The sequence below is a fragment of the Microtus pennsylvanicus genome, chromosome 2 (assembly GCF_037038515.1).
Source record: "Microtus pennsylvanicus isolate mMicPen1 chromosome 2, mMicPen1.hap1, whole genome shotgun sequence".
NCBI classification, from domain to species: Eukaryota; Metazoa; Chordata; class Mammalia; order Rodentia; family Cricetidae; genus Microtus; species Microtus pennsylvanicus.
In genome coordinates this window covers 8,081,881-8,212,517 of record NC_134580.1, presented here as the reverse complement: position 1 = coordinate 8,212,517, position 130,637 = coordinate 8,081,881, and the positions used below count along the sequence as shown (strand labels likewise).

At 51.6% G+C, this 130,637-nt stretch overlaps 3 protein-coding genes across 9 annotated transcripts; 1 reads left to right on the top strand and 2 right to left on the bottom strand.

Annotated features, from left to right (window-relative positions):
* The first annotated feature begins 12,746 nt into the window (after window positions 1-12,746).
* Window positions 12,747-23,933, top strand: Maff (MAF bZIP transcription factor F). Of its 2 annotated transcripts, none has more exons than XM_075959899.1 (3): window positions 12,747-12,986; window positions 21,798-21,864; window positions 22,251-23,933. In XM_075959899.1, the coding sequence occupies exons 2-3, from the start codon at window positions 21,829-21,831 to the stop codon at window positions 22,683-22,685; spliced, it is 471 nt and encodes a 156-aa protein (XP_075816014.1). In that variant the 5' UTR covers window positions 12,747-12,986; window positions 21,798-21,828; the 3' UTR covers window positions 22,686-23,933. The 2 variants fall into 2 exon arrangements, with proteins under 2 accessions (XP_075816014.1, XP_075816013.1); XM_075959898.1 differs by lacking the exon at window positions 12,747-12,986 and adding an exon at window positions 13,275-13,484.
* A 1,170-nt stretch (window positions 23,934-25,103) lies between these two features.
* Window positions 25,104-70,022, bottom strand: Tmem184b (transmembrane protein 184B). 2 transcript variants are annotated; one of them, XM_075959897.1, is made up of 10 exons: window positions 69,924-70,022; window positions 46,675-46,923; window positions 45,259-45,424; window positions 35,217-35,307; window positions 34,850-34,925; window positions 31,905-31,996; window positions 30,548-30,717; window positions 30,034-30,228; window positions 28,123-28,143; window positions 25,104-27,379 (listed from the first exon to the last, which is right to left on the bottom strand). In XM_075959897.1, exons 2-10 carry the CDS (start codon window positions 46,864-46,866, stop codon window positions 27,138-27,140), a joined length of 1,245 nt encoding a protein of 414 aa, XP_075816012.1. In that variant the 5' UTR covers window positions 46,867-46,923; window positions 69,924-70,022; the 3' UTR covers window positions 25,104-27,137. The 2 variants fall into 2 exon arrangements, with proteins under 2 accessions (XP_075816012.1, XP_075816011.1); XM_075959896.1 differs by lacking the exon at window positions 28,123-28,143 and having other exon boundaries at window positions 69,924-70,015.
* A 13,441-nt stretch (window positions 70,023-83,463) lies between these two features.
* Window positions 83,464-108,468, bottom strand: Csnk1e (casein kinase 1 epsilon). Of its 5 annotated transcripts, none has more exons than XM_075959893.1 (12): window positions 106,223-106,314; window positions 105,159-105,248; window positions 104,442-104,525; window positions 95,767-95,877; window positions 95,438-95,586; window positions 91,791-92,019; window positions 91,004-91,174; window positions 90,366-90,514; window positions 86,399-86,591; window positions 86,166-86,305; window positions 85,376-85,439; window positions 83,464-84,651 (listed from the first exon to the last, which is right to left on the bottom strand). In XM_075959893.1, exons 3-11 carry the CDS (start codon window positions 104,515-104,517, stop codon window positions 85,407-85,409), a joined length of 1,251 nt encoding a protein of 416 aa, XP_075816008.1. In that variant the 5' UTR covers window positions 104,518-104,525; window positions 105,159-105,248; window positions 106,223-106,314; the 3' UTR covers window positions 83,464-84,651; window positions 85,376-85,406. The 5 variants fall into 5 exon arrangements, with proteins under 5 accessions (XP_075816008.1, XP_075816006.1, XP_075816005.1 ...); XM_075959895.1 differs by lacking the exons at window positions 105,159-105,248; window positions 106,223-106,314 and adding exons at window positions 87,249-87,309; window positions 107,597-107,736 and having other exon boundaries at window positions 83,614-84,651; XM_075959891.1 differs by lacking the exons at window positions 105,159-105,248; window positions 106,223-106,314 and adding an exon at window positions 108,225-108,468.
* Between the last annotated feature and the right edge of the window lie 22,169 nt (window positions 108,469-130,637).

The following is a 130,637-nucleotide window of genomic DNA, read 5'->3' as shown; positions in this document are numbered from 1 at the left end:
CAGCAGGGACCTAGAGGCCAGAGCAGCTGTGTGTGGTTAGGCGAATTATGCCGCCTCCCAGGGACAACTGGGGCTGTGTCCTCCTGCCCTCCTCAGGAAGGAAGCAGCCGCCACACACACTCCCATCCTGAGGGGAAAACCTGACCCCTGGTCAGGAAAGATGGGATTTCCCACGGTGGAGACCCTGGCCCACGTGTTCAGCATGTGACCAGTCATCTGGCTGGGTTCCCTTTGTTCTGCTTGGCTGTAAATCACATTGGTAGTTCTGGGTTCCTGAGAGCCAAAGGCTTATAGGCTGAGCTGGCACATTCAGGACTTATGGCGCCAGGTACCAGATTCAGAGCTCTGAGTGCTGGGCTTAGAGACTCTGTTCTGAGCGGCCTGAGGCTCGGCCGGTGGTGAAATGCTTGGCTTTCACTGGTAACTACCAGCAACAGCAGTCTGCGTCAGCTGCTGTCACAGCTCTGGGGCGAAGGGTGTGGAGACGTGTGACTTCTAAGGGAGATTAATGTTGTTATTGCTTGTTTGTTGTTTTTCAAGACAGGATTTCTCTAATTTTCTCCTGTCTGCACGCTAACTGAGAAAGCGAGAACTCGATCTGTGTAGATAGGTTGGCTTTGAACTCAGAGATCTGCCTCCCAAGTAAAGGTGTGTGCCGCTCCCCAGTCTGAAGGCTTCTGAAGGCTTGATTGTTCTCTGGGACTTTCCTATGGACCAGAGGGCATAGCTCTCCTCTTCAGGTCTCCACTGACTCAGATGGTCACTCTCTGGTACTCTTCTGTTGCCTCCTTGGTGGTACTGCTGTTGCCGCTGCCACCGCCGTTGCCTCCATCTTCTCTTTGTGTTCCCAGCTCAGCCCACTGTGCACATAGAAATAATCTCAAGTAGGCAAGGAAAAATATCTAAAAATCATTTCCCCACATTTATTTGTTTGTTCCGTGTGTGTGTGTGTGTGATATGTGATGTGGGCACATAGGTGTGTGGGTACACATACCCTTAAGCACGTATTCTGAGGCCAACACAGGACATTGGGTGTCATCTTTTTCCCTTCTTCACACCTATTGCCTTGAGAAACTCTCGGGATCCCCCATGGCTAACCTGGAAGCGCTCTGTTTGGGCTAAGCTGACCGGCCAGTGACCTCTCAGGATCTGTTGGGGTACAGGGATTTCCTACCGTGTGAGTAATGGGGTTTCCACCTCAGATCCCATACTTGCAGAGCAAGCATCTTGCCCTCTGAGCCACACCCCACACACGCCCCAGAAGCTTTTCAGTGGGTCTAACGAGGCAGCACCAGTGGCAGCCAGGAGGGTGCTACCTCCCAACAGACTAGAAGAGCAAGTTGAGCTAGGAATGATGACACGTTTTTGTAAGCCTCGCACTTTGGAGGCTGAGGCAGGAGGATTGCTGTAGGTTCAAAGCCAGCCTGGCCTATTGAGTGATGTTATCTCCAAAACAAAACCAAAAAAACAATAGTTTGGTTATATAGGCAAGAGTGTGTATGTGTGAGGTGTTTTCATCAATCCAGCATACTTCTTCGTGCAAATGAAGGATTATATTTAGGCCAATCACAGACTTTCTGCTTCTAATCATCAAGGTTATGGCAATATTATTATTACAAAGGGGCTTGAGAGAGCCTGTTGCCCCCTTCGGCCTCTCAACTGTATGATTTGGCGACAAGGCATTGGTTAAAGCAGTGCAGGTCCACTCTAGGTAGAACCTGCTGGTGTCTTGAACTTCCCAGCCTCCAGCATCGCCAGCAGTGAGTCTTCAGCCTGTAACCCAGTCTAACGCATTTTGCCATGCAATAGCCTGAAGGGCTAAGATGGTGCTTGTAAAAGTTTGGTCAAAATCATGAGGTGATGGACTGGGGAGAGGACTCAGGGGACAGAAGCACTTGCTGAGCATGACCAAGGAGGACCCAGAACCCACATCGAAAGCCTCTTGTAGCCTAAGCACTGTGAGGGGCACAGACTAGGGGACTGCGGGTTGCTAGCCTGGCTCTGGGTTCAGGCTCTGTCTCAGTGGAATAGAAGAACGATAGAGCAGGAGCCTTGACATCCTCGTCTGGCCGCCATAGATTTGCATGTACACCACACACACACACACACACACACACGCACATGCACATCTCTCACACACACGCACACCAAACACACATGTATGTCTCACACACATGCACATCTCACATGCACATGCACACACACACAGTGAAATTATAATGGGTCATGTTTTAGATTGTTTCAGGAAGGATAGGTGGGGGCTGATGCACACCACACATATGCACACACACATACACATCTCTCACACACATGCACACCACACACATGTATGTCTCACACACATGCACATCTCACACGCACACACACACACACACTGTGAAATTATAATGGGTCATGTTTTAGATTGTTTCAGGAAGGATAGGTGGGGGCTAATGCACACCACACATATGCACACACACACACAAGCACACACACGCACACACCATAAAACGATAATGGGTCATGTTTTAGATTGTTTCAGGCAGGATAGGCAAGGGCTGGATCTTCTTGTTAAAAACAGTCCCGCAATTTCATTGGCTCACCATAAGGTACTTCGCTGTTGAGTGGGAGGAGGGAGGAGATCTCGTGTTTATTGCCACCACTTAGAGTTCAGGCTGAGAGGCACTCATGGCGGGGGATGAGTACCCAGTGCATCCAACCCTAGCCCTTAAAGCTACCACTAGAAGCAATGTGGCTCGCAATTCAGTGGCCTAAGCGAGCCGTGTATCCATATCTAATTTAAAAGGAGCTGGAAAGAGGAAGCAGGAAGAGCCTAGAAAATTTGTGAATATCTCACCAGATCTCAAGGTGATCAACAAAGCGACAGGTTAGTCTGTGATGACAAAGACCACTGTGCTTGATCAGCTGTTAGTCATGTTTCAGCCAGTCTTTGGACAGGTTTCTCAAGCCATATGCAGATGAGTTTGACATGCCAATACAGTCATTTATATAGAGATTTCCATCAGAGACAAACAAGACAATACAGTGATTTATATAGAGATTTCCGTCAGAGACAAATGAGACAAGATGGGTAGGTCCTATCTGACTGAACGGAGAGGCAAATGCTGGGTGTGGTGGCACTTGCCTGAAATCCCAGCCGCAGCAGGAAACAAAGTTGGACAGCAAGTTCAAATCCAGCCTGGGACTTTGTTGCAAGACCTTGGAGATGGGACAGGGAAAGGGAAAGAGGGAAAGAAAACATTAGGAAGGAGGAAAAGGAAGGAGGGAGAGAGAGGAAGAAAGAGAGAAAGCCAAATGAGTCAGAACATTTGAATATAAACTGCAAAGATCCAACTTGGACTAGTGTAGGAAAATAGATAAAAGTAAGCAAAGAATTGTTCAGAATCCAAGGAGGAAGAAGTGAGGCAGGCGAACATAGGCAACAGCGTAGTAACTCTTGACAGCGTGGTAACCCTTGACAGCGTGGTAACCCGTGACAGCGTGGTAACCCTTGACAGCGTGGTAACCCGTGACAGCATGGTAACCCGTGACAGCGTGGTAACCCGTGACAGTGTTAGTAACCCATGACAGCGTAGTAACCCGTGACAGTGTTAGTAACCCATGACAGCGTAGTAACCTGTGACAGCGTAGTAATCCGGGACAGTGTGGTAACCCATGACAGCGTAGTAACCCGTGACAGCGTGGTAACCCGTGACAGCGTGGTAACCCGTGACAGTGTGGTAACCCGTGACAGTGTTAGTAACCCGTGACAGCGTAGTAACCCGTGACAGCGTAGTAACCCGTGACAGTGTTAGTAACCCGGGACAGTGTAGTAATCCAGGACAGTGTAGTAACCCGTGACAGTGTTAGTAACCCTTGACAGCGTGGTAACCCATGACAGTGTAGTAACCCGTGACAGTGTAGTAACCCGTGACAGCGTGGTAACCCGCGACAGTGTAGTCACCAGCGACAGTGTAGTAACCCGAGACAGTGTAGTGACCCAAGACCGTGTAGTCACCCATGACAGTGTAGTAACCTGGGACAGTGTAGTGACCCATGACAGCGTAGTCACCCTGGACAGCTTGTAACCCGCTACAGTGAAGTAACTCGTGACAGTATAATAACCCACCACAGTGTAGTCACTGGAGACAGTGTAGTAACCCGGGACAGCATAGTCACTCATGACAGCGTAGTAAGCCACGACAGCGTAGTAACCCGCGACAGCGTAGTAACCCATGACAGCGTAGTAACCCGCGACAGCGTGGTAACCCATGACAATGTGGTAACCTGGGACCCTGTTTGGTTTGAGTTTCTCACACACACTCTGCTGTTGTACCAATGCTTGTGGCAGCCTAACTCCCTAGCCTGCACATACTATGCCCACACACCCAACTCCAGACAATGCTTCTAGCAGTCCTGGGCCCTACCTGTGCACACACCTACACTAAATAAACACATTGTATTTGCAAAGAAGAGGAGGCAGCTGCACTCCCAAACAATAACAGCCCCATGAGATAGCTGTGGAAACGTGGAAGTGGGAAAGTGGAGTTGGAGCTTCTCGCCTGAGCCCCTCCACAGGGGGATGTGGGAAGCTGCTGAGGAAAGCAACATCCGAGGTAGAGACTGAAAGATGAATGGGCCAGGAGGACGTTGGCATGGAGGGGTCTACATGGGAGTGGAGAACAGGCCGGTGGCAGCGGCTGCGAGGGCTGGGAAGAGAAGCTAAGGAAATAGAAGCAGGGGACGGCCGGATCCAGGAGGCCTGAGAGTAAGGCCTGCATTTGTCCTGCTTCAGGAAGGGACCAGAGAAGGTTCTGATCAACAGGGCAGCCAGGCCAAGGTGAGGTTCTCAGATGCTCCCCAGTCCTTTGCATGGAGTCTGGGGGTGTGGAGGACAGGCAGGTGGCTGTGGCAGTTGTGCTGGGAAGAGATGGCTTGGCTGAAAGGGAAGCCATAGCTGGGGAAAGGGATTGAGAAGACAGAGGAGAAGGCAATGTGGGATCACCGGAAGCCAGTCACCACTTTGCTGTGGGAGGCAGGGGCAGGGATGAGCTAAACGCATGCTCTGCTTTCTCCCTGAAATGACTGGGGTGGAAAGGGCGAAGCTGTTAAAGACACAGGGGGACAAGAGATGGCGAAGCGCGGCACTGACAACCACTGTGACAACGTGGAGCTGCTCATGGCGTGAAGGACAGGGAACACTGATGGGGTTTGAGAGACGGGTGAGGCCCAGACCAGGGATGGCACCCAACACTTGGTAGGTTCAGATGCCCTGGGGAGCGGGCAAAGGCCAAAGCTCTGGGAACCCCTTGGAAAAGGGGTAGGAAAGAGTCAGCAGTGGGGCTGGGCCAGGGAAGGGGGCTTGAAAGCTGAAGAGGAAAGAGAAAAGGAAGGGACAGGGAGGGCTCAAAGCTGCCAAGGATCTCACAGACCATTAGTTGCAACAACAAAGAGGTCTCCTGTGCTTCGGCAAGAGTCTCCTGTGGGACAGCACTGGCAGGGTGGGAGGAAGAGAGTGAGATGCTTTGGGGTGTGACCACAAAGAGGGGAGGGGAATGGGATGAGGGCTGAAGGGAGGGAGGGGAGAAAAGAAATCCTAACTGGTAGGATGAAGTGGGCCGTCCTGAGGGCATGAAGGTCCAGGAAGTGGACAGGTGGAGATGTGGGTTTGGGGCATAACAAGGAGTGGCTTCTGCAAGGACCTGGATGGATGGATGACAGGGAGGGGTGAGGCCAGACTGAAGACTGGAGGTGGGGCTACTGGGGAGATGGCGCAAGAGATGGTATATTACAGTAAGGGGCCTGGGACCTGCAAGAGACTCCTGACATCTGAGAGGGCTGTGGTACCTAAGGGGATGACACTGTGTAGTCCCAACTGCTGCCAGATTGGCTGTGGTGGTGACAGTGGGTTCTCTCTTGAGCCCAGGGATGTGGCAGGCAGGGGGAGCCCAGCTAAATGGTGGCATCTGGGTCATGGTTTGTTGTGCACCCACATGGCGAGGACTAGACAAGGATGCAGCTTCCCAGTGAAGGCTGGCCACTCTGTTCTGACCATCTCAAGCCCGAAATGCTCCCACAAATGAAGCCTTTTGATTGTCATCATGGCGCCACCTGATCTTAGGTGACACAGGCACACTTAGGCAGGCTGGGGTATAGCGCTACTGGAAGAGGGCTTGCCTGGCATGCACGAGACTCTGGGTTTGATCCCCAGTACTGCATAAACCAAGCAAAGGGGCACATGCCTATGATCCTAGCAATCAGAGATGGAGGTGGAAGGGTCAGAAATTCATGTTCATCCTTGGCTACATGGGTTCAAGACCAGTCTGGGATACAGAAGATCCAGGAGAAAAGAACCCCCCACTCTGCAGCACACAGAAACAAAGACAAGAGATACACTAGAAACATGGTACAAAATTGGCTTTAGGGTACAGGTAGAAGATGACCGTGAAATACAAATGAATGTAGCATTCAACCTCAGGCACTAGCCCCCCAATATCTTATTGAATATATGCAAAGATCCCCAGACTCAAAACCCAAAATGCTTCTGGTCTCCAACATATCAGATAAGGGATACTCTTTGCCACTGTCAGAGGAAAAGAGCTAGAGGGAAGCGGAGGGTGAGCGGGAGAAACACAGGAATGTACACAGCACGGTAGAGTCCCTCAGCCATTATTCCTCTCCCACTGTTTCCCTCGTATGTCCCCAGCCATGGCCTGGACATACTGCTGTTTGTCTGGACGCAGGGGAAACGCGGAAGCCATCCTCACTTCACTCCTATACCCGTGGCGACTGCCCTATATGATCGTTATCTACTGTTAACCTTGCTTTTTTTTTAATTGATATTTATTGAGCTCTACATTTTTCTCTGCTCCCCTCCCTGCTTCTCCCCTTTCCCTTTTAATCCTCCCCCAAGGTCCCCATGCTCCCAATTTACTCAGGAGATCTTGTCTTTTTATACTTCCCATGTAGATTAGATCTATGTAGGTCTCTCTTAGTGTCTTCATTGTTGTCTAAGTTCTTTGGGTTTGTGATTTGTAGGCTGGCTTTCTATGCTTTATGTTTAAAAAACACCTATGAGTGAGTACATGTGATAATTGTCTTTCTGTGTCTGGGTTACCTCAGTCAAAATAATGTTTTCTAGCTCCATCCATTTTCCTGCAAAATTCAAGCTGTCATTATTTTTTTCTGCTGTGTAGTACTCCATTGTGTAAATGTACCACATTTTCCTTATCCATTCTTTATTCAAGGGGCATTTAGGGTGTTTCCAGGTTCTGGCTATGACAAACAAAGCTGCTATGAACATAGTTGAGCACATGTCCTTATGGCACGATTGAGCATCCTTTGGATATCTACCCAAAAGTGGTATTACTGGGTCTTGAGGAAGGTTGCTTCCTAATTTTCTGAGAAATCGCCACACTGACATCCAAAGGGGCTGTGCCAGCTTGCATTCCCACCAGCAATGCAGAAGTGTTCCCTTTTCCCCACAAGCTTTTACAAGGTAATAACACTGAACTGCTAAGACAGGAAGATGGCTGAAGGGGACTGAGGACCCACCACACCTGGGGAATCAGAGGTCCCCCACCTCCTGGCCTGGTGGATGGGACCACAGCTCTGAGATGGTGACAGTGGTGACAGAGGGAGGCTTTGTGGGAAGGGAAAACAGCTTTAAATACATTGACACGCTTCAAACAGGAACAATATACCTTCAGGGTCCACGTGGGTCTGATTACAGAAATAAAGTAATCTCTGAATAATGGAAAGGTAAGACTGACACACCTTATGAGTTTTAATCGATTTGTTGGGTCGGGGGAGGGCTGCTTGGGACAGCGAGCAGGAAGAGCTGGCAGTATACACAGCATGCAGGGGATTGGGTGTAGTTTAGTTGGTAGGGCGCTAGTCTAGTGTACACAAAGCCCCGGATTCGGTCCTCAGCAGGGTGTGGAGGCACACACTTGCAATCCCAGCACCCAGGAGGTGGAGGCAGAAGCATCAGAAATTCCCAGTTACATAAGAAGTTTGAAGTTAGCTTGGGCTACATGAGATCCTGATTCAAAATAAAAGAAAGAACAAGAAAGAGACTATGAGAATAGACTGTGGGCACCTAGCACAGTGCCTGGCACAAAGGAAGTGCCTCGTTGTGCCGATCATCATCATTATAAGTGGTCATTAATTACCAGTAGTGAGAAACTAGTGCAGGGCTGGTGGTTGGTGGAAGCATTTTGAGCAATCCCAGGTGTCCGAAGGTGCGAGAAGGAACCCCTTTTTAGCACCACTTCCACTTGCCAAAGGGACCCAAGGAAATGCGCTGCTGGCCAGAGCTGAAGGGAATCCAAAGAACATCAGCTCCCAGGGACTGGAAATCAAACCAGAAGCCAAGCCCCACACTCTCAGTCTGCAGGAGCAAAGGAGGATTAGAAAAATGAACAGCATTCCCTGACCCCTACTAAGTTCAGCTAGAAGTGCAATCCAAGCTGCACCCTGGCCCTGAACTACTTCCTCTGCTATGCGTCAGAGTCTCATGGGTACAAGGCTGGGCATCCATTCCCTAGAGTCTAGAAGATGAATGGGGACCAACTGGGCCAGCAACAGTTCTGTAGGACTGTGCAAGCAGAGGGTGACTCTCTCTCTCTAGAAACTGGCAACCAGGTACCTCCCTGCACAGTGAGGTGTCCTGGCAGGGTGAGATCACACCCAGCTTGGTGTGACTGAAGTCACTTACCGTGGGATAAGTAGGTTTCTCAGAGGGAGTGTCCTAGGAGACATTGGAGGCCTCATCTGCGTCTCACCCAATATCATTGATTTTCTATTACACAATAAGCATAGTAGAAAGGCTTATAGGTGTGAGGGCATGAAACTATTTCCCAGCCCACAGAGCAGGCACTGTTACTATGCCAGCTCCAGAGTCGAGGAGGTCAGCTGGGAGGGGCAGCCCAGAAACCCATTCTGCACCCATCTTGATAGTCTCAGTGTCTTCATTAGGATATAATTCAAATTTAAAGAAAAAATTTAAGTTTAATTTCCTTATAGCTGTCATTAAGAGTCCCCAAATAGCTGGGCGATGGTGGTGCACGCTTTTAATCCCAGCACTCAGGAGGCAACTACAGAGTGAGTTCCTGGACAGTCTGGGCTACACAAGGAAACCCTCTCTTGAAAAAAAGAAGAAGGAGAAGAAGTCCCCAAATATTGAAATTTGAGCAGATTTGGTTGTATTACAGTTCCTTCTATCTCTATTTTTTGGTAAGACTGTCATGAAAAAAGGTCACGGTGGCTTCCTAGCTGAAACCCATTTCTCACCCCTTACACTGGAAGTCGACAACAAAGCTACAACAGGGTGGGTTTCTCCAGAGGCCTCATCTTCCCGGATCTTTCCCTGTGTGGGGACACTCCTGGCTCTCCCTGTGCGTCAACATTCCTACTTCTAAAGACCGAAATCAGACGAAGTTAGCATCTACCTCATTTTAACCTACACCTCTTTAAAACTTACTGATATTCCTTTATTCAGATGACGCAGCACCCACAGGGCAGCTCACAGCCATCTGTAACTCCAGTATTGGGACTCTGATGCCCTGCTTGGTGCCTAAGGACACTACGGACATGTGGTACAAATAAACAGATGCAAATAAACATTAGTGCACAATAAAATAAAATAAATATCTTAAAAAGAAACAGTTTTACTTCCGAGTACAGTCATGTTCGGAGGTGTCAGGTGTCCTTCAATATCCACAATTTGATGACACAACTTAGCCCACACGCGATGTCTTAGGATTTCTATTGCTAGAATAAACTCCATAATCAAAGCAACTTGGGGAGGGAAGGGTTTATCTCATCTTATAGCTTGTAGTTCATCATCCAGAGAAGTCAGGGCAGGAACTCAAGGCTGAACCTTGGAGGCAGGAGCTGATGAAGAGGCCATGGAGTGGTGCTGCTAACTGACTTGCTTCCCATGGTCTGCTCAGCCTGCTCTCTGGGACCACCAGCCAGGGACAGCACTGCCCACAGTGAGCTGCTGCCCCCCACGTCAATCAAGAACATGCACTACAGGCTTGGCCACAGGCCAATCTGGTGAAGGCCTCTTCTCATGGAGGTTCCCTCTTTCCACTTGACTCCAGCTTGTGTCAAATTGACATAAAACTCCCTAGCAGGGAGTCTTCACATATTTGTATCCGAACGCCTTCAGAGTAAACCAAAGACATGAGGCCCCTTTACCTAATACATCATGAGTATTTTCTGAAATCAAGAGTACTCTCTACAGCTCACAGAACAACTACCAGAAGGAGGAAACTGATCGTGCTGTGCTTTGAGAATATAGTGTTGTCTGCTACAAGTTATCACTCTTCCTAATCCATCTGTTTGCCCCGCCGCTGGTTTACTAACTTGGATCCCTGGTGAAGGCTGGGTCTGCCAAGTTCTTCCATGGTAGAGTTACTATTTTCCCTCTAGAGTTAATAATTAACTAGTTCAGGCCAATGAGAAAGCGCAGCGGATAAAAGCTCTTGCTGCGCAAGCCTGATGACCTGAGTTTGATCCTTGGGACCCACCGTGGAAGGAGAGAACTGAAGGTTGGCCTTCTGATGTACACACACACACAAGTAATAAATAAAATAAAAACATAAACATAATAGTTAATAGTCTTATTTAAATTACCTTGAAACTGTGAGTCTCTTCTTAAATATTTTTTTATTTTTGATTACGTGTAGGTGTGTGTGGGGTGTACACGTGAGTACAGATGCCAGCTGCCCTCCAGTATGCGAGATACCCCCAAAGCTGCAGTTACAAGAGCTTGTGAGCCACCTGATGTGGGTGATGAGAACCTAGTTCAGGTCTTCTGCAAGAGCAATACATGCCCTTAACTGTCGAGCCAATTATCCAGTCTGAAATATCTTATTTTTTTTTTTTACTTTTAAATTTTATCTATCATCATCATCATCTCTCTTCCCTCCCTCCAACACCGTGTGTGTGTGTGTATGTGTATGTGTGTCTGTGTGTGTGTGTGACCCGTTTAGGTCAGAAGACAACTCTCCTTTGACCGTCACTTAGATTCTGAGGCTTTACCTGCTGAGCCATCTTGCTGGCCCCAAACTATGTGGATATCTTGCTTCTTGTCAAACACAAATTCCTGCTGATGATCCCTGCTACAGTGCGTTATTACAATGAGCTGGCTTGGCGGCCATTCTCTAACGCCATACTTCTCTCCACCTGAGGGGCTTTCCCCACTTTTGACTATTTCTATCACTGTAAACTCAACATTTCTCACCTAATAGGTTAGGGTCCATTGTTGTTCTATTTAAATGCCCAAGTTGTCCAGACTTAGCTAGTCAGAGCTGTCTCAAGCCAGAGAGCCCCGCCCCACGTTTTTAGCTTTCAGGAAGGCAATTTATTGACAGAAAAATAACCAGAGAAGTCCTCTGCACAGACAGCGACCACAGCGACCTTCCTTCCTGTGGGGGCTGTCAGGAGGTAACATCCTCAATCTGCCTGATCTTTCACCCAAGTGAGCAAGAACTCTGAGGATTGACAGGTCCTCAGTCCAGGAGTCATAGCCTTGTTTCCTCCTGTGGCCCCGTTTGGTAGACAGAACAGTGCCCAGGTCCTTGAAGCCGGCATGATGGCATATGGGGAGGCCTCATCCTGGTCAGTCTTCACCTTCATTCCACGAGTCCCTCTTGGCAAATGGTTTCCTTTCCAGAAAGACCAGTGACGTGGACAAAGGTCTCATGAAAGAAGCAAAGATGTGAGCCGTACCGAGTTCTCTCCTCCAGACACCTGAGCTCTGAGGTCGAAGAGCTATTCTTTCTCATTTGCCATCACCTCGCAGGGTACCATTTTCTCGAGTCATCTCGGGACTCTGCCACTGGAAAGAGAAGGCCAACCACACCTTTAAATGCATGATTGCACAACAGCATTGACCATTACCAAAACGAGATCAACTTCTCCGGGCATCAGGGTGTGGACGCTGAGGCCTTACTCCTTTGTCCTCCTGGGCTGAGGGTTTGGCCCAAATCTCTAGACACGTGGGGTTCCCACATGCCATACAGGTCTACTGGATTCCTTCACTGGTTGAAAACCTACTATTTGTCAGGCATGGCCTGAGCTCTTTAAAAGGTAGGAAGATGTGTGTGTGTGGGGGGGGGGGGGGTGAACAGGATAGACAGCTAATGTTTGTGTACTTTCTAGGACTGAGAACATTAGTCCAGAGGCCAAATTTTTAAAAATTCCTTTTCTTATTGATAACTTTGATACTTACCTTATTCATTCGTTATGTGTCTATATGCGAGTGCACACGTCACAGTAAGTATGTGGAGTTCAGAGGACAGCTTCCATCGTGGAAGTGGTGGGGACCAAATGCCAGTTGTCAGAATTAGTGGCGAGCACCTTGGCTCACATGCGAGTGGAGGCAAAGGGGAAAACCAGGGGTAAGCAGTGGCTATGCCTCTAGGAATACAAACCTAGGGCTCACAGGCGTGAGATCATCCGGGCAAAGGGTGTAGATCGGAAAGGAGTCGACAGTGAACGGTGAAGTGAAGCAAGTTACACCTCCGTTGCTATTCTCGAGAGGTGTCACGTGAACGCATCTAGGACGAAGTCCCGGGGACTGAGAACCCCCCGACCCCGAACTCCTACTGTGGGCCCCTAAAGCAGGGCCTACTGGGGGCGGGGCCTCACTTGGGTGTGGGCGTGGCCTCGACGCTAGTCGGGCAGCTCTGGGGCCGGCCCGCGGCCTGGGCGATGACGTCAGTGCATGACTGGGTTTTTATGAATGAAAGGAATCCTGTGCGTGAGTAATTCCGGGAAGCTCGCCTTACAACTGCGCGCGGCTCCGGCCCCCTGCGCCGCCCGCCCCATAACAAAACTCTGAGCGGCCGGCGCTGCGCGGAGCCGGGTACCCAGTGAACTGCGGTCCCGATCGGAGAGGAGTGGGGCTCGAGGGCGGCCTGGGACCGCCACCGCGACAGCTGCGGGGACAGCTGCGACAAGCGCGCGCGGAGCGCCGGGCCTGGCGGAGAGCGGTAAGGACGCGTCAGGGACCGGGACCGCGCTAGGGCTGAGCGCTCCGGGTCGCGCCTGGGCCGTGCGTGGGGCCGTGCTGTCGGCGCCCCTTGTACTTCTGCCCACCGAGGGGCCTCCGAGGGGCTGGCTGGGAGGCGGTGCGCGGGCCCCGGGAGGAAGCCGAGGCGGAGGCAGGGGCGGGGGCGGGGCGTACACTTACGTGACTCGGTGAGAACAGTTCTTGGAGCCGCGCCCAGCACCGTGTGTGCGCGGTTTGTTTACGTCCCCGGTGGCGTGCGTGCGTGTGTGTGTGTTCTCTAGGGAGCGCCCTGGGTCCTGCGGGCTGAGTGCGCCCGGTTTACCTCGGGGTGTGTGTGTTTGTCTTTGGCTGCACGCGCACCCTGGATACTGACACTATCCCGGTGTACCTTGAAGTGAGTGTCACACCGGTGTCCGCTGGAGCAAATGCGGAATAAGAACCCGAGTGAAGGAAGTGGCCCAGTCGATGGTCATACCAGGTCTGGAGTTTTTTTCTTCTCCCTCCTCTCCACCCTCCGCCATCCTCCCCCTTCCCACCAGACGGGACTGCCCGGCCCCAGTTGTCTCCGGAGTTTCCCCTGGATGGAGCCATGTGACATCAGTGTTTGTTTCTTGCCCAGCGCGGGTGCCTGCAGCGTTAGGTAGAGCAGAGCCAGCCTCCTCCTGGCCACCTGGTGGACCTGGTAATGAAGTGCGTGAAAGTCCTTCCTTAACCCCAGGTTTTCTGGCTCAGTATGGACTGTTCATCACTGGACTGTCCTATTCCTCCTGTCTCAGGAGAAATAGGGAAGGCCAGAAAGGCCATGGCAAAGATTGGGGAAGGCAAGGCTCCTAGGCTGCTCCGGTGACTACAGTGACTGGTCTGAGTTTCTGAGGCCGCACTGGGTCCTGAAGGAGGGAGAGAGAGAGGCTGATAGCCAACGGGCCTGGTAGTTTCAGTTCTCAGGTGGGACTCGTTAGACTGGACCTGTATGTGGACTGCTGGACCTCAGGGCTAATTAAAGACTGGCACACCTAGAGGCCACCCCAGACCAGCAAGATCAGCAGGGAGTGTAATCCCTGTCTTCCTGCGGGAAGGGTTAATGTGGGAGGGGAGCGCTGCAAGAAAACACCTGCTGAGGCCAGCAATCTGAAGGGTAGCTAGTTCTGGGAACCCCATGACCCGACTCAGACTTTTTTCCCTCTTGCCCTGGAATCCAAGGAGGTGGCAACCAAGTTTGTTAGGGGGTGGAATCAATAATACTTTAACTTTGAGCCCAGTGAGTTGGTCTGCGGCAGAAGGGCAGGGGAGCCGTCGGTCAGTTGTGAAGCGCAGCCTGTTTACCAGGGGAAACTGGGAAAGCAGAACCAACACCAAGGCCTGCAGCTGGAGATATATGTAGAGTTGGTGGTGGGGGCGGGAGCTGTAGTCCAGGACCACAGGATGCAGACGGGTCCATCCTCAAGGCTGAAACATCAAGAAACATTCCCCAGTGGGGCTGGGGTGAGGGGAAGTGGCTAACTGGCTCACTGACAGATGGAAACTTAGCATTGAAAGATTCTATTTTCCTTTGAATCCCCAGAGGTCTACTAGGGCCCAGGATCCCTAGATAATGCACTTTTTTTTTTTTTAAAAAATGAGCATTTTTCTTGCACATATGTGTTTGCACCCTGTGTGTGCCTGGTGCCAGCAGAGGTCAGAAGAGGGTCTTGGATCCCTTGGAATTGTAGTCACGGATGGTTGTGAGCCATCCTGTGAGTGCTGGGAACTAAATCTGGACCCTCCTCTGCGAGAGCAACAAGTGCTCTTAACCACTGAGCCATCTGTCCACCTCAGGTTTTGATGGGAGGATTTATATACACTTGCTGCGGCAGGAAGGCCTGGTGAGACCAGGTCACCCGTGGCTGTGGTAGTGGGGGTGCTGCTGGCTCCTGTCTCCGTGCACTAGGAAGTTTTGCTGACACTTAGCCTTGCATAGCGGCTGGACCACACACTTAGGGGTGCAGTAAACAGTCCCAGAAGGGACTGCCTTCTGGGAAACAAAGTAAAACAGCTCACTACAAAGTGGCAGCTGAGATAAGTGCCCTGAAGGGGAAATAACTACAGGACTCCTGCTTTAGCCAGGGCAATCATGGAAGGTTTCCCTGGGGAGTGGCTAGGGAGTAGAGTCTAATGTTGCAGTGACTCTGGAACACAGAGGACAAGGGCTATGGTTTCTTGTGGGGCTTTCAGGGCTCAACACAGGGCCTGGCATACAGTAGGTGCTTCTTGGATATGTGGATAGCTAAAGAAATGGGCAATGGCTCCATGTCCTTGAGCCCAATGACACAGATAGAAAGAGGACCACAGGTTCAGGAAATGGAAAGCAAGACGGTGGACGAGAGGAGTCTTGTAGGAATTCCCCAACTATGACCAGGTCCTTCAGGGTGCAGGTGGCTTCCTCCTTCAAACACTCGGAGCCTGTGTTCCTTTTGGCTAATAGTCATTAGGAAATCCAACCTGCTCATTTGTTGATTATTAGCAAGAAGAATGCTGGGAGGCTGGAGGGAACAGGTTATCGGCCGGAGGCTCCTCTGTGGGCTGGGCAGCTGATAGAATGGGCGCTTTGGTTTTGATCTTATTTTCCCAAAGACTTTAAAGTTCAGTTTTTTTTATATATAGGCGTTTGCGCCTCAGTGGAGTTTTGTGTTCCACACGTGTGCAGTTGGCTATGGAGGTCAGAGGGTGTCAGATCCCTGGAACGGTAGTTACAGGCTGATAGGATCCACTCCCTGTGGCACTGAGGAGAGAACCTAGGTCCTCTGCCAGAGCAGCAAGTGCTCTTAACCACAGAGCCATTTCTCTAGCCCTATTTTTGTTTTGTTTCGTGATCCTGAGTCTTATGTAGCCTGAGGCGGCCTTGAACTTCTGGCCTTCTTTTTCTGCCTCTTGAGGGCTGCCCTCACGGTGTACATGACCACACCCGACTAGTACAAGGTCTCGAAATCTGCCAAACATGGCCAAGTTTGCAGGTTCGTGTCTGTAGTGACCTCTTTGATGCTATTGGAGGTGGAGGTGGAGGCAAAGGAGGGGGTAAGGCCGTGGTCAGGCCACTGTGGTCTTGGTCTGGCTGGAAGAGGAAGTGGCCCCTAGCTGTGCAGGTGGAGGAGAAAGGAGGTCAGGGCTTATAGCCCGGCTGCTTGTGCGCTCATGCTTCTGCCTCCAGGAGGCCTTCCCTGGTTTCCTTTCCTTTCCTCCAATGTCTCCACCCTGCTGGAGGCTTTGGAGCTTCACGCTGGGCCAGAACCTGACAGTGTAAACTCATGACATTGCCATTGCTGGATGGTACCTTGGGTTCCAGGGAGGTTGGGCACGTTGGGAAATCCAGGCCCAGAGAAAGGGAGTGACAACCTGGAGTCACACAGTGAGAGTGTGAGTAGCATCATGGAGCTGGAACCCCAGGCTGCTGCTCGCCTGTACTGCTCAGTTCTCCCAGTCTTGCGCCCTTCCAGGAGGGAGGAGGCGCCCCATGCTCACTGCCAAGACCCAGGCAAACACATTTTTTCCCTCTGTCCTCACCAAGTAAGCAGTGTGGCTCAGCAGCCAGAGAGGAGCCCATGCCAGTGGGTGAGCCGTCTGCAGGATGTCTCGGGTGTACAGCGAGAGGCCAGAGACAGGGACAGGAAGGCCAAGGCCCCTGGCTGGTCAGCCGTCATGTCCCCGAGAATGAGCTCACTCCTGAGTCTCCAAAGAATACTAGGAACCTCAGACCTGGAGTTGGCCCCGCTGGCTTCCCCAGGAAGAAGAAAAGTCTTGAGGGTGGGGTCCCTGGGTCAGGCAGGCTGGTGGCAGTGGAGTCTCCTTGCCTTGTGTCCTAGAAACTGGGGTCTGCTGCTAGAAGCCAAAAGTCAAAGGCAGTGGGAAACTCTCTCCCCCTTCTCATGTTGGGACAGTCCCTCTGTGACTGGCTGACTGCTGAGCTAGGACATTCCTGGGCAAATTTGAGCCTCCATGGACTTTGAGGATGCCACTGAGGGGCCTAAGGCTAGAATGCGGGTTGGCGGGATGTAGGAGGAGGGGCAGGTCCCAGCCTTCCTAGCATTCACTGTCCTCAAGGGTATGGCTGCAGTCCTACCTCTTGGGGGGCTGGCTGTGCCATGTAAAGAAGGTTCAGCAGGAAAGCTGAGGTTTGGGGTGTTCTGGGATTTTTGTTTTGTTTTTTGAGACAGGGTTTCTTTGTTGTAACTTTGGCTGTCCTGGAACTCTCTCTGGAACGCAAAGATCCACCTGCCTCTGCCTTCCAAGTGCTGGGGTTAAAGGCATGCTCCACCTGAGGTTTTGAAAGCTTCAGGGGCTGTTTCATCTCCCTGGAAATAAGTGCCTGGCTAGAGTGATCTGTGCCCAGCCAATCCAGTCCAGCCCCGACTTGATCTAAGATGCAAGAAGACCAGGAAAGATAACTGATCGTGAGGGCTATACTGCCAAGGTTCTGGGTCCGAACGGCGCACCCAGCACTCGGCACCCTGCAGGTCCCTAGTTAACTTGTGCAGGGAGAGGCCCTCTTCTTCTACCAGGTCCCTTGACTAAACAACTATCCTCCACCAGTCCAGCTCCTCACAGCTGGCAAAAAGGCTTGGGTATCTGGTGTAACTTGATTATCCTATCCCTGGCTGACCTAACCCAGGTCCAGGCACAGCACAGGTGGAGTGGCTTCCTCCTCACAGATGTGAAGAAACAGGGCTCATAGAAGGAGCTGTACCGTGGGCATACTGCGGAGGTGTCAAGCTCAGTACATCTTCAGTCCTGGGCTCTGCCCTGGGTAGCTGTGACCCCCCTGTCACCGTCTTGGGGCAATATTTGACAGTGTTATCAGGAAGACTGTGAAAATGATGGTCGGAAGGGAGCAGGGGTCAGTCCTGAGCCAGGTGGTGGTGGTGCACACCTTTAATCCCAGCACTCAGGAGACAGAGGCAGGTGGATTTCTGTGAGTTCGAGGCCAGCCTGGTCTACAGAATGAGTTCCAGGACAGCCAAGGCTACACGGAGAAATCCTGTCTCAAAAAAATGAAGAGAGAAAAAAAAAGTCAGGCAGAATTCTGCCTGGATTGCAGACAGGCTGCGGTGTGGCTTCTAGCAAATGAGGTGCCTCTCTGGGTCACTACTTCCTCTTGGGGTGGTCTCTAGGGCCTTTCCTCATGCAGTTCTGTGGTGACCCTGGCTGGCTGTGCTGACTCAGAACAAGCCCCCAGAGCTGACTGCAGCCCTGACACCTGGCCAGGCTCAGCAATTTTACTAAGCTTCCAGACCACCTCTGCCCCTGTGTATGACAAGTTTCCACTAAAACCATGGAAGGAAACTGTCCCACTCTACAGATGGGATAGTAGAGACCAGAGATGTGAAGTAGTTCTCCCCAGGCTGCACAGCCTGGAGAAAACATGGACAGGACTCAAACTCTGGGGCTTGCCTCTCAGCCAGTGCCACCCCTTTCCATTTCCCAAGCCCTTATCTGGGCCAGAGGTTACCTGGGTGGGGGGCTTGCTCCGACTCTCCTGGCACCTGTGACATTTGTCCCACAAGGCGGAAGACAAGGAGAAGAATGTAGAGGCCAAGTTCCACTCACACTATGTTCCCCTAAGCTCGTCTTGGAACTTGGCTAGGACACTGACCAGCTGGGTGACCATGACAGAAACCCCACCCACCCACACCGCCGCCTGCTCCCTGCCCCTGTTGGGCCTGGGCAGGGCAGCCTCAAACACCCGGGTCCGACTCAGCTGTCTAGTGTAGGGACAACAAGTAAAGGGATAGTCACACCACTGAGGAAGAAAAGCAAGGGCAAGACGGGCTTGGGGGCAGGGGGCACCCAGCAAGGCCTATGGGTCAGGGAGGGCTTCCTACCCTAGGGACAGAGTAAGCAGGAACCTGGCAGACAGACTGAGAGGAAAGTGGAGGGGCAGCAGGGGGTGGGGTGATAGGAACTGAGCGATTCTTCCAGGCTGGAGGCAGACTAGTGGGAAGCAGGGTGGGGCTGGGCACAGGGCCTGCAGCCTGGAGCACTACATGGTGCCTGGACTCTTGTCTTCTGGCCAGTAGGACCCACAGGAGGTGCCATGTGGCCATGGCATGTCAGATTTTCTTATTGAATAGATATCACCCCACCATAGTGTGTGGCTCAGGCAGGGAACTGTTTAAAACACACGCCACTTCAGATATGATGGCCACACCTATAACCCCAGAGATGAGGGCCCACACCTGTAATCCCAGAGATGAGGGCCCACACCTGTAATCCCAGAGATGATGGCCCACACCTGTAATCCCAGAGATGAGGGCCCACACCTATAACCCCAGAGATGATGGCCCACACCTATAACCCCAGAGATGATGGCCCACACCTGTAATCCCAGAGATGATGGCCCACACCTGTAATCCCAGAGATGATGGCCCACACCTGTAATCCCAGAGATGCTGGCCCACAGCTATAATCTCAGAGATGATGGCCCACACCTATTAAGCCAGGACTTGGGTAACTGAGGCTGGAGGATTGCGAATTCTATTCTGTCCTGTGAAGTCAAGGAGACCCACTCTCCAGAATCAGCACAGGGCATCTAGAACTGCCCAAGTCCTGGTCTGGGCCCCAAGTGCAGCTTCCAGCTACATCAAAAGGGGCACGCTGGTTTTTTGTTGTGTAGAGATAGGGTCTTGCTTGAATGTGGTGTGTAGCCGAGGATGGACTAAAAATTGTGATCTTCCTGCTTCAGCCTCCCCAGCCCTGGGGTTGCAGGGTGTCGTGCCTGACCTAGCGGTTTTGTTAGTTTTAGTTCTCTTTTATTTGAGGCAGGGTCTCACGTAGCCCAGGCTGGCTTTGAATCCATGATCTAACAGGATGACCTGAACTTCTGACCCTCCTGTCTCTTTCTTGATGCCAGGATCTCTGCCCTGTGCCTCTGCTCCCCTGCAGGCCCCATAAGACCCTCCTAGCCTTGGGATCACAGTAGCTGTGTCAGTCAAAACAGTGTCTTGAATGGGCAACTTCCCTTTCCTGCCCCACTCCTTCCTGCTGTCTGAGCTGCTCCACTGACCCCTAACCTAGTGGGAGTTTCTCAGAAGCTCCAGACTGTCCCCACCAAGGCCTGAGTCACAACTGAGAATTCCACAGTTGCCACACGAGCATCTTCTCTGGCCAGACCCTGTGCTAAGCTGGGGTAAACTGTAGAGTCAGCAAGGATCCTGCTGTTGGAGAGGGACATCCTTACAGGGCAGACACTGACCAAGATGCGGCATGTGTGTGAATGTGGTGAAGACTCAGTGTGAGATGTGTGTGCATGTGGGTGTTAGCATGCAGGATGCAAGTGTGTGTGGAGGTCACAGGTTGGCGCTGAGTATCCTTGATTGTGTGCAGACGTACATGAACTCAGAGCTCCTAGTTCAGCTAGCCCAGCTAGCCAGTTAGTTCCGGGAGTCCCATCTGTAGCCTCCTCCCATCCTGGGATTACAGGTGGGGTACCACACTCACCTTGCATTTACATGGCTTTCGGGGATCCAAAACCCTGGGCCTCTCACTTGCCCTTTTAAATTTTTGACATTTATTTTTATTTCCTATGCATGAATGTTTTGTCTACATGCATGTCTGCACCGCGTATTCAATCCCCGATTCGAAAAGAAAGGAAAAGAGTTGGCGAGATGGCTCCGTGGCTAAGAGCACTTGCTTAACAGGGTTTCATGAAACCCCAGCTGGCCTCAAACTCCACTACACCAGCCTTCCCGCCCCCCACAAGTTTCTGTTCACCTGTCTCCCCAGTGCCAGATACATGGCAGATTGTAGCTAATCAGGAAATGGTCACTGAAGGAATGTGAGTCTTGCAGGCCCTGGGGAAGGCTCTGGGGACCACTGGGCTCATCATAGGCTAGAGAATAGCTGCTATCCCCTCTAGAGCCGTGGAGAGTTAGTGACTGGCAGACCCCAGGCAGTTTGGGAAATCTTCCCAAAATATGATCTTGGCCAAGTGCTGCTGGGGAGGACACTTGGGCGCTGTATTTTGTACAGGATGAATTTTGGAGATTCACTGACCTGCACACATTTGGGCACATTTCTGTAAACAGCCTGTAACCCCAGCACTCAAGAGGCAGAGGCAGGGAGTTTGAGGCCAGCCTTGGCTACATGAGATTGCTCTGTGGTTAAAGGAGTTTGCTGCCAAGCCTAGGATCTTAAACGGATGCCCTAGAACCCACAGGTGGAAGGAGAAAACTGACTCCTGCAAATTATCCTCTGACCTCCACACGACTGTCAGGGCTCTGGTGGACCCAGCTAACACATACAACTGAAACAAACCAAAGCATGCATGTCCTGGGCCCATGGGAGGAGTGTCCACTCCCTCAGTTCACGTCTGTCAAGTGCTTAGTGTGTGCAGGCACTGACCTTGGTGTGGTAAGGCTGGGGCGGGGGGACAGGGAGGGAGGGACAAGCCATTAACTGGGATGGACACTGGCATTCGGCAAAGACCTAGATAATGAGGAGTCACTACAGGGAGCTGGGGTCAAGGGAGGCAGGACTAAATGCTGACCTAGGAGCCTTGAATGCTAGGCTATGTGTTAGTATTCAGGCATCTGTACTGGCCTGCCCTTGGGGTCCTGACGGGCTATGTCTTCAGCTGCAGCCACTAACAGCACCTTCTGTGCACATCTGCTACATTCCCTGCTACATTCTCTGCCTCTTTCTCCTCTGCCACTCTTGTCCACACCGACCTGTCCCTGCCCCTTCTCTCTCCTCTTCCAGTAAACCCGTGTGAAGTAAAACGTGAACAAACCGATGAAAATGACCTTGAACTTCTCTTTCCCAGGCCTCCAGCCCAGAGGGCACCTTCTGCAAAAATGTCGGTGGATCCCTTATCCAGCAAAGCCCTGAAGGTAAGTTAGCTTCTGTGGACCACACTAACTCCTGTGGGCTCTCTCTGCTGCTGCTGCTCCTGGTGCAGCAGTGTTGTCCCAATTCCCCTTTCCTTCCTGGAAGCCCCAAAGGGGACTAAGCAGCTACAGGGCCAGAGGGGCAGGTCACTTCCCACTATGCCAGCTTCCCCTGTGGAAAGGGACTTTCCAGGCTGCGTTTCTCAACGGGGGTCCAGGACTTGACTTGGTTGGTTTGAGCCCTGGGTGGTCTCCTGTGTGCTAATGCCGGGTCCCAGTCACCTTCAAGGTCTTGGCTCAAGTCCAGTAACCGCCAAAACGGGGAAGGAGGGCGCACTGGGAAGTGGGGCGGCATCCCCAGCACGGGTTGCGTGCCTCTGTTTCCCCAGGTCAAGCGCGAGCTGAGCGAGAACACGCCGCACCTCTCGGATGAGGCGCTGATGGGGTTGTCGGTGCGCGAGCTGAACCGGAACCTGCGCGGTCTGTCGGCAGAAGAGGTGACACGGCTGAAGCAGCGGCGTCGCACACTCAAGAACCGCGGCTACGCGGCCAGCTGCCGTGTGAAGCGCGTGTGCCAGAAGGAGGAGCTGCAGAAGCAGAAGTCCGAGCTGGAGCGCGAGGTGGACAAGCTGGCGCGCGAGAACGCCGCCATGCGCCTGGAGCTCGACGCGCTGCGTGGCAAGTGTGAGGCGCTGCAGGGCTTCGCCCGCTCGGTGGCCGCCGCCCGCGGGCCCCCGGCACTGGTGGCGCCCGCTAGCGTCATCACCATCGTCAAATCGGTGCCAGGCCCTGCCCCCGCTCCTGACCCTGCCCCCTGCTCTTAGTACCCACCTCTCCCCCTCTATCCCGCGCCCCCCCCCCCAGCGATGCCCTCTCCTACCCGATTTCCTTTCCAAAGTGCCTGAGTGCCTCCTGTTCCTGGTCCCTTTCTCTGCCACCGCTACCCAGTGTGGTGACTTCACATTCCTTTCCTGGGCTCTTTTTAACTCTTGCAGGTCCCCAGACTGGGACCTGGTGGCCCTGGGGAGGGGCAACTTTGCTAAGTTGAGGGGGAACGACGTTGGGGTCCTGGGTTTCCCTGGGTTGAAAGTCCATCTCAGATTGGAAGCGAGGTTGTGCAGAGATAGCCTACAGAAGAGCTGGGGGCGGGGAGGCTTTAGATTGTACCAGCATGCCCTTCCAACCCTCCCAAGATTTAGGACTAGGTGTGGCCTTGTGGGGCTGCCCTGTTTGGAAGCAGAACTCAAAAGACCTCCCAACTCTGCTTGGGACCTAGGAGACTCTTAGCTAGGGTCAGCCTTTCTGACCCTAAGCTAAGAGTCTTTGGAGCAGACCAGTGGAGCTCTAACAAGTGGGGAAGCTGCCAGGCAAAATGACCCAAGGCCACACAGCACTGAGGGGTTGAGCTGTGACCCAAAATGAGCCTCTCACGGCTGCCCTAACATTCCAACCATGGATTGACTTCACCGGGAACAGACACAGATAACAGCTGCGGTAGAAGGGCCTCTCTGGCCTGGGAGACCTTCATCTACGAAGTGGGAGAGAGAAGCTGAAGGAGAGAGAAGGTGACACAAAGGGATGAGGTGAGAAGCTGGCCAGCCAGAGGAGGGGCAATGGAGAGACAGACACTACAGTCCTGATGCAGGGAACGGAGAAAAGGGGGTCCCTTGGAATTAAGGCTTCCACTTTGGTCTGGAGTTATCTGTGGTGTGGGGGCTGACCACTGGTCCCCTGGGAAGTCTGGCCCTAGCACCTCCCCAACGCTGTATACTGCTGACCCCTCCACATTGTTATTTATTGCACGGATCTAAGTTATTCTCACCAGACAGAGCCCAGCTTCTTTTCCCTGGGAAATACGTGGGCCCTGAGCTGGACTTTATATTTTATATCTACAAATAAATCACATTTAATCTTATATTTAGGGAAAGCTGGATGGCAACAACAATAAGGTTTTTTAAAAAAGTGCCCAGCTCCCAGAGTTATTTATTTTCTGACTTAAAGTGAGCCAGTTATCTGCCTTGAGTATTTTGTAGACGTTCTGAATAAAGTCGAATTCTCTTTTCCACAGAGAAGTGCATGTCCTCGAGTGTTTTATGTGTGTTCTGAATGAGTAGCCTGAGACCACTTTTGGGCCTCAGGAACTTTTGGGTCACTGGGAGGCTAAATCCCATTGCTAGCTTTTGCAAGTATGTGTGGGTGGAGACTGAGCAAGAAAAAGTTGTGCTCACGGTCTGTGCAGTCTCAGGCAGAGAAAAGTCTTGGGTTTTCAAACTGTCTACCACTTTCACATAGGTCTGACTTTCTACAGCCCAGTGAAAGGCTGAGGTCTGAACAGCAGGCCTCAGCCTTAATCTTAGGTCTTGGGAGGGAAGGGGAAAGGGGTACCCACTCATTAACTCTGCCTGGATAGGAGCGGAATACTCCGCTCTTCAGCCAGGGGTCTTTCTCTGGGTGGCACGGATTAGTTTCTTGGGCTCTGGATCCCTTAAAAATGAAGGTGCTATAGAGGCATGGTCTAGAAAAGCCCTGAAAGCATAATAAACGACGGTCTACAGGACCAGGGTGAGGACCTTGTTTGCGGCTGGTCAGGGAGGAAGGGAGGGGCCAAGGAAAGCAGCAGAGTCGGACTGTAGGGAAGAGTTAGATCATGTGTCTCCCCCTCAAACTGGGGCTGTGCCAATACTCCTTCCTGAGAGGCCAAGCTCAGGCCTGGCAGTAGGAAAGGGTGGGGGGTGGAAGTGGGGGTGCAGAGATGATGTAGACTGTTTACCTTCAGGTTATAGGCTGCCTGGGAAGTTCCCCCGCCCACACGCATTCCAGCCATGCCTCTCGCCCACAGGCCAGACCTTAGAACAGCACAGTGCCTGGGCCTGGCGCATGCAGGGAAGGTATCTTATGCCTTAGGCCTCCTGGTTCCTAAGGATGGAAGATGGGCTCAGAGAAGCCAAGGAAGGTCTTTGATCTTCTGGGAGATACCTAGAAAGGTCACTACCTGTCTCTGGAAAAGAACAGGGAATGAGGCCCAGCCCTCATGGGGATGGGGAAAGGGTGAACACGTTGTGGTCGGTTGTCTGTGAAGAAAGGAGAAACTGTCCAATGGGGATGTGGAACCTGACTTTAGTTCCAGACACCCCATGACGTACACACATCACACACAGGAAGAGGGTGGACACCCCTGTCCACGCCCACTATACCTCTTCTTCACAAAGGGGGCAGGAAAAAAACGGCACTGGCAGACAGAAGAGATTTCAATACAATCTATATTATCTCATATATATATTTCTTCCTGACTTTATTTGCTTGCTTCTGTCACGCATTTAAAATATCACAGAGACCAAAATAGAGAGTCTTTGTGGTGGAACGCAGGACAGTCACAGACGAGATACAAAACTAGGGCTCTGGCTTCATACAGCATACAGTTCATTTTCAAGTATTTCCTTTTATGTACAAAGAGCTACTCTACCTGGAAAAAATAAAAAATAAATGAGACAAGATAGGTTATGCATCCTAGGAAGGATGGGGCAGTCGGGTACAGGTTCCTGTCCTGTGTTCCCATGGACATTAGCTTCCTGCCCTGAGCTCCCCCGCAGCCTCACCCACCATGCCAACAGGCAAGTGTCAGGGTGGGTGGGGAACAGTGGGGACAGGACCAGCAACATACTTTGGCCTGGAAGGAAGGGAAAAGCCTGAGAAACAGACTGGTAGAAGCAATCCCAGGAGGGAACCATGGCAACGTCCCAAGGAGCTCCCACCTGCCTTCCTGGGCAGCTTGGGACATCTGGCCAGGCCTACTGGGTGGGGCTGAGAGTTGCCCTCTGCACCCTACATGCTGGCCTCTAGGCCATGAGGAAGGAAGGAGGCTAAGAAGGTTGCTAGGATGCAACAGCCCCATGAGGTCCCTCCCCATGGACCCTAGGAAAGGAACCTGTTTGTTCTAGAAGTGACCAGAGGGGGGGAGGGCTTCCAGTGAAGGCCACAAGGCAGGCTCTTCCTTCCACATCACTGTCCACCTCAGAGGCTACAGAAGCCAAAACCCAAGTGCTGCCTGGATTCCACATGCCAGGTTCTCTGCCACCCTACCTTGGAGTCCCAGGCCTAGAGGCAGCTCTGGGACATGAGTGGACAGGGAGCCAGGGGAGAGAATGGGTGGTCCCAGACAAGGGCACCTGATCCAGTGCCGCAAAGTCCTGAGTGCCAGCAGCTCAACAAGGAAGTGCCTGGGAGAGACTGGGGACCGGGGAGGGCTTTCATATGTGACTAAGGCACAGAAGAGATGGGCCGGGGGCCAGAGAGAGCGGAACACCAGGCCCTGCATGGCCAGGGGACCCAGGAGGGTCTGAGACCACCCCTCCCATGACCCCGCTGTATAACCATCCCTCCTCCAGCCTTCTTCTGGAAGTGGTCTGAAATGTGGAGACTCAGACTTCTCCCACGACCCAGGAGGGATAAGCCCCAGGCAGAGACCAGGACCCAGCAGGAGTCTTACTGCTCCATTGAGGAGGTGGTAGGGAACCCAAGCCCTGGCACAGTCAGGAATTATAGAAGGGCTCTGCCCCAAACTATCAAGAACTGGACCCAAGTGAGAGAGCAGTATGGGCTTCTGGCTGTCCTCAGCAGGCCAGAAGAGCTAAGAGGCAGCCCAAGTGGCCACAGTGAGGACACCCAAGGGCCCTGCGACCCACACGTCACCAAAGGGCCCATAGGCACAGAGGCATCCTTCCTAGGGGGTCTGAGGCTCCTGGGGGCTGGCTCCGATCCTTGCAGCATGCTAGGCAGGCCTAGGGTGGGAGAAGGGGAAGAGTCCATGGGGCATTCACATCGCCTCCTGCTGCCCAGAATGAGACAAATCTCACACTGGACAAAGATGAACAGGGAAGGGCAGGCAGGTGGGAAGATCAGGTTGGGTCTGGGTATTGCATGGTGTGGGTGGGCTGGGCCTGACAGCCTCGGCAGATAGCTTGTTGGGGAGGGGGCTTACGATGCAGCTTCTAGCCAAAACACAAGCATTAGACCCAGGCATGGCTGGTTCCAGACGTGTCCCCAGTACAGGTTGGGCAGCAGAGGTGTGGCAGCTACAGCCAGTGTCCTCTGCTCTTGCCCCGGGTAGTGCAGGGTTGGCCATGTAGACACATTCCTGAGGCCTGTTCCTCTGGAAGCGATATGCGAGTTGTTTCTGGTCCAATAAATAAAAGGGCAACAGCAAGGTTGTGCTGGCTGCTCCCCAGCCTGGCTGGAAGCTGGAGGAGGCACCTTTCCTTCCCCACCAGGGCCCACATTTAGAACTCATCATCAGAGCTGAGCAACAGAGTCTTCTCATTGTCACGGGCACCGCTAAGGCTGTGGGACCGGGAAAGGCTATGGGTGCCACCACGCCAGGTGGGTCCAGGCTCCAGCGTGGACTGCTGTGTGTACTGCTGGTAGGCAGGCGAGAAGTTGTGGATGGCATCCTGCACAATGTCGTGTGGGTTCATGGTCTCTTTGAGGCTGCTGGAGATGCTCTTCATGGGGGCACAGCGGCCTGCAGGGAGCAAGCAGGTGGGGCAAGGGCCAGAGTAGGAAGAGGGAAACTTGATTAGTTCCTGCCCCTACTCCTGGGACAGACCCCACCCCAATGTGCTTGTTCGCTTGTCCCCTCCTGAGACAACAGTGCTGTTGCTGACTGGAGTGAACAGGGGAGCTGTGAAGGAAGTGAAGATGGAGGGACGAAGACAACCATCCCGGGGAATGATGCTCACAGGCAGGAGCGACTGGACAGAAACAGAAGTCTGCAGCAGTTAACCTGGAAGACCCCAAGCTCCAGTGCCAGAGGCTCCACAAGGAGCAGGCTGCCCTCTTAAGAGGGCAGGAGCTTCCAATCCCTCCATCTGGAGATGTGCCCTACAGGACTGGGGCAGGGACGGAAGCACAGTGCGGGTCACTGAGTCAGGCTGGAAGGATGAACTCAACCCTGGGCCCGGGACTTGGGAATCAGTCTCTCCACCCTCTGGGTGCTCTGTCTTGGAGACACTGCCAAATGCCCCTGCCATTCTTAGTGGGCACTGTGCCCCAGAACCTAGCAGGGTGTATTTCAAAACTAAAGCATGGAGCAAAGGCAGCCAGGCTCAACAAAGGGCAGCCCTCTTAGGCAGGTGCTTAGGGCTCTCATCCAGAAGTGCCAACGGGGTGATGGGTACACAGAGGAGCCACAGAAAGGCATGCCAGTGACAGGACCAGACTGACGTGCAGGACAGACGTACAGACAGAGAAAGAGAGCAGACCTACCGTATGGACCGTATGTCAGCACTGCCCGAGGCCAAACCCAGGGCAAATGCAGGGTAAAGGGGCAGGGAGAGAAGCCGGAGGGATAGAGAAGACAAGAGACAGCTGAGTGAAAACTGCCTGCCCACCCCATGCCCAGTGACACTCCCACCCATCCCCAGACACCAAGGCTGGATACTCCCACCCATCCCCAGACACCAAGGCTGGACACTCCCACCCATCCCCAGACACCAAGGCTGGACACTCCCACCCATCCCCAGACACCAAGGCTGGACACTCCCACCCATCCCCAGACACCAAGGCTGGACACTCCCACCCATCCCCAGACACCAAGGCTGGACACTCCCACCCATCCCCAGACACCAAGGCTGCTCTGGTTGCCCCTGAAGGACAGTGCTCATGCTAACAGGAGTCATCCGTCTCACATCTGAGTCAGGGCCTCTATTCCCACTCCTCCCAGGGTTTGCTGGAGCTACACCTGCACAGAGCCCTGTGCCTTGCAAAGCTCACTCCTCTGCACAGGCTCAGAGGATGGCTGTAGAGCAGAGCTGACTTTTCACCCCAGACTAACGTGAAGCTGGGAGGGACTGGGTGCCATGGTTACGAGGAAGGACTAGAGCTCACACCAACAGCAGGTTGTCCTGGGTGGGTTGTTTCTTCTGGGGGGAGGGGTGCACCTAATGGTGGGGTGCTGTCTAAGGGTAGTACATGGAAAGACAGTCAGGTCACCAGTAAGGCGTTCCTGGAGAGCCTCCATGACACAACACCCCTCTGCTATAGATAACCCAGCTATTCCTGCAAACGGCCTGGCTTCAGGCCAGGGCCTGTTAAACCAGGCTTAAGGAACGTGTGTGTGTGTGTGTGTGTGTGTGTGTGTGGGTGTGGGTGTGTGTGTGTGTGCGCGCGTGCGCGCGCTTATCAGATTTTTCCCACTGGGGCCTAGCAGGTAGCAAGGGGCACCAGTCAGCAAGTGGCTCAGCACAGAGTAGGGATGCCATCAAAGACCAGGGTGGCAACCAGAGCACCACAGTGTGGCAGAGAGCACAGTCCAGCAGAGGCATTTCAAGGTTTCTTCCCAACCAGGATAGGAACTATCGAGGCCTGGACAGGGAGTCCTGTGCCTGTGGACCCCTAAGGCTCTCCATGCCAAGCACAGGGACTGGCGGTAGGCACTGAAGCCTGGGGAAGGAGGTTGTCTGGTCTCTAGTCATGGGGGAAAGCTGATGGCAACTGGATGGCATATGCCTTGGACAGGAGACCTCCCTCTCCCAACCCATGCAGTCTCTCACTGTGGATGCCAGCCTCGGGCATTCCCCTCAGGAACAGGCCTTCTGCCCCACTGGCCCGCTGCTTTCCCAGACAGCTGCACTTCCCAGTCACTAGAAAGCTCCTCAAGGCTTATGTGTCCTAACCAATCACAGAAGCACCCAGGGTGGGGCCCAACCTCCTACACCAAGGGCTGCAGAACATTCTTTAGCAACAAGGAGCAGAGGTGTGAAAAGCAAGCTGTGGAAACTACCTCTGATCCTGCTTCTCACAGGGAAATAACTTCCTGCTGTTTCTTCCTTGAAGAATCTCACTCAGCAGACAGAACAGGACAGAGCAGACTAGGCACGGTGGTGTCTGGTCACTAGTCTCTGTCCCAACTTTCTTTTTTGTTCTTTTTTTCAAACTCACAGTAACCCTTCTGCCTCGGCCTACCAAGTGCTGGGATTATAGGAATACACCCTTCTACCCCATCTGTGGGTCTCCACACTAGGACCTAAAGGCTGAACTTAAGTTTCCAGAAACAAACCAGGGGTCCCTCTTTAGCCCCTCTTTCAGAAGAGACAGGGTCAACCCTTATAAGATGCTGGGAGGTTCTGGAGCTGACCTCATGAGGCTGGGGTCCTGCTCTAGGAACCTGGCTCATACCTTGAGCGTCCAGCCTCTTGTCAGCGTAGACCTTGTAGGTGAAGGCATGCCGCAGGGCCAAGGCTGCGAAGAACATCTCAACACAGATGATGAAGTCCTGGTAGCCAGCAGCCACAGTGCCCTCACCCACGGACACACGGGCTGAGTTGATCTTTGGGATGGCCCCACATTTCTCTAAGATGGCCAGCAGCATGCCTGGGCAGGAAGAGGCATTGTCTGGTCACACACTGGACCCCTCCCCAGCCCTTCATGCAAAGCCACACGGATAGCCACACACTGCAGGGTAGTCAAGGTCTCTGCAAACCCAATCCTTGCAGCTACCTGTCAGTCAGAAAACTGCGACATCACTAACCGTACAAGGCTGCACTGAAGTTTCTTGGAAGCCTCGGCCCTCCCAAATGCCCAGGGCAGGACATAAAGGACAGCACTCTGGCCTGGGACTCAGTTGTGAAGAGATGAGCAAGAGTGGGAGATGGACCCGGGGCTGTGATCACCAGGCCAAGAGGAGACTCACCTTGCCAGAAGGAGAGGAAGATGACGGACTTGACCATGAAGAACTTGAGGACAGGGCTGTAGGGACTCAGCAGCTCCCGGGTGGCGAAGTAGAAGAGGAAGAGGGCGTAAAGGGCCAGGCTGACTGAGATGTTGTAGATGATAGTCACATAGAGGTACCCACTGGTGACACTGTGGAACAGGCATGCCGTGGCTGGGACCGACCCTGAGAAGGCAGATTGCTCCCTCCTCTGCCCTGCCTACAACCTATTTCCATGGGTCATGGCTGTGCTCTCCAGCAAGGAAGGCACAATGACCACTGGACACACTGGGAGTGTGCTACAGAGGTGTGTCTGTAGGCAGGCAGTCTTCCACTTCTGCTTCACTCACTCAGATGGTGACCCTGCTTTGAACCCATTCCTGATGGAGGGCACTAGAGGGAAGCCAGGGCTATGCTGCAGGCCATAGGTCACAGTGGGTACCCCTAAGCTTGTTCTGCTCTCCTGACCTCAGTGGGCTGTAGTACACGTTCCAGGCAGTAAGAAGAACTCACAGTATGGAACCAGGTATAAGGCCGCCTTCACTAACCCACAAATGAAAAGGTGTGGCCAGTTCACACAGTAGAGTCTACTGTGTGACTCTACTAGGGCTAAAGACTGCCTCCCAGGCTCCTTCACTTTTAGAACCTGCCTTAGAGTAGCCACCACCCTCTGAGACTCACCCACGGTTACTACTTGATGTGGGAGTGTCATATATCAATCTGTTGATTTCATTGGTTAAGTAATAAAAAAAAAAACTGCTTAGCCCTGATAGGTTAAAACATAGGTGGGAGTAAACAGAAGAGAATGCTGGGAGGAAGAGGAAGTGAGCTCAGAGACACCATGCTCCCCTCTCCCGGGAAGATGCGATAGCTCTGCTCTCTGAGGCAGACTCGATCAAGCTCCGGCCCAGGATGGATGTAGGCTAGAATCTTCCCGGTAAGCGCACCTCAGTGCTACACAGATTATTAGAAATGGGCTAGTCCAGGTGCGAGAGTTAGCCGAGAAGAGGCTAGATATAATGGGCCAAGCAGTGTTTAAAAGAATACAGTGTCCGTGTAATTATTTCGGGGCATAAGCTAGCAGGCGGCTGGGGTGCTGGGGACACAGCCCTGCTGCTCTTATTACAACAACTACTATGCATCCTAAATATTAATATGGATGTGACTCGCTAAGACCAAGTGCAAGATGGCCACTGCCAGGCTCAGGCTGAAAGTCAGGGAGGTCTGAGTCCCATGCAATTTAGAAAAAAAAAAAAAAAACACGTACAGGATCTGTCAAGGTAGGGCACCCACCCTTGTGCCAATATACCCATAAGTCCCAGGGAGGACCCCTGCTTACTCAAAGTCCCCGTCCCGGTACTTGCCGAAGGCCTGGAGAATAACAGTGCTGACGGCCATGAGTGGCTTCACCACACAGAACTGCAGGGTGGCCTATTTGGGAAACAAACAAGACAGGATAAAGTAGGGATGCGGGAAAGCACCAGTTCTGGCAGCTGAGCCTATGCTGGTTCCTAGGAAGGAGGAAAAGGGAACTGTGTGCAGGGGGAAGCAGGATGGGTAAAGAGACATGATGATATTGGGGACTCAAGGACTAAGAATATAGGGCTCAGTGGACCAGTAGTAGAAGACACCTCAGAGACGGCTCAGAGGATGAGGGGCCTTCAGGAAGATGGAGAGAGGCAGGATCCAGGTAGAGGGAGCAGCTTCAGGCCAGTAGGGTAGGGCTCAGCAGGTAAAGACATAGGTAAAGACTTCTTTGCCAAGTCTGCTGACCTAACTTTGATCCTCAAGACACGCAGTGGAAGGAAACAACTTTCTGCAAGTCATACCCATGCATGCACTCATGCAAATAAATACATATATGCATGCATGCATGCATGCATACATACATACATACAAAGGTGCAGTTCACGCAGAGGCTCACCCAGGGCAGAGTGTGAACAAGGACAGGAAGTGGGCACTAGAGAGAACAACAGGTCCTGGACCGCATTCTCTGAACAAGTGAGCTCTAAGGAGGAGTTAGCCATACAGGGAGCGGGTGAGGACAAGGCCTCTGCTTCCCTAACCCATGCTCTGGCCTGGGTCAGGGTTTCTGAGGAACCAGGGTCTGAGTAACCTGGAGTTGGCCTTCAAGAGCAGCAAGTGGGGAGAAGACATCCCTCTAATATGTGGGAGCCTAAAAAGGTACGTGGGCATTCAGGCCTGGTTGGCTATCCACTGCAGTCTCTCAGGCAATCACCTGGGCTCCAAGTGGTAGCAACCTGGGCAATGTTAAAGTAACCCATGCCCACGGCACAGGGTTGCAAATATGGGGATGAAAGTGGATGTCCGCGTCATCCACAGGCTCCCAGTAACCTAAAAGTGTTCATCCTCAGCCGGAAGTCCTGAGTAAAGGAGAGGGCACATGAAACTCCAACACGTGCCTTGGAGAGCATGGCTCTGGATAGGACCAGTGGCTGGAGCAGAAGGGCAGCCTGGGAACCCATCTCTGCCCCACTGAGGACTGGGCTGAGCCATGGCAGAGGAGCGTGTGACAGGAAGAGCTACGTGCTGCTACTAGAAAGCCCTACACAATCCCTGGACTGCAAATCTCCACCCAGAGCGAGCTCGGGGAAGGAAGAAGGGCAGTCAGACAAGAAAACTTGAGGCATAGAGCTGAATGGTCAGACGAAGGACTGGAGCCCAAGTCAGCAGACCTCAGAGCCTTTGTCCAGCTATTCCATGGGTCAGTCTGAGATTCGCAAACCAGGTTAGATGTCAAAGTGACATCAGTCCCAGGAGTGGGCAGTCCTTTCTACTCTGTTGGGATGGGTTGGGGTCACTGATCCAAACATCTTCCCTCCCTTCCTCCCTCCTTTCCCTGTCTGCCCCTCCTCCCTCCCCCCTTTCTCCTCTTCATTGGCAGTGCTAGGGACAGAACCCAGGACCTCACACATGTGAGGCAAGTGCTTTTCCACCACTCTGTAGCCCTAGCCCAGGAATTTCCACTTTTAACAAGTGCTCCAAAAGACTCAGACACTGGGCTCTGGGCCCAAGGACATCCTGGCCCACCCTGTGGCTCTGGAACGAAGATACTATGAGTGCTGGGGCGCCTGCTGGGAGCCTTCGTGTGTTATTCTCCTCTCACTGCCGGCCTGCCACGTCAAGTTCAACAGCAGAGTCTCGGAGCCCACAGGGCAGGGAATGACCCACACCTGGTGATGGTGAGGCCGACTGTGCTCTGGCTGTGACCTCTGCTCTGCTCTTGAGAGCAGAACTCTGAGGACAATGTAATGATCAAAAGTGGGGATGAGTCACAGCTGGGCCTGGACCACGTAAACAAGGCTCTGCAAGCCCCACCCTGGACCAGGACAGTTTTAACCCCTTCTGGGCCACTCCACAAGAGAGATCCTGAGGCTCCCTCAGGGAGACAGAACCAGTGGCTGAATTGGAGCCTGGGCATGTCTACTGACATGCTGCTTGTGTGGGCAGCCGTGCTGTGGGCCCTGAGCTCTCCATAGAGGATGAAAACAGGGTGGCCCTAGGGTAGGCTGCAGTGTTCCTGGCGGGGAGGGGGGAGCGCATTTCTCTCGATTATTTTTGGTCATGCTGGAGGGACTGACTGAGGGCCTGCAGAGGCCAAGGGCAGTTACAAAGACTGGGTGTGGCACCCTCAGCTTGTGTCTCCCTGAATGAGCCAGAGCTGTGCTAACGGCTGACACCCACGGCCTCATCTGTTCCTTTTAGTTACCCCTTGAGATAAGTACTGCCACCCCCATTTTATAAAAGGACAAACAAGCTCAGAAAGGTTGAGCAAATAATCTGAGGTCACATAGCCAGAGAAGCTAGAAGTCCAACTCTAGCCAGGAAGTGGTAGTCAAGGAAACCAAAAGCTGCAGCACTGCCAACTGGAATGTGGGAGAGGGCAGGGACCACACAGTCTTGTCTGTTATGTATCTTTAACACCTAAACCCTCCAGCCCTGGACAAAGGGATGAGTTCTCAGACTGACAGGCTACAACTCCTGGGTGCTTTCTGGTTCAGCACAATTCAGTCCAAATGAATAAGACTCCAGACTAGATTCCCTGGCCCGAGGCTGCTAGGTATTCCAGGATGTTCACTGCCCACCTTAGCAGATGGTCCTAACTCGGTGTCTCCAGATCAGCTTGGGGACAGCTGGGGGCCAGGTGACTTCCACTGGTAGGGCACAGGTCAGCATGCAACAGGAACTGCCCTCTGAGACGCAGGTCTGAACCTGGGTCCCTAGCCTGGTCCTCCTGACCTGGGGCTGCTTCTGGGCACATACCTGTTTGCAGAAGCGCAGGAAACCGATGGAGTAGGTCTTTCCCCAGAGGCAGCATGTGCCATACATGCAGCTTGACCTAGGGGAGACAAGTAGAAAAACCTGGGAAATGGGAAGGGTGGGATGGAAAAGGCTGCCCTCTGCATCAAACAAGCCAGGGCCCAGGTGGGGCCAGCAATACACACAAAATGGCCCAGAAAGCACTGAATGAACAAGAAAAACTGTAGGAGAAAGCAAACAGGAGAGGACAAAGAGGACAAGGAAGGAGCTAGAGAGCAAGGCAAGCAGAGCACAGGCATGGGTGTAGTCTGGATGTCCAACTGCATGGCTGTGGGTGCCCAAGTGGGGGTCAGGACACTGTTGTACTTACTCAATGGCCTTCCCCCTGATCTCAGACATGATGGCACTCTCTCCCCCAAGGTACTCATAGCACAGGCTCAGGAAGTTATAGATGACAAAGGCTGTGGAAAGTCCAGAGTACTCAGGTCAGCAGAACGGTCACTCAGAATACAACAGCAAGGAAAGGGGCTGAGCACAGCTGCGCTTAACCCTGGCAGGCTCCTGATGATAGCTGACCCTTTCAGGATACAGGGCAGCAAAAAGTTGGGGCAAAGAGTCATGGACCCCTGAGCCCAACCGCCCATCTATGGCCCATGCTTCTATTACTTAGGAGCTGTATGGCTTTAGGCAGGATTCTCAAGCTCTCTGGGCCTGCTTCCTCCTCTGTGAACTGGGAAAAGTGCTTCCTGAGGGCCTACTGTGAGAAGAGCAGTGGCCATGAAGCCCGACTGGAGGCTAGGCTCCTAGGACAGTACTCAATAAATGGCGTGAGGCTTTCTCCAGGGTGTGAACACACTGCAGGTAGGAACGGAGTCCAGCCTCCAGTACCGACTGAAACCCTGGTACCTGTACCCACAACTAACACTGACGGGATAACCGAGGGGATAGATGTGGTGCCCCAAAGCAAAGCGTCTGCAGCAAAGGCCCAGGGCAGGCCACAGGCCTCCCTGCAGACTGGCTGTCACAGGACTCCTTTTGGTAGGCCTGGAAGGAAACCTTCAGAGAAACCACAGGGCCCAGCAGCATCATCTCTTCCTGCCAAGCAGTCCAGCAATGCTTTCCTGAGGAGGACCTGCCATCGAGCTTACACCCTTCCCGTTCTGTGGCGTAAGCCTGGGCTGTTGGTCTAGCCTCAGCTACAGCCAGTTCTGACTGAGCTGCTCAGACTACCACTGCATTCAGCTCTCAGCTCAGGACTGCCTAGAAGTACACAGCCAGCCAGGGTGCTGCTTCACTCCAGAGAACCATTAACGAGTCAATAATGGACTCAACCAGTTCTCAGAGAGAGGAGACAAGAGACTCCTTAGACATGACCTGATTGGTCAAATCAGGCCCCCTGGCCATCTGGAAAAATCCATCCCTTCCTACAAAACACAGGCTCACAAAGAAAAGATCCAAACACTCAGCAATAGCGTTTACACCAGAGGCCTCTACACAGGCCAGAAACAGAACAGAGAGGGGCCAGGAGGTGTAACTCAGGCAGCAGGCTGTTACCCTACCACACTCTTAATATGGTTCCAAACCTGGTCTCCAGGAAGGCCCCTGTGCATCCTGAATACCAGGCCATGTGCTAGGCTCCAGGACACATCAGTGACCATGGGATCCACAGTTCAGAGGGAACTGATGGTCTCTCCTACTCCTGCCCTGGACTGTCGGACGTCTAGAACTTTCTGCTCCATTCTAGAAACCACATCTCAAATTATAGACAAGAGTATGCCATCAGGAAAGGAGGGTGAGGATCAAGAACAAACAGGACTATACTAGAGGCTTGTCCACACTCCAGACAAGGGCCACGGTCTCAGGGCAGATCCCAGGAGGACTTTAGCTTAGCAGAATGAAAAACCTTTCTCCCTCCCTGTTTTTCAAGACAGGGACTCATCATGTAGGTAAGGCTGACCCCAAACTGGGAGAGATCCTTTGGCCTCTATCCCCCAAAAATGCTAGCTTACAGGCAAGTGCCATCACACCTGACTTGGAAAGAATATTTTTTTTTCAAGACAGAGTGTTTCTCTATGTGTATTCTTGGCTGTCCTGGAATTTGCTCTGTAGACCAGGTTGGCCTTAAACTCAAAAAGATCCGCCTGCCTCTGCCTGCCGAGTGCTGGGATTAAAGACGTGCACCAATTAGAAAGAATATTTCTTATCAGCATCATCATCAGAGAAGGAAGCTGTGACCTCCTGGCTGGCCATTAGATGCAGGCATCAGAGGCAGGCAACCCTCAGCAGAGATGGGGGCCCCTTCCAACCCCCAAAGGCAACTTCTCTAGCCAGTAACTACCTGGACAGGAGGTTACAGTCTAAGTCATTATGGTCCCCCCAGTTTCTCAGCTGTGAGCCCCACAAACAGCTACAACGCACAGCCTGGGAGATCAGGACGTCGGTGAGAACCTGTTCAGAAGTGTCCTCTAGCTGTCCCTGCAGCTGCACCCAAGGCTAGAAGTCATATACTGTTCACTATATGCTCCCTGACCACCTATGGAAGGCTAGGTACCATAAAGAACTGATGGTCCTATGTGCTTCTGGCTGCTCCCAGCTCTCTCCTGTCAAACCTGAGCATCTTCAGCAGGTCTCTGCCTCTGCTACACGGAAACTCTAAGTTGATCCGGAATGACTAAGTTGTCTGGGACATTCCAGATAACTGAGGATATGTCTGCAAAATGGAATTTGCCTGCTCTGACAGGAGTCCCTTCTGCTTGTACACTGAGACTCAGAACATTCTTTCCCACATTCCAGAGGCACGTGGCCTTCCTAGGCAATCACAGTTCAATGAGCCAACTCTGCTGGACAGGGGACCTGCCCCTAAGCAACTGTCCCCAATTCCACACTGCTCCAAAGCCGTCCTTCCCTGTGAATGCATCCTTTGTGAATTCTGCTTGTCCCTTCTTCTGGCAGCCCACATGCTGTTTCTGAGCCCTCACTCATCGGCTCTCTCCCTTTACTTAGATCCACTGAGCTCCTACACTTCCTGTTTGTGAGCTGTGGCTAGTGGCATCATTAACTGTCAGGGTGTCCTACTGAGAGCAAACTGGCCAATTGCTTTAAAAATTTTTTTTTAAAAAATTCACATATATTGGCAATTTCTCAGAAAATTAGGAAACAACCTTCTTCAAGACTCAGCAATGCCATTTTTGGGTATATACCCAAAGGATGCTCAATCGTACCACAAGGACATGTGCCCAACTATGTTCATAGCAGCTTTGTTTGTAATAGCCAGAACCTGGAAACAACCTAAATGCCCCTCGACCAAAGAATGGATAAGGAAAATGTGGTACATTTACACAATGGAGTACTACGCAGCAGAAAAAATAACGGCATCTTGAAATTTGCGGACAAATGGATGGATCTAGAAAACATCATATTGAGTGAGGTAACCCAGACCCAGAAAGACAATTATCACATGCACTCACTCATAAGTGGCTTTTAGACATAAAACAAAGAAAAACAAACTGATAATTCACAATCCCAGAGAACCTAGACAACAATGAGGACCCTAAGAGAGACATACATGGATCTAATCTATATGGGAAGTATAAAAAGACAAGATCTCCTGAGTAAATTGGGAGCATGGGGACGATGGGAGAAGGTTGAAAGGGGAGGAGAGAGGATGGGAGGGGAGCAGAAAAAATGCATAACTCAATAAAATCAATTAAAAATTTCACATACATTTATTTGTATATATGTGTGAACACACGTGTGCCACATTATGCGTGTGGAGATCAGAGAACAACTTGCAGGAGTCGCTCTCCCCTTCCGTCAGATGGATCCTGGAGAACAAACTCGGGTCATCAGCCTTTGTGGCATCTTCACTGGCTGAGCTATCTCGCTGGCCCCAGGCCTATGGATCTTTGTTCATTCTGGGCCACACACAAGATTCAGTGTGTCTAGGTGTGAGCTCTGGGCCAAGGGTAACACTGTTCAGCTGTGAGGCCAGCACAAGGAAGGCTGGAGCAAGAGGATCATGAACTTGAGGACAGCCAGGGCTACACATCTAGACTGTTACCTCGAAAACAAGAATCTGAACTCTGAAACGGGGTGAAGGACACTGCATTCCTCCTATGCACGTACACTCTTCCCAACAGAGAGCTCACAATTCTCTGGGGAAAACAATGGTTTCTTCCCTCTCCTTTTACCAAGCCCAGCATACGGCTAATCCTGGCTGCAGAGAACCAGGCATCTAACAGGTCATTTTGGGCAAGCTTTGCAGCTCCCTGCAGTTGTTTTCACACTGTGTAGTGGTGTGCGATACACACTCCACCTGGTAACTAGCAGGTAAGAATGTGCTAATGATGATGAAGAACCTGGGCCAAACTGTAAACACCACATAAACATGTGTAACACAGCATACTGCAGGGAGCAGAGGAAGCTGCATCTCCGTCTCTAGTCACCAAGTCCCAGGCTCTTACCTCACCCCAAACCTACTCAGACACCAAAATGCATACGGCAATTATCTCTCACTCAGCCCTGTGACCTTTCCCAGTGCTGTGTGAACTACAGCCTCATCAGCTGAGTGCTGTATTATAGTGATATTTTGTGTTATAATAAAGCAAGCTTGCCTGAAGATCAGAGTGCAAAGCTAGCCACATTAGAGAACCATACAGGCTAGGCAGCAGCCACACTAGTTAGCCAAAGAGGCCAGGTGGTGGTGGTGCACGCCTTTAATACCAGCACTATAGAAGGTTATAAGATGGGACGAGGGTTCAGTCCGCAGTCTGAGGTTTGGTGGAGAGCATTGCAGTCTACAGTCACACTGAGGATAGGGGTAAGATCTCTCTAGTGGCTTGGCTGCTTTGCTTTTCTGATCTTCAGCTTGAACCCCAATATCTTCTCTGGGTTTTTATTACTCATGCTACACTGTATGGAGCTGAAGCATCCTGGGAAAGGGGCCCAAAATCTTTGAGGTTCAGCCCCTGCCTTAGAGAATGGGAACCCTGTCATCTACACGAGTATAGTTGTACACTTCCTGAGTGTAACACATAGCTGTCCCCTCTAAAATCAACTAGACAATTGGACTGACCTCATATAAGAAGCACACTACCAAGGGCAGGAAGAATGCCAATGCAGTCACTGCTGGGAGACAACAGAAGCTCTGGGTGATGCTCTGGGCTAGCTGTCCTGGGGGAAAGGAGGTGCCAACAAGGACCCCAAAAGAGCCAGGTGGGCGGCTCACGTAATGCAGGGAGATCTCTGCAAGCTCAAAGCTAGCCTAGGTTACACAGGGAGTCTCAGAGTTGAGTGTGATGGCACACACCTGTAATTCAGCAGAGGTAGAAGCAGTGAGTTCTAGGCCAGCCAGAGCTATGAAACAAAACCTAATTTTAAAAAAGGGGAGGGTAGAGCCCAGAGGACCCCAGTCTTGTGCAGCTGAGGTTGTGGGTTGCAAGTGGGGAAGTGACCCAAAGACTCCACACAGAACTTCAGGCTGTGAGTGTGTGTCTAAAGGGCTAGAACTCGGCCCGGCTGAGGGCGGTAATGAGATTGGCAGAAACGCAACCATTCCCATAGCCCTCTTCCCAAACCCACTGCTCACACAACCTGCCTGCATCTTCTGAGCAGAAGACAGGAATCGTATGTTGTGGAGAATCACACAGCACCTGTCTCATGTCTGTATGAACACGACAGGGAAGACTGTTTATGCTCAACTGGAAGGCCCAGTTATCAGGAAGCAAAGCTGAAGACATTAGATAGCTGAGGATGCTTTCTAACACAAAGGTAAAAGACTAAAGCAGGGGCAGAGAGATGGCTCAGAGGGTGATACCACTACTGTATAAGCATGGAGACCCAAGCTCAAATCCCCACAAAGCCGAGCATGGTCATGTGCAACTGGGATCTGTAACTCCAAAGCTGGTGAGGGGGTGAGGGATGTTCGGGGCACACCAGAAGATTGATAAGGTTTCCTGGCCACAGTCTAGCTCCAGATTCAAAGAAAAACCCTGACAGAAAGTGATAGACAGGACACCAGACAACCTCCTCTGGCCTCTGCATGTGCACACACACATATGCATACAGCACATGCGCGGAGAGGAAGAGGGAGAGGGAGAGGGAGATGGAGAGGGAGAGGGAGGGAGGGGGAGGGAGAGAGGGAGAGGGAGAGGGGGAGGGGGAGGGGGAGGGGGAGAGGGAGAGGGAGAGGGAGGGAGAGAGAGAGAGAGAGAGAGAGAGAGAGAGAGAGAGAGAGAGAGAGAGAGAGAGAGAAGCAAATCAAACAGATGCAAAGAGCTCAAGGAGGAGCTGATACGGAAGAAAACGTAATTAATATCCCCAGAGAAAAGAAACTCTGAAGCACCAAGAACAGGGGGCTCGGAGAAGCACAGAGAAGAGCCAGCGCACATCACAGTGAGGGGAGAGAAGCAGAGCTGGGGAAGGACGCTCACAGATGATGACGTGAAAAGCAAGCCAACCAACAGCTCTTGGAGAGCAACAGGAAAAAGACACTGAAAAGATGTGAGAGACTCGTGAGCCTCGTTCCAGGAGCACATCCCACGGCAGGAATCCCAGAGAGGAAAAGAGGAAAGAGACGATACTTCCGAGGGACTTGGCGGAACAGCTGAGAACCATAAAGATGCCCTCCCTGGGTGGACATTCCCAAAGACATGAAAGATGGAGAAGTGTTTCAAGTCCATGTGTGGCTGCTGGAAGCCCTGCTCAGCCCACTAGGATCTTGAATCCCTTACAGTGAGCATATAAGTAAGGCCATGCTCCTGATGAAGACTCAGGACTGCTGACTTCACCAAGGTTTATGGCTCCTACCTGTGCAAACTTCCAACCAAATGGATGCTACAGTCCATGGCTAAGAGGAGTGTTCATACTTGAGAACGCCATGAAGGCCCTGGAACTAGGCCTCTGGATGAAGTGACAGGGACCTGGACACAAAGATTAGGTATGCTGTGGCTAGTGGTGGGTGGTCCTGGCTTGCTTTAACTCTAGTATATACTTTATATTCAGACAAATTAAGCAAAACCTGGGTAGTTTTGGAACCCAACCTTGCTGAGTCCTGATGTGAGTATCTCTTTCCAGATTACTAACTAAATGATAAAGTTTAAATAATTAAATCATTTGTAAAAGGAAAGGAAAAGTATCAAAGACACAAACAAGGGAAGGTCTCAGGTCCTAAGTTGGGGAGTTCAAGCCTGTCAACATGGTGAATATTAATTACTCTATCTTCTGTGATTTCAGAACTTAGAGGTTGAAAACAAGATTTAAAAGGCAGAAAGAAAGCTGGGTGATGGTGATGCACACCTTTAATCCCAGCACTCAGGAGGCAGAGGCAGGCAGATCTCTGTGAGTTTGAGGCCAGCCTGGTCTACCAGAGCTAGTTCTAGGACAAGTCCCAAAGCTACAGAGAAACCCTGTCTCGGACAAACCAAAGAATATGCCAGTGACTACACAGGGTCAGAATCCAGCAGACTTCCCAGAAGCAGCACCAGGAGATGAAGCTGTGAGAAGTGGCCTGTAGGACCCGCCCTCGAGGTGCGGTCCCTTCCCGGGGATGTCAATCACAGAGCAGTTCAATAAGGACACTCTGGACTTCACGTCAGCACCCCTATGCGCCTGCTCGTCCAGGAGGCTGGTGAAAGATGGGCACAGACCAACAGAAAGAAGAAACCACAAACAAAGGAGAAACGGAAACAGGTGGCCCACGCTGTACAGAAGCCGACACAAGTCCAAAGAGGTGAATGACAGAACCTGGTAACAGCTGAGCAGAGGAGGCCTCACCAGCAAGCACTGCAGACTCCAGGGAAATGTGGTCAAAGAAAAAGCCAGCAGTGACAGAGTCACACAGCACCTGCTGTCTCAGGGAGAGCGGGGCTGGTTATTCAAAAACTCAAACTGTAGCACTCAGGAATAAATGAACGATAAGTATAGAAAACTGGACAACCCCAAAATGAAATATGTAGTCAGTACTTGTAGCAAGACCCAGACTTCTACATGGAAAGGGCAGGGGGAGCCAGCCTGTGGTACACCTACAAACATAGCACCCAGGAACGGAGGCAGGAGGACCGAGCATATGGAACCCGTCACAAAACCAAATGAAATGAAAGAAAAGGAGTGTAGGGCAATGCAAGGCTCACCTCTAGACAATATTTAAATATATAAAATGCAAACACTAAATGCACACCTAGAAAAAATTGTAGTCTAGTCTCCTTGGTAAGGTGAAGAAAAGAGAAGTGTTTATGAGCGTGTGTGTGAGTGCATGCGTGTGTGCCTTTTTAGTTTTGCCACTAAAAGAGACCTGAAAAGAGGTACAGAAGGGACAGGTGAGAGTGAGGGCCAGGCTGCTGACTCTAGACACTAACTGCCAGTGACCTCAGGCAGCCTCAGCTCCAGGTGCTCAGCGCTGCTTGTGAAGTCCCTGGGAGATGGGCAGTCTGAGACAACAGTGTTGCTAGGAGATGAGCTTCCCAGAGTGGCAGACTTCCTGAGCCAACCTTTCCACAGGCAGGGAGGCTGGCTGGGGCAGGTGGGAGCAACAGAGAGGCCTTTGAAGTGGGGGTGCCACCCACCATCTGCTGCTACTCTGGGATGTTGAGTAAGGGCAGAATGGTAGCTCCCCCAAGTCCCCACAGTTTGCAAAATGTCCCATCTTCAGGGCCGAACAAAGGAGAAAAGCCTACATTTGCCCCTAGACTACACAGGACTCAGGGACACAAACATGCACAAAGACACATACACAGCTCAAAAACAACCCTTTGCTTCTATAAGAACCAGGTGAGTAGAAGCTGCCCCACTTGAGGCTGGCACCTGAAGGGAGAAGGGTGTTCAGCTCTTCCCTTCCCCAGCCAGAGTCTCCCTGGGGGTTTCTGCTTCCAGGAACATCAAGCACAGTGGAGCACTGAGCAGGTCCCCATCTGCCTCTATATTCCCTCCTGGAAGGAATTTATGAGAGCACCAGCCAGGAGGAGGGTACTGGGAATCAATGCAGCCCTACAGAGGGGTGGGTAGAGCTCACGGTGTGAGCTACTCAAGTCCCTTTACTCAAAAGTACATGCCTGGCATGTATGGCCCCCCTTCCTCCAACACAGACTGGACTGGGAAGTGTCTTAGTTGGTTGAATGTTTGCCTAACATCTAGAAAGCCCTGGGTTCCATGCCCAGCACCACATAAAACCAGATATGGTGGCACACACCTGTAACCCCAGCACTTGGGAGGCAGAGGAAAGAGGATCTCTAAGTTCAAGGTCAGCCTGGTCTACAGATCAACTTTCAGAACATCCAGGGCTACACTGAGAAACCCTGTCTCAAAAGAAAAAAGAGAAGAAAAAGAGTTTGAGATCTGGTGCTGTAAAGATGGCTCAAGGTTAAGAGCCCTAGCTACTCTGCCAAAGGAGCATTCTGGCTTGGTTATCAATACCTTCTCCTGGCCTCTTCAGGCATTACATATGTGGTACACAGACTTACATGCAGGCAAACATTCATACACATAAAAGATAGACAGACAAAGACTATAAGGTGCACACCTTTACTCCCAGTATTCAAGAGCAGAAACAGGCAGATCTCTGAGTTCCAGGCCAGTTGGAGCTATAAAATGAGACCCTGACACCACCCCAAAAAAAGTTTGAGGCCATCCTAGGCTGTGTATTCTGTCTCAAAGTGTGGGGGGGAGTCAGCTGAGTCATGTGCCTGGCTGTGCTCTCCACTGAGGGCAGCCCCCCGGCAGAGCAGCATCCACTGCAGACGCAGATAGCGCCTGGTCTACGTGTGGACAAAGAGAATGTGACACTCAGGAAAAGGCAGGATGAGGGTCAGGCCTCAGGCCCACACAGGGCTGGAAAACCAGACCATGCCTGCTCCCAACACTAGGAACTACTTTCTGCTCTAGCTAGGATGGAAGTTGATGTGTTTCCTGTAGAGGCTGTGGAGAAGGCAAGAAAGATGAGGGGGGACATGGTGGGAGGAGCTAGGGAACCAAGGCCATGAGAGGGTGCAAGTCCTTTCCTTTGAGACACAACAGAGCACCACATGGGACACATGGGGTTGTGGCTGTGTAAATCGTCCCACCCATACGTGGGGTTTCTATCCCTGGAAGGACCATTCACAAGTTGCCCACCAGCCAGAGAAGCTGGAACTGAGAAAGATGAGCTAGAGGTGGTGCTCCTGCCTCTGGGTATTTGTGAATGTGTCCTGGGGTCCCCCACACCAAAGCACGTCTGTAAGGGGAGACTTGGGTACACGTGTACCCATCCATCAGGGTAGATGGAGAGTCAGGTGGGGAAGGGGAATCTACACTCATCTTTGTGAGAAATGATGCCCAGACCCCATATCCCAGAAAAGAACGAGCGAAGTGCACTGCCCTTGCTCCCATGGCCCCCAGCTCCCCAGCCCTCCCTCCAGTCCCATTCCAAATTACGTCCTCACCCTCGTAGCAGTCACGGATGGTGCCGAAGTACACATAGTACTGGTCGTTGGTGAAGAAGAGAAGGCTGAGCCAGGAGTCGAAGGCGTAGATGGGCACAATGAAGAGGATGCGCACGATGTAGCGCTGCTCGTTGGGCCGGCTGTAGCAGCGCAGATGCATGTAGATCTGGGAAGATCAGTCAGTCAAGACCTACTGCTACCCACCTGCCTCCCTCCCGGCCACCTGCCCTCGTCTTCCTGCACTAAGGGAAGAGGTGGGCTCCTGACTTCTGTCTCTGCTCTTCTTGTTCCATGGCCTGATACAAAGTACCCCTGAGACTTAGTCCTGCTCAATGAAGTTAGTTGATAAAACTTCCATCATGAGAGTCAAATCAAAGGTGTCACATAAAGCTGGTGTGAGCAGCATCTACAACCATCTTTCAGCTAGATGTAACAGTAAGGCCACGGTGTTGCTGAAGTTGAGATCCTGTTCATTCTGCCTTCCCAGAGTCACCTTCCCAGGGTTACACAGCAGCAGCGCTGAGTTAACTGAAGGGCTGGTCAAGGGCCGAATCAAGGCCATCTGCCTGTGGCCCCTCTGCCTTGTATCTTAGCAGATGCCAGAAAGGGTGGGACAGACGGGAGCCTCACTCTGGAGGACATAGATACACTCCGGGCCATGTGGCCACAGTGGTGTGCTCACACTATGCCTTGTTCCTGAAGCTGCTTGTTCATCCAAGGCAGCACTGCGATGTCCCCAGGGAGGCAGAAGAAAGCAGAGCCAAGAGCCAGCCCCAGTGCCTGGTCCCAACTCTCATGACATCACTCTTGGCCCAGCCCGGCCCTGACTGGGGAAAAGGACAAAACAATCCCATCTGCTGTAAGCCAATCTCTTGGACACTGATAGATCTAAAAGAGACTGAGACACATGACAGCTGGTGAGGGACTGCCAGGGGCCTGTGCAGACTCACCCAGCCTGCAGTGAGGTATTCATCAAGCCTCCTTCTTGAGCACCCAACCTCTCCTGGGGCCACAAGTACAGGAGACTCGAGACCTGACTTCCCTCTCTGAGCTGCTACCCACATACATGTGACCAGCTCCTCCCTCACACTCTCAAGTCTCTCCGTTGCAAAGACATCTCTAACATGTACAGTTGTGTGGCTTCAGCTAGACATGGGCAGAAGTCACAGTATCACTTCTAGATCAAGGCAGACACATATCTGTGTGTCTCCTCCCATCCTTGCTGTTCTGGTTGTTAGAGAAGTGCAGACAACTCCAGAGCCACAAGCTGCCCTCAGCTGAGCCGGGGTGTGGAGGAGAAATCCCCTAGGAAGCAGAGCGCACTTATGGCTACAGTCAGGCTTGCCTACAGGATGTTTTGCTGGACTAGAAACCACTCAGGACATTTATGGAGGCTCCCTCTTCACACCCAGGTACCTGGTGGCAGGTGATGAGTAGAGCTGTCCACACAAAGAAGCCGGAGATGGCCTGGGCGGCGGTGGTCATCAGGAACACAGGCTGCTCCATGGCTGTGGGACTGCCCTCAGGGGTTGCAGAGATGCCAGGCGAAGCTGCTGCGGTTGTGGGTAATGCTGGGTCTGGGGCCAGCGCAGCCCCCCTCACTGTCATGGTGCCCAGCAGCAGCAGGCTCCCTGAGAGAATCTCTTGGAGTAGTGATGGGCTGGCCTAGAGAAGAAATCTGGGTGAGTCTAGTGGTTTTTTTTTTTTTTTTGGTTTTTCGAGACAGGGTTTCTCTGTAGCTTTTGGTGCCTGTCCTGGAACTCGCTCTTGTAGACCAGGCTGGCCTTGAACTCCCAGAGATCCGCCTGCCTCTGCCTCTGCTGGGATTTGAAGCACCTCTGAGATCTACAGCACTCTGGCCCCAGACATGCCCTACTCAGCCCTTGCCCTGCCATGTCTAGGCCAATACGCAATGGCCTTGTGACATTCTAAGACCTTAGTCAGACCAGGACCTTTGTCTGTCAAAAGTCCCCAACGGCTACCTATAAAGTTAGGAAACCAAAACATGGCTGGGAATGCAGGGGTACAGAAGAGTGCCACTCCACAGCTGTCAAGAACAGCTCAACCTGCCTGCTACCTGACAGTCCCCAAGTGCTGCTGCTGCCAGCTAGAGCCCTCATATGGCACATACAACTGCCTCATGGGCTCTTCTGTCACCCCCCTGTGGAGTCCAAGCAGACCTTGAGCTCACAATCCTTCTGCCTCAGGCTCCTGAGTACTGGGATTACAAATGTGGACCACCCTGATCTGGTAAACCATCTTACTGCTAGGGACATCTACCCAAAGAGCTTGGTAGTTGACTTTCTGACTTCCCTAATGGCTGACAGCCATCCACCCCTTGGACCCGGCCGTGCTTTCTTCATGGCTCTTCCCAACTGTGTGCCTTCAAACTGCAAGCTACAGAAGCCAGGACTTCACTCGTGTAAGCACTCGGCCTCTCATCTCCATGCCAGCCCCCAGCAACCATCGCGTCCTGAAACCCTGCCTATGTACTTCTAGACGGATACTCCAATCCATTTCAGGGGCCGTTACTGTCTAAGTGACACACGCCTACCTTTCAGAGGCAGTTCCAATTCCCGTCTTTGAATCCCCACCACCATTCAACTTCATTACTGGCTTTAATCCATATTTCAAAGAAAACATGAACAAAGAACAAGGCAGAACTGAGGAACCCGACACTAAGGAAGTCCCGGTGGGAAAGCAAGGCTGGAGAGGATGGAACTCTGCAGAACCAATGCCCTTCTAGGAGGAGAGCTGGAGTCCCATGTGACCTGGAACAGTAACTCCAAACGGTCCAGAAAAGAGCTGCTCTCAGGTACCCACGGTGTTTACCAATGGAGGCCAAGGCTGGGCCAGAGACCTGAGCCATTTGCAAAGAGTGAAGCTTTCCAGGGTCGTCCAGAATGTGCTCTTAGGAGTTTGATGCCCCAGACTGACTGCCAAAGTGACAGCATTAGGCGGTAGGGTATTTGGGGTACTTAGGTCAGAAGGGTAGAAACCCCACAAATAGGATTAGTATCTTCATGTGAGACCCTTTGCCTTTTCTGCAATTTGAAGACACAGAAAAAAAAGAGTTGCTTATGAACCAGAAATGGGCCCCACTGGTATGATCAGCGCCTGGATTTCAATTGCCCAGCCTCTAGAACTGTGAGAAACAGGCTAGTTTCCAGCACTGTCACAGCAGCTGGGGAGGAGGAGTCCAACTGCCCCCTCTACCCCAGCTCAGAGCCCACAAGCCTCATCCTCTTCGGTGCTGCCACCTACTGACAAGAGTCAATGTCTTCCGCCATCAGGTGACCTGGAAGACCAACTGCCCAAACCACAAACTCTGGCCACAACTCTGAGAGGAGTAAAAGCAGAGACGGTGAACATCACAGACACTGGGGAAGAGGCCTGAATGAAGCTTGCGTCCCCAGCTTCACTGTTAGTCCTGGAGACCAAGCTCACAGTCCCTTCCAAGTGCAGGAACTGATATCCAGGCCAGAATGTAGTGACACTGCAGAAGACTCCCCGGGGGTTTATGTGGGGTCCAAACAGCTCACACCTGTCCTATGAGCGAGCCGCACCCTGCCTAGCTCCCCTCTATCACCTCATCTCCACACCTACCTGTCGCTCCTGCAGAACATGGGACCAGGCTGATCCCTTAGACTGCTCTTTTCTTTCACATAAACAATCCCTAACCCATCACTTAAAAGACAGATTCAAGACTCAAAAACGGAGAAGGCGCCTAAATTGGGAAACTCAAAAACGGAGAAGGTGTCTATATATAAAGACTGGTGGTACAGCGGCAGCCTAAGAATAGCTGCTGCAGGCGCGGCTGCCAGGCTGAGAACTAGCGCCTGAGAGTTTCCTTATGAAGGTTTGCACTGTAAATCAACGTCTTCGCCTGTCAGATTAAAGAATAAACATGGGGGTGGGCACAACATGAACAAATACCCCTAAATGGCCAGCATGTCCCCCAAACACTATCTCACATGTGTCTTCTTTTCTCTCATGTCAACTTTAAAGTGACATTATCTGCATCCTGGAAAAAGGAAAAAAAAAGAGGTAGAACTTGGCTTTCAGCCCCCACCAAAAGATTGGAAGGTTTCTAGAACACTCCCAGACAACAGTTAAAGCAATGCCCTCACTCACAAACATTAGTCCCTGGTCCCTTGAAACAGGTGTAGCAGCTCTTCCACCCAGACACAAGGCCCACGTGGAGGCTGCCAACATCTGCAGTCCAGTCTACAACACGCTAACCTCGCGAATGGTTCCCAGTGTGAGCAGAGGGTGAGGAGGGTGGAGACCCTGTGGCCAGCGTTCCATACCTAGGACAGACAGATGTCTCCCTGGCAGAGCTCAGCATTGGAGCTTCAGGGACTGTGGCTGGGACAACTGCAGCTGGCACAGTCCCTCTAATCCACGTGCTCTCCATGGCTCCCCTTTCACATACAGTCCATGTTCCTCAAGGTGGAAGGAACATACAAGAAAAGGCTCAGAATTCCAACTACTTTACTGTTCTAGCACAGTGTCGTGTGGGGGGTGGAGGGTGTTCATCTGTGTGTTTCTCAAGACAGGGTTTCTCTGTGGTGCAGCCCTGACTATCCTAGAGCTCGCTTTGTTGACCAGGCTGGTCTTGAACTCAGAGATCCACCTGCCTCTGACTCCTGAGTGCTGGGATTAAAGGTGGTGGTCATCACCGCCCAGCTAAAACTATCTCTCTTAATAAACTCCAACTCTCTAGGAAAGGGGAGAAAGAAAGCGCGAAAGCTTTTTATGCTAAGAAAGATGCGCCGCAGAGTGGCAGGGTGTCTGCAGCACAAACCTGGGCATAGCAAACAGTCACAGGCTCAACTACACCATCCAACCTGAAGAGACAGGAGATATGAAGAGTGTTTGGCTACACTGATACACAGTGAGCACAGCATCAAAAGACAATGGAGAAAAAGATGAAAACCACAGAGAGGTACCCCAGAACTACAAACCGAGAAAAAGTGCCAATGCCAAATGCTGGCGAGAAAGCAGAGAAACTGCACCTCACAAGCACACCAGTGAAGGCCAGGCAGAGTATGGTTTGGGCCTTTCTTTTTCTTTTTTTTTTTTTTTTTTTCTTGGTTTTTCGAGACAGGGTTTCTCTGTGGCTTTGGAGCCTGTCCTGGAACTCACAGAGATCCGCCTGCCTCTGCCTCCCGAGTGCTGGGATTAAAGGCGTGCACCACCATCGCCCGGCTGGTTTGGGCCTTTCTTACACAACTGGCAGGAACTGGGGCAGGAGGATCACCTGAGCTCAGGAGTTTACAACTACTGTGATGGTCAAACTTAACTGGCAACTTGAGAAAATCTGGAATCCCCTGGGAGGTGGGCATCTAAGCCTGTCTGTAGGGGTATCCTGATTATGTTAACTGAGGTGGGAAAGTCTGCCCACAGTAGGCGACACCATTCCCTAAGCAGGGGATCCCGACCGGTCTAACAGTGGAGAAAGCAAGCTGAGCACACACATGACTGAAGAGGTCATGCTGACCAGCAGCTTCAAGCTCCTGATGCCCTGACCTCTTCACCACGATGGACTACAACCAGGAACCGTTAGCTATTATAAGCCCTTCTCCTTTAAAAAGCCCGAGAACAACCCAAAGTTCTGTCAACAGGTGAATACTGGGGAGAAAAAAATCTCTACATCCAGACTTCAGACAACTACTCAGTATTAAAAAAGAGGAAGTCTGCCTGGTGGTGGTGGCAGCAGCAGGCATTGGCGCGTGCCTTAAATCCCAGCACTCTGAGTTCAAGGCCAGCCTGGTCTACTCAGTGAGTTCCAGGACAGCCAGGGCTACATGAAACAGGCTAGATCCTGTCTGGAAAAACAAAGGCCCCAACACTAGGCACAGGAAGCTCTCTCTGTTGGCCAGAGCTATTCAGGAGACTCCTATTACTATTACACTGTGGCTGCACGCACCATCACCCTAGGGTGCAGCAGCAACAGCAGCAGCAACACACTGTGGCAGTAACCAGCGGCTCTAATGGAACTCAAGACCTGCTCAAAGAGAGAGAAGTCAGGCCCGGGACTGGAAACCTGCCAAGAGAAGGAACTTTAAAATAGAAAGCATGGGGTTACCTCGAGGGCACATGCTTAGTTAAAGTGGCCAATCTCAAAAGTCAGAAACAGAGCCCATTTACAGAGCGTTTTCAACACGACAAGGCTGTAAAGGCGGAGCTCAGGAGAGCAGTGAGCAGAGGCCAGGGACAGTGAGAAGAGACGTTGTGTAAGCAGGTTTCTTCTAATCATGAGATAGCTGGTATCTTGACAGTCAGTGGTGAGGGGCCAACAAACTCACATGAGATAAACCACACAGAACTACACACAGACACATGCCCTCTCATGGGTGACACTATAGAACCAGAGAAGTCTTTTTTTTTTCCCCCTGAGATAGGGTTTCTCTGTGTAATAGCCCTAAGCGATCCTGGAACTTGCTCTATAGATCAGGCTGGCCTCGAACTCACAGTGATCCACCTGCTTCTGCCTCCCCAGTGCTGGGATTAAAGGCGTGCACCACCACGGCCTGGCAAACCAGAGAAACCTTACAGCCCGGTTCCTATGGTGCTGCCCTGTGTGAACCTGCTTCCATGGAAGACAGACATGGCCCGTGGAGGGAGCACTGCACCTTGTATACTAGGTCTGTAATTCCTGTGGGTCTCCATTTGTTTCAGATAGAGGGTTAGTTTTTGTATGATTTTTGTTTTTAGATTTTTTTAATTTTTATTTCATGCATGTGAGTATTTCTGCCAGCATATGTTATGTCATCACAAGTGTACCTGTGCCCCAGAGGCCACAAGACTGGGTCAGAGCCACTGGACATACAGTTACAGATGGCTGTAGGCCTCTGCTCTGCATGGGTGCAGGGAACTGAACCTAGGTCTTCTTCAGGAGAGAAACAAGTGTTCTTAACTGATGAGCCACCTCTCTAGCCCTAAAATAGATTTTAAAGTCTCCAGCATGTAGAGATACATATTGACATATAATATAGGTTTTTTTTAAAAAAAAAGCATGAGGGGCTGGAGAGATGGCTCAGTGGTTAAGAGCATTGCCTGTTCTTCCAAAGGTCCTGAGTTCAATTCCCAGCCACCACATGGTGGCTCACAACCATCTGTAATGAGGTCTGGTGCCCTCTTCTGGCCAGCAGGCATACACACAAACAGAATATTGTATACATAATAAATAAATAAATAAATAGTTTTTTTTTTAAAAAAGCATGATAGGCCAGGTGGTGGTGGTGCACGCCTTTAATCCCAGCACTTGGGAGGCAGAGGCAGGCGGATCTCTGTGAGTTAGAGGCCAGCGTGGTCTGCAAGAGCTAGTTCCAGGACAGGAACCAAAAAGCTACGGAGAACCCTGTCTCGAAAATTCAAAAAAAAAAAAAAGCATGATATTATATCTCACGCCCATCCCCACTGCCCAAGACTGGCCTTAAACTCTGTGTACTAAATTGGGCGGTGGGGACTCACACCTTCAATCTCAGCACTTGGGAGGCCGGCAGATGCAGGTGGGTCTCGGTGTATTCAAGGCTAGTTTGGTCTAGGATAGCCAGGATTACACAGAGAAACCCTATCTCAAACAAACTAACAAAGATTCTGTGTTCTGTGTTCAAGAGGTCTCTGTGGGATGAAGCTTAGTTGGCAGAGTGCTTGCCTAGCATGCCTGAAGCCCTGGGTTCAGCCCCAGCACTGCACAGACACAGATGACAGCACACTGGGAATCCCAGCACTTGGGAGACAGACCAAAGGGAGCAGAGCTCAATGCCACCCCCTGCTATTTCGAAAGTTCAAGGCCAGATTGGGCTTCCAAGATTCTCCTGTCTCAGCCTCCAGAGCCTGAGCACAGCATCCAGCTTGGCGTTCTTTCTTAAGGGAAGAGAGAAAAATGGAGTAAGAGCACACAGAGTAACTGCTGAGACTGTGGTGGGGGGAGGGGAGGAGACAGGCTCTTCAGCATGTACTGAATTTTCCATAATGAAACACTCACTGGGCAGAACATGAAAACCACCACAAAAGCTGAGACTGAGTTGAGTGACCGCGGAAATCCCCAAGAGAGAGAATGTCTCCTTTCCTTACCTTGCAGAAAAATAATCTGAGTGGCCAAACTTAACAATAGGGAAACTGAGGCTGGACTCGGTGCCAGGTGCTTCCTTCCTCTTAAGCACGGAAAAGGAAAGAGGAACTGTCCCACTGGTGTGGGCATTTAGTTCTACCAGGCTGTAGGAGGCTAGCTTCCTAGACCTGTCTTCAAAATGTCCTCAGGCACATTTGTGACATTCCTTCCCAGGAAAGAGCCTGTTTGAGAGGCCTAGGACACCACCAGCAGAAGCCACAAGGATGGAAGGCACTACTGGTGCAGAGCTTTGTAATCAAAAACCATGGCTGGCATTGGTTTAAAAAAAAAAAATTAAAACAAAACAATCCCAAAAAAAAGTTTTCAAATTCTGAGATACTATGAAGTGAATTTTCTAGCTGATTAAAGAATTCCCAGAGAATCTTGGTTGTGTTAGAGACTGAAGCAAATGTCGTCTGTTTGGGTTATAAGAACATCTGACTAACAGGAAACGGAAATGTTCCAGCTAAATTCTGATAATTCCTTTACAGCCCGTGGCTGGGATGGACAGTGAGTAACCTGATTTGAGAAGAGCCAAGGGAGAAGCACTGCCCAGGGCTGCGGCATGGGCAGGGAGTCTTGTTGGGGGAGGGAGCCACGAAAACTGGGCACGGAAGGACGGCAGTCAGGCCTTCCACTGCACCAAAGCTCCACTGCCCAGAAAATGTCAGCCTAGGAAGCCAGAGGGCTTGCACTCTAAGTGACACCAGCAGCTTTAAAACTTAGGACATCTTCAGCTTGTCTTCTGACCTCTATGTTGAATGGGTCTTATAGATATAATGTAATGGGAAAGGCAAGTTATATACACTTATCAGTACATCAAAACCCAGAAAAAGGAGGTGCATGCTCAAAAAGCCCGGTGTTTGTCTATCTGTGTATGCGTGCTGTTTATGTGTGCACCCGTGTGCACATGCGCAGGGGCCAAAGGAGGGAGTGGGCCAGGTGTCATCTACTGCTCTGCACCTATTCCCTCGGGACAGGCCCCTCAGTGAACCTAGACTGACAGCAAGCTCCAACCATCTTGCCCCACCAGTACGCACAGTCACATCCGGTTTTTTATATGGGTGCTGAGGAACCAAGCACAGGTCCTCACGGTTAAAACAGAAAGGGTTCTACCCACCGAGCCATCTCACAGCGACGTTTGGCTTTCGTTTGTTTTGTTTTGCTTTGAGACAGGGTCTCACTACACAGCCTTGGCTAGCCTGGAACTCAGGGACCTACCTGTTTCTGCCTCCCAAGTGCTAGGATCAAAAGCATGGCAAGTTTGAGGGTTCCACTGCTGATAAAAGTGTACAAGTACAGCAAGCAATGGTCACTAACATGGCTCATCTTTCTGCAGATATTTCTTTTTTTTTTTTTTAAAGAAGATTTATTTATTCCTTATATATTCAGTGTTCTGCAGGCCAGAAGGGGGCACCAGATCTTACCACAGATGGTTATGAGCCACCATGTGGTTGCTGGGAATTGAACTCAAGACCTCTGGAACAGCAGGCAGTTCTCTCAGCCACTGAGCTAGCTCTCCAGCCCTCTGCAGATATTTCTGTCCTTATTTCTTACAGCACAGTCTCTTAGCCCCTTGGTCCCAGGCTGCAGATCACACAGAAAGTAAAGCCAAGCGCTTGCTTGGTCCCTTCAGTGGCCCACCTGCCAGTGATTACTGTCACCCCACCATCCACCACTCACCCGCCAGCCTGCAGCTCATAAGAGGCCAGGCCTCAAGCTGGTACTTTGTCCTAGATCCTGAGTCCTGGGTAGCTGAGCTGGAATCTGTGTGCTGTCACCTGAGCTGGACCTGAACAAGTGACCAGGCTCTTATCTGGGGAGCAGAGCAAAGGTGCATACTGTCCTGTTGCCATGGCCTTTGAGTCAATGAGCTTAGCAAACCAGAATAATCTACACTTTCAAAAGGATACAGGGTTGGGGATGTGGCTCAGTGGGCAGAATGGTTGCTCGGTGTGCACAGCACCCTGGGTTCCACCCCTAGTATATATACCAGACATGATGGCTCATGTCTGTAATCTCAGAGCTATGGAGGAAGAGGTTGGCTTCCTCTAGTAATGTCAGAGCTATGGAGGAAGAGTTGGCTTCCTCTAGTAATGTCAGAGCTATGGAGGAAGAGTTGGCTTCCTCTAGTAATGTCAGAGCTATGGAGGAAGAGTTGGCTTCCTCTAGTAATGTCAGAGCTATGGAGGAAGAGTTGGCTTCCTCTAGTAATCTCAGAGCTATGGAGGAAGAGTTGGCTTCCTCTAGTAATGTCAGAGCTATGGAGGAAGAGTTGGCTTCCTCTAGTAATGTCAGAGCTATGGAGGAAGAGTTGGCTTTCTGACTAGTGTTGGCTACACAGTGAGTTTGAGGCCAGTCTGGGTGTGTGAGACTATTTCCACAAAATTAAATAAATAAGTAGGTAAATACATAGGTTACAGAATTGCACATGGTTCGGCATTCACACAGGGGTCTAGACAACCCTCCAAACTTCCCGTGCATAGCACTTCCATGGTGAAAAATGAAATTCACCCACCCAGGTAAAATCTTTTTAAAGGCTATAATTAGCCTCACCTCAATTCAGGTCAGGTATCTGCTGGGAAACGAGTCTGCTGCTGAGTGAGGAGGAGCATCTGTGGTTTCTGCAAGCTCTAAGTCTACCATGGTGGAGAGGGGGAATGCCTAGAGAGCCCATGAGCTACAAGGCCTGCCTTCTACATCCACTCAGCACTGTCAGGAGTCTCAGTCTCCTGTCTGAGTATCAGCAGCAGACACCCTGTCGTGCCACGTGTGAGCACACTTCTGAGTGTCCAAGAGCTTCTCCTCGCCCTGGTCCGCATGATCACAAAACCTTAAACCCTCACCTCACCACCACCCCGAGGCCCAGCCCACTCCATGGGAACCTGGATGTGCTCAGTGCGAAGGCCTGCATGCCTGTCTCCAACATTCGCTGCTTTTCTAGGCCCATGATGCCAGGCATGCAAAAGGGAACAGGAAAAGGCAATTGTGTGAGCAACTGAGTGATGGAGAGCCTGGAATTACAGCCCCCAGGCTACTCTGTGGGCTCTGTCAGCAGAACCCTCCCCACTACTGACACTTTACAGCGTGGCTTGAGTACCCAAGTGTCTGGCTGGAGGGAGGGTATAGAGAGGGCAGAGGACGGATGCTGAGTCACATCTGTCTTCCAGCCTGGAAAGGCCACACCGAGGAGAGCAAAGGACTGTTACAGCCTGGGGGGGCACATGAAGGAGTCTGTGAAGACAGAGGCTTTCACCAGCTGGAACGCTCTAGCAAGGGGCTACCTACTTCTGGAATAAAGAAGTTCCTTGAATTAGGGACACTGACCACAGGTGAGCTTACTCCTGCCTTCTCCATGACAACAATGTAAGCTTCAGGAGGTCAAAGGTCATGTCTTGGAGTATCTGCCTTGGGGACCATTTTCCCTGAAGAACTCTGTCCTCAACTGCCTGCACATCGCCGCCCTCTACCACACCCGCCGTGCCACTTTCCTACCAGGGTCTTTCTCCCGGCCTTTTAAACTGCGATGCTATCGGTCACTCAACACCTTCCTTCCCAGTGAGAGGAGCTCCGGGAGAGCGGGGACTACGACCTTGAGGGCGGCAGGCAGCAAGTGTGTAGGGGCTAGAATATAACTGTTGAACACGGATTCGGGGGTAGGGGACACAGCAGGGATGGAGAATGATGTGGAGCTGGCCTGTGTCCTAATTTTTGAGCAGGCTTGTGCCAAGGAGGCCTCACAGAGAGTCGTTGCAAGGTGGTGTGCAGGCCACAGATGGCATTCTGGCCACGTGTGAAAGAGAGCTCATCTGGCCAGAGCACCCAGGCAGAGCGCCTATGGGGCCACCATGACACAGGGGCTGGGCTCATGTTGGGGTGGGGTCTGTGGCTAACAGGAAAGAAGGAAGCCAGCTTGAGCAAACCCAGCTCAAAAACAAGGAGCAGCCCACACAACATCCCCTCTGCTGTACCCCAGAGGACCGAGGGAGCTGAAGCTGAGCCAGAAGTTTGAGAGCACAGAATCAGTGGGAAACAGGAAGGACGGTCGAGAGTAAAGTTCAACCAGGTCCTTGCCAATGATCTATGCCAAACCCAGAAACCCACTCAGTAAACTTCCCCTCCCCAACACATTCCACACCTGCAGTCTTCACTACGAAAAGATAGGGTCGCTGGTCCCTCTGGGAGACCACCCTCTTCACATTGCCCTTCTTCAACCCTGAGCCCCGGAGTCAGATCACCTACACCTGACTCCAAGCTCTGCCAACTCTAGCTGTGTGTCAGAGGCAAATTATGCAACCTCTCCCTGCTTGGCACCAAGGGCACACGGCCACACGCGAGTCACAGGAGCTTCCAGGAAAGAACAAGATGCAAGTACCATGTGCTGCTGCCACTGCCACCGCCACCACATCCTCCCATCGTGGGGCGATAGGGTGGGGTGTCACATTCCTATCAGTCTCTGAGCCCAGGCTGGCCTTACCTCTGTCACTGGTTTTCTTCAAATTGTGTATGTACATGTATGTGTGTGCATCTATACATGGTATATACATGCTTGGTGTGTGTATGTGGTGTGAGTTGCGTGTATATGGGGTATGTGTGGGTATATATGTGGTATCTAGGGTGTATGTGTAGTACATGTATGTGTGTGTTAAGTGGTATGTGAATACGATGTGTGTGTGGTGTCTGTGTACGTATTACATGTATACAGAGACCAGGAGGGTGTCAGGTATTCCTTTGAGGAAAGGTCTCTCTCTCTGTCTGTCTCTCTCTCTCTCTCTCTCTCTCTCTCTCTCTCTCTCTCTCTCTCTCTCTGAACCTAGAGTTCAAGCATTTGGGCTCGGGCTAGCAGCCAGCAGACCCCAGCAATCCTCCTGGCTCAGGTCCCTACCCCAGCACAGGGATTCCAATTGCACTTGAGATCACAGCCAGCTTAAGTGGGTGCTGGGATCCAAACTCAGGTCCTCATGGTTGTGCATGTGGCAAGCACTCTTAGCCACCAAGCCCCCCTCCAGTCTCACTTCATGCCAACTTCCCGCTTTTATGAGTCAAGGGCTCACTGTAGCCCAAGCTGGCTTAAACTCAGGTTGACCCCCTACCTCAGCCTGAGTGTTGGGTTTATAAGCATGAACCACAACACCCAGTCAGGTTTTTGTTCATTCATTTCAGATGTGAACCTTTCCAAGCTGTAACCATGGAATGTGTGCTCAGGCAGCTGCGTACACAGGCCAGGCTGCTCGGCAACAGGTGGGCAGGCTCCTCTCTGGAATGTGACTACAAACACCCTGAGAGAAAGTTTTGTTCTTGTTTGTTTTATCCCCTGGAGGAGCGTCCATTTTTACAAGACTCCTCCCCTCTCCCCACAGGGGCTCCCTGCTACTGAGTCTCCAGCCCGGGAATGCAGAGCCCTTAGGCCTCTGGGGACTGCTCAGCTTGGTCAGCTCCAGTGGCTGCCTTTGGAGTGAAGCTGACCCACATCAGAGATAGGCGACAGCCACAGGCTGGCCCTTCTCCAGAGGGGATTAGAGGAAAGAGTGGCTGGCCAGCAGCTGCAGCTTTGCCTGGCTAGCCTTCTGAAAAAGGTCACATGACTCACGACAGGCCAGGGGTCCACTTCTCCTACATGCCTTCCCATCAACACCCCCAGACAGGCCACTAAAGGCTGAAGCAGAGAGGAAAACGTACCCAGGCTGGCCCTGTTTGCCCAATGGGAGTGGGGGACGTTGAAGCAAAAGGCAACAGCAGAGGAATCCAAGTCCTTCAGCAGGGGATTATTTACAACTGCCCTGAATTCAGTGCTTTTGCTTTGGGTTCTTTGAGGTTTTGTTGTTGTTTTGTTTGCTTTTTTAAAAATGTGTGATTGTGTGTGAATGCTTCGCCTAACAGACAGAATGTTATGTCTGTGTACCACATGTACGCCTAGTGCCTACAGAGACCAGAAGAGGGAAATGAACCCCCTGGAACTGCTGGAGTTAGGAAGATTGTGAGCGCCACGTGGGTGCGGGACTGAACCTGGGTCCTCTGCAAGAGGAAAGTGCTCTAAACCACTTTAGCCCCAAATTCAGTGGGGTTTATTTGGTTTTGTTGCTGATTTCTCTAAGACAGGATCTCACTATGTAGCTGTGGCTGACCTAGAACTCTCTATGTAGACAACACAGGCTGTTTCAGATCTGCCTGCCTGTGCCTCCAGAGGGCTGGGGTTAAGTGCATGCACCATCATGCCCAGCAAATTCAGTGGTTTTGTTTTTTGTTTTCAATAGTACCAGGCTGAGTTCTGGCTGCTCAGTTCTCTTCCACACCAAGAACAAGTAGATCAATGTGCATCCTCTAAGGCTAAGCTTTGGAGCCTCTCTAAAATGACAGCTAGTTAACGTCCCATCTAGTACTGAGCACATGACTGCAGAATCCTGAACCCCAACATTCCCACGGCCTCTTGGGAGCAGGCTTCCTAAACAAGGACCAATGCAGGTGCCTCTCAGCAAAGTCTCACTTCAGTCCAGGATCAGGAGGTGGCAAACCCCAATCAATCAACTCCATTCACAAACGTGCAGTGAGCAGGCAGCCCACGCTGGCGCGCACCCCCAAAGTAAGCATGGGGCTCAAGACAAAAGCACAAGAGGCCCCAGTCCAGATGCCTGTCCACACAGGAAGGCTACACAAATAGCATCAAATTCAGCCAGAGGACACATCCACAGTGAAAAAGAACAAAGGACAGTTCTACAAAGCTGGATGGCCTCATTGACACATGGAGGGAGAAGCCAGGCACCAGGGACTTGCACCGCCATGCACCAGATGCTCAAACCAGGCAGAGTGAACCCCAGGTACTGAGCTGTGAGGAGTTATTACAACAGAGGGTAAGTGATCACACGGAGGCCCAGGGAAGAATGGGATACCTGGGCCACAGTGTAGAAAGTCCCATGTGACAGCAGCAGGGAACAGACTGTGGGGAGGGCAGAGGGCAGTGCCGACACTCATGAGCACTGAACTGGTATCTGGGGCTGCTGTGGAGGGAAGGAGAGAAGCCAAGGAGCTGGATGAGCACAGGCATGGAGGTGGGGCACCAGGGACACCAGCAGTGCAAAAAGCAGCTTCTCAAGCAAGCATAACTCAAAGTGCCACTACAGGTCTGGGACACCCAGGGCTTTGGCTGCCCATGGGGAAAGCCCTGAAGGCTCCAGAGGAAGTGAACTGAGCGAGGCCCTGGGTTTAAAGTGACAAACTCCACAATAGGAGCTGGGGATCCAGAGGTCCTATTCACTAAGGAACCCCCACATGCCCTTTCTTAGACCCTTTTGTGAAAACTAGGTGTGTATTTTACCAGATGAGGTCAGATGCCTAAGTAAGGCTGGCCGCCCATGAAGGGGTGCCCTGGCCTTCCTACACTGAGCCAGAGGTGAGTTCAGTTAAGCCTGTCTGATTTTCTGCAAAGGATGTAACATTCACATGTCTCAGCCATCGGAAGTACACGGGGAGCTAGGCTTGGTGGCATTCGGGAAGCTGAGGTAGGAAGATCGCTCAAAGGAGTTTTGGACTAGCTATGGGCAGGTTCTTGAGCCCCTGTTCCTTGTGGGTAGAAGAAGGCACACAGGACATTCACCAAGCAAGGCCAGCACCTGCACACCCCAGCCCAGAGGTGCAGCTTCTTGTGGCTGCCCAGAGACCCTCTATATACAGCAACACCTCCTTTGTTTCACGCAGCGCCCTCCACCTGCTGCTTTCATTCAATGGTTTATCTGCGACAGCCCCTGAGCCATTATCAGCTCTGCCATGACTGCACAGTATCCCATGTTTGGACAGGCCATAACTTCTTTGTGTCTCCCTGTAAATAGACACTGAGGCTGAGTCCAAAGTGACAGCAATGCCCAGCCGTGTAAACCGATCACTCTGCTCATATGGTAACACCTCTGTAGGCTAATCTTCATGTGGTTTCTGGCGGCTCAGAAATGTACCTTCAGATAGAGGGGAGTGCACTTAAGTTGTTCACCTAGGGAACGAATCTTGGTATTGAAAATGATACTTGAGGTGGTGAGGGAAAAAGGACAGAGAAAAGCCGAGTTTTCAACAAGCAGAGCTGAGTGACAGTACTGCATTAGATCAGACCCAACCCACTCAATCTTCTGCCCATGAACTAGTTTCCTCACTTACACAAAAGAGGGGAGACCCAGGACGGGGGGTGCAGCTCAGTGGTAGAGCCCCTGCCTAGCAATGCACAAGCTCCAAGGTCTACCCCAGCACTGCCAAAAAGGAAGACTGAAAATACTAGACCTAGACAGTCATCCCTTCCCACCTCCAGCTCTGATGTCCCGATGGACAGAATGGGTCACCAAGTCATCCAGTCCTAACTGATGCCTCTGAATGAAGGTACTGGTATGCAGGGGAGTGCCGGGAGTGCCGGGTAGTGGGACAGAGAGCCGAAGGCCTCTAGCTTCCAGTCTAACCTTCCCAAGTGAGAGAAAAGCCCCTCTCATCAGCCTTCCTGCTGTAGCTGTGGGGTCATCACAGTCAGACAGACACTCACACGACATCCACCCTCCCTACTCCTGAGCCATCGCTGTTACATAACTCACGTGCCCAACAGCCACCCCACCTAAGCTTTGCTCTCCAGTCAGTCATGGAGGATGGGGGTAGTCTCAGACATTAATCCAAGTGTCCTCCCCGAGAATGAGGGCAACTGAGGACATGCAACCAGCAGGATAGGGCTTCCTCCTCTTCTCCAAATCAGGCACAGCTACTAGAAAAAATCTCTGCCAGAGAGAGCCAGGTGGTCCACCTGTCTCCACACAGAGGCCCCAACCCCACGGACAGGCAGAACTACAAAACACCAAGGCCCCAACTCCACTAGGGTGGCTGCTTCATAAAGCAAAGACTCAGTCGAGGCCAATCCCAATTGTCACAAGCCTGCTCCCTTGAAGCACACTGTAACACTCATGCGTCATGCAATGCCTTCCTGGAGGTGAGACAGAACCCCAAACTCACTTCACCTCCGGGCTATGTCACCTGCTTGTGTCCCAGGTCTCTGTGTGTTCCACATGGCCTCACTGTCTGAAGGACCTCCCTTCTTCTCCAAGAGCCATGATCCCCCATCTACAGTTTCGACTCAACTGCCCGTTAGCCCACCCCAAGCAGAGCACACTGCTGCTGCCTCCTGGGTCCTCAAGATCAACCAGGACCTTCATAATACACTTTCCACCTCTGGCAACTTGGTATGCCAGGCTTTCCCCAGATGCTGCGATCTATCTGGGGGAGAGCAAAATTGGTGGACACTCAGGTCAGGTCAGGTCAAGAAGAGCCAGAAAGCCTGGGGCTCCCTTCTAGGACCATAGGCATCTCACCCTGAGTCCCAGTTTCTCCATCCACAGAATAAGAATACTTATTCCCAGGGCCGAGGCCACTGGGAAGCATCACTTGCAAAGTCCTACACCGATCATACTGAAGATGGAATCAGGGTAATAAATACATGTCAATATTAACAATATAAAGATGATCACACACACACTGCCAGCACCCATCACTGTGCTGAGGGTGCTGCTGGGATCCCCGTTTACTGCTCACTGGAGATAAACAGAGATGTGAACCAGAGGCTACAGCAGCTACAGCAGAGCTTTTCTATAAATGACCCATGGGCCTTGGAGAACAGCTGCGCCCTGCAGAGTGAGAGGCCTCAGCCATTTGCCAGAGGATAGGGTGCAGTTTGCCCATAGGGGTTTACCAGGAGAAAAATACAGGTGCCAGATGTACCTCAGGGTGGGGAAGCCGTCTGATTTGAAAATCCCTTTCAGAATGACAGATGCAATTACCTCAGAGGGGAGGGAGAGAGAAGAGAATAGCCATCTTGGAATAGGCCATGACACCCACATAAACGGCTTGCTGGTCTCAGCAAGAGAAACAGTCTTCACAAGATCATTGTTCAGACTTGAGGTTGGAACAGAAACAACAGGTGTATGCACACCCTTCTTCACAACCTTCCAAACTGTGGCCCTCCTGCTGTTGACCAGGCTTTCTGACTGGTAACCCACCTGGCACAGGGAGGTGGGCAGAGGGCTAAGAAGCCCACTATGAAGGGAAGTTAGGAACAGCAAGTGTCCTAAGGTCACTCCAGTTTCCAGCTCTGAGGATGCCCTGCTCTAAAGATTCCCTGCCCATCATTCACACCACGGTACTGGCCAGGATGGAGGCTGAAGACCTCTTCTTTCCCACAGAACTTCAAGCAAAGTACCAGAACCATCACTCTCTCTACCTGTAGCCAACTTTATAACAACCTAGGCAAATGCCTGTGACCCCACACTCAGTAAACAGTGAGGTAGTGTAAGCTCCTACCTAAAATATATCAAACTCAACGGTAATCCCTTCTTTTATGGGGAAGTGTGGAGGGGTTAAATGGGGTCTTGTGTGACCCAGGATAGCTTTAATCAACAGGAACCACCCCACCAGCAGCAGCAGGGCACCGGACCCACACTGCAGACCTTCTCGCTATGTCAGTGTTCACCTCTTTGTGTGTGGCTTTCTCTAACACACACAAGAGCTGGAAGTGACGCGGGTCAGGCACAAAGGCTTTCTGGGTGGGATCTTCCCCCTCCGGTTTCCACTCCAGAGAAGGAAAAGGGGGTGTCTGCTGGGCTTCCTGCCTTCTCACAAGCCCGAGACCTCCCTTATCCCCTGTCGGAGGATACTGGGCACTGCTAGCCCCAGTGATATAACCTCAGCCCCAACAGACAGGCCTGTTCTGGAGCTGGGCACGGTGGTACATACTAGCACTCAGAAGAAGACCAGGAGCTACAGGGCTCCCAGGCTACGCGGCACCTTATCTCAAACAAACAAACAAACCAGGCATGGTGGTATACACCTTTAATACCAGCACTTCAGAGGCAGAGACAGATAGATCTCTGTGAGTCTGAGGCCAACCTCATCAATGTAGAGAGTCCCAGGCCAGTCAGGAATATACAGGGAGACCCTGTCTAAAATAAATAAATAAAATTATTAGATAAATAAAATAAACTGCTGGGCATAGTGGCACATGCCTTTAGTCCCATACTCTGAAGGCAAAGGCAGATGGATCTCTGTGAGTTCAAGTCCAGCCCGGTCTATATAATGAGTTCCAGGGACAGTCAGGGCTATGCAAAGAGACCCCTGTCTCAAAAAGCAAAACAAACAAACAAAACCTAAGTAAATCAAAGAAACACACAGGATGTCCTGATCACCATGGAGGAGCCACCATACCTCAAGAGCAGAGCCATTAACTGCCCACTGTTCCATTTGCTCCCTCAAAACCACCTCAGCACCTCCTCAGTGCAGGCTTCATGCCGGACAGGACACCCTGCTAACTGCAGGCAGAAGCCCCTGGACGCTGCATGCCAGCTGGCTATGTCGCTCTCGGGCAGCAGCTAGGGATGTGAGCACCTCTGCCTGACTGCTCAGGCCAAGTCCAGTCCTGAATGCCCTCCGCATGTGGCTCTGAAAAGCAGAGTTCCAGTGGTGGCTGCTATGAACACTGCTGACTGGAGCTGGAGAGCTGGCTTAGTGATTAAGAGCACTGGCTGCGGGCTGGAGAGATGGCTCAGAGGTTAAGAGCATTAAGAGGTTAAGACCTCTTCCAAAGGTCCTGAGTTCAATTCCCAGCAACCACATGGTGGCTCACAACCATCTGTAATGAGGTCTGGTGCCCTCTTCTGGCCTGCAGGCACACACAAAATACAGAATATTGTATACATAATAAATAAATATTTAAAAAAAAAAAGAGCACTGGCTGTTCCTGCAGAGGACCGGGTTCAGTTCCCAGCACCCTCATGGCAGCTCACAATTATCTGTAACTCCAGTTCTTAGGGATCCAAAACCTGTTTCTGACCTCCCTAGGAGGCAGGCAAACACTCATCCATTCAAAATAAAAATCAATAAATCTTAAAAAACAAAACAAACAAAGAAACGCTGCCCGTGACTTCTCAGTGTGTGTTGGGCAAGACATACATTATATCTCACACTCCACACAGCAGAAACAGTACAGGAGGAATCAGGAGACAACCTAAAACTAGGGGGGCCCACTCAGATCCCTCCATGGTGCCAACTCTGTCTTCCTGTTCTGGTCTCTGAGAAGCAGAAATCACCTTCAAAGAACAGGCATGACAGTCCTGCTAGGTATTGTTGTAAGGATGTGCTTCTCAGGCTGGCCTTGAACTCATCCTCCTGCCTCAACCTCCCAAGTAGTGGGATTATGTGCAGCAATACCACCACCTTAACTATTTGTTGTTTTATAGCTTGGAACAATTATCTCAATAAAACAAAGTCTCACTATGCAGGCTGGCTGTCCTGGAACTTGCTATGTAGACCAGACTGGCCTAGAACTCACAGACATCCATCTACTCTGCCTCTGCCTTCAGAGTGCTGAGATTAAAGGCATGTGCCACCACGCCTGACTGCCTTAATTTTAAAAAACATGAATTACAGCTGGTAAGCAACCTGCCCAAGGATACGGTGCTAACAAAAGCATGGATTTGACCTACAACTCCTCACTCTCTTTCCAGGTCACCAGAAGGCTCAGCTCATTAGTTCCCTCTCTCCTGCTCTCACTAACCATTTTCAAACCTTCTATGAAGTCTCTAATTTTAAACTTTAGTTTTTCCATTACTATTATTATTTGTGTGTGTGTGTGTCTGTCTGTGTGTGTGTGAATGTGCACACAGGAATGCCACAGTGCACATGCGGACGTCAGAAGACAACTTTTAGGAGCTGATTCTCTCCTTCTACCACAAGCTCTGGGGATCAAAGGTGGGTCATCAGCCTTGCAGAGCAAGTGCTTTTCCCACTGAGCCACCTCGCTAGCCCAGATTCCTGACCGCTCAACTGCCCATGCTAGGGCACTCAACTTGGTATTCTCCCCCAACTCTCATGCCATGTCCTACAGCCCACAGCCCCCGCCTCCTCACACAGCTGCACTTCAGCAGTATTCTGCAAAGACCCTCCAGTGGGGCATGCACAATCTCACAGCCTCTGTCCAGATAAGGGATGCTTCTAATTCCTCACACTCTGGTAGGACTGGCAAGTCACTGTATCAAAAGCCAGCCAGCCAGGTCCCTAGTAAAGTAGAGCAGGCAAATCTTCACAGAGCTCACAGCTACACCCAGCTTGCCTGGCTCCATTACCAGCTCTATCGCTGTACCTGAGTGCTCAGAGCACAGACAGTGGATAACAGACCCTAAGTCCCAAGGATATTTGAAAGCTGGGATGTGAGAAGCTATGACCCCAGGATCCCTGGAGAATCAGGAGTTCTCCAGGAACTCCTTAGGAAAACAAGTTTGGGGTTGGTTCAGCAGGTGAAGTACCTCCTGTCATGTGCGGCACTACATACACTGGGCAGATGGCACGTGCCTGTAATCCTAGGGAGGATCAGAAGTTCAAGGTCATCCTTAGCCACACAGTCAATTGAAGTTCTGCCTGGAATACATGAGACCCTGCTCAAATAACAAACCAACCAACCAACCAACAGGTTTTTGTTCAGCGAACCCAAATGACAGAAAGCAGAAGAGGCCAGCAGGAGAGCAGGTAACCATTCCAAGGGAGGGTCCAGATGCCTGACCTGGGGGCACAGTAACCTTCGGCTCAGAAGATGCAAAAGAAAACCAGATGCAGACTAAAGGGAAACCAGGGACCAAAGGGGCAGCAAACAGGAAGGAGGCAGGTCATCTTGGAGTTATTTGCCAGAATGAAGGAAGCAAGATGCAGGGTGATGATACAGCCTCGTAACACAGGGCTGTGCCTGTCACTTCCTCTCAAACTTTCAAAGGTTCTTTGTTGACCACACCAGGACCAAATCAAAACCCTGTGGGAGGGGAGGCATGCCAGGCCTCCATATTTGCTCGGGGCTCCTGCTACCTAGAGGCCTCCTCTTCCTCCTCAGTACCAAATCCCTAGTCCTTTGGGACCAGCAAGGCATCCAGCACACCCCAGGGCAGAGGGGAAGAGCAAGATGGAGATGGGACCAACTCCCCTGTGATCTGAAAGGTGAGCCCGCCTCACCTGATGGTGGAGATGAAAAGATAAGTCACGAAAGCATTCTGAACTGAGCAAGCGCTCAAGAAACAAACTGTTGTTCCTACTGTCCTCTGGGCCCCTTCAGTGCCCTCTTCCTACCACAGGCAGAGAGAGCACTGTCTCAAATGTATTAGTTACCTCAGCCAACCCAGGACTCTGGCCTCACTTCCCCGACAGCCAGCAAATTCAGGGCACACACGTGATACTCAGTATTTGCTGCCCCCAAAGCCTCAGCCAAGGTCCTGAGGCAGACCCCATATAGAACTTTGAGAGCCCAGATTCAGGCCTCCTAGCACTCACACCAAATCCCCAGTCTCATTTGCTGCTACTCGCTTTCAAAACAATAAAGGGCTGTACCCTGCCTTGCCTAGCAGTTTCTACTCCAGGGAGCGTACAGAGAGAAATGAGCACAGCAGGGACTGGAAATAGCACTGAGCCCCTCTTGGGGAGAGGACTGGGCAGGCCGGCCGGCAAACAAGAGCAAAACCTCGAAGATAGAATGTGAGAGAGCTGAGGACATGGCTCAGTGCCTGGAGTGCCTTAGCCCGATTCAGAGAGAGAGAGAGAGCGCAATCCCTAGACAGGAGTCCAGGTCCACAGAACTCAGCCAATGCCCTGAACTAGGACAAGCTGGTCACTCACATCCTTCCCATCTAGAACCCCTCTACTCCTTCCTAGTTCAACCCCACCGCCCTAGGAGCAACTGACAATCTGTCCCGCAGGACTGCACAAGGGCACCCAGGCCAGCCCCTAGACAATACTTAGAGACTCTCCACCCATCTATGTCCACCTCCCCCGCAGATGGGGAGCCCCTAGAGGCAGGTAACAGGTCCAGTCCCTCCGTGTTCTACTCCAGGGACATCAAGGAGAAACTGGACATGGCAGGGACTAGAGATAGCTTGGCACACAGTAGATGCTCAGTAAGTTAAGTCAACCTGGCAAGACATGGTTCCTGACTCAAGGATGATGGGTTCCACCAGTCTATTTGTATCACGCTCACAAGTGAGTCACTAATGCCCCCCCACCTGCTGCCTCAGTTTCCTCATCCACAACTATGCACAATACGTTACTCACACGGAAAATACACATGAAAAACAAAAAGGCCCTGAGGAATGTCAGTCGCCCAGCTTGGGCTCAACTGTCCTTTCCTGTTGAAGTCTTTTTCACTGGCCTGTTCCCAGACACCCAGCTCTAAAACCACCTCTGCACTCCTCTGCCTTTGTCTTGCGTTTTGGAATCCCTGGAGTTACTTATTTCCAAGTCAGTTTCTGCCCTGCCACCTCAGAGTTCCCAGATGCCTGGATCATCCAATCTGTGTCCTGGTGAACACCACCCTTCCCTTCCAACTCTGGCACAACACAGAACTCTCAAGATGTTCAGATGTGCAAAGAGCCCAAGGGCCCACCATGTTGACATGGGAAGGGATGCTGCGAACAGCCTGTCAAGAAAGCCACCTCAGGAAGAGGTGGCGGTGGTGTACACCTTTAACCCAGGGGCACACCTTTAATCCCAGGTCTCCCAGTTTGAGGCCAGCCTGCTCTACAGAGTGAGTTCCAGGGCAGCCAGGGCTACACAGAGAAACCCCATCTTGAAAAACAAAACAAAAAGAAAAAAAGGAAAGCCGGACCTCTAAAACCTGCACCTTCACTGATGCTGCTGCTACCGCCGTGTGTGTGTGTGTGTGTGTGTGTGTGTGTGTGTGTGTGTGTGTGTGTGTGTTGACTGAGTCTGCAAGCATTAGCCTCCAGGGCACAGATTGCTACTTCTCTCCTTACATACAGCACCTGGCAGCCAGATGAATAATACATGGCCCTTCACCTCACACACAGGTATCAGGCAGGCAGACACCTGCTTTGCCCCCACCACAGCCTGCAAGGGAGGGAAGGATGAGATGACCTGCCTCAAACAGTCCCCCAGAAAGGCTACAGACTAGAAATTCGGGCCCATTCCCCAGACTCCCTTGCCTTGTAACTACCTGGAGCCCCTTAGCGCTGGGTCTTATTCAAGCAAAGTATCCAAGGGCGTGCCCAGGAAAATACAGGCACAACACATAGGTCGGATGCACACTCTCAAACCAATCTCTAGGGTTCCTTTGAACACCGACATCCTGGGGTCCCCGGATTCCTATCTGTCCCCCTCCAAATTTACTTGACCTGTGGGCAAGGCTCTCACATCCCCCGTGTACGCTTGTACCGCTCCGAGGACCGACCACCTGGCCAGGTCAAGGCCACCACACAGGGGACGGACGCCTCGACGGCGGTGCCAGGCTGGATGCAGCACACCCACCGCGGTGCCCACAGTCCCACCGGTAAGAGGCTGGGCCCCGCGATGCCTATCCCTGCTCCCCCATGGGCAGGTCCGGTTACTCTCAGGGCCCCGCCACGCTGGCGGAGCGGGCACACCCACGGGCCGCGCGGGGGCCTGTGAGTCCCTTCCTCCCCGCGGGGAGCCCCCAAAGAGGGGCTTTCCCCAAGGCGCAGCTCTGGTCGGGTCCCCGCGCATCCCGTGCATCCCGCCGCCCGGGTACCTCAGGAGCCCATGGCGCTGGCGACTGCGGGCGGAGCAGGCGGCGCCGCAGCCCGGTACCTTCGCCGCCGCTGGCGCGTCCTGAGCCCCGCCGGTGCCGCCTGGACGCGCCTGCGCGCTGGCAGCGCCGCTGGCGGGGGCGGGGCCGGAGCGCGCGACTGAGGTCACTCGCCGAGCCTTAAAGGGGACGCGCGTTGCGAAGCCCCACTACCGAATCTTGGGCTCTGTCCTCTAGCAACTCGCAGACGCTCTGGGGAGAGACCTAAGGCCCAGATTTCCGAGTCCCACCCATCACGGTCCTGGGATGCACAGACTGACCCGTTGGGTACAGACTCTGCCCTGAACACCCGTGGGCTGGCTAGCGCTTCAATTCTCTGAAGCCTTTCCTGCGCCTACGCTGAAGGCGAAAGGAAATCTAGTGACCATTTGCGACGTGTAGGGTGGGTGTGGGATTATGGAACGGGCTTCCACGGAGCGTTTTGTGCAGTTGTTCAAAACGAAACTGCAAAGCACCAAGAGGCTTTTTCTTTCCACTCCACCCAGATCCCGTGGGTTCTGCCCCACCTCGTTCCAGGCCGCCTAAGTAACCAAATTCTGCAAGTGTCGTTCCAGTCCCCTACCCCATTTTGATCTGCAAGGTCCCAAACGTCTTACCCAGTTAACTGAAATGCGTAATATGCAACCAAGTTTATTTTTATCTTCAGCTCCAACTGTCTACCGACGCCTCTTACTTAAGAGGGCTCAGCAGCCTCCCCTCCCACAGCATTCCTGCGTCTCTGCTTCCAGTCCCCAGGTCAGAAGGTCTGGAATCATCCTTGAATCCCTTCCCGCCCCCATCCGTTTGGGTAGAACATTCTGTACCCCTAGACTCTGACCCCCTACATCCCACCCGACTCCTACCATGTGATTCAGGCTCTGACCAGGTATTGTGAACTAAGACAGCTCGGGTTTTCTAACCTTGTCCTCTGCCAATCTGTCCATGTGGGAACTAGAGGGATTCCTTTAAAGCCCAGATCTAAACGGGACAGTGGTGACACATGTCTTTAACCCCAGCACTTGGGAGGCAGAGGCAGGCAGTTCAAGGGCAGCCTGGTCTACAGAGGGAATTCCAGGACAGCCAGGGCTACTCAGAGAAACCCTGTCTCAAAAAAACAAGAAAAGACAAAAACAAGGAAACAATCAAACAAGCAAAAAACCGAGGAGCATTCATTACACCCTGGGTTTGATTTGTTATGCCACAAAAATAAAATAAATAAAACAAAACCCAAGTTGCACTATAGCATTTTGCTCAAAAGCCTCCACTAGTTCCTCACTAAATCCCAAATAGACACCAACATCTTCAGTTGTCTGCACAGGCCCTGGTCTGGCATTCTCCTTCCCAAGGCATGCCTGACTCCATCTCCTCCTTTCCCTGGACACAGGCCTCTTGCTGTCCCCACAGTCAGCGATGGCCTTCAGCTTCCATGCCCCTGCACCTGCAGGGATTGGAGTTTCCCCAGCCACACCTGCAAAGGTGTGCTTTGCTGGTTACACTAGCGAAGCCCAGGCAGGATTGTTCTGAGACAAATGTCTACCAGAATAAGGTTGCCGAGCCCCACAGGCACTCCACATCCAACATTTACCGAGCCCTGTCCTATGAGCACATTGGCTTTTGTTTGGTTGGTTTGGTTTTTTCGAACCAGGGGGTAGCCCTGGCTGTCCTGGAACTCACTCTGTAGACCATGCTGGCCTTGAAGGCAGAGGTTCGCCTGCCTCTACCTCTGAAATGTTGGGATTAAAGGCGAAGCACATCGTTTTTATATTTTATTCTTTGTCTTCTTCCAGGAGAAGAAAGTTCCAGAAAGACGGTTGCATTAACATTTTCTTGGCAGATGTGAGGGGAGAGCACTCACAACAGACCAACGATGCCACACAAACCTCCCTCTATGAACCAGTGAGTTTATTGAACCGACTGTGGCGACATGGGTGAGGGCTTAGAGACAGCTGCAATGTGTGACTCTCACAGCACCGCTGCCTGTGGCCTCTGAGAGTGTTGGAGTATTTAGGAGGCAGAAAATGAATGCAAGGGAGGGGCACTCCTGTAAAGCTAAGGGGAGATCACTACCCATGCTGGGTTGGCATGACTTTTTTTTTCTAATCACCCATGCATCTGTAAGCAACCCTTCACTCTTTCTCCTAAAAGCAGTTGTGCTAAACTCCTTGGTTCACCACTGGGCAGGGTCATTCCTGTTTTCTGGGGTTGGTGTCTTTTCTGGGACCAGGAAAAGTGAGTGTAGCAAGAGCAAAGACCCTTTGTTTCCTGACAGAAACCGACGTGGCAAATGTGCAGAAAGTATCTGTAACATGTACAAATGTAATAGCTAGGTCCAAAGGGGAAACCCCAAGCAGGAAAGAAGGCAGCTCAGCAAGTAATTAATAGTGCTTGCCCACCTGAGCTCGACCGCTAGGTCCTATATGATTGAAAGAGAAAACTGGCTCCTACAAGTTGTCCTCTGACTTACATGCACACATAGTGACACAAACACTAGATGAATAGATAGATAGATAGATAGATAGATAGATAGATAGATAGATAGATGATAGATAGATAGATGATAGATAGATAGATAGATAGATAGATAGATGATAGATCCATACATACATACATACATATTATTTCAAAGAAAAAAGCCAGGAATAGTAGCACACACCTTTAATTGTACCACTTGGGAAACAGAAACCAGTGGGTCTCTGTTGATAGTGGGACAGTCACTCAAAAAAATAAATAAGCTGGGGCTGGAGAGATGGCTCAGCAGTTAAGAGCATTGCCTGCTCTTCCAAAGGTCCTGAGTTCAATTCCCGGCAACCACATGGTGGCTCACAACCATCTGGAATGAGGTCTGGTGCCCTCTTCTGGCCTACAGACATACACACAGACAAAATATTGTATACATAATAAATAAATTTTTTTAAAAATAAATAAATAAATAAGCTGGACAGTGTTGGCACACACCTTTAATCCTAGCACTTGGGAGACAGATGTAGGTGGATTTCTTAGTTCAAAGCAGCCTGGACTACAGAGCAAGTTCCAGAACAGACAGAGCTACACAGAGAAACCCTGTCTCAAAAATCCAAAAGATAAATAAGTAAATAATCAGAAAGAAAGAAAGGCATCTTTCCAACCCAGGTTTGAAACCCCTGTTTATTCACAACTTCCTGGTTCCCCCTCCAAACCTGTTATGCTCTCTAGGGCAAAGTCCTTGCCCCCAGCTCTCACCTCATCAACCCCACTTACAAACCAGACTCACTCTGATAGCTCCTGTCCTTTCCAGAGCTGTTGGGCCAAACCACATCCAAATCCAGATTTTTAGTCTCTGCTGGCCAGGGTTACTCAGGCTCAACTTACAGAAGCCTTGTCTGGCAGAGGCGCAGGCAAGTGGTGGGTATTTTACGCATGAGTTGCCAGAAAAGGCCCCAAGACAGTCACCTAACCTGGTGACCGAGGTTTTGGCAGATGGCACACGGGGCGGGGGCGGCGGGTGTTGCGGGGGGGGCTGTTTGCTCCTCTTTGAAAAAGAAGCTCCCCTCACCACTTAGGCTGTTTAACAAGGAGCTGGGGGCCAGCCTTCTCTCCAAGTCTGCAGCCGCTACCCTGCTTCAGCCTCTAGGCCAATCTCCTTTACACCTGCCCATCAATGACGAACGAACGTCTTTCCCCGCCCTCAGCTCCGCCCCCTTTCTGGTACCCACCAGTTTCCTTCAGGGACCACAGCAGGTACCAGCTTCTTGTTCCTTTTCGTCCTGTTTGTTCACTTATTCTGCTACAGAGACTAGAACCCAAGGTCTCTGCATGCAGGGCACGCTGCTGTACCGCTGAGCCGGGCCACAGCTGTTCTGTCCTTGGTCCTGTTTTGAGACAGGGCCTCATTCGGTCGCTCATTTCAGGCTGGGATTTACTATGTAGCCCACACTGACCTCTAATTTATGGTGATGCTTTGCTTAGCCTCCCAGACTGTGGGGTTACAGACAGCTCCCTATCCTTCTTGAGTTCATTTTTCCCTAAGGAAATCTTAGAAACAACCCGGCAGTCACCGAAGAAAGGCTAAAGAAACTGGGTGATCCACACAATCCACACAATGACATTCAATGTAGACATTAAAACAACAATCTCTCTCTGTGTGTCTTTCTGTGTGTCTCTCTGTCTCTCTCTCTTTTTTTTTTTTTTTTTGGTTTTTCGAGACAGGGTTTCTATATTTGGAGCCTGTCTTGGAACTAGCTCTGTAGACCAGACAGGCTGACCTCGATCTCACAGAGATCCACCTGCCTCTGCCTCTCAAGTGTTGGGATTAAAGGCGTGTACCACCACACACTGCTGGGATAACAGCCTCTTTTATTATTATTATTTATTATTATCATCATCATCATCATTATTATGTATGAGTGTCTCACCTGCATGTACATGCCTGGTGCCCTCACAAGGTGTCAATTCCCTGGAACTGGAGTCACAGATGGTTGTGAATTGCCACGTGGGTGCTGGGAATCAAACTTAGATCCTCTAAAAATAGCAGCCAGTGCTCTTAACTGCTGAGCCATCTCGCCAACTCCCTTAAAATTGTCTCTTAATGGGGGCTGGAGAGGTGGCTCAGAGGTTAAGAGCACTGACTGCTCTTCCTGAGGTCCTGAGTTCAATTCCCAGCAACACACATTGTGGCTCACAACCATTTGTAATGAGATCTGGTGCCCTCTTCTGGCCTGCAGGCAGAATATAGGCAGAATACTGCATACATAATAAATAATAAATCTAAAAAAAAAGAAAATTTTTTAAAAAATTGTCTCTTAATGCAGTTGGAGAAAGGCTCAGTCCTTAAGAGCATGTACTGCTCTTGCAGAGCACAAAAATTCAGTTCCCTGCTATGGACATATGAACATAATATCGCTGCTATGGCCTGCATGGCATTGGCACTCTTGCGCATGTGTGCGTGTGTGTGTGTATGTGTGTGATATTTATGTTTTAATAAATAAAGCTTGCTTGAAGATCAGAGGGTAAAACTAAGCCACTAGAAGGCAGGCAGTGATGGCTCACACCTTTAATCCCAGGATTTGGGAGACAGAGGCAAAGGGATCTCAGTGAGTTCAAGGACACCCTGGGCTACACAAAATCAATACAGAAGTGGATCCGTGTGATGGTGGCTCACACCTTTATCCCGGTACTCTAAAGGGGAATATAAAACGGGAGGAGACAGCGCTCAGGGCTCAGTCTGCAGTCGCCCAGCCTTGGTAGAGGTGAGACTTCTCCTATGACTTGGCTGTTTTGCTTTTCTGATCTTCAGCTTGAACTCCAATATCTGTCTCTGGGTTTTCATTATTCATGCTACACACATATACAAAGTTAAAAGTAATTATACAGTCTAAAAACATGTCTCTCAACATGGTTAGCCTGGCTGTGGAGGAAATTACTAGGGATGGTATCATATGATAAAGGTCAGAAGAAGTTTGTGTGGCGGCCTGGCCTGAACTCTATTTTCAAAAGCGCTGAGAGGGAAAGGTCGGCAGGAGCTGTAGCAGATGGGCTGTCAAAGCATCCGCGCAAGTGGCAGCGTTGTGAGTAGTGATTTTTTTTTAATTTTCTATAATTTGTTTTCCAAAGCATGTAATATCTCCGAACTTAGCGAGGAGTTATTTCAGGAAGTGAGGCCTTGGCCCATCTGTGTTTTCTTCCCATTGTACATCACACGTCATCTGTCTGCTGCGGAGACAGAGGCCCTCTGCGGGGTGGGGATGCAGGGTCACTATCTCTCCGTAAGCTCCCATGCCCGGCTCGGTAAAGAGCCACAGACAAAGTCTACCCAATACTGAAGTCCAGTGTCAGGTTCCGCCTCCTTCCAGTCCATTCCTGGCTCTTGGTAGGGAGGTAGGGAGGGGAGAGCAGAGGCCTCTGGCATGCATGCTGATGAGGGGCCCGGCTCTCCCACAGCCTCTGTGTTATCCTTGTGTCTACAGGTACACTGTAGAAGACCAACTCTGGTGACCAGAGAGTCCGTCTGCTTAGCAGGCAGGAGTGTTTCCCAGCAGAATGGCCTTAGGCCTGTAACTTTGTTCTCTGAGCCTAAGTTTCCCCATTTTCCAGTATTTCGCTGCTGTGTCCAGAGCAGTGGCTGCTGAACCTCCGATTTAAGCCCTGTCAGAGTCAAACCTTCTGGTGGCAGCAGACTAGCATCTAATACAAAGTAAGCTAAACACAGATGCAATGGGCTCACTTAGGTTCAAGGTGGAGGACTTGAGGGCTACAATACAGGGGCAAATGGGGTGCCTTGGTTTATCTGTCTTTTGCTCACTCTCCCGCTGTGTGTGTGGGGGGGTGTTGGCTGCATTCCCAGCTGGCCTTTCACCCCCTGACTGAGAGTGTACCTCTTTCCCAAGAATTCCAGTTGTCCGAGGATTGCCTAATTGGCCCGGCTTGTGATAAGGGTCCCATCTCTGAGCCAATCATTGAAGAGAGGAAATGCCAGTGTGTGTGATGAGCCAGCCTGGACAAAGGTCATGCCTCAAGAGACAGTAGGCGGGGTGAGTTCTTCTGAACCCAGGGAAATCTAAAGGGAGATGGCGAATACCTGAAGAATGGCAGGATTACAGCTGAGGGGAGAAGGAGCATGGGGAAGAAACTGCCCGCGGGCAGGGGAGCAGATCAGGAAGTTGAGGCTACTCCTCTAGGGTCACCCAGAAAAGAAGAGCCTTGTGAGACTGAAATGCTACCTCACCCAGAGCAGAGAAACAGGAAGTAGGGCAAAGCCATCAGGATGGGGTGGTTCTTTGGAGGCCCATAGCCTGTACAGTGGCCAAACTACCTGGTTTGAAGCCCCGCTCTGAACTGAGGCAGAACAACCTTGGGCAAGTCCCTCTGTTTCCTCAGCTGCCCCAGAAGCCCTCTTTCAGGGCCAGTGCCACAGTCTGATTATGTGAAAGCGTGCTGATAACATCAACACTTGAGAAGCAGAGGCAGAAGGATCAGGAATTCAAATCCGGCCTTGGATACATAGCAAATTCAAGGCTAGCCTCAGGTACATGAGACCCTGTCTCCAAAGCCTGAAAATAAAAGGAGGGGAGCTGCAGCCGCTCCTGCCGGTGTCCCAGACACTTACAGCTTGAAGTAGGAGGACTGTCGCAAGCATGAAGCTAGCCTAGGCTACATGGTGAGTGCAGGTTACCCTGGTCTGCAGGGTGAGAGCCTGTCTCCAAAGAGAGGAGCTGGTGAGGTGGCGCAGTAAGGAAAACTGCTTGCTGCCCAAGCCTGATGACCTGAGTTCTATCCCTGGAACCCATGCGTAAAAGGAGAGAACAGACGCCTGCAAGTTGTCCTTTTACACATGTGTGCACACAAAATAAATAAATGCAATAAAAAGCAGGGAAAGGAACATGAGGAGAGGAAGAGAGGCATCTAGAGAAGGTAAGAGAAGGAAAGAAGAGAGCTGGCCTGGCGCGAAATTGAGTTTAAGGTTAGCCTGGGCTACAGAGTGAGTATAAGGAGAGCCTGGGCTACAGGGTGAGTTTGAGGTTAGCCTGGGCTACAGAGTGAGTTTGAGGTTAGCCTGGGCTACAGAGTGAGTTTGAGGTTAGCCTGGGCTACAGAGTGAGTATAAGGAGAGCCTGGGCTACAGGGTGAGTTTGAGGTTAGCCTGGGCTACAGAGTGAGTTTGAGGTTAGCCTGGGCTACAGAGTGAGCATAAGGAGAGCCTGGGCTACAGAGTGAGTTTGAGGTTAGCCTGGGCTACAGAGTGAGTTTGAGGTTAGCCTGGGCTACAGAGTGAGTTTGAGGTTAGCCTGGGCTACAGAGTGAGCATAAGGAGAGCCTGGGTTACAGGGTGAGTTTGAGGATAGTCCAGGCAACTTTATGAGATTCTATCTCAAAATGAAAAGTAAAAGAAAGGTTGGGTCTTTAACTCGGCGGTGAGGTTTCCACTTGTTTCGCATACACGGGATCTTAGGTTCAACCTCCAGTACAGAAGGAAAAGATAAGAACTGGAGAGACGGCTCAGTGGTTAAGGACTAGAGTTCAGTTTCCAAGACCACCTATAACTCTAGTTCCAGAGACCCTGACCTCCTCTTCTGGCCTCCACACACACTTGAGTACACAAGACATATACAGACACACATACACAAAAATATAAATAAATCGTTTTTAACAAAAGGAAAACATTATTCATAAAACACACACTGGGCATCTCATTCGTGCAAACTTGTGTGTGATATAAAATGTGTGGGCAGCTTCTTTCTTTAAGATATTTTATGGGCACACCTTTAATCTCAGAGCTCCAAAGACAGAGGCAGATAGGTCTGTGTGAATTCAAGGTCAACCTGGTTTGCACAGTGACTTCAGGCCAGACAGGGCTACACAATGAGATACTGTCTCAAACAAAAAATTACATGTATGTATTTGTTGTTGTTGTTTTCGAGACAGGGTTTCTCTCTGTAGCCCTGGCTGTCCTGGAACTCACTCTGTAGACCAGGCTGGCCTCAAACTCAGAGATCCACCTGCCTCTGTCTCCCGAGTGCTGAGATTAAAGGCACCACCACCTGACTGAAAAATTATTTTTAAATTATTTTATGAATTATGTGTATGTGTGTGCATGTGTCTCTGTGTGGGTTTGTGTAGGGGTCAGAAACTGTATAGTTATAGGCAGCCATAAGCTGCCTTTTGTGAGTGTTGGGACCCGAACTCAGAAAAGGGCATCAGATCCCCTGGAACTGGAATTAAAGATTCACAGAGCCTTGCTAGCTTAGTAAGCAACAGTGACTGCCACTTGACAAATGAGAAAACCGAGGCACAAGGACTCAGTCACCCTGAGTGGCCCTGCACACAGTGAGCCCAATGACAACTTGTGAAATGAATCTAGGACACATCCCCCCCCCCCAAGCTGGTGACCAGTCAGCATTAGAAAACCCAGGCCATCCTTCCTGCTGAAGTGGTGACATTTGCGGTGACATTTAGGGCACAGGTGGTCAATAGGAAACAGAACAAGGCTGCTCCTGGGGGAACATCTGGGGATGTGTGAATGAATCGGCGAGGTGAGCCCACATTGGAGACCCAGAGAACTCTCTGTGTCTCCCAGCTGCACCCATACCTGTCCCTAGAACCCTGGAGGGGTGAAACCCCTGCTAAAGCAGTCCGCATGCACAGACATGCTAAGGGACGAGCAGGTGCAGGGTTGGGCTGCGCTGGCAGCTGAGAGGGAGAAACAAGGCCCTTAAAAAAGGAATCCTTGTGAAGGATTTAGAACCTCTGGGTGTGACTCTAGACACGTCCAGGTGTGTCTCTAGAAAGCTTTAACTGAAGGGGGCAGCATTGTCCTACTGACTGGATAGAGGGAGCCAGTGAGCTCAGCCCCAGCCTTCATCTCTCCCAGCTTCCTGACTGGGTGCAGTGTGTCCAACTTCCCGTTCCGGGTGCCATGATGCCCCATCATAAAAGGTCCAAATGCGGTTTTCCTTCCTTAAGCTATGTCTGACATTTTGTCACAACAGGAAGAAAAGCAACGAATACAGGAGAAATCCCCCTGAACATGCAGGGGCCATATAGGGAGCTGAGGGGCTAGTATAGGAGGTCTGGGTGTCCCAAGTCTAGAGTTGCCTTCATTTGTTAAGCCTTCTGCATGCCTGCCCAGGTAAACCTGACTTCAAAGGCAAGGGCGGGGCTCACCAGAATCACAGGTGCTTTGAAGGTGCTGGATGAGAAGCCCGGGAGGTATAATTACCTGAGAAGCATTCTCCAGAAGGCAGGGAGGAGCCCTGCTGCTGCCAACCAGCACCATGGAAGGGGTCTCCAGTGAGGCCTCCTTAAAGGGACAGTGTTCTCCCCTGCAGCCTCCAGAATGACTCTTTAACACCATCACGAGGGCTGTTTGCTGAGCATGGCCTACCTGTGTGGAAGGCAATGGGCTAAACTGGGAAGCCATCCTGTCCCAGCAGCCTATGGTGCATGGGCACACAGCTGCACGAGACCCTTTCATCGCATCAAAGGAGCCACGAGGCTGGAGCGAGTGCATTCTGCTCTTCCTGAGGACCTGAGGACCTGAGCTTGGTTCTCAGTGGCCTCTCCAGATGCAGGAGATCTGACACCTTCTTCTGGCCTTGGAGGGCACCTGCACACATATGTGGTGTACTCCCAAGACACACACACTCAAATATATATATATGTGTGTGTGTGTGTGTGTGTGTGTGTGTGTGTGTGTGTGTATGTATATGTATGTATTTGGTTTTTGGCACAGGGTTTCTCTGTATAATATAGTCCTGGCTGTCTTGGAACTTGCTCTATAGACTACTTTGGCCTCAAATTCAGATACTTGCCTACCTCTGGCAAGTGCTGGCATTAAAGGCATATGCCACCACCGACTGGCAAAAAAAAAATAGTTTCTTTTAAAGATTCTAAAAGGAGGCTGGGCAGTGGTGGTACATGCCTTTAATCCCAGCACTCAGGAGGCAGAGGCAGGCAGATCTCTGTGAGTTCGAGACCAGCCTGGTCTACAAGAGCAAGTTCCAGGACAGGCTCCAAAGCTACAGAGAAACCCTGACTCAGAAAAACAAAAACCCAAAAAAAACAAAAACAAAAAACCCACAAAAAACAAACAAACAAAAGGTTCTAAAAGGAATCTGGTCAATGGAGACTTCTTTTCTGCCAGCCTCAAAGTTGCTTGAAACCACTGACATCACCTTTATTCCAGGCCTCCTCTAGATGGTCTGCCCCTCCCTCAGAGTCCCTGCCCACTCCTAGCTTTCTCTCTATGGTCTCCTATCCTCCTGCAATGTAACCGAGCAGTTCAAGCATCCTTGCCTCCTGCCTAGGTGGTGACCATAAATAAGAATTTCCTAGTCCTTCTTCCAGTCTCCCTGCCACGACTGTCCTCAAATGAATATCTGTCAATGTCTGCTTCAACTCACAGAGGAGCTGGTGGCAAAGTCAGTACTGAGGTAGTCGAGCAAAGAGAGACAGCAGCATCTGAGAGACTTGTGTTCCCGTTATAGATGAGGAAGCCAGATCTCAGAGACGATGTGGAGATTGCTCATGCCTGTTATCTTAGCCAAGATGGGATAGCTGTGCATTAAAGGCTACCCTCGGCTACAGAGTGAGAAGACACTGCCTCTGCCAGGCGGTGGTGGAGGCATACGCCTTTAGTCCCAGCACTCAGGAGGCAGAGGAAGGTGGATCTCTGTGAGTTTGAGGCCAGCCTGGTCTACACTCTTAGAGTGAGTTCCAGGACAGCCAGGGAGGTTATACAGAGAAATCCTCCCAGTAGTTAGGGCCTCTACTGCTCTTGCGGAAGACTAGAGTTTGGTCCCAGCACCCGCACCAGATGAAGGGGCTCACACTGCCTGGAACTGTCAGCTCCAAGGTATCCAACACTCTTTCTGGACTTCTTGGACACCTGCATAAACATGTGTATACATTATACATGTAAACATTAGCTTGAAAAAAATTTAAAGAGAAGAAAGTTTGGAGATGCCTGCTGCCTGAAGGCGGAGACCTGAGTTCTATGCCTAGCACCCATTTTAAGCCAGGTCTGGCAGCACACACCTGTAAACCAGTGCTGGGCAAGTGGACACAGGCTGGTATCAGTCTAACCATCCAGAGAAGTCTGACTCTCAGAAAATAAACTAGACAGCAATAGAGGAAAACACTCAACATCAGCCTTTGGCCTCTGTGTGAGTTCATGCTAATTGCTTACACATTTACACACACACACACACACACACACACACACACACACACGTCCACATACACACTACTATGTCTACAGGTACTTGTTTTGTGTTTTTTGTTTTTAAAGATGACCTGCTTGCAGATAGCAGGAAGTAGAAGAACCTTCCTGGGTTCCAGTCAGCATCTGCATAAAGAGACCTCAGCCTCCTCAGCTGCCATGGTTTGCCTTAACTTCTCCCGTTGCTTCCCTACCCCCCACCCCAGAATGTCAAGTGAGACCAAACCTCTAGGCCTCCTTTCCACTTGTTTTCCCTGCTGGGAACAATGCTCTCCCACTCAGCGCTAACGAACTTCTACTCCCATTTCAAGACCCAGGGTGAGCATCTTTGTAACATCTCTACCATATACCTTCCCGTCTTCCTTGGGCCCTGCTTGACCCGGGACCACCTGTGCTGTCTGGGTGGGAACTCTACTACTGAGACACATCCCAGCTCACAGCGTGTTCTAGCGTGGGATGAACCACTTCCTCGCCTGAGTCTTGGCCCTTGACAAACATGTACAGGTGCCTGTCTACAATAAAAGGTTCAGAGACTGGAGCAGGAATTTGTTTCATTGCCTTGGTAGATGACATCCACAAGATGGGAATCATGGGACAATGCCTTGCCTGGCTGTCACAGCTCAGCACAGGTGCTCTCTGTGAACTTAGCTGGGGTGTCAGGGCTCAGCACAGGGGCCCTCTGTGAACTTAGCAGGGGTGCCACGGGTCGGCACAGGGGCCCTCTGTGAACTTAGCTGGGGTATCACAGCTCAGCACAGGTGCCCTCTGCGAACTTAGCCTTGTCATCTGCACTCTTAATTAGTCCTGACAGTTCTTGCAAGTGGACATCATCAACCTTACCTTGCACAAGAGGTATCTGAGATGGTGTCTGGGGTCACAGAATGGGTCACCTGGCTCTCTGGAATCCATCCCTGGGCACCCTACTCCACCTCTGCCCAGCATGCCTCTGAGCCCCACTATTATGTTTGCTGCAATGACTCACAGGTGCATGGCTGCCCTCAGTCTGAGCTAAAACTTCCTGCTGTTTATTTGGCCTGTGTAATTAGCTGTGTGGCTGATGGGTCCTCTGGACTCGATGTCGCTTCCCTCGAACATCCAGAGAGGACGCAAGGTTGGGGAGAAGCAGGGTGGCTCAGACAGGGCTGACTCTGTTGTAACTTCTCTGGGTTTGAGCTTTTGTTTTGGGGAGACAGGGTCTACTCGTCTGCACCCCAGGCTCATCCCATCGAGCACGTGTCTCCACACACCTTGCTCTGATTATGGTTGCTGTTCAGCGTGACTTTCATATATATAAACATTTCACTCCAGATAAATTAAGCCAAATTGGGGGGTGGAGCCCTAGCTCATTAAAACTGATGGGGCAGCCACACAATGGGTGATTTCAAGTCACGTTTGAGCTCTGTGCTCTGACAACACACCCAGATGCATCCTAAGAATGAGGAAATAGATTTTTATTTACTCCATGTGTGTGTGTATACACACACACATTTTAAAAAAATTATTTATTTATCTTCAAGGTTTCGCTATAAAGCCTGGGCTGGCCTGGAACTCTCAGAGATCCCACCTGCCTCCTGAATGCTAGGATTAATGGTCTGCGCCACTGCTACCACCACTGCCACCACCGCAGGCTCAGAGGCTGCATTTAATAAGACCCCAAGTGCCACTGTGGACCTCAAGTTCTCAGAAGCCCCTGGATGGTACCACATGACAACAGGTCTCAATGACCCTGGCCACAGCCGCCTGAGGCTCATGGCTTCTCTCTGATGTGCTGTCCCTGGCAGAAACCCCACGAGCAAAGAGGTGGACAAAGGGTGGCCTACATCACTTTGTCCTTTTCTACTTTATTACTTCAAATTAACAACCACAATAAAGCTCAAAAAAGTCCAATATTTACACAGGAAAAAGTACAAAATTCCCCCCAAAGTTCTTCAGTAATTTTTTTCAGTTTTTTAAATTACAAAGTAATAAAAAGTTTTGCTCTTTAATTAAAAAAAAAGAAAGGGAAAAAGAGGTAAATAAATTAGGAAATACACACACCGAGAAAACAAAGATAAAATAAAGTTAAAAACCAGGTGTTAACCAGGAAGGGTAAATTCAACACTTAACCCTGACCCAGGGTCCTACTCAGAAGTCAGGCCTGGGAAGAGGGGTGACCACAGGTGACTGTCAGGACCAGGGGACTAACTGGTAAGTCAGAGCCGAAGCCATTTGGGAGCAGACTCCGTGAACTTGCCCTAAGATCAGATATGGAAGATGGGGCTGCCACGCACTGGCATCCAGGGAAAGGTGGTGGCAAGGACTCTATGCCCTGAGGGATGTGGAGGTCATTGTCCACCCCACCTTGACTTCAGGGGGACGAGAACAGAAACTTGGCTAGGTAGGCGTGGCAGCCCACCTGCTGCTCTGGAAAAGACAGGTCATACACACACTCACATACACTCACACACTCACACATGCACAAGGCATCATGGCCCACCACCTCACTGCCCTCTCAAGATCTCTGCAGAGAAGTGATGGGAGGGGGAAACGGAGGGGGACCAGGATATTTAGGGGGACTCTGGGAAAGCCCAATACGAAGCTGGCCATTGTCACCGCCAAGGGACTGCAGCTGTGCATGTCTCCTTGAATCCGAGGCTCATGAAATCTCAAGGGTCTTTGACCGGCCAAACCACTCCCTGATGCAAATTCTTCAGGCACCTCCAATGGCTGCCCGGCACGTGGTGGGTGGTGGTGGGAACAGGTGGCTGGAGTATGACCCGATGTCATTATTGGAGTGTTGGCAGCCTTTGGGTTGGGAGCAGCGGGCAAGGCGAGGGGGACAGGAATCCTCAGTGATAGGACATCTTGTCTTTTTGCCATTGGAAAAATAAATCAAAGAAACAAAATCCATTGTCGACTTTGTGCTGGGTTGTGTGTTGTTTTCTCCTTTCTGTTCATTTGAGTGGTTGGTTCATTCTGTCCTTTGTTTCATTTTGTTTCTAAGAAGATGCAGTGAAGACACTAGAAAGGTTACGGAGACGACAGGTCAGTGGCCTGGCTGCCTCAGTCTACCCAGCCACCAGATCCCCTCCTTGTCCCTCATGGAGCCCGGAGTCTGGTTTCGGACCCAGCACACAGTGCACCACCATCCCAAAGAGGGCACCACCATGCTCCTCTGTCTTGGTGGGATGAGCCGTCATCCCAGCTACCTCACGGCCTGAGCAGACTAGCTGTGGGGGAATTTCTGCAGAGTGAACTGTTTACAGTAGCCAGTCCCTTAAAGGGTGAGCTACTGCCTGGGAGCCCAGTCAATATGGACCAGAAGAGCCTGTGGCCCTTTCCCCCAAACCAAGCTAAAGGGTATTTTACTACTTCCTCCAAAGCCTCAGGCAGTCCAACCCCAACTCACCTTGGCCAGACGGCCTTTGCTGGGTATAAAAGCACCAAGGCTCTTTCTACATCCTGGCCCCTTTTTAGCTTTGTATTAGCTTATGTAACAGCCAAAAAGCAGAAATAGGCTAAAGCCTTGGAAGCCCACGTGTGGCCGATACCCTGGTCTCTCCTAGGCACCAGGAGGAAAGAAGAACCAAGGGCTGAGAAAGGTTTTCCCAGCGGTGTTAGCGTGTACAGATTCAAGTTCGTCTGTAAGAAGCCACAGCCTAGATGGCAGGAAGGGGAGGTCCACGGTGCTGCTTCTACTTCATGTACTACTTGTTTTCCTCCCGCTAGGGACCCCAGCACTCACCTAAGCAAACACTGGTCTGTGGCGGCTCTCCTCATTTCCCAAGATGGTCAAATGGCACGCTTGTCTTCAAGAGAGGCCCGAGAGATAAGGGGGAAGAATCAAGTCAACTAAGTCCTTAAGTAGCCAGCTCTAGCGATTTCCCAAATGGCTCCCCACCTTGAGCTCCATCCATCATAGCAGAGCACTCAACCTAAAGGCAGACTGTATGACGTCAGAGGTAGGGGAGGTGGGGGTAGGGTGGGAATGGGAGGCTGCCAGAGGCTTGGGCGGCTTTATAGCTCTAAGCGCTACAGGCAGCAAAGTGACTGGGTGCAGGCCACACCCAAACTGGAGGCCAAATTGGTTCAACCCCAGGCCTGGGTCCACAGAGGCTCATCTCCTACAGGCAGGAAGGGGTAGATCTATCTTTGCCAAGCCCCTTTCCCTACATTCTGAGTCTAAAAGTGGCCATTAAGTGGGGCCACCAGACAGGACCGGCTCACTTCTCACATCCCTTGTTGTTATCAGTGCCAATGGGAACTACTGAGGATTTCCTTATGGCGGGAATTGCAAACGACTTGTTTCTGAGGCCCCCACTGCCCACCCAGACTGGGTCCTCATGGTCAGTGCTACCGCGTACTGGGCTTAGTTATTTCTCTGAGCCTCAGTTTCTCACTGTGCTTAACGAAGGAGGGTCAATGAGCTGTAGGGCGATGAGAGTAAGGGGAGGGAAGAGACCATAAGGTCCGACCAACACCGGGAATACCTAGGTCTGCTATCTCCTGGAGAAGCTTGGTGAGAGGTAGCTCACCTGTGAGGCTGAAATCCGGGAGACCTCTTGCCGCCCGGTGAGGTCTGAAGACGAGACATTGGCAGGTGCACCTCTGTGGAGTCTCATGCTCACCTTCCTCTCCCGGTCGGCCCGTGAGATTGCTCTGGGAGAAGTATTGCCTGGAGGGAGGGCAGGAGCCAACCCTCAGTGTGGGCATAAGCAATCCCCAAACCCTCCTGGGGCCCAGCCCAAGACTCGAGGCCCCTACTGACCAGCCTGTTGGATGCGGGAGGCTGGGGTGGAAGCCACAGGCTCGGCTGCACTTCGGAGTCGGTTGGCAGTGGCCCCCGTAGGTGGGCCAGGGGGCAGGGCTCTGGTCGCGGACCCCCGCAACTGCCCCATCCTCTCTTCCCGTTCGTGTTCTCGTCGCTCCCGGTCTACGTCCTCGGGATTCCGGGCTGCACCCTATAAGAACGTGAGAGGAGATTCGCATCAGCCCTATGAGGATGCCGCACTGCAACCCAGAATCCTAGCAGGACAGAGCAAGGGAGGAGGTGTAGAGACCTTCACCTTGCTTCTTCCCATACACCAAGGCCGTGCTTACCCTCTACCACAACGCACAGGAACCAAGCCACCCAGCGCCTAGAAGACGGAAGTGCCAGAGGAGAAGCAGAGAGAGCTCAGCCTGACCAGGTTGGCATCTCCAGGACGACCAAGGGGACTTGGTCCTTCCAACCGGGCTCCCTGTGTTCCCAACCAAGCAGGAAAAGCATTCAGAGGCCCAACTAGCTGAGAGACAGACCACAGCCAGAGAAGAAAGGGCAGGTTCAGAGTCTCAACTCCAGTGACAGCAGAGCCAGTTCTCTGCCAAGGTCCCCAGTGCCCAATCATAAGGCCACCTTTTCCTGGCTCCCGGATCTGCTACTCCTACTATGGAGTCACAGCCAGGAGACCTAGGGACTCCATTAATGCTGTTATCTGGAAGCCCAGGGGACAAAAGCAAAGCTAGAGAAGGTGCCTTGAGCCCCCAAGGGCCTGTCCTCCAAGGTGCTACCCCAAGTACAAGAAGGGAGAAAGGACCAGAAAGCAATGCAGCGTGGGAACAGTGCCTGGCCAAGTTACCTAGCTGGTCCTGAGGCCGTCCACAGGGAAGGGCAGGGGGCTGGCGGGAGGGGGGCCGCATCTGTGGAGGAGAGAGCTACAGGCTGAGATGGGAGCCTGCTCACGGCCATGGGGTCTGGGCTCTGCAAACCCATGACTTTACAGGGACTAAGAAGCCCTGATGCTCTGGGCCATGGGGAAGGAGCTGTCTTCAGGGACCCCTGAAGGGGGTGGCTTGATTCAGAATGATGCCTCAGACCTACTGGGGTAGCCAAGCGCTCCTAACTCCTCATCTGAGCCCCTCTGAAGTGGAAATGTTGACATCTTTTGTCCTTACTTGACCTGGTCAGAGACCTTGTGACCTGGCTGGACTACACAGCCGGTACAAAGCTGGGGCTAAACAAGGTCCTGCCACTGAGTCCCATTCTGTCCCTCAAAAGGACACTGTTCAGAGACCTGCCTTGGCCATTCCTAGTCCTCCACTCAGAAACCAGGGCTTAGGACTGCCAGAGCTCCTCCCGCAGGCACACTGGCTGCCTGGTTCAGCCGGAACTCAGCCCAACCTGAGAGAAACAGGGGCTGTGGCATTCAACAGTCTCTCCTGTGGCAGCAATGACTTCAGTCTCTCGTTAAAATGGAAACTGAGGGTTGGGGAGGCTAAGAGGTTCACCTCAGGGTGCGGCCAAGTGGATGGCTGGGGTCTCAGCAGCTCCAGCAGGCTCAGGCCAGATATGGTCCCTCACCCTGCTCCCGTCTACCCAACGTGATGGATGCATCAAGAAATGCGCACCAGAGAGTTTTCATGGCCTTTATTTGTCCACAAGGAAACACAAAGTCAGAGGCAAAGTCACACGAGTGACTCTACACAATGGCTCTACTGTGCAGTTGTCTGTCCTTGGCTGTGTGGCGTTTTCTCCTGGCTGTAACAGAGAGACTCCAAGCCACTGGAATTCCAGTCCCCTGGGGTGGCACATGGAAGGTCATTCCAAGGTCAAGTGGCTCCTTCCAGTTTGTTGTTCTCTGTCTGTCCAGTTGAGCCCTGTCTGTCCAGTACTGGTGATGGCTTGCTTATTGCAGGGCAGCTGAGAAGGCCTGGTCTTGGGTTGATGGCTGTTAAAGCTTCTGATGTCTCCTGTAGATGTTCTTGGTAATGGAGCTGGCCACTCAGTGACAGGGTCACACATGGTGGAGACAATGGCTGTCCAGCTCTGAACTCTAGTGTCTGCCTCCAAGAGGACTTCAGGGAGAAATCAGGGACCAAAAATGGGGCAGGGAGGGGACATCTGGCCAAGTTTGAGATTTCTGTCAGCTGGCCAGTCACACAAGGGGCACTGTGAGGAAGGCCCACAACAACTGTCCGCAGAACCTCCTGGAATAACAAATGTTCCCATTTGCCACGCTGGATGTAGCAGCAGCCACTTGTGGTCTTCTGAGAGCGATCTGGTGGATGACCGAGGAGCCAGAGTCCATTTCCAATTATTTCAGTGAATGAGAAAGTCAGCGCTACATGGCCAGAGGCTGCTAGAGTGGGCAGCACTGGTCTAGAGTACACAAAATCCATTCTTCAAGCTTCACTGAGAAGGGACGAGCCCATCCCCAAACTGGATTCAGTTAATTTTCTGTAGCACGTGTCTGGAACCCAATGCTTTGAACCCCGTGTGTTAAGAAGCGCTAGCCCCATGACCTTGCCTCCCAACATGCTCTGAGCTGGAAGGAGCCCCACTATCCACTTTTCACTCCAGCCCCAGAGATAAAAGCCACAGGTTTGTCCCCAAGGTCCTTGGCCTATGAGATTTCCTTAAAGAACAGGCCCAGGTCACTGACTAGGGCCCAGAGAGAAGAGGAGCCCAAAATCACTGTGCCCATCTTGGTATCCAGAACACAAGGCCTATTTCATTCTTAACACTGGATGGAACGGGCCAAGGGCCACTCTGTGAAAAGAGAGGCAAACGAGAACGAAGGGAAGGGAAGTGTTTAATGATCTTGGAATCAATACATAGGCCAATGACGAGGGTCCTGTGATGTGCCACCAAGCCCCTCCCAGACAGCGGCATTGTCTCTTCTTCCGGCTTGTTCTAGTCGGTCCATTCCTGAGAATCCCACGCAGGGCCTTTTCTGTCACATCCTCTCCTCTGAACAGCCACCTCTCTGGAACAGAGTATCACCCCCGCCATCCCGCAGGATGTTTCCTCAAGCTTGGCTGAGATGGACCGAGATACCCCTGGCGGTGTCAGTACTGGGGCCCTGGAGTCCAGACCACAGGCCAGTATCTTTGGGGAGGCAGTGGCTCCACCTCCTCCACCGGCCTATCTGGGGGTCCTTGGGTGCCCAGGGGCGCCGGGCACCTGGAGAGGACAGAGAGAGCACAGCTGAGGCTAGGCCCTCATGCTCGCTGGCTAAGTTGCAAATCTTGGAAAGGCCAGGCAGGCTCTGGAAGGTCCTTACCAGTAAGTGGGCGAGTAAGTGGGTGAGTACGTGGGCCCAGCGCAAGGCCAAGGACGGGGGCAGGGTGACGCAAGAGCTTCGCTGTCTCGGGGCTGAGCCTGGCTCGAGGAAGCCCCCTTTTTCCAGAAGAGATGTGAAACAAGACATACAATTTCACGGATTCCAGGGCTTGAGGCATGATTGGTGAATGCTTCTCCCTAACCCACCCTGTGACCCTTAAAAGAGCGAGACAGAACAACTACCTAGTAAGACCCAGGGTCCTATAAACAGAAACAAAGTGGCCACTCTGACAGGGTCCAGGCTGGCCACGGAGGCCTCAGAAAGGGCAGCCACTTGGGATGCGCATAAGAGTAGCAGGAAAGTGCAGACAGCTATCAGGGCAGCGGGGGGTCCGTCCAGCACCATCCATGAACCACAGGTCCCCAAGAGGGACCAAAGGTCAGGCCAGGTTCTTTTCCACCTGGCGGGTGGTGGTGCCTTCCCTGGGCCCTGCCCCCCATGGCGGCACACCCTGTCTAGGCCAAGCAGGCTGGAGATGAGGGGTTCCGGGACCCCCGCAAGTTCATCCACACTGTCCAGCTGGTACCTCCCATCTAATGGGAGCCCCGCCCCCCACCAGGTCACCCTGACCTTATGAGTCAGAGCGTGCCCTGTCCAGTCCCCCAAGCCCGCCTTGGCCTGCCGGCGACTCACGAATTTGAGCATGTTCCAGTCGAAGACGTAGTCGTAGGAGAAGCCCTGCCGGTGAAAGAGGTTGCGGAAGAGCTGGCGCAGGTAGGAGTAGTCAGGCTTGTCATCAAACCGCAGGGAGCGGCAGAAGTTGAGGTATGTTGAGAACTCGGCTGGTAGGACACGGGGACAGAGGAGGCCACTGTGAGGCTCGCTCTCCTGGGAGCCTCAGCGGCCACCACCGTCCTAGGCACCCACTGACCCTGCAGCAGCATCACTCTAAGAGGGGCAGGCTGAAGGATGAACAGAGCATGGCCCGCTCTGAGGCAGGGGTGCTGTGGAGTAGGCACAGCTCGCCACCTCAACAGCTGCCCTACACTCAAAGACTGTTCAAGAGCCTGGTGGGATGCAGTCCCATCATGACCTAAATTTCTACTTCTTCAGACATCCAGGCTGAGAGTGGACCTTCAGGGTTAGGCAAGAGATGGGGCTGGGGACACCGGGTATGTAAGAGCTGGGTGTGGAGTGTGGGGGTTCAGGTATCCCAGCTAGCTCCTAGGCAGAGAGACCCTAGTGAGAGACTGTCATACACACAGGTCAGGGGTAAGACCACGCCCCGAGTTGTGCCCATAGAAGGAAATGCCATGTCTGCCGATACTCACAGGGGTAGCCTTTGCAGAGGACCTCAATGGGCGTTGACATCTTCTTCTCACTGATACGTTCATACTTCTGACGTTTGGTGGCTGCTTTGAGACCCTGCCAGGGCAGGGAGCCCAGGTTGAAGTACATGAGCACGTAGCCCAAGCTCTCCAGGTCATCTCGACGGCTTTGCTCTGCACAGGCCAAGAGGTCAGGGGCCACAGGTCAGGAGGTCAAGGGTCAGTCAGGCTGCACTTCTTACTATGTACCCTGCCCTCCCCTCCTCCATGCCCACTGGCTCCGGAACGCTCTGTTATAACTGGTGCCCTGTTCTCCTCCTCTTCTGGACTGCCTGAGGCAGAGCTTTCTTGTGTCTGTTCCAGCCAGTTTTTCCTGCCCGGGTGCTATTTCACTCAACATCTGTGTGTGGGCACCCACCAACACCCCCTTCCGTGGCCTGTCTTGTACACACTATAGCTTGAGACAGGGCTGGGGTCAAATCCAGCTCCGGAATTCATTAAGCTGCCTGCCCTTAAACAGCCATGCTAAACATCTGGGCTTGCGTTTCTCATAGAGACAAATGGGGAAACATTGCCACCCACTCGAGTGGACTGCCAAGGTAGACAAAATACACACAGATCTGCTTATGAAAGGGTCCATACGGAACAAGTCCAGACCCGGGCCAGACAGGGTGGGGAGCTTCTCAGTGAGGCTCCCCAGAAGAACCCCTGGGGTCACCGACCCAGGTAGGAGCATAAGCTCATCCTGGCCAGCAGCCACAGCATTCTTGCTCACGCCCAGCCCACTCACCGATGCCCAGGTGGGTGTTGATGGAGGCATAGCGGGCAGTGCCAGTCAGGTTCTTGTTTTCCCGGTAGGGGATATGCTGGTGGGTGCGGGCATCACGGTATTTCTTGGCCAGGCCGAAGTCAATGATGTAGACCAAGTTGCCTTTCTTCCCCAGACCCATGAGGAAGTTATCCGGCTTCACGTCCCGGTGGATGAAGTTCTTGGAGTGGATGTACTCGATGCGGCTGATCTGGGGGAGGTGGAGACAGCAGTCACTCCACACAGAGTTGCCATATTACACAAGGCCCCTTGCTCTGGCCCGGGGGAGAGATCTAACCTCAGTATGAAGTGTGGTTTCAAGGGGTGGCCAGGCCTCCCCAAGCTATGAGAATGGACTTTGAAGGAGCTCACAAAACATGTTGAGAGGCAGAAAGCAAGATCAAGGGGTAGGCAGAGGGCTGGAGAGATGGCTCAGTTAGGCTCACAACAAAAATATAAGGGGTGGGCAGAAAGGCAACCCCATCCCATGGAGCCCGACCTGGCTTGACCCTCACAGGCCTGAAGCTAGTCAACAGGCATGGGGGCAGGGTCAGAGAGATGGGGCACGACTGTCACTGGGCTTCCAGACACCACCAAGAGTCAGGCAGACACACAGCCCACTTTCCTTTTTGATATATATATATATATATATATATATATATATATATATATATATATATATATTAAGTTTTTCGAGACAGGATTTCCCTGTAGCTTTAGAGCCTGTCCTGGAACTAACTCTTGTAGACCAGGCTAGCCTCGAACTCACAGAGATCCGCCTGCCTCTGCCTCCTGAGTGCTGGGATTAAAGGCGTGCACCACCACCGCCAGGCGAGACAGAATTTTTTTTTTGTTGTTTTTTTTGTTTTTCGAGACAGGGTTTCTCTGTGGTTTTGGAGCCTGTCCTGGAACTAGCTCTTGTAGACCAGGCTGGTCTCGAACTCACAGAGATCCTCCTGCCTCTGCCTCCCGAGTGCTGGGATTAAAGGCGTGCGCCACCACCGCCCGGCCCGAGACAGAATTTTTAGGAGCTCAAATGAACAAGCAGGCATGTGACATAGCTCTGGCAGGTTATGCTGACTCGGGTCTCATGTCTTGGCAGCTGAAGACCTCAAGGATGGTTTTGGGTTTCGTCCTGCAGCAAGATCTGTACCTTCCATGGGAGAGGCAAAATTCTAAGTTTTCTTATTTATTTGTCTACCTGTGGGTACGGATACCAGGATATGCGTGTGGAGAACACCTGGGAGTCAGTTCTCCTCTCTACCACACCCCAGGGATCAAACTCAGGCTACCAGGTGCAGCAGCAAGTATCTTCACATTGGAGGCATCTTGTCAGCCCCAAGGCTAATATAAGTTAATATAGTTCTTTGCACACGTGTGCACGGGCTTACATGTATATGTGAGTTTTAGTGAATTTTGTTTGCTTTCTCCACACAGGGTTTCTCACTGCAGCCATGACTGTCCTGAAACTTGCCTGTAGTCCAGGCTGGCCTAGAACTCACAGAAATATGTCTGGCCTCTGCCTTCCCAATGCTGGGATTAAAGGCATGTGCCACTACTACCCAGCTAGATTTTTTTTTTTTTAAATAGCACTGTCAATTGAAGGCAGGGTCTCTTGAGTACCAGACAAGAGCTCCATCACTGAACTGCATCCCCAGCTCTGGTGTTCATGTTCAAGAAAGTCTTACTATGCATCACAGGCTGGCTCTAAAGCCCTGGCAAACCTCCAGCCTCAGGCTCCTGAGAACTGGCATTACTGACATAAGCTATTACACCCCAATTCTGGATTTGGATTTTATTGTTTTTTGTTTTGTTTTGTTGTTGTTTTTTTTTTTGTTTTTTGTTTTTAAAGATAGGTTTTCACACTGCAGTCAAGACCAGCCTTGATCTTACAGTAATTCTCCCGAGTGCTGGGAAAACAGGCACGAGCCACTGCACCCAGATTCTGGCTTTCTTTTTCTTTTCTTTTTTAAATGAAACAAAGTCAGTTCATTAAAAAGAGGTTTTATGGGGCTGGCAAGATGGTTCAGCAGTTAAAAGCACATATCACTCTTCCAGGCAATGTGGGTTCAGTTCCTAGCACCCGTATCAGTTAGCTCACAACAGCCTGCACCTTTAGCTCCAGAAGAGCTGACACCTCTGCTTTTTGAGACCGAGTTTCTCTGTGTGGCCCTGGCTGTTTTGGAAGGGTGGCCTCAACAGAAATCCACCTGACTCTGCTTCCCAAATGCTGGAATTAAAGGTGTGACCCAGCTTTTAAAATAAATCTTAAAAATAAAGTAAGAAGCAACCAAAGAAGATGCCTAGTGTCAAACTTTATACCCCATCCCTTGACACGCAAGCACTCCCATGTATACACGAGCACGTACACACAAGGGCACACACATATACCAAGAAGCAGTTTTAACACAAATTTAAGCAGGGCCCTAATAGAAATAGGGGTGCTCAGAGAACGGGGCTGTGCTGGCTAGTTTATGCCAGCTTGACACAAGCTAAGGTCGCCAGAGAGGAGGGAGCCTCAACTGAGAAAACACTTCCGTAAGACTGGGCTGTATGCAGGCATGTGGGGTCTTTTCTTAATTAGTGATGGATGGGGGAGGGACCAACCCATAGTGGGTGGTGCCACCCCTGGGCTGGTGGTCCTGGGTTCTACAAGAAAGGAGGCTGAGCAAGCCACAAGGAACAAACCAGTACACAGCATCCTCCATGGCCTCTGCATCAGCTCCTGCCTCCAGGTTCCCGCACAGTTTGAATTCAGGGGATTCGATCAGGCTATGTAAACCAAATAAAACTTTCCCTCTCCAGCTTGCAATAGTAAGCTAACTACGGTAGGGGTGGGCATATAGACAAGGGAGAGTGGCTTGGTTTTGCTTTTTTGACAAGGCTTTCCTCTGTGCACCATCAAGGGCTGCAGGACCTGGCACCTGCTCTGCCTCCCTCCCACTCCTGCCCTGCACAGCACCCCACTTAATCTCCGTGATAACCAGGCAGAGGGAAAACCAGGTGGCTGAAGCCTGGGACTTAGTCAGGTGAGGCACTGGGACAGAGCTTGACAATCACACAGGGCAGCAGGCGAGGCACACCAGGAGGGTGACTCAGCAGCTTTGGGGTTTACATGAGAAATGTCTTCCTGCCACCATTACCTTCCCTACCACTATGGACTCCTTCTCGGCAACCTTAAGCCCAAATCAATTCTTTCTTCCCTAAGTTGTTTTGGGTCACACGTTTTTGTTTGTTTAGTTTTTCGAGACAGGGTTTCTCTGTGTAGCCCGGGCTGTCGTGGAACTTGTTCTGTAGACCAGGCTGACCTCGGCCTCCCGAGGGCTGGGACTAAAGGTGTGCGCCATTGCTGCCACCCGGACTGGTCACACGTTTGATCACAGTGACAGAGAAGTAATTAATACATCAGGTTTGGAGTTGAGCCTGGACTCTACCTGTCCACGAGTCACCCTCGGGGTTCCACAACGGGTACTGTGTCCCCTGGTCCCTAGAACAGGCTCAACCTCTAGAGGTGGGCTGCGGGGCTGGCATGGAGGAGCCACTGACACAATGGGTCAGAGAGTAGGGGCTTGTCACTCTGCTCATACAGCGGGAGAGTCACCTGGACAACAGGAGGACTGAGGACTCACCATCTGGTCGGCCAGCAGCAGCACCGTCTTGAGGCTGAACTTTCGAGAGCAGAAGTTGAAGAGGTCCTCAAGACTGGGCCCCAGCAGCTCCATGACCATCACATTGTAATCACCCTCGGCCCCGCACCATTTGATGGACGGGATGCCCACTGTGTCCAGGGAAAAGAGGCGTGACCAGGGTCCCTCTGCATCGTCTTCTCTCTGCTCTACACCAGGACCAGCCTCTTCCACCCTCCCATCTGTACTGCCCCCCCCCACTCCCACCTCAGCCTCCCTCCCCTCCTCTCCCTCTGCACCATCCCCCATCTCCTAGCCCATCCCTGCATCACCTCCTCCCTGCATCATCTTGTAGAACTTGCTCTCGATGTGGAGCTGCGGGTGCTTCGTTTTCACACATTCGAGCTTGATGGCTACTTCCTCACCAGAAGCAATGTTGGCACCTGCCCGTGTGAGAGGAGGCAAAGGACCAGGGTCAATCTCAAGCGGCCACGTGGTCCTTACCCAGTCAGTGACTCAGGTCTGAGGCTGCCTGGGTATCAGTAATACTCAGTGAGGCTGAGAAGCCAGGTCAGAGGAACCAGGGAGGGTGTGGGAGGGGAACCACTGGGTACTCTTGAGTGGTGTATGGGAAGTATATGGAAGGGAAGGAGGTGACACACCCTAGCCTGCTTGGAGGACACAGGTCAGGTGCATCCAGACAGACCAACACCTGTGGGGGTGTCACGGGATGGATGACACACAAAGGCTTGTAATTCACCAGGGAACAGAACCTGATCCTAGAGCTAGGCAGGTCAGTGGGTGTGTCTAGGCTGAAGGGTTACAGAGGAGGGGTGAAGAGCCCAGTGAGGACTGTCGGGGCCAGGGATGCCCCACAACAACTCCGAGTAGAAGGTAGCTCAATAAGGAACAGGCTTAATAACCAACCCCAGCACCTTCTCTCTTAAGGTTCTCAACCCCATTATACAGATGAGAAAACAGACTCAGCTGAGGCCACGCGGCTAGATGGAGAAACGGAGAGCGAATCTCGTTCTCCTGGCTTCTGAGTCTAGGCACGAGGGTCCTGTCTGTATCACTGCCTCTCCCCACCCCTCCTAGCTTCTCACGGGCACAACAAGAGCTCTACCTAGGGAATTATATGCTCCAAGGCCTAGCTCTCAGCCAGAAGCTGTGGCTCAAGAAGTCACAAGATAACCTGGACATGGTGGCTCACATCCAAAATCCCAACGCCGAGGAAGCTGAAGCAAGAGAACCTCCTGAGTTCAAAGTCAGCTTGGTTTACAAAGGAGTTTCAGGCCAGCCTGGGCTACACAATGGTTTCTAGCCTGGGCTACAGAGTGAGACCACGTTTGGAAGGGAGGGAGGGATCATTGTAAAACTTGAGAGAACTGTAGTTACTAGGGGCCTGTGGAGGAGAAGACAGGAGGGGGGAAGGAGGGGGTTAAAAGGCCAACTGAGGGCCGGAAGCAGATCTGCAGCTGCAGCAGGCTGGGAGCCAGAGCCAGTAGCTGCTCTTGGGAATGATGAAAATTTATTATTAGCAGAAAGGGCCACCCAGCTCACTACATAACCCAGGCTAGTCCCAAACCTGTGATCCCCTGCCTCAGATGGAGACAACTGACTTCCACACGTATGCCACAGTACTCGTGTGCCCCACACATACAGACAAAACAAATTAAAATGCAGAAGCAAAACAATGACAATAAAACGAACACCTATATTAAAACTTTCTCTAAAAGAGAGAGAAAGGTGTATGGGGGTGAGGGAGAGTTCTCAAGGAGATGGCCAGATGGCTCAGGAGGAAAAGGTGATTGCTGCCAAGCCTGAAGATCTGAGTTCAATTCCCAGAACCTACATAGAAGGAAAGAACTACTTCAAAAAGTTGTTCTCTGACCTCCATGCACACAAGCTCACATACACAAAGATAAGGGGGGAAAAAACGTCAAAGGTTCCCTCTCCTTCAAAACATTCAGAACCCCTTCACACTGGCCAAAGCACCAGACATAAGGCTGAAAGAAAAACACACAATTCTTATCACAGGCAAACAGCTAATGGACAGGAAAGACCCAAGGGGAAACGGGATGGAGGACAGGGGACTGACAGTATCGGTGGAGAGAGTGCAGCCGCAAGTCCCACCCTGATGACATTCCTCTCCTCACAGGCCACGGGGCTCTCCTCCCTGCACAGCTGGAAGGTGACTTTCCGGGGCCCAGCTGTGACCTCTACTTTAGGAGGCTGGCTGACATTCCATTTTCTTAAAGATTGTAATTTTTGCCAGGTGAGGTGTGGTGGTGCACACCTTCAACCCAGTACTCTCGATATGAGGCAGAAGATCTCTGGGAGTTGAGGCCATCCTGGTCGACATCGCAAGTTCCAGGCCAGTCAAAGCTACATAGGGAGACTAGTCTCAAATAAAAAAATTAAAAATAAAAATAAATCAAATTATATGTATGTGTGTTGGGGGGTGGTATATGAACTCGAGTACAATGCCCACAGGTCAGAGCGTTGCATTACTGTTCCTTGAAGCTGGAATCACATGCAGCTGTGAGCCACCAACTGTGAGTGCTGGGAACGAGAGCCAAACTCAGGTATTCTGCAAGAGCAGTATGAACTCTTTTTCTTCTCTTTTTCTAGACAAGGTTTCTCTGTGTAGCCCTGGCTGTCCCGGAACTTCCTCTGTAGACCAGGCTGGTCCTGAAATCACAGATCCGCCCGCCTGCCTATGACTTTTGAGGGCTAGGATTAGAGGTACGCTTGATTATTTTTCTTTTGAAAGGCAGGGTCTCACTATGTAGACCAGGAACTCAGAGATGCACCCGCCTCTGCCTCCCCAGTGCTCAGCCAGGGTGTACACAACCGCAGAGCCGACTCTCTGGCCCCATTAGCCAGCATCCTTGTATGGTGGAAAGAGCCTGGCCAAGCTGTCCACTGCCGAGTGTCTGCAGCAACGAAGAGCTTGGAAACCACCCACATGTCCGTCTTTCAGGACTGGCTAAATAAAGAACAGCTGATCCGTAACCGAGCACAATGGGGAGAGGAGGAAGCGGCCTCCAAGGGACAGAGCGAGGCCTCCAAGATAGAGGAAGCGAACACGCAAAGCCCAGACCGCGTAGTCTGCGCTTTCAGACAGGGAAGCATCTGTGCTGGGCTGCAGTCATGTGAAGGAAAACAAGAATGGCTGACGGGGTGGGGGGCGGGGGGACTTCACGGTCAGCCTCTCGTGTATTACTTCTTGTGTGCTTCCGTTGAAATGAGACAGGTAAACTCTGAGACGCAGTCGTGAGCGCTGAGGAACTATTTAGATGTCCACAGGGTTGTACAAACCACTGCACAGTCAATCTGAGAAAGAATCCAACACAGCCTCAAATGCCACGCCCTTTAGCGATCTGCCGACGTCCTGGCCGGGGTGCCTAGTGACCACTTAGCTACTTTCTGCGTGTGGACTTGCCTATTCTGAGCCTTCAATGAAATGAAAGCAGCCATTATGCAGTCTTCGGTTTCCTTTCACGCACACATTATTCCAGTTTTTGCATACGTACTTGATTTTCTGAGCTACATAAAAGAAAAACTGATTAGATGACTAAATCTAGGGAGCAACTAGAGACTGGTTGGCAAACTACTTTTAGAAATTTAATCATATCATCACTATTATTATTTGTGTGTCTGTGCATGCATTTATGCGTTCGTCTATGTGGAAGCCGGAGGCTGGTGTTGGGAGTGTTCCTCCATTACTTATTTTTGAAGACAGAGTGGCTGAAGAGATGGCTCAGCAGTTAAGAGCACTCACTGGCTGCTGTACTGGAAGACACCGATTCTGTTCGCAGCACCCACACGGCAGCTCACAATCATTGCTAACTCCAGTTCCAGGGGATCTGATGTCCTCTCTGGCCTCCACCAGCACTGCAACAGAGTGCATGGAAAACACCCATACACACAAAATAAAGGCAAGTAAGTCTTTGAGACAGGGACTCTCACTGAACTTGGAGCTTGTCCCATCAGTTAGGTTGGCTAATCAGCAAGCCCCAGGAATCCCCTCTCAGCCTCTGCCTCCTGGTGCTGGGACTAAAGGCCTGCGCCACCACTGTGTACGAAGAGGGGTCACAGAAGGGTCACTGTTGCTCAGGTTCTCATGCTTGCGAGGACCTCAAGCACTTCATTTTCCTCCAAGCTCCCCATAAAGTCCCTTAGACGCATCGGCAGTCATTCCATAGAGCCCACAGTTTTCTGAGGGGCCATAAAGCTCCGGCACTAGAAGGGACCTAGGGTGACTTGGAGTCCTGTGGTCTTGCCATAGGCATCAAAAAGCAGAGACTGTAGTGGGTGTGAGTGAGTGTGATGTTGCACACTTGTAATCCCAGCACTTAGGAGGCTGAGAGTGGAGGATGGGAGAGTGAAGCCAGTCTGGGCTACATCCCAAGAGCCTGTCTGCCATAGTCAAGCTGTTGGATCAGGTCCTGAACCTGTCACCTGCTGACCACGGGACCTCAGTAGCACCCTCATCACCTGGTGTCATCAGTGTCTGTGCATGCACTGATGTGTGTATCTAAGGGGAAGCCAGAGGCTGGTGCTGGGAGTTTCCCTCGATTGCTCTCCACCTTATTTCCAACACAGAGGGGCTGGAGAGATGGCGCAGATCTACTTCTGAGCCCAGGCGCCCCTCCTGCAAACTGTCAGCCAAACTCAGATTGCCGGGCTGTCTAGGACACAGAGGCGCTCAGCAGAGGCCCAGCGCACAGCAAGCACTCCAAGGTGAGGGCTGCTGAGGAACGACCCACCCCAGCCAGAGATGGGACCAGGTGAGGTGGGGGGGGGGGCAAGAGCTGCCCACACAGGAGCGGGAGCAGAGGAATAGGGACAACACAGCATTCTGGGTGAAGGAACATTTCCCTAGAGAAAGGGCCGTGAGCTCCTAGGGTAGGGACAGCTGAGGGATTTGGTGCAGCAGGCCCAGGGGCAGCTGAAAAGAGTGACAGAGGTTGACAGGGGTGAGGGCTCAGACCTGAAGGGGCTAAGATCCTGGCCACACAGCGGGAGGTCCCAACCAGCACAGTGACAAGAGGTCCCAGTTTCAACAGTTCCGACAACGACGTTCGGGGTTAGACAACTCTGTGCTGTCAGGGGTTTGGCAATACCCTTGACTTCTCCCCACTGGATGCCACCACTGCCCCCTCTCCTATGTTGTAATAACCAGAAATGCCTTCAGAATTTGCCAGATGCCCTCCAAGAGACTGAAATCACTTCTCACTAAGAATCACCAGTGACAAAGGGGGCTTGAGGAGGGAAGAGAGCTCTGGGAGGTCACAGCAGGGTGGTCATGCCCTGGCAGAGGGCAGAGATGATCCCTACCCCCACTGGAGATTCAGCAGACACACAGGGAGCAGGGGAAGGGGCTTTTCATCCCCTGATGAACTCTGACACCCACCGCCCTGCCAGGGTCTACTGTTGTCTTTATTTGACACAAGGAAAACCCTACACCAAGGTTGAATGACCATATACCAAACAACTTCCAGGTCACGGACTGGGACCTAAGCTGTTAGGCAAAGCCTTCTGACCCTGCCCCCACTAACCACCACCACCAACACGAGGGTTCCCTCTCCCACTGCCAGGCCTCCTGAACCCCAGACACAGGCCTCGGTTTCCTCCCCCACTACCTTTGGCAGTCTGATTCCCATCAGGAGGCAGCCAGTCTTTTCTCTGACTTCCCTTAATCCTGCCAACCACTGAGCTATGGTTCAGAGAGGCTAAGTGACTGGCCTAGGCCAGACAGAACTGGCTGGAGCAGAGCCAGGATTTCAAATCTGTCCCAGGGCCTCTGCTTCTTCGTCCACTCCAGCTCCCAAGCACACTGGTTCATTGAAGCTGCTGATAGCAACTGAGCCAGGCTGTCCTCAAGCTCTGCTCACCTTCTGTGGAAGTGCGCTACAGACAGCAGGGCAACCAGAGGCAAGATGGCTGGGATGGGTGCCTCCGTGAAGGGGAAGGCTTGGAAGCCAAAAGAGATGACCTGCTTTCTGGCCCACAGTTCCACACAGCACCAAACGGAGAACTGATTAGTCCCCAAAACAATCTTGGACATAGACAAAGTGTGAGCCTGGTTGGCTCCAGATGGACTAGAAACCTAGAAAGAAGCTACAGAGAGTGGTGGGCAGCCCCTTTAGCTCACTATGGCCACCTACACAGACAGGGAGACTGGGGAGGGGTGTGCAGAGCCCGTCCACCTTAGAACCAGCAGCAGCAGCCACTCCAACTCCCATGTCAAAAGGTGGGGTGCTGGGCATGGGGGGACACATGGTTAAGCTCCCCCCCACCAGGGAGGCAGAGGCAGTCAGATTTCTGAATTCAAGGCCTGCTAGCCAGGACCACACAATGAGACGCTGTCTCAAGCAAATATCAAACAAAGGCCATCCCTATAGCCACCTGCTCTGTATCCCTTGCAGAGTTGAGGCACAGGGGTCTCTCCCCACCTTCTAACAGATCTAGAGAGCCCCCCAGGATGCACAGCTAACCTTAGACCCTAAAGGGACGGGACTATGGATGGACATGGACAAGAAGGAGGGCTGAGGACCTCAGAACCTCTCCACAATGCTCTCATCCCAAGACCTCATTCCTCGAGGTCAATCCTGGAAAGCTAGATGTGGACGCCTAGCCTGGCCCCACCTGTAGAGGCCATCTGGAGTCAGGCCCTGGCCCAACACCATGATGAGAATGTGGCCAGCACTCTGAACAAAGGGTGCCAGAAAGGCCAGTCATAAAGGTCTTTCGGCCACCACTGCTGCCACACAGGCAAGATGGGCTCTTGGGTGGTGCTGACATGAGGTGCTCACCACACACACCCCAACATAGGTGCACCCAGTCAAAGCTGAACAGAGGGAGAGCTCCCCTCCCCATAGGCCCCCAGAGGACTGAGATCCTTAGAAAGCATCGGTTCCCAGCAGAGCCGAAGGGGTGTGCAGCAGCGTAAAGACCCAGGCCAGCACAGGCAAGGGGTTCATGCAGCCTACCTACTTATCTCACAATCTCATCTCCCCCGGGGAAGTCAAGGCTGGCCGGGAACCAGAGTGCACAGCTGGCAGAGGGAAAGACCAAGGGTCAATTTATTCCAGAGCAGGCAGACAAGAGTAAATCTGGGCCTGGCAGGTGGTGTAACAGAGGCGACACCACAGATAAACAGGAAGTCCTGCTCCCAGGGAGGTAGACCACAGGAAGCAGGGACACGGGGCCGTTCTGAGTGACCTTGGGCCGCACCGCTCCATCCACAGTTTCCATGTACCTTCTGCAGAAGGGGGGTCAGGATAGGGTATTGTCTAACAGCAGGTACCTCCTGATGTGTATCAAGAGCTGTACATGTGTGTGCGTGTGTGTGTGCATGCACTCAGGGTCGTCACACTCATGCCTGGTCACACAGTAAACAAGGATCACTGAAAACAGGAACCTGGCCCGCCCAGTTCCCAACTCCTACTCTCTCCTATCCTACCACAGCGAGGTTTTTACAAGCTATGTCCCATTTCCTTGCTCTCTGCTTCTCTCAAGCCTTCACTGGATATGCACTGTAGAAAGATCACATACGGGCACTGGGGTAAGGGTCGGGGAGCACACACAGGCTCACACCAGCTCCTCCCAAAGGGAATGAGAGGGCCCAGAAACATCTTGATCTCACGTGACTTATTCTTTGGCCAGAGTTACCTCCCTACACTGCTAAGGCTTGGCCATTATCTCCTGGGTTCAAGCAATCTTCCTGCCTCAGCCTCCAGAGTAGCTGGGTCTTCAGGCTCACACCACCACACCCCACAGAGAAACACCAAGTTGTTTGCAGGCATACTCTTCTACCCGCCGCTAGGTTGTATTCCACAACAGTGCCTGATCACCCCGGGACACAGATGAGGAACACTGAGGTCCTGGAGCAGCTGCACATCCAGGTGTGTCTGCCTCCCATTCTGTCTTCTACCCTTGCACTCAGTGGAGCTGCAGTGTCAAGGCCACGGCAGCCACTTTTTCTGAGCAATCTCCAGCAGACAACTCAGCCATTCTACCCCTTTGCCACCAGAAGTTCTGGGGCTGTCTTGAGTGTGCCAGAAAGGGGCCTGCGGGTACGAGCCAGGAAGGCCTGTGCATCCCTGCCCATTGCTTCTGAGGCCTACTGAATGGAAGAATTCATACTTGAGGGGGACAGGGACTCTGAGCACTGGAGAAGAGAAACCCCAGAATGAACTATTAGTGACCCCAGTGTCCTGACTTTTCCATTATCTTTGCCCAGGAAACAAGAGGCAGCTGAGTCCTACTCCTGAGGGCACGGGGCAGCACCAAAGATGACCAAGGAGGCTTCCATCTCATTCTAGCAACCCCCAAGACCCCCAACTCTATCTATGCAATTACCAAGCAAACTCTCCCCTGAAGGCCAACAAAAGACTCAAAATGGCACAGGGCAGGGCTAGGAAAGCAACACTGAAGGGGGGTGGGGGCTCATTTCTCCCTCCCTAGAGGCTGAGATGGCAGCAGTCTGCTTAAAAAGACATCAGGGCAAACTCAGATTTCCAAAAGGAAGCACATCCAGAAGACAGGGAGGGCCCAGAGGGGTAAGACTCTCCCTGTGTCGCTGCAATCCAGAAAGCCACATAGAAGGAGGAGGGGCCTGTACCTCCTGGGAGCTTCCCCAGGGGTCCATGATAGTAGCCGCCTTATCCATCTATGTCAGGACCCGAGGGGGAGGATGCCTATCCAGTCAGGCTTTCCCACGCCCCAGTGGAGACCCAGGTCTGCTGCAGCTGGAGATCAGCTAAATATATCTCCTCTGCTATTGCGGTCTATAGTGCCTGTCCAGCTGTGAGAGGCATCCCCAGAACACCTGAGCCTCCTGGATCTGGGGTTACCCTGGAGGTTTACAAGCCATGCCACATGACCAAAGCAAAGTTCTGCCCCCAGATCACAAAACCCCAGGTTCTCCCCTCCTTCTCCTCCTCCTCCCCAGAGCTGTCTCCAGGGCCACAGGCAGAGAGGCCCAGTTACTTACCCAAGTAGATGTCTCCAAAGGACCCGCTGCCGATCTTTCGGCCCAGGCGGTACTTATTCCCCACACGTAGCTCCATGCTTCACCCTTGGTGCAGAAGCAGAAACAGGTCAGAGAAGGGACCTCGGGCACCCCCACCGGAGGCTGGCATTCTCCCACCCACTGTCTGGGAAGCAATCTGGCTTCACTTCGCTCAAGGGCAGTCAGGTGTCAGCCAGGTGTCAGGGAGCCCTCATGCCCACACACCTGGGCACGGCTGAGGCAGGTTTAGAACAGGCTTCACTTAGACCAGAAAAGGTGGAATCAGAGCCAAAACCCAGGAAGAGAAGGCCAAGGGGACCCTCCAGCATGAGTGTCCTCGGGGGGAAGCTGGTTGCCACGGGCAAAGACCTGAAGCAACACCAAGGACAAAGGGGGTAACAGGGAAGAGCCAGGAGACCCAAGTCTTGAGCTCAGCAGAGAATCTCCACCAGCCCTAACAGGCTAAAGGCCAAAAGTCTTCTCCAAGGTGCCTTATCTGCATGCACTCCAGAGGCAACAAAAGAACCTCAGGGAGGCCCTGTGCCCCAGAAATAGAAGGAACAGGGTCCATGGGGGCAAACCATCCTAAAATGTACTACAGTCATCACCACCAAGTTCCAACCTCCAGGGAAGGGAAGAAAAAGGGAAGGGAAGGGGCCCTAGAGCACTATGAGACTCCTGAGGTCACAGGGTACCCACCTCAATCCCTGCCCCTGGGCTGCTAGACTTGCACAGGGCTAGGCTGGCCTGTTCCAGTAGGCTCCACGTGAGAGGGTCTGATCCCCACTCCTAAAGGGAAGGCCATGGTCCCTCATAGTGCCTCCTGGGTTCTACTCAGGATGCAGGGAACAATTTCTAGGCCTCTCTGCACGCATCTCTCTGGGCAGGTTCTCAGGCAAGCTTCCTTGAAGACAAGGAGAGAGGGTCTCCTGGGAGAGGCCCCCGGTACAGCGAGATCTGAAGTCACTTGTCCCACAGGACTGATCTGAGTAGCCTCCCTCCTTCCTGAGATAGTTGGCTGTCTCAAGCCTGTAGATAACAGCGACTGGGCCTGGTGGCAGGGCCCCTCTGTACTGGCCTGGTAGAGGTCTGGGTACAGTTCCAGGCCAAGAAAAGGGAAGACCCAAGGATGGTGACAGTTTGGGCTGCTGGAAGATGGGGAGGCAGAGATGAGTAAACTATGCAATGGGGAGAAAGGGTCTCTGAAGCCTCGGTTGTTTACAAATGAGTTAAAGTGAGCAAACAAGGAGACTCCTTTTGCAGATGGGAACCCAAGCCTGGAGGGGCCTTGCTACCACCCAGCAGCAAGCCAATGGTAGAATCTCACCTAGGACCAAACGGGTCAGGCTAGCCTACCTGGTGGCCACCTACCTAGAACTTATTTCACTCCAGGCTTGAGAAGTAAACCTGAAAGGTGAGATAGTAGCTGTGCTAGCTAGCTCGAGGGGATGGGGGGGTACCCCTTCCCTGTGCCAAGCCTACCCCCAGCTGCCAGGCCTGGAAGGAAGCCAGGAGAGACTCACTAGGGCTCCTTAATCAGCCTAAGAGTCAAGAGGTCCACACCAGGAGAGGCACCCCAGTCTAGTACTAGCTCCCAGAGAGCCACTACAGACCTTATACCGCGCACAAGGAAGTGGCTGTCACTGGGTAACAGCCAAACTCTGAACTGTCCATCAAGGGCCTTTGCCCACATGGCTGGCCTGGCCCCAGCTGAGTTGCCCTGGTTGCCAACAGCAAGTAGTGCACATGTGCAGAAAACCCACCAGCCCGGTACCACGGGTCCACACGCGGTCCAGCTTCTTTCCTAAGTGCACCCGCCAAGGAAGACGGGAGCAGAGGCTCACACTCGTGATCCCTATGGGAAAGAAGGGGGGCTGGGTGTGTACACACAAACACCCCCCTCCCCCGAGCCGGGTTTCCACCAACGCCAACTCAGAGACCACACATGGCAGCCGGGAAAGCCACAGGTTAGGAAAGGAACATAAATATACTGCATCCTATATTACATAAATACCCACGCCAGGTTATATAAATACCAGTGCCCTCTGTCTGGGTGTCTTACATAAATACACCGCATATGACCCCCCCAGCCCCTCTCTGCTCACGGCTGTCTACAGAGATGGGGAGAGGGCTACAAACCAGCAACGCTGCAGGACCCCACCAACGTCAGGGTCTCCCTACCCTAGAGACCCAGAGCCCTAGAGAGTGTCTAGCCTGTCCCAGCCCTCTTCCACTTAAAAGGGGGCTTCTTCAGACAATCAGAGTAGCTTTCCAATTCTTCACTCCCTCTCTCCTACGGGAGGGATGGGGCGGGGGTGGGTAAACAAAGTTTTTTAAAAAAAAGGGTGGTCAAGAGGAGTCAAGACTTCTCAGCTGGTTAGAAAAATTACAAACTACAACCAGACGGGCACATAAGCAGTCCTCCCCCATCTCCACACACACACCACCCACCTTCCCCAGGGCCGAGACCCTGGTTAATGAACCAGTAAAATAAAAACTGAAGGAATACCCTAAACCTGGGAAAGCCGTCCCAAACACAGTATTCATTGGAACTGTACCCCTTTCTCTCTCTCCAGAACCCCTTCCCAGGGGGAGGTTATGCCAAGAAAATATGTGGGAAAACTCTGGGCAAAGTAGGGGGAGGGGGCTGGCCTAAGTCGGAGCCCAGGCACCCAGCTTCACAGAGGATTGCAGCACAAGGCTCTCACACTGCAAAGAGAATCCAGGCGATAAATAATCCCCTCCCTTCTCGCCACAAAGGAAAACAAAGCCGGTGGCCTGGGTGACCACGCACCCCATCACTTAGGACCGCCTGGCGCCCCCACCCTACACGCAAACGGCCTCGCTGACCCGGAGCCCAGGGCACAGAGGAGGGACCGTGGCCAGCCCGGAACCCACGCGCCCCCGGGACCTCGGCCAGGCCCCTGCCGCAGGTCCCCCACCGCCCCAGCCCGGGGCCCCCTCGGTGCAGCCGGCGGCCTGCAAAGCGCCCGTCCCCTCCGCGTCCCCGGCCGCGCCTTTGTCCTCACGGGCGGCGCCCCCAGCCCAGCGCGGACGCGCGTGTCCGCCCCGCGCTCGCGCAAAAAGAAAACACAAAGAGGCGGAGGGACCCCGCTTCCCCGGCCCCCGATGCTCACCGCGCCGGGGCGGCCCGCCGGGGCGGATGACAGAGGATTCGCGGGGCCGCGGGCGCGCCAGCCTCTCCCCGGCCCGCTGCGCTGCGCTCGGCCCGGCCGGGCTCAGGCTCCGCGCTCCACCGCCGCCGCCTCCCGCCGCCCGCCCCCGCCGCCGGCTCGCGCGCTCCCGGGCCGCGCGCGCGTCCCCGCGGCTCCCATTGAGCCCCGGGCCCGCCCGCTGATGTCATTCCCCCTCCCGCCGCCGCCGCCCCGGAGGATTTAAAGGGCCCGCGACCGCCGGGAGCGCGCGCTGACGCTGCCACCCTGAATGAGAGGGCACACAAAACTCGAATTTCCTATACTCCAGCCTTTTTGCCCTATCTCCAGCCAAAGCTGCAGGCTCCCGGGAGGACTAGCCAACATGCCTGGCACTGCAAAAAAGAGATTTGGGGGCTCGGAGAACACTGGCCAGAAGCTTTGGGGCTAGGCATGGAGGGGCGTGGACAAGGGCCAGGGAGGTAGCCAAAGAAAACTCGGGCAGACCCCTTTCTTTGCTCTGTTCTTTCTGACGCTCAGCTCCACTGTGGCAGACCCTCAGATCCCAAAGTAGTCTCACCCTTTGAGTCCCCTGCCCTCACCAAGAACTCACATGCGAGAGGTGCTCGTTCAGCCATGTCATTCCCCCAGACAAGGCCTGGGTTTCATTAACAGTAAATGAGGAAGAAAGACTGTATCCTCCTCAGGTCACGGGAGAGTTAATGAAGGCTTCCCACCAGCTTCCAGCACAGCCATGAAAGGTCCCAGCGCAAGGCTATTAAAATGATATTTACACTGGGTCACGCAAAGCTCCAAATTATGACACACCTACATTCTCTTACACAGAACTGTGTGACCACCTCCTCCCATCCCGGAAATGCATCTCTGAAAGAGAGTCACTTCATAATAACAGCATCTTCTCCCCAAGACTGAGGGACTTAATCAGATGCTCCCCAAATTGCTGGGAGCCCTACAGACCAGGTCCTTTCACAGGACACAATACTGTGCCCAGGCCCACACAGTCTAGCAAGATGGCCATGGTCTTCTGGTGATCCAGGGGATGCTGACCCAAGAGGAAAGTGAGAAGGAGCTGCCTCCAGAAGGCATCTGTGATGGTAAACTGGGCACTGGCTCTCTGTACCACCTTTGTCCAAGCAGGGACGCTCAGCCAGATGGTGGGTTGAACTTGGGCCGGCATGGTGCTTCTTGGCGTCGTTTTTGTCAGTTTATTCCCATTTGGCAGATTTTGTATTACAGGCCACATTCCTGACTTCTCTCAAACCCTTGGCCCTTCTGAGCACAAATCCTAAGCAGAGGCAGCTGGTCTGGGCAGCAGTCAGCTGCTGTGGTCAGAGCCCAGGCACTGGGGCCCTGGCAAGACTGAACAGAACCCAGCACACACCAGTGTTCTCCTGTCTTTACCACCCCCAAACCTTCCAACCTGGGCCCAGTTTCCAAATGTGGACCTGCTCTCCAGCGCCAGGAGAGGCGGCTAGCTCATTTAACCCTCTCCTCTCCAGTGAGGACAACAGACGTTCATTCTAGGGCTTCCAGAAAGGGAATTGGAGGCTTCTTAGTGCTCACTCAACAGCAGAGGTCAGCCTGTCTGGAGACTGGAACCCATCCAGATCTGCTTAAAGCCGCTCTCCTCCCCTTCCTGGACATCATGCGCCCTTTGGAACAAGGCTTCTGTCTGCACTTCACTGCCCCAGCTTCCCCCTTAGTCCTGCCACTTGCTCTCCATTCCAGGACCTGCAGTCTCTCCCTGGCCCACACCTCCCACTATGAAACCTCTGGTGGGTGTCCAGGCATAGCTAATCTTGAGAGCCCCTAGTTCCAACAAACACCCCAGACCTGCTGAGGGGTTCAGGGTAGCTGGACCCTCCTAGATTCCCTCTTGGATCTGCCCCCCCACAGTTGTCGCTGCCTGATCCTCTTCCTTTCTACACCCCCATAAGTCCAAGCTATGAGTCCTCCCCAGAGCTCTGCAGCTGAGCTCTGAGGGGAGACAGCCGTGTGACGCAAAAGCTAGCAGAGGAAAGGGAAGGAAGGGAGTCTGCTCCCAACAGAGAGCCTGCCTCATCTAGCAGCCAAGAGCCTACCTTCAGTTTACTCTCATTGCTTCTCAAAGATCCCCACCTCTTAACTTCCAAGTCCAACGGTATAGGCTGATGGCCATCCCTTGGCACCTTCCACTCACCCACAGATGCAAGCAGACAAGCCCCAGCTCGCCAGGGGACACACTAGCTTCTCACAGTTCTGTTTCTCAGGAGCAACAGCTTTCCCCACTTCTTTCCAAACTGGACATTTGCACACTCTTAATCTTACACCCCCTTGGGACCACTGGGCACTCCCGAACGCTGGGCCCGGGCCCCAGTCAGACAGCACAAGGCAGATGAGACCAGGACCTCACAGAGGAGCTGGATTCTTGACTGTGGACATTCTGGCTTACTAAGTGTTCAGGATAGTCCTAAAAATGACTTTCCCCTGCATGTTCCTGCCTGCAGCATTCTTGACTTTGGTTCCTCTGTTATGAGCCTCTGCCCTGGCCATTCAGCTGCCTGGTACAATTTCCTGAGAGCCCTACCCTCACCCATGCATTTCCCTGAGGCTCCATGCTCAGTCCTTTCAAGAAAGGGTTTCCCTGTCTCCTAATTTAAGATTCTATTGCTGGCCTGGTGAGGTGACTTAAAGTGCTTGCCCCTCTGGGGGCTGGAGAGATGGCTCAGTGGTTAAGAGCATTGCCTGCTCTTCCAAAGGTCCTGAGTTCAATTCCCAGCAACCACATGGTGGCTCACAACCATCTGCAATAAGGTCTGGTGCCCTCTTCTGGCCTTCGGCATACACACAGATAGACTAAATAAATATTAAAAAAAAAAAGTGCTTGCCCCTCAGAAAGCCCAAGGACTCCAAGTTTGATCCTTAGAGCCCACACTAAGATAGGAGAGAGGGATTTCATAGGGTCGTCCTCTGACCTCCCCATGGACTCTGTGGCATGTAGGGAGTAGTACCCCCACCCCACACATCATCCAACATAATTTAAGACCAAACGTATAAAGATCCATCCTGGACCCTAGACCCCATGGGATTAGCGTCTCTCCTGCACCCCACTGCCCACTGACATACTCTGGGTGCTGCCTGTGTTGTTGTTCATCTCGGTCTCCCACTTAGAGAATTAAGGTACATGAAAGCAGAGAATCAATGCTATTTTGGGTTCTGCTATGTTGTGAATATCTATAACAGTGTCTGGCACCTGGGAGGCATTGAACAAACAGCTGGTGATTGAACGGACGCTGAAGAGCTGCCCTCCCTCTTTCAACCAAACACGAAGGGCTGTGCCCTGGTTCCAGGACCTAGCAACAGAGTACACTGTCAGTTCTGACTCAGGAAACACTCGCACCCACCCTAGGAGGAGACAGTGGCCCGCCGGAGCTTCCTCACCCAGGCTTGTGAAGGACTTGGCACCCTCCTTCTGGGTCATGCTCCAAACTGTCCAGTAACAAAGCAACTCTGGAGTAGTGGAGATGGGGCAGGCACCTGCAGCTGGGCCTGGTAACCTGCATCTGGTTCCTGAGACCCATGTGGTAGCAGGAGAAAGGTGTCCTCTGTCCTCCACAATCACACTATGTCACACACACACACACACACACACACACACACAATACATGTAAATTTAAAACACCAAAGTGATGGGGGAGACAGCTCAGCAGTTAAGGGCCACCAGAGCCATTTCTCCAGCCCTCATACACATAAAATTTTTTAAATTAAAAATAAATATTTTAAGTTGGGTGGTGATGGCCCATGCCTTTGATTCTAGCACTCAGGAGGCAAAGGCAGGGGAATCTCAAGAGTTTGAGTCCAGCCTAGTCTACAGAGAGAGTTCCAGGACAGCCAGAACTACACAAAGAAACCCTGTCTCAAAAAACTAAATAATAAATAAATAAATACTTTAAAACTCCGGTTTCCTGGTTACAGAACTGCAAGGCCCCAGAGGCCCCTCTACTCCCCTCCACTGACTTCTACCCCTACAGACCGATGTCTAAGGGAGGTAGGAACCTGGCTGGGCAGCTGGAAGCAAAGACCCTGTGACTTCAAGAGGCTGGGGTCTGGGAGTGGGCACAGTGAAGCAAGCTTGCCTAGCGCTTCAGCAGCAGAGGCTGGAGTGAGTTTGAAGCCAGCCTGAGCTACACAGCAAGCTCCAGACCAGTGAGGACTTCACAATAGAGACCCTGTCTCAAACAGCAACAACAAAACCAAGAGCCTGGAGAGAAGATGGACCAGTAGTTAAGGGCTCATACTGCGCTTGTGGAAAGCCATGTCAAATAGCCATGATCACCTAACCCCAGCCAGGTAGTCTGGTGCCTCTTCTGGCCTCTGCGGGACCTGCACTTATATGCACGCTATCCCTCCCCCCACCTCAAGCCCTGCACATAATCAAAAATAAGTGTATTTTAAAAAACAACAAATGAAGAAAGACTCTGTCTTCAAATGCTGATCTTCCACCTTCTACCAGGCAAGTTCCTTAAAGTCTCCCCACCTCTTCTGTAAAGTGCTGGATGACAGGATCAAAAATCCACAAAAGTAGCCTGGCGGTGGTGGCACACGCCTTTAATCCCAGCACTCTGGAAGCAGAGGCCTTTGGCTCCGTGAGTTCAAGGCCAGCGTGGTCTACAAAGCGAGTGCCAGGACAGCCAGGGCTACACAGAGAAACCCCTGTGTCTCAAACAAAGAAACACCAACCAACCAACCAAATAAATCCTAAAAAACAACTTTGCCTAAAAGTCCTGAGTAGTAATTACTTTTTCTGCTCTCAGGGGAGCTGACTTAAATCAGGACTCTGAGCTGGGTTTCCCTTTAGTGCTGTAAAGGACTTTAGCGGTCCTGTCCTGCCTCCTTCATCTACCCCCTGAAGGAGCATCACCAGACCCATCACAGGTGGACTGGATTGGAAGGCTGCAGACCTCTTGTACCCACTTGTTGCCCATCTTGCTCTGAGTTTCTGAGAAACCAGCAGGCAGCCCCTGGTTGGCTCCCCAGCCCGAGGTGTGAAGCTCACCCATGTCTTGGAGACTTCCTCCAGGGACCTCCCAGCCTGTGGATGCTGCCCTTCTCCTTGGTGGGGTCCCAGCTTCCGCTCCTCAGATGTTCCTCAAGGCTCTGCCTACTTTTGTGTTCTTCCAGTCCGAGACTATGTCTTCCTTTTAACTCAGGCTGCTGGGTAATCCCTCAAACTACCCAGGTCAAGCCCCTGGGACAGTGGCTCCCCCATCAGAGCCGGGAAGTGGAACTGCAAGAGGCCTAACTTTGAGAACCATCTATCAGTGGAATCTTGCAAAATCCAAGTCTCTCTCTGGGGGCGGAGTGAGACACCCTGCACAGGTCCTCAGCCTTCCTGCCCTGGCTTGGGGTGGGGCGGATGGGAACCGTCCCTGTGTTCCAGATTCAGGATTCTGTGTTAGCAAATCCTCTGAGGATATGTGAGCCTGGGCTCAGTGGGAAAAGGTTCTCCTCTTGCCACCTGCTACTCAAACATGAGCCATCCTCTCCTCTCTACCGCTACATCCCCACTCAACTCTGAGTCCTGCCACCAGTTTGCAACTGGATCCTACAGCTGCTGGACAGCTGTGGAGAATCTTCCCTCACTATTCCACCTAGGGATGAAATGCTCTCTCTGGGCAGCAGGGTCTGGCTTCTGTGAGCCTCGGGCTCCATCTCACACCTCATGTACTGATCTCCTGCATTTCATCACTCACGCTGCAAGGCCTTTGGCTAGAACGACCTGCCCCAGACTCGTCAGTGCTGCCTGTAGCCATAGCTCTTCACCTCCTCTCAAGAACTTTCCTTCCCCACCCAGCACCTAGCTGCTACTGTGGAGTTGAACCAAGGCCCTTGCAAAGCTATCCTTAGTCCTCTTTTGACTTTTTGTTTTAGGAAAAGTCTCAAAAAGTTTGCCCAGGCTAGCCTTGAATTTGCAACCCCCTTTGTCTCTTGAGTACCCTGAAATTAGGGTCCCCTCCCTTCCCCTCCCTTCCCCTCCCTTCCCCTCTGAGCTTCTATAACAGCCATTCAGAACCTTGTCCCTTGTTTGTAAGGGACAAGAGTCTCCAAACACATGCTCTTCCAGCTCTGGGAAGTGGGAGTCCCTTCTCAGGGGCCCACAACCATTTATTATCCAGGGCTGGAGTGAAGATGATGACCCCTCTTCCTCAATCCGTGTGACTCGTGTCCTGGCCATGTCACATGCCTGTCCACAAACACTTCCTGATGCTCTTTAAGGGACCTGAGAGACTTCACCCAGACTTCAAGATCAACTTCAGGGCTTGTCGAGAAAGAACATTACAGACATGAGCTGCCCTCTTGCTCTGTCCCCAGGGTATTCAAAAACACCCACAGTACCACCAGGCTAATGTCACCACTGAGCTACACTCCCCCCCAGTGCCCAGACTAGTCTCAAAGTCCTCAAAGACCCTCTCCTCAGGCCCCCTGAGTATCTAGACAGCAGGTATACCATCATACCCAGCCATGTTTGCTTTTTGTTTTTTCTCGAGATAGGGTTTCTCTACAGAACAGCTCTAGCAGTCCTGGAACTCACTCTGTAGATCGGATTGGGCTGGCCTTGAACTCACAGAGATCCGCTGGATCTCTGCCTCCAGAGTGCTGGAATTAAAGGCACGTGCCACCACCGCCAGGGCTGGCACTTTTGTTCTTTTTTTTTTTTAAGATTTATTTATTTTGTATACAGTGTTCTGTCTGCATGTATGCCTGCAGTCCAGATTTCACTACAGATGGTTGTGAGCCATCATGTGGTTGCTGGGAATTGAACTCAGAACCTCTGGAAGAACAATCAGTGCTCTTAACCTCTGAGCCATCTCTCCAGCCCAGCACTTTTGTTTTTTTTTGTTTGTTTGTTTGTTTGTTTGTTTTTTCGAGACAGGGTTTCTCTGTAGCTTTTGGTTCCTGTCCTGGAACTAGCTCTTGTAGACCAGGCTGGTCTTGAACTCACAGAGATCCACCTGCCTCTGCCTCCCAAGTGCTGGGATTAAAGGCGTGCGCCACTACCGCCCGGCTGCACTTTTGTTCTTAAACTTAAGCAAAACACTGCCCAAATACAGCTCTGACATGTTCCCACAGGCAGTTGCCCCCTAAAACTTTATCTACAGAGAATCTGGGGAGTTGGCAGTGTAATGGGATGGAGCTGGAGGGTCATGGAGGAAGGTAGGATTTGAGTGGTGGAGGAGGAAGGGTCTGGGGGACTAACCCCAGCGAGCACACTCTACTTCAGCCATTTCCCACTCTTGAGAAGCCAGCCAGCTGACGCCCGTGACCCACCCTCACCCTCTCCTCGGGTGCAGATGGTCCAACAGTCCCCGACTCTGAGGGGAACATCTTTGAACCTGTGTGAAGATGGGGGGGGGCACCAGAGTTAGCATGTATGGAATGGACAATGTGCCCTGGGCATTTCTAATGTGCTTGGTTTAACTCCAGGGCGGTCCTACGGGCAGAAGGCAACCCTCACTGCAAATAGGGAGAAAGTCAAGACTCAGAGCTGAGTTTATATTCAGGAATCTATGAAAGACCAATGTGCTTCTACAGACCCATCTTGGAGTCTGGTACATCTCTGCTTCCTTGATACTTGGCAGTGGGAACCTGCCCCTGCTATCTGAGGTCCCCACTGAAAAGTTCCCTTGCCCTTCTAGACACCACAAGTCCAACTCCCAGGAATGCTGGTGACCGCTCAGGTAGCTGTGTCCCTTGAGTGAGACCCAACTCTCAGAAGGTAGAAGCAGGGATATCTCTGGGTCTCAAGCCAACCAGGGCTACATAGTGAGACCCTGTCTCGAAGGAAAGGAAGGAAGACCACAAACAAGACAACATTAGCTGTGCCCACGGTTGAGCCTCTGCACCCAGCAAGAGCTAGTGATCAAAATGAAAGAAAATGAGAAAAGAAAAACTACAGCTTGTGTTCTTATCCAACTTCCAGTTTGGTCTTCCAGATGCTATTTATTTACATGTGTATGCAGGTATGTTCACACGCATGCACACTCAGGTGGAGGCGAAGGGCTGACATTGATGTCTTCCTCCATCGCCTTCCATCTTACTGCCTTCCATCTTACTTATTATTATTATTGAGACTGGATCCTACATAGCCTGGGCTATTCTCCCTAGGTAGACCAGGCTAGCCTTGAATTCCTGCCTTAATTTTTACATGGGGTCTGTCAGAGAACCTGCAGTTCTCCAGTTTGTCTTGACTGTCTGACCAGCAGCCCTGAGGCACCGGGAGCCCAGATGACCGCTGTTGCACCTGCTTTTCTCACATAAGTTCTGGGGCTGAAACTGAGACCTCACCTCAGCAACCAAGCCGTCTCCACAGCCCCTGGGTGTTCTATTGCAATATTTATCACTTATTTGCTAACATGACAGAACCTACATGCTATGAACATGTAAGTATAACAATACAAAACGAACGCTCAAAGTACTTTTACAGGGCTAGACGAGTGGGTCGCACGTGCCCACATGTTATGTGAGGACGCGGGTTCTTCACGGCTGCTCCACAGTCATGCTGGGAGGCTGATTTTAAAGAATACATCCTGCCGGGCAGTGGTGGTGCACGCCTTTAATCCCAGCACTCAGGAGGCAGAGGCAGGCAGATCTCTGTGAGTTCGAGACCAGCCTGGTCTACAGAGCTAGTTCCAGGACAGGCTCCAAAGCCACAGAGAAACCCTGTCTCGAAAACCAAAAAAAAAAAAGAAGAATACATCCTACCCTTAGTTTCCTGTCCCAGAAATGGCCTGGTGAGATGTCTCAGTAGATAAAAGGCCTGACTGCTTGAGTCCCATCCCAGGAACCCACAGGGGATGAGTGGAAATGTCATCTGAGCGCCACATGTATGCTGCGGTGTGCACCCCGCTCACACACACAGTAAACAAACAAACAAACAAATATATAAAATCTGAGCGCCACATGTATGCTGTGGCATGCACCCCGCTCACACATACAGTAAACAAACAAATACATAAAATCTGAGCGCCACATGTATGCTGTGGCGTGCACCCCGCTCACACACACAGTAAACAAAACAAACAAGCGCATAAATGTTTTTTAAAATTGTGGGACTAGCCGGGCAATGGTGGTGCATGCCATCAATCCCAGAACTTGGGAAGCAGGGGTAGGCGGATCTCCAAGTTGGGGGCCAAACTGGAGAGTTCCAGGACAGCCAGGGCTACACAGAGAAAACTTGTCATAGAAAAAAAGAAAAGAATGAGACATGAGAGATGGCTAAGTGGTCAAGAGAATTTGCTCTTATAGAGTTCCGGAGTTTGATTCCCAGCTCATAACCACCTTAACTCCAGTTCTAGGAGATCCGATGTCCTCTTCTGGCTTCTGTCAGTATCAGGCATGCATGTGGTACACAAACATGCATGCAGACAAAACACTTATACATACAGAATTTAAAAAATCTTAATAGTAATTTTTCGTCTTTAGAGACAGGAGTTCTCTGTATAAACAGCCCTGGCTGCCCTGGAACCAGCTTTGTAGACCAGACTGGCTTTGAACTCAAAGAGATCTGCCTGCCTCTGCCTCCCTAGAGCTGAGATTAAAGGTATGTGCCACCACCGCGCACTGAAAAAAATCTTTTTTAAAAATTGAAAACCCAGCCGGGTGATGGTGGTGCACGCCTTTAATCCCAGCACTCAGGAGGCAGAGGCAGGCAGATCTCTGTGAGTTCGAGACCAGCCTGGTCTACAAGAGCTAGTTCCAGGACAGGCTCCAAAACCACAGAGAAACCCTGTCTCGAAAAACCAAAAAAAAAAAAAAATTGAAAACCCAGCCGGGCAGTAGTGGTACTTGCCTCTCTCTGTGAGTTCGAGGCCAGCCTGGTCTATAAAGCAAGTTCCAGGACAGGCTCCAAACCAAACCAAATAAAACAAAAACAAACCAAAAAAGCAAAAAGAAAACCTGACTATTAGGCCAGACACACTTTGAGAAGAAAGAGCCAATCAGAATAGAAACAGGAACCTGCTGATACTAGAAGGGCTGGGATTGGATCCTGGCTCTATTCTAGACCAGTCCACTATTCTGTGCCTCAGTTTCCCCATCTGTAAGATGACAGTGTGCCTGTTTCATGGCATTGCTCTGAGGGCTGGATGTACTCAGTGCTAAGGTACCTGCTTAGCAAACACAAGCCCCTGGGTTCAATTTCCAGTACAAAATTAAACTACAGACGAGATGGACTCACTGGCGGGGTGCTTGCTGGGCATGCAGGGAAGCTCTGGGTTCAAATCCCAGAACCACATAAACCTGGCATGGTAGCACAATCCTGTACTCTAGCCCAAGAGGATCAGAAAACTCAATGTCAACCTCAGGTCTACAGCAGGCCCAAGGCGAGCCTGGACTACATCTCAAACAATAAGCCAGCTTGGTATCTGTAAAGGACATCAGGCAACAGCCAGGCATAGGACTGGCCAGGAGCATCGGTGGGCTATCGCTGTTGTCTTGTTAGCCTTTGCGTCCAGAGACAAGCAGTGCAGCTAAGGGAACTCTCAAGCTCAAAATCTTCCTCCTGCCTCCACCTCAAAGGCTGGCATTTCGGACATGAACCTTCAAGTCAGGTCGGAGGCTTGCTTCTTGACAGAGATCAGTGGAGGAGAAGTGAATGGGTCCCAGGCCCTCGGCAGGCATTTGACTCTTGAGTCCTGGGCCTCATCAGCATGCAGATGTTCAAAACTGTGGCTATAAAATGGAACCTATGGTCTGAGAATGGGGAGGTGGCTGCCTTCACTCTCCATGACAGAGCACCCCCTCCCTGTAGGTCCCCCAGGGGTAAGGGGCAACAGGCCAGGTTTGGGAAAGGAACAACGTATGGGCTTGTGAACCCCAACTGCAGACTGCTGAAGTTTAGGGGTTACCCCAGGACTAGGGAATGCTTCTCATCTGCTGGGAACAGAAGGGGCAGAACACAGGAAAGCTCAGAGCCCCCCAGAGGGCAGCTACAGGGCTGGCATCCTCCCGAGGGATGTGAAGCCCACTCTAATCCACATACCCACTGAAGATGGTTAGTGAGTTCAGAAGGTGAGAGGCAGGGTGGGGTGCATGACCACAAGTTGACCGGGCCTCTCAAAGTAGAAGGCCTGGCTTCCTATGCACGGCCATGCAGCGAATGCGAGCTGTCAGGCCCACTTCACAGAGCAGGAAGTGGACACTCAGCAGAGACTCCTCTTTTCTCTAAGTAAGCCTTGGCTGGTCCCAGGGCAGTGATGACTCACCCTTGATCCACCCACCTCTTATCCCAGTTGAGCTCTGAGGTCCCCTGTGCACGCTCCTCAGCAGCCTGTGTGGAGGTCAGAGGTCAGCGCTCTCCCCTCCTACCATGTAGGTTCTGGGAGCCACACTCAGGTGTGCAGGCTTGGCAGTAAGTCATTTACCTTCTGGGCCACCTCACTAGCGCCCCCTCCCGGTATGGAATTAATTATTTGTTTGTTTGTTTGTTTTTGTTTAATTATTTGTTTGTTTGTTTGTTTTTGGTTCTTCTAGACAGGGTTTTTCTGTGTAGTAGTGCTGACTGACCTGAAATCACTTTTTAAACCAGGCTGGTTTCAAACTCAGAAATACACCTGCCTCTACCTCCTGAAGTGTTGGGATTAATCCCAGCACTCGGGAGGCAGAGGCAAGTGGATCTCTGTGAGTTCGAGGCCAGCCTGAACTACAAGAGCTAGTTCTAGGACAGGCTCCAAAGCTAGAGAAAAACCCTATCTCAAAAAACCAAAAAAAAAAAAAACCAAAAAAAAAAGATTTATTCTTATTTTATATGTATTGGTGTTTTGCCTGCATATATATCTGTATGAGGGTGTCAGATACCCTAGCACTGGAGTTACAGACAGTTATTAGCTGCCATTTGGGTACTAGGAATTGAACCCAGGTCCTTTGAAAGAGCAGCCAGTGTTCTTAACTGCTGAGCCACCTCTCCAGCCCTGGGTGGGGGTGGGTGGGGCTTAAGATAGAATCTCAAGTAGCTCAGGCTGGGTCAAACTTAACTGGAGCTGAGGATGACCTTGAATTTCTAATCCAGTTCTGTCTCCACAGCCTCACAGCCAAGTGCTCGGATTAGAGGTGTGTACTACTACACACAGTTGGCGTGGTGCTAGGGAACAAACCTAAGGCTACGTTCAACTAGGCTGGCACTCAGTCAGCTTAGCCCCTTCCAGAACACCTCCTGGATATTTTAAAGACAAGGCTCACACAGCCTGCGCCACAGCAGAGGATGACCTTGAACTTCCGATCCTCCTACCCCTGCTTGCCTAGGGCTGGGACCACAAGCCTCTACCGTCCCACCCTTGTGGATCAAGAACGAGACCTAGCCTCAGCCGCTCCCGAGTTAATCACAAAGCCCTCTCGCCCCCTCTACTTCCTTTGCTTCCACTCTGAACTTCTTCCTTAGCCGCACACCAAGAGGCTGACTATATGGCTGGTGCTCACTGATCCTGCCTCTTGGGAACACTGGGTCTGCTCCACAGCGCCAACTTGCACCCGTCCTTCCTGGAGCCTGTTCATTTGTTCCAGCCCAGAGAGCCCTCTCCCCATTCTGGTAGTCCTCCCTCTCCTCAGCACCTCCCTTGGTTCAGGCCCCAGACAAACAGCCCCAGTTCTGTTTGCGTATATTAGTCCATCAGGCCTCCCGCGCCTAGGAAGTTTGCTGTCTCAGTTCCTCAGGGCAGGAGGCTCTTTTCCAAGATCCCACTGTAGGGGGAATGGCTCCTGACCGCGGCACTCCAAAAGCAGCGTTCTACACCACCTCCATCTCCCCTCACTTCCTTTGTCTGGGGTTCAGAATGGCTCCCAGCCACTGCCCATCTCTCACTTGTAACACTATGCAGCCATTAAAAGGGGTAATCACACACATGGGGATGACTAATAGCGACACCAGAAGATGCTCCTACCATGTTCAGAGGAAAGCAAGACAGAGAAACTAAATGCAGTACGAGAAAACGACGCCAATATCCCTGAGCACAAAAAAAAAAAAAAAAAGAGTACAGCGTGCGAGGACATACACCCAAATCCCACGGTGGTTCAGTTTGCGTCAGTAGCACTGAGGGCTTCGTCCCTAGTTTTCTCTTTTTAACAAATGGTCACTCAGTGCACACTTCTTTCTAAGGACAGCATCATATAAAACAATAATAATGCATTTGTGAAGTATTTGAGACTGGCTCCTTCCGCCTCAACTTCCCGAGCTTCAAATCCCCCCAAGGCCTGCGTTCATTTTCAAGTTCAGGTAAGTAGGTCTATGAGACAGGGAAGGAGTTTGGGAGCACGGTACCTCCAGTCACCCGCACCCAGCTCTTTCCATGCTTTGCCAAGCCGGGCCTCTGAGCGTCTCCGCTGGGGCTGGCTTACCTGACGCAGGGAGGTCAGCCTCCGCGGCTCCAAGACACGCACACCTGTCACTCCAGGTGAGGACTCCAGCGAGCCCAGAGCCCCGGAGGAGGGAGTCGCAGGGGGCGGGGCGTGACGTCACCTCCAAGCCCCGCCCCTGACTTCCCGATCCCGCCCCGGCTTCCCAGCCCTGGGGGTTCGTGGTTCTCATGCTTGTTGGGTGAGGTGCTGGACACTTCTGTCGACACTCACGCCCTGCGTGCCTGGGCTCCCGGCCATCTGCCCTGCCTCCTTCCCCACCCACTCTCTTGTTAATACAAAGCCGTCAGACTCCAGGTTGAAGCTAGCTGAGGTGAGGAGGAACCAGGACTGGGAGCGGACTTGATTTCCAAAATGTTTTCTTCTTTTTACCAACTCCCCATACCGCCCACCGACTGTTCCCCAGCTAAGGGATCCGGGATTATGGAACCTTGTGGATTAGTTGGGTAAAGGTCTTTTGGTTGAGATCACCCATACAAGAACTGTCTTTGGAAATTTGCGAGCTACCCCCAAAGTTTTGTTTAGTTTTGTTTTTTTTTAATGTTTGCCTTGGACTAGCAAGTCTGTTTTTAGAAATCTGTCCTAACAAAGTCATCTGGAATACTTGTATTGTGGGGTTCTTTATACTGGTTAAAAAACTGGAACTAATCTAAGTGACCGACCAAGTGGGGGCTTGCTGAGTAGCACACATACACAGTGGAGTATTACGCAAGCAGCAAAGGGTATGTTTACAAACAGCTTACAATAATATGAGGAAATGTTAGAATATTAAGAGAATGAAAAGCCGGATGCGGATACAGTCACAGTCGAAAACAAGCACAGTTTGTGCCCTGGGAAGAAAACGTTTACTGTGCCCTCTATGGTGGGGGCACGATGAGGCTTGTTGAGCCCTTTCTTCAACCGCTAATGGGCTCATTTCTCTGGGTGGCCTTCCTTCTTGAGCAGAGGGCTTTGTAAACGCCTGTCAAGCCCTCTCCCACCAAGCCACCTTCCAGCCTTTACTTCCTAAAAAGTTCCCATTAGGCCTGGCGATGGTGGCGCACGCCTTTAATCCCAGCACTCGGGAGGCAGAGGCAGGCGGATCTCTGTGAGTTCGAGACCAGCCTGGTCTACAAGAGCTAGTTCCAGGACAGGCTCCAAAACCACAGAGAAACCCTGTCTCGAAAAACCAAAAAAAAAAAAATGTTCCCATTAGCTGGGCATACTTCTCAACAAACAGCCCTACGTTAGGAGGAAGAAATGAAGGTCTGGGAGGCCGATTCTCCGGTCACGTGACTGGAAAGGGTCAGAGAAGGGCTACTCTGTCCCAAGACCAACAAGGAATCTTGAACTGACTCTGGGAAGCCTCCAGACCAGCAAGGCCACTCAGGGACCCCAGTGTGTGTGCAGGGACAGCCCCAGCTCTCCTCCTCGAGGGGCCCTGGGTGATAGCTGCTGCAGTGGGACCAGGCTCGGGCGCAGGCGTCGCTGAAGTGCCGATAGGGAACACTGCTCCCAGATCCTTAATAGCCTTCATAGACTGGCTCCGTGTGGTAGTTAAGTGTGGAGGGCTGAGGCAGGATTGAGTTTGGGGTCATCCTATCTCAAAAAAAAAAAAGTGAAGAAAGGAAACAGATGCACTTCAGTGAATATTTTCCACGAGAAGCTGCTTCGCTAAAACCGGAACAGCCAGCAGCACGCCTCAGTATTTCATACTCCACGTTCACACTCCCCTGATCGCTCTTCAGTGTACATGTACACACACACCATACACACCACACACATGCCATACACACACATCACACACACCATACATACCACACACCATACACACCACAGACACGCCATACACACCACACACACCGTACATACCACACACACCATACACACCACAGACACGCCGTACACACCACACACACCGTACACACCACACACACCATACACACCACACACCCGCCATACACACCACACACCCGCCATACACACCACACACCTGCCATACACACACACCTCATACACCATACACACTACACATACATACCATATACACACACATACCACACACCGTATACACATCACACGCTATACATACCACACACACCACACACATTGCACACACCGCACACACACCATACACACCACACATAATGCACACATTACACATACATGCCATATATACACATGACACACACCATGCACACCACACATGCCATATATACACACTACATACACTATACATACCATACACACCACACACACTGCATACACTACACACACACCATATATACCACACACATGCCATACACACACCACACACACCATACACACCACACACTACACATACATACCATATACGCACACATACCACACATACCATACACACCACACATACATACCACACACACACATACCACACAAACATACATATGCATACACCACCACTACCACTACAAAGTACTCTTCGGGGCTGGAGAGATGGTTCAGCACTTTAAAAGCACTGGCCACTCTTGCAGGGGACCCAGGTTTAACTCCCAGCAACCTCATGATAGCTCTCAACCTCTAGTTGTACCTCTAGTCCCAGGGGATCTGATACCTTCTTCTGACCTCCATGGGCCCTGCATGCATGTATGCAGACAAAGCACCCAATCAGCTGAATAAAATAATTATAATAAATTTCAAATTTGAAAATAAATAAACAATATCTCTTTCTCCCTGATTCCCACCACCTTCTCCTTCCCATTCTTCTGCAGGAAGTTACCATGTTTTGCCAGAGATGACTTATGAAATCTATAGAATGGTTGGGTATCACCCCAAACTCATCCTACATCTCCCCCACCTCACCCTGCCCACCCCCTACATAGTCACCAGCCCCAGTCCTTATTTTTCTTTTCTTTTTCCATGATATTTATTGAGCTCTACATTTTCTCTGCTTCCCTCCCTGCCTCTCCCCTCCCCCGTTCAGTCCTCCCCCAAGGACTCCTCCCCATGCTCCCATTTTACTCAGGAGATCTTGTCTTTTTCTACTTTCTACTTCCCATGTGGATTATATCTATGTAAGTCTCTCTTAGTGTCCTCATTGTTGTCTAAATTCTCTGGGATTGTGGTTTGTAGGCTGGCTTTCTTTGCTTTATGTTTGAAAACCACCTATGAGTGAGTACATGTGATAATTGTCTTTCTGTGTCTGGGTTACCTCACTCAAAATAATGCTTTCCAGCTCCAATCCATTTTCCTGCAAAATTCAAGCTGTCGTTATTTTCTTCTGCTGTGTAGTACTCCATTGTGTAAATGTACCACATTTTTTTTATCTCTTCTTCTTCTTCTTCTTCTTTTTTTTTTTTTTTTGGTTTTTTCGAGACAGGGTTTCTCTGTGGTTTTGGAGCCTGTCCTGGAACTAGCTCTTGTAGACCAGGCTGGTCTTGAACTCACAGAGATCCGCCTGCCTCTGCCTCCCGAGTGCTGGGATTAAAGGCGTGCGCCACCACCGCCCGGCCTCTATTCTTCAATCAAAGGGCATTTAGGTTTTTTCCAGGTTCTAGCTATGACAAACAAAGCTGCTATGAACATAGTTGGACACATGTCCTTGTGGCACAATTGAGCATCCTTTGGATATCTACCCAAAAGTGGTATTACTGGGTCTTGAGGAAGGTCGTTTCCTAATTTTCTAAGAAATCGCCACACTGATATCCAAAGAGGTTGTACCAGCTTGCACTCCCACCAGCAATGCAGAAGTGTTCCCTTTTCTCCACAACCTCTCCAGCATAAGTTGTCATCAGTGTTTTTGATCTTGGCCATTCTTACAGGTGTTAGATAGAATCTCAGAGTTGTTTTGATTTGCATTTCTCTGATGACTAAGGATGTTGAACATTTCCTTAAGTGTCTTTCAGCCATTTTAGATTCCTCTGTTGAGAGTTCTCTGTTTAGGTCTGTACTCCATTTTTTTTTATTGGATTATGTGATCTTTTGATGTCCAATTTCTTGAGTTTTTTTGTATATTTTGGAGATCAGACCTCTGTCTGATGTGGAGTTAGTGAAAATCTTTTCCCATTCTGTAGGCTGTCGTTTTGTCTTATTGACCATGTCCTTTCCTTTACAGAAGCTTTTCAGTTTCAGGAGGTCCCATTTATTAATTTTTTCTCTCAGTGTCTGTGCTGCTGGAGTTATATTTAGGAAGTGGTTCCCAGTGCCAATGTGTTCAAGTGTACTTCCCACTTTCTCTTCTATTAGGTTCAGTATGGCTGGCTTTATGTTGAGGTCTTTGATCCATTTGGACTTGAGTTTTGTGCATGGTGATAGATATGGGTCAATTTACATTCTTCTACATGTTGATATCCAGTTATGCCAGCACCACTTGTTAAATATCCTTTCTTTTTTCCATTTGATATTTTTTGCTTCTTTATCAAACATCAGGTGTTCGAAGATGTATGGATTGATAGCAGAGTCTTCTATTCGGTTCCATTGGTCCTCTTGTCTGTTTTTATGCCAATACCAGGCTGTTTTCAGTACTGTTGCTCTGTAGTGGAGTTTGAAGTCAGGGATTGTGATGCCTCCAGAAGTTCTTTTATTACCCAGGATTGTTTTGGCTATCCTGGGTTTTTTGCTTTTCCAAATGAAGTTGAGTATCGTTCTTTCGAGGTCTTTGAAGAATTTTGCTGGATTTTTTTTTTTTTTTTTTTGGTTTTTCAAGACAGGGTTTCTCTGTAGCTTTGGAGCCTGTCCTGGAACTAGCTCTTGTAGACCAGGCTGGCCTCAAACTCACAAAGATCTGCCTGCCTCTGCCTCTCGAGTGCTGGGATTAAAGGCGTGCGCCACCACCGCCTGGCTTTGCTGGGATTTTGATGGGCAAATTTTCTTCTTTTTTTTTTTGTGACCAGCCATTGGCCACTATTCTTACTCATATCTATATTACAGGGCTGGTTTGTTTTTGTTTTTTCTAGGAATTCTTTACATATTAAAGAAAGCATATTTTTCCCCATTTGTTTTCTTCTGGACTCATGCAGAGATTTTGATGGGTGCTTCCAGCTGGAGTTGCCACCGGTGTTCTTTTGGGATAAGTGGCTCAGGGGTCTGAGCTTCAGGTTGAGGTTCTGGTCCAGGGCCTTTCCCCTTTCTGAGCTGGAGCTACTGACCGACCCTCCCAGTTCTATTTCTTTCTTTTTTTTTTTTTTTTTTGGTTTTTCGAGACAGGGTTTCTCTGTGGTTTTGGAGCCTGTCCTGGAACTAGCTCTTGTAGACCAGGCTGGTCTCGAACTCACAGAGATCCGCCTGCCTCTGCCTCCCGAGTGCTGGGATTAAAGGCGTGCGCCACCACCGCCCGGCCCAGTTCTATTTCCAATGTTTCTTGTTTTGGTTTGGTTTTAGACAAGAGCACAGGCTGGGCTGGAACTCCTGGTTCTTCTGCCTCAGCCTCCTGGCACTGGAGTTACCTGGGTGTGGTTATTTGGTGCCCATCATTTCTTTGTTTTTTGTTTTTTTTCGAGACAGGGTTTCTCTGTGGTTTTGGAGCCTGTCCTGGAACTAGCTCTTGTAGACCAGGCTGGTCTCGAACTCACAGAGATCCGCCTGCCTCTGCCTCCCGAGTGCTGGGATTAAAGGCGTACGCCATCACCGCCCCACTTGGTGCCCATCACTTCTTAGAACCCACACCTGGGAGGAGACCCAGACTTTGCCCTCATCCTCTGAGGCCTCGTCAGGGACCTGTGCACTCCTCACTCCCTAACAATGTCCACCCACCCCAAGCATGCCACGGGCCTGTCTCTCCTGCTTCCTCCTGCCCAAGGGCAGACAGTGGTGGTAAGTTGTCCTTGGCCACAGCTCAAATCACACCTCAAGCCTTACTCAGGTGGCAGACCAATTCCTCTGCCTTTACTCCCTGCGTCAAACTCCTACACAAACATGGAAGCCCAGCTGTGGGGCTCTTTCCTCTGGGAAGCCTTCCATGATTGCTATCTTCAATCTCTGATGCCCCCCTCCATGTCTGTACTCACCAGGATTTGAACCAAACAGAATCTCCTGACATGAATTACCAAATGATTTATTAAAGACAGGGCCCCCTTGTGTTCCGGGCCTCAGTTTCCTCATTTTGAAAGGACTATCACGGTGTAAAGGAAGCCTCAAGAGTGTGAAAGAGATTCAAGGAGTCAGTTTGTGTCAGGCATTGAGCACAGCCTCACTGTAGAGCCCAACAATGTCTCCCTGCTGGGAATTGGTTTAAAGAATAAAGATTAGGGGCCAGTCAGATGTCTCAGCAGGTAAAGAAGCCTCGCTACTAAGTCTGATGACCTGAGTCTAATATCCAGACCCACATGATGGAAGGACAGAAATTTAGATTGAAGAAAACAGGCCCCACGCCTATGGCCAAGTCAGTTCACCCACTGGGGTAACATGGGAGCCTTCTAGAGAAAGGAGCACATGCTGGCTGATGGCGCCCAATAAATCCCAGACAAGGGCAGGGCGAGCAGAAGTTCAGTCTAGATTTTCTGGTCATTTGCCCAAAGTTGGCCGTTGTCAGTCTAATTCACACTGCACAGGGCTGGACTGGCAGGCCCCGGCTCACCAGCGATCTGGAGTTTACACAGATGAAGCCGGCGTGTTCTGGTTTTCTGAATGGGCCAAGATTGATCAGGAAATGTAATGAACCGCTTTTTGTTTTTGTTTTAGTTTAATGAAATTTTCAGGATGGATTTGTTTGTTTGTTTATGTTTTTTTGAGATAGGGTTTCCCTGTGCAACAGTCCTGGCTGTCCTAGAATTCGCTTTGTAGACCAGGTTGGCCTTGAACTCACTGAGATCTGCCTGCCTCTGCCTCCCGAGTGCTGAGACTAAAGGCACGCGCCACCAGGCCTGGCCTACAGGCAACTTTTTTTTTTTTTTGGTTTTTTTGAGACAGGGTTTCTCTGTGGTTTTGGAGCCTGTTCTGGAACTAGCTCTTGTAGACCAGGCTGGTCTCGAACTCACAGAGATCCGCCTGCCTCTGCCTCCCGAGTGCTGGGATTAAAGGCGTGCGCCACCACTGCCCGGCCTACAGGCAACTTTTGACTCTATTTTTGAGGAGGGGGTGTCAGCAACCCTGGGTGGATGCAGAAACAGTACTGCCCATCCAGCCCAGCCTGATAAATGACTTGGGAACAGAGAGGGGGCTCCCTGCAAGTTTACTGGGAAAAATTGAGACTCTGGGATCACATAGCTGGGCTTTGGACCTTGGATAGGGCTTGGTTCTTTTACAAAATGTTTTCTGGCAATCCCATGAACTTGGTTTACGGTAACGGCAGGGACCTTCTGACAGCCACAGCCATACTTTCGCCTCACCCACTGTCTGCCCCTCAGCTCTTCTGTCCTTGGTTACTTCTTGCTTGGAGAGGTGGAGGGAAGCACAGGCTGCAAGGCAGGCTGGGAGTAAGCCATGTCCTCCCCATGAGGAATCCCGGCTTCGGTTTTCCCACCTGTAAGTTGGGGGTAAGAATCCCAGCTCGAGGGTCTCCCAGAAGTAAGGCCCAGTACAGGCATCAGGGCGGGGAGCCCCCTCCTCCCTCCCACCTGGGAAAGGCAATAGCAGAGTCTAGAAGTCTGAGGTCCATGCAGCCCACCTGTTCTACCAGAGATCAGTCAGCGCATCCCCAGGTGCAGGCTCTCTCTAAACAAGGAAGTGCTTTGAACTTCTTAGGGATGATGGGACAGCAATGAAGACGGTGATGTCATAGCTCTGGCCATGCCCCAACATTCCAGCAGCTGGGGCAGGCTGGGTAAGTGCTGAGTGAGTGTGTGCCCAGCCAACTGCTGCAGGGATGCCAACCTTGGCCCTGTCCTCTGGTACGCCCCACCCACAGGCTTTGAATCAGGGTGACGTCCTCATCCTCTCCAGCTAACAAGCACATCCCATGGGAATGACTGCCCAGTAGGTCACATGTTCTAGAAGGTTGCAGCCAAAGCCCAGAGAAGGAGAGACACTTACCTGAGGTCACACAGTAAATGTGGGACAGGGCCTGAACAGAGGATGCTGGACTCCCCTAATCCTCGCTGCGTGCTGGGTAGGATCTGGAATTGAGCTGGAGAGCACCCATGCCCACATGGGCAGCGCTCAGAAAAAAGCAAGGTGAAGCCGACAGTGGTGGCCCATGCCTTTAATCCCAGCACTGGAAGGCAGAGGTCAGTCTGAGCAACAGAGTGAGTTCCAGGACAGGCTCCAAAGTTACAGAGAAATTCTTTTTTTTTTTTTTTGGGGGGGGTGTTTATTTTTTTTTCTTTTTCTTTCTTTTTTTTTCTTTTTTTTAATTTACAGAGAAATTCTATCTTTAAAAATAAAAATTAAAAAAAAGAAAGAAAATAAAAAAGAAAAAGGTCGACCTGGAAGGCTCAAGGTCATTCCCCAGAGTTGAGAGGGTTTGGTGGTGGGGGACAAGACTGCAGCAGGGAATCCTGGGTAAGTCACTTCTCCTCCTCCTCTTCTTCCTCTTCCTCCGCCTCCTCTCCCTCTTCTTCTTCTTGGTTCTTTGAAAAGTCAGGGTTTCTACGTGTAGCCTTGGCTATCCTGGAACTCACTCTGTAGACCAGGCTGGCCTCTAACTCACAGAGATCTGCCTGCCTCTGCCTCCCCAGTGCTGGGATTACAGGCGTGCGTCACCACCACCACTCAGCCGGGCCTATTCTTGAGGCAGGTGCAGGAGCCCTTAGTTCAGGGTCAGGCAGCCTCACCCGAGGGGTGTGCACAGCAGCTTTGTGGGGAGACAGACAGGATGACACCCGAACTTCCTGCATTCAGTGGTGTACAGGGTGCTCCAGTCTGTAAGGTCGTGTCCAGTGGGACCCAGTATGGAGGCTCTGGGTGCTAGGCAAGGGGACTGGGCAGGATGTGGGAGCGTGTTGGTTGCCCTGCCGTGTCTCCAGCCCTGTCCACTCATCTTGTCATATTCCATGTCCACATTGCTTGCCATTGCCTTTGGAGACAACCTCTCTCCCTGTCCACAGTTTTAGGGAAATGCTGTATGTTGTATGTATTTTCCACAGCATCTCACTGTGACTAGCAGTGGCTGACCTGGAACAATCTATGTAGACTAATGGATGGGGACTAGCCTGGAACTCATGAAGATCCACCTGCCTCTGTCTCCCAGTGCTGTGATTAAAGGCGTGTACTGCCATACATAGTTCAACCCTTTTGTGTGTGTGTGTGTGTGTGTGTGTGTGTGTGTGACGGGGTCTTGAAGCCCAGGTTGGCCTTGAACTCTGATCCCCCTGCCTCCACTTCCTAAGTGCTCAGCACCTGTGGTGTGTGCCACTACGTACAGCTTTCTGTTTACTTCTTTAGTTTCTTAAATGAAAGTAACTATTAAAATAGTAGTGACGCGGATACCATGTGGAGCTTGCTATTTCTCAGGTCTAGTGATGTCATACACACTCACACTGTAAACATCACCACCATCTGTCTCTGGAACTTTCCATCACCTTAAACTGAAACTGCACCCATAAAACACCAGCTCCTAGCCCCTCTCAGCCTCCCCAACCCACCTTTCTTCTCTCTGTCTCTAGGAACTTCTCCACTCCAGCTCCCTCACAATCTTAGACACACAATCTCCCCCTTCTTGGGGGGTGGCGAGGCTGTATTAGGGTTCCCACCCAGGACCTTGCATATTATACAACCAGCTCCAACC

What these genes read in the sequence shown, in the direction of transcription:
- Tmem184b (XM_075959897.1), bottom strand. Translation starts at nt 46,866, where the DNA reads ATGACAGTGAGGGGGGCTGCGCTGGCCCCAGACCCAGCATTACCCACA. An exon ending in CTTCCTCTCCTTCTGGCAAG is followed by an intron (nt 30,229 to 30,547) that starts GTGAGTCTCCTC and finishes CTTCCTGCCCAG; the next exon opens with GCATGCTGCTGGCCATCTTA. An exon ending in GCTGACATACGGTCCATACG is followed by an intron (nt 27,380 to 28,122) that starts GTAGGTCTGCTC and finishes TGCTCCCTGCAG; the next exon opens with GCCGCTGTGCCCCCATGAAG.
- Maff (XM_075959898.1), top strand. Translation starts at nt 13,432, where the DNA reads ATGCGGAATAAGAACCCGAGTGAAGGAAGTGGCCCAGTCGATGGTCAT. An exon ending in CCAGTCGATGGTCATACCAG is followed by an intron (nt 13,485 to 21,797) that starts GTCTGGAGTTTT and finishes TCTCTTTCCCAG; the next exon opens with GCCTCCAGCCCAGAGGGCAC. An exon ending in TATCCAGCAAAGCCCTGAAG is followed by an intron (nt 21,865 to 22,250) that starts GTAAGTTAGCTT and finishes CTGTTTCCCCAG; the next exon opens with GTCAAGCGCGAGCTGAGCGA.
- Csnk1e (XM_075959895.1), bottom strand. Translation starts at nt 104,517, where the DNA reads ATGGAGCTACGTGTGGGGAATAAGTACCGCCTGGGCCGAAAGATCGGC. An exon ending in CTTTGGAGACATCTACTTGG is followed by an intron (nt 95,878 to 104,441) that starts GTAAGTAACTGG and finishes TCACACGGGCAG; the next exon opens with GTGCCAACATTGCTTCTGGT. An exon ending in ACGGCCTCAGGACCAGCTAG is followed by an intron (nt 86,592 to 87,248) that starts GTAACTTGGCCA and finishes ACGTTCTTATAG; the next exon opens with GGTGCAGCCCGGAATCCCGA.